Raw genomic sequence first — 144,179 nt, 5'->3', positions numbered from 1 at the left:
CAGCCATCATCGTATCACCATATGGTGACAGTGACTGAGAGCTACCCTACTAAATGCTGACCCCATTTCTATTTCAATCATTTGGCGTGCCCTCTAGGAAATGAATGGGATCAGTCATGATAAATCCGTTCTCTCTGGCACCAGATAATCTGTTTTCAAGCTGGAGCAGATGCTGAGGTGCCCGTCCCGGCAGCCTGCTGCTGGATGACCAAGGGGGTTGTAGTGCAATGTGGCTGCATCCCTGAAGACTTGTGTTGGTGCCCCCTTGTACAATAAATGGTTTTGCTACACAGTATTGTGTTCTAAAATGCCCTGCTGAGGTATGGCACATCCCACTCTCGCATGCTGCGTGGAAAGGATGCGTCTTTCTAAAGGTCCCACAGATTAATTCCTGGATGGGTGACAGCCTTTCATTTGAGTATTAAACTGATGCAGAAAGGCCGAGTGTCTTACAGCTAGAGGAGACTGGAGAAGGGTAAATGTTATTTGAATTGCTTGAGGGTTTTAAGCCCATATCTCCTGTTTCTGCTTCAACCACTGGGGTATGAGACACCGTGGTGTGGTGGTAAGGGTCTTCTCAGCTCCTTAAGCTGGAGCTACTCCGCTTTGCACTGAAACAAAGTAGTCCTTCGAGAGGTGAGGCGTGGTGGAGGGAGCATATAAGTATTTAAAAGCATGATTTGATGGTCCTGCTGGTCAGACGATGAGAACACATGCCGTAAAACACTTAACCATCGAGGAGAGCAGAAACTGCATCCCAGCAGTGGGTGCCCCGAGAGCTGGGCTGGAGAGTTGGACACGGCGCTGCTCTCTGGCCCCGGCGGTGCTTAATGCTGTCCTGCACAGACACGGCTGCAGCTGGGGGGGGCTGGAAGAGGTCTGTGCCCTCGTCATTCCGCAGGCTGCCACCCCCTCGAGCAGAGAAGACAGCTCAGCTTGGACCCTGGCTGCCAGAGCCCCTTCCCAAAGCCTTGCCCGTGCAATCGCCCTCGCTCAGCCCCTGGCACAGACCCACGAAACCGTGCGTGCCTGAGCGAGGAAGGGAGAGGAAGACTCTGGGTCCGAAGCGGAGAGTGCCCTCCCAGAGCAGCGTTTTCCCTCGGGACAGTTTGTTTTTGCTGTATTTTTGTCCCTGGGACCCAGCTGCTTAGCAACTGGATAAAATTGTCACAAAATGCTGGCAGTGCCCTCCTTACCCAGGGCAGGGACCGGGCTGTGTCCCCAGGGGGGCTGTCTGCCAGGCGAGGTGGCCACGTGGTGCTCACGGGGGACCCCCTATCCCTGTCCCATCTGCTGGGCTGTCCCAAAGATGCGAGGGAATTTGGCCCTCGCGCACGGCAAACGCTGCATCGCAGGCAAGGCGTGCGGGCAGCATCCCCCCTTCCCCGGCCCCGGCTGCCGGCAGAATCCCGGGGACAGATGGAACTTGGACACCCTTGATCACGACGCCTTGTTGGGTCTGAACGGATAAATGCTTTTTCCTGCCTGAAGGACCAGGAATAAAAAGTACGTTTGGATTATTCTCGTGAAGTACCTGAAAATGAAAATATTCACCTTTCCTGACTGTGTATTTGGGGGAGATGGAGAGGAATACACCATCTTACTTTGGTTCAGGGCATTTTAAATAAAAACAAAGAAAAAAATGGCGATGAAGACTTAGGGCTATGTATTCTTTGGGCCAGAAGAAAAACAGGCATGTGACTAGTGCCTGCTGCTGGCCTTGCCCTGTTTGACTCCTCTGCCTCTGCGGATAATACTCAAAGAGGTATCCAGGCTACCCAGGAGGCCAAACCCTGCTCAGCGGAGCTGACTGCCCCTGAAGGGCCATACAAAGGGCAAGGGATGAAAATTAATTAGAGTTTTTAGGAGAGCAGTTTATAACACACTTGCCCTTATAAGTGGCTGACATGCCAAAGATAGTTGTTGGCAATTGGTGACAGCTTGTGTGTTTACCTCAATCAGCAAGTATTTGTAATTAATTTTAAAAATGTTGATGTTCCAGCCTTACTGGGAACATTATAAACTGCCCTCAGCACTCTGATGTGCTTCCAAAACATACACTGCCACAAGTGAAAAAGCACAAAGACTCAAATATTTTAGGGGAGAGGCAGGGAAGAAGTGGGGAGATGATGCAGTTGAAACAAAAATGATTTAGATAACTCGGTATCTATTCACAAATATTTAATTTTCATGACTGGAAGCAACCACAACTGTTATAAATGGGGTGAACCGCCACATCACTTCTAGCATCTCTCCCTCCTGATGCTACCACACCACAATATGGAGGCTTTGTCAGGAGCGGGATGGCTAAATTTCACTTTTTTTCTTTCCCCCTCTCCACCCCTACAATGCCTTGTGCACCCCCCGTGCTGACACATGAGTTTGCAGGCCCCCCCCCAAAAAAACCTAGGGGGGATTAAAATAGGCCTGTGAAAAAAAATATGATTTTCTGAGGCAAGTATTGCTGCCAAAGACTCAGCATTGCTGAGCCACTCCCTGCAAGCTTTTTGAAGAAGCATGGGATGCTTCTGCCCACTCTTGTGCCCAAAATGTTTATTGACAGCTTCTATCTCCGCACGGAGAAATGGCAGCATGCAATTTCACTATTTTTTGGTTTCTTTACATTTTTACGGCAGTTCTTCATGGTGGTTTTCACTAACTATACCCCTTCTGGCCTCAGCAACAGGTTTGGCAGGAAACCTTCTTCGAGACAGGAAAACGCCATTGCCAAATCTACCAGCAGGGTGGTTAGGGCGGTGGGGGTGGCTGAGCTCAGGACAAACTCCAAATGAATCCCCTCTCAAAAGGCTTATGCCTTGAGTTGATGTTGTTCCTTTAAACTCAGAAACGTGCCGTGTCTCGGAGCGCTGCCCAACATCTTGGGGAGCTGAGACTGCTGAGAGGGCACAGGGGAGCAGAGGAGAGACAACCAGCACCAGGGCAGCAGCCAGCTGCCGCTAACATCTGGCCTGAGGCTTTAGCAGCAGGTTTTAGAGAGAGCTTTTTGGTTCTGCGAGAGAGCGGGAGAGCAGGCTCAGATTGCAACCCTGTAGGTAAGTGATTTTTAGTTTTTTCCAGTAGTAGAATTATGAAAAATGCCTCTCGTGTTCCCCATTAATGTTGCTATTAGCAGACAGGCAGGGCTCCCAGCATGAGCCAGTTCTTGCTGACAAGGTCTGCGTGTACCACATTAGGGAACGTACCACTCGCACAGCTTTCAGAGCATCGTACGTGATTTGCCGTAGCTCCTGTAATGGTACAGAGCCGAACGTATCTACGTCTCACGTCAGAGAAGGCAGCAAGGTCTAGCTTTAAGTCCAAGATCCTCGATTAAAAGAAAAGAAGACCAGCAAGCCCAAAGGCCTGCTTCTGGGTGCTGAGTCGCCCTCCTGCTCAAACACCGGGCGGGTGCAGTGCTGAGAAGGACTATCTTACTTGGATGGGGCTGTGAAGTCAAACGTCTCTCGCTCGCCCACTCAGTTACTCACACGAGCAGTATAATAGCAAATAAAAAAACCCCACCTTACCAGGGGTTATATAACCCTCTGTCTTCACATGCACTTACTTCTAAGGTTAATTTTCTCTTTTTAAGGTGGGCCTTACTCCAATGCAGAAAGAAAATGGTCTAGTGCATAGGACAAGGGGGAGCGCTTGCTGTTCTTCACCTTGATTTTAGCAAGGCTTTCAGCACAAGTACCCATAATCTCCTTACAGCCAAAGCGGTGAGATGGGGACTGTGCTGCAACAGACTCTGGGTGGCCCTGGGCCAGCCCAGTCGTACGTACAGGTTTTCTTGTGCTGAACTCCCCTTACGTGCACCTCTGCTGTGGCCACGGGTGTTGCGTAAACCCCAAGGTAGGATGGGGACGTGGCGCTCTACAGCGAGCTGGCTGGCCAGGAAAGAGACTCGATTTGTAAAGGACTCAGACATTAGCTCTCAAACGCCTTGTGATACAGTCAGCAGGCAACTGCTCCGAGTGGGCAGAAAACACCTCAGGGTGGTTTTTTCTTAAATGCATGAATTTTCTTTTAAATGCAGAGGAGATTTTTACCTGTGCCCCATTGCTCCCACCTCAATATGTATCACTTTCTCATCTCAATCCTGATTCCGCCAAGACATTCCCAGCTCTGTGTAGAGGAACAGAAGGCTACACCGGCTATGCCAGGCATTGAGACACCTTTTTTCTTCTGCATAGCTTGTGACCGATGCTATATTACCACAAATTTGTATCCACATCTAAGCTCGCACAATGAACCAATTAACGATCTGTGATTTTTTGTTTCAAGTATGCGGCCGAATGTTTATAAGACAGTCTAGATTTTAATCCAAACTTTCACAAATTTAGACAGCTGCCTCCAGTGCTGTCAAAAGGGCATACAATCAGCACATCTGAAAATCAATACACCTCATGGGGCTGAGTACCTCGGTTAATCAAATACTGCAACCATTAACTTTTGCTCAGCTTCCAGTTAGCTCGAGAGCATTTTCTGCATAGTTACAAGATTATAATTGTTAGAAGAAAAGAAAGTGGGTATTTTAAACATCATGGTCCCTATGTTTTTCCATTATTTGAACTCCACCTTTACTGCAGCTTGATTTTCCTTCCAGAATTGCTCATTAGGTCTAAATCTAGAGAAAACAAACCCCTGGCTGTCTCAGTGATCCTGGATGGTAGGGAATGCAAGGCTATTCTAGGGCCATCTGTTTCACTGCAAGAAAGGTTTTAGAAAACAAATCCAGACAGTTGATTCATTATAAAGTAGACACAAGTTATGAAGATAATCAGGGAAACAAATCCTATGAAGACCTCTTAAGTCCCTGGCTGCTATTACTGTTATTTTTTAAGTCAGCACTGGCTACCCACGTCACATGAATAATACCATGTAAGTCACAGATGCAAAATAGCAATAGCTGCAGAGATCGAGGTCTTACCAATGGGTACATTTAATTAATCTAAAATTATTATAGTTGCTCTTCTGGAGCATGGTTGGTGTGGGACACAATCTCAGACTGCCTGGAGGAAAATGGCTCCGCACAAGAGCTTACTGTCTTGGCGGCCACGTGTTTCTCTGAAGATGAAGGCAAGCTGTGTGCAACTCTGCAGCAACTGGCTTGTGAGACATGCTCTGGCAACAGAGCAAAGTGTGTAGCAGAGGAACTTTGGTGGTAGCAGAAGGAAGGACTAAGGGAAGGTAAGATGCAACAATTTTTCCCTAAATTAAATCTGCGATGAATGTCAAACCTTAGCTTAAGCGTCCTTCTAAGGAAGCCTGGACCAGGGACTTCTGTCATAAATATTCAGGGATGAATTTTCATCCATACATTCCCTAGTCTTCCTTTGTTTGCACTCCACCAGACTGCAATTCATGTGGCTACGACAGGGGGCTTGTTATGTAGCCACATAGCATGCCTGGAAATAAATTCCAAACTGAACAAAGTTTTACGCAACCTTATATTTTCAAAAGCACCTTACAGTAATCTGTAGCCAAGCAGCAATAAAGACTTTTAATCACTGTAGTCTGTGCTGAAACTAAATACAATCCTATTTCATAAAAACCTGTGGTCACTCAGGGACATCAGTTTCAGTCTTCTTGAAAGGCGTGTGTGCCCCATCCAAATGCCTCTCACAGTAACAAATCCAGTATCAGGCTTTACCAAAAATAAAAACAAAATATGATCTGACTGTTGAACTCATCAACAAGGCTGGAGACCAGAAAGGGTGGGCAGCATGCATGTTCCTCTGCACGAAATCTCCTGGTAAAGTCTGTACGCGAAGGGGACCTCAGCTGTTGGGGCAGAATTCTCGGCAGCAATGTCGCAAGAAGCTCCCGGCATCCAAGTCAGACTTCTTCAGATGTTCATTGCCAGGTTGATAAACTAATATCAGCAGAAAGATCAACTTTACAATAAATTAATTCAGGCCCTTCTCCCTCCCCCTCCCTTTCCCCAAATGAAAGTGAGATGTTCAAAAGCAGTGCCTTGCCCTGAATTGACCCCATGCGGAGAAGAGGATCTTTGCTCACTAGGCTTTTATGTCCTGTCACTAAGGAGACACCTCAGCCAGCATTTACTTCTGTGTTTGGAGGGAAGAAGGCAGAGCTCTCCAAGCACTAGGTGCCGATAATGGCAGTGATTTTGTTTGCATCCCAGCAGTCCACACGGGCTCCCACGTTTGTTGTACCAGGGAATTCATTGTCCCTTGCCCCAGGAAGCTTTGGGTTAGTGTAAAATGAGCGATGACCCACATGTGCAACAGGGAGACAAATAGAGCACAAGAAAATAAGAAGCCTGTGCTGAGCAGTGTGAGAAGCAGATGATGGACGTGCACAGGAGAGGCTAATCTGAACTCCTGGGGGATTCAGGGAGAGTGAAAGACCCCCCCATCCCTGTTTGCTGCTTCCCCTTTACCCCATCGAGAGCTGGCACGCAAGGAAGGAAAAAGCAGAGAATCTAGAAAGGGAGATGGGAGGCTGTCGATATGCCACAGGGCAAGGAAGGAAGGAAATAGCACAGAGGAGATGTAATCAGTGCTTGCGCTGTAAAATCCCAGCCCTGCTGAAACCTATGGCAGATCCCCCCCTGCACTCTCACGGACATAGATGTCACCTGAAGTGTCATGCAGAAATACTCAGGTTCTTACAAGAGGACAAAGCTCTAGAGAAGCCCCATCGTTTTGTCAGTGTTTATGAAGCTGTGCTCATACCTCGCCTATATTCAGGTTAATGAACTCCTTGTTTTTCACACTCAGTGCTTGGAATACTCCTGAAATGAAAAACAGGACATCGTTGCTATAAATACACCTCATTCATATTCATACATGAGCTCTCCATCCCACAACGACGGGTGGCCGTGCCAAGGAGAGGGAGGGCCTGGCGCAAAGGCTTAGGATTGCTTGGTGGTGGTTGCTGCTCTGACAAAATGAAGTCCTTGCAAGAGGAAAAGTCTTGCTGACTTAAAGCCTTTGTGCAAGTCTCGCTTCAGGACTTGAGTGGAAGAGGGTGTCCTGGATGTGCTAAACAGCTGGGTTTGGATGATACCCCAAAACGAAGCCAAGCAGTTTGCATTTCTTTATGTATCTTATTTAACTTTTCTCTCTCAGTAGTTTCATACTTGTATTGCCACAAATTGAACCAGAAAGTAAAGAGAAGAACAAAACAAAACAAAAAACCAGGCAAGAAAGTTGATTTTGCTTCTCATAGAGTGAGTTGTGTTTGATTTGAATTTGGAGCCACACTAATGATCACTTCAGCATTTATCCAGGCATTTTACCCATCTCTACTACTGCTGCTCTGGAACAAGAGTGACGCTGTGCACAAATGAACTGAGACCTGGGGTGCCTCGAGGTACAGGGAACCATATCTTCAGGCAAAAGTGGATAAGTTACGCAAAAGTTACAGGAGATATCTGCCCAAGCACATGCCAATTATCTCTCTGCATGAGGCACAAGCAATATTTGAACCTTGAACTTCTGTGATCCCAAATTAAGCTCATGAGTGAGCCACAAGAAAGGCTATAAGATGGACTTTGCCAGCATTCTTCACATGCCTTCTCTGTTGCTGCAGAGTCTATGAAGCAGGCTCTATTCACATGGGGAAATTTTCCATTAGCAGCAGAACATTTTTCACTTTACAGGAGAAAAACCATCCTAAAAGCAAATGCTAAACACAGCTCCTTTCTGTTAGCCATGTACACACTTGATCTCAGATATTGTGCAACATGCTCAACGACAGCTGAAAGTGGAACATTTTTTTTTTCCAAAGGGCAAGAAATTCCAGAGGAAGAAGATACTCACGACTTGCATTCTCTAAGCGAATTAAGCAGTTCAGAAAATCATCAAATTCAATCTGGAACTGTTCGTCAGAGTATCGGAAGACAATCAGTTGCAGCAGGTAGTTGTTGAGTTGGTATCCTTCCCAAAGACACATGCACAAAGGAAAAGTGAGCAACCTCGTAGGCCAGGGAGGAATCTGCAGATCTCTACTAACTAATCTTGAAAACCAGTCCATGGGAGGATACTCTGTGGCACACGTCCATCCAGAAAGCAATCTGACCACAAAGTTCTTTAAGCTTGCAATGAATAACAAACTCTGAACAAGAAATTTTGCAGTCACTGCAGTTTCTAATCCATGTACTTTTTGACATATGACGGACCATTCTGTCTCCTTGAAATTTGGAGGTATTTCTGCAAAACTAGGTGCTTTAATAAGAATAATTTGTGATGAAATACAAATGCACTGACTGCTCTTCATAACAAACAGCTCGCTCAGTGTTCCTCCAACCCTTGAGTCAAGATGGACTCTGAAGTGGTTTGTTTCAGGATCTAACCCTGCACATGTGCGGCCCTGTTGAGTTTAACGGAGCTCAAGAAAAATGTAAAGACTGCTCTGACTGACCACCCTGCAGGTTTGGGCATACCCGGGGCAAAATTAGTCCACTCAATGTCCTCTCTAGGTGCCCATGTCCTCGCTGGGGTTTCGACCTCCTCTCTGTTCAGGGGCACCTGGCATGCATAATTGGTCACAGCCCTCCTCACCCTCACCTGATCTGCCCAACAGGTTTCCCAGATAAAATGGAGTGCTTGTCTTACCTGCAGCTTTAAGAGCACTGCGAAGCTCATAGGAGGACATGGAGCCAGATTTATCAAAGTCAAATTGAAGAAAGATATTCTGTTATGAAAGGAGCACATGGAAAGTTCAGTATTTGCATATGAAAGGGAGCACAGATATGGCACAGAAAGGCAAGGTGTTTATCTCTGTGTAGCATAAGCATTAAGAAAGCTGACAAGACTTTGGTCTAGATCCAGTCTGATTTTGTAACTGAGGAGCAAATCTAGGTCCCAGTTCTCTTTGTCATATGAATAGGTTGTTGTGAAACTTAAACAAGTACTGCCAAACCCAAGCGTTCAAAAATAATGACTTGCTCTTCATAAAAAACTCCATGATTTTTTTAAAAAGTGATTTTATCTGGGAAGGACGTATTGTTCTTTGTCTTTTAACTCTTGATTGATGCATTCTCTTAATCGCTTTTTATGTTTTTCTCTATAATTCTGAAGGCTAGAGACAAATTGTTTAAGATGAAGTTAAGATTGTCACTTACTCATTTGCTTTTAGATATAAAAGATCTAAACAGCCACATTCATGGTACATCCAAGAGAACTGGAACAAACAGTTTGAATTTTGACCTAAATATTAAATAATTATTAAGCTGGAGCTAAATTCCATCCTTTTAATGAGACAACAAACATGACTCTCCCCTGGAATATGAGTTATTTAAAGCTGTCGTCATATTCAGCTTAAAATTTTCCAGCAAATATACGTGCAAATCTTCCTACAGGATATGAGGATTTCTCAAGCCCCCTTGTTAAAAAACAATGTGTCCTTTGTTAAAAGACATGTGCCATTAGTACCCAGAAAAAGTGTTTCCATTTCTGATGGGCTAGACAAGAAGCAGAGAACTGCATATTTTGAATGCTTGGGTAAAGCACGAATTCAGAAGAAACTATTAACGACCATGAGGAAACAATTATGATGTCTTTATTTGAATATTCAGTCTGTGGCCTGATTCTGCTTACTCTTACTGCCATATACAGTGGCAGGGAAATGTATTTAAAATTAGAATCAACACTTTCCCAGACTTCAGTGCAGTTGAATCCTGAGAGATCAATAATGGAAATGCAGTGACTTAGGAATTGATTGCTTCCTACTAGTCATGAATCATCACTTTCTTCTTCTGTACAATAGCAGTAATGGAAACTCCTTAAGCTTCATTTTGATTGGCTTGCTTATTAGTGCCCGTTGCATTCTTTATCCCAAACATAGTTGACTTGCTTGCAAAAATCTCTGTTATTTCCAGAAAACCATTATGGTTTAGCATCATGGAAAGCTAAGAATGTCTTTGGCTATCCAAAACAAGCCTCCATACTTTTAAAACATTTGTTTTGAGTTAAAATTCGTGGCTTGTAAACACTCCTGTCTCCATTTTTGTCTGCGCATACATAATAAACTATGCAGGAAATAGCTAATGAAATGGAGAAACAAATACAATGAATAATGTCACCTACTATCCATTTCTTCATTTTTTCCCAGAAAACTTTGAACTCACTAAATTCCAGTTTCCCATTGCCGCTGGTCTGGTAATCTGAATTAAGGAAAAGGATTTGTTACATAAGGTCCAAATTCTGCCTGCATTTATCAGCGCTGTTCCTTTAAGCAGAAAATGTTAAGTTGCCTGGAAAGTCTATGGTGCTGCTGAAACCGATATTGGGATTTCTCATGAGGTGCAGCTTGAGCAGTTACAGTCATGGCTGTGGCTGGGATACTTGGGGAACATTCTGTGATATAAAAACACAGCTGAGCAATGCAGGCTCCACGGGAGAAAGAAAGACAGATTGTTCTAAGGCAGGAACAGCTTTGGATGTAAATGGGATATAAATGATTCAGAGAATTTAATTTCCTGATTAAAACAAATTGCTGCTCTATTCAAAGGAGTTAGTCAATCAATGTGCTAGTCTGTATTTTTAACTAGAGACCAGGCTCTGTTGCAATGGTTCAGTCAAAAATTAATGGGAGTTGTGGGGTGAGGCTGGCAAAATCTGGTCCTTCTGGTCTGAAAAAAATACCTGTACAGCAGTTCTGAGGGGCAGTGATAAGATCTGCCTGGCCTTCCCTCTGCCTGAAATGTGAGGGTCTTAATACTTTACTGAGTCACTGATGTCGTCCAAGCACAGCTCAGCTGCAGGATGGGGCACTCGCTCTGAAATGCTAAATCAGGAATGGACCCATGCCCCTTCCCCTTTCCACCTTACTTGCCAGGACAAAGCCCTTGCTCAGAGGCACACTAGCTCAGCAAGCATTCACAAAGCTCAAAACGTGCCAAGTGGGGTCTAGCTAATGCCTGCCATTATTTAAGCACCTATACTGGTGACATTATTGAGGGCACCCACAGATCCCGAGGATGTTATCACTCCTGCAAAAAGTCTGTCTTTCTACCCAGCCAGGTTCTTCTTCTGGGGTCATGTAGAAATTTGCCCTCACTCCACGCCACCGCACGGTGACTGTAGCCAGGGAATTTGGTGGCATATGACATGGAGGGGACTCAGTGTTGATTCGGGTTTTCATTTGTGTCATTTTGCTCCTCCATTGTGCTCCAAATACCATGCCCAGAGTGGGACGGCTGCGTCTGCGTTCCTTGTGCTTCCAAAGCAGAGGAAGAGATGTATCCCCATTTATTCAAAACTATGCAGAGATTTGCTTGGAAGCATTGCAAATCATGGAAACTATTTAGTTACATCCTAAATAGTAAACCTAGGACTGCTGCCATGCTCCTGGGTTAAATGCAGCCCCTGGCTCTGTCCCAATACCATGTAAGGATGAGATGTGAACATGGACCAGCTCCCTGCTGAAGCTTGGTTTTTAAGGGAGGAAATTTAGGACTGGTCCCCTGTTTCTCATTGCATATGCATGGTGACTAATCTGCACTGAATTTTAATATTATGGACATAGCTTTAACAGGATAAAGTTCTGTCTGTTTTGGTTTTCTGTTAGAAATGTTTGAGAGGGTGTTACCTCTGTCATGGACTGGAGCAGCAAAAGCAAAAGATAAGAACTTCTCAGCTGAACAAGCAAGACACAAACCAAATGTTAGATACTTGCCTTGTTAAGACTGTATTATCTGGTTTGTTTCACATGTAACAAAATTGTCTATCAGGAAAGCATACTGCAAAAAACAGCTCTACCTGAGGAGAAGCCATGCTAAGCAAACTCAACAGGCACCAGAACATTGCAAAATATGAATCTGGTGGGGAAGTACCAGGGCTGTGATTCATCTCACCTAATGTCTGAGCAGTCATTTAGCATCCCTCACAGTTAGGCGCATCCAGAACAAGCATAATTACACCATCCCTTTCGCTATCTACAAAGGAAGTCTAGAAAGCTAGCTTAGATGTAGACACCTACACCACAAATGCCTAAATTTGGACAGACAACTCTCACCCACATGTCTGCTTCCTGGAGTTCCAGGATCTAGCTGAAAGACCAGATTTTCCAGCTTTTAGTCTGGTTGTCAAAAAACTCCCAGCTTTGATATCAGTAATCTTCAACACTCTGCTGATTCTTGATTTCTGACCCATAACTTGCATGCACAACTCTGCCTGGTGAATTTAACCCTCCAGACAATAGACTTTCTTGAGTTATCTCTTCTAGGCCTTTTTCAAATAAACCACAGCTTGAAAAATGCACTGTTCTGTACAGAAGTAATTTGAGATTTACTTTTAAAAGTTCTCAGCATTAAAGCATCTGCCTCTAAGTCTGCAGTAGAAAATGGTCTGTATAAATTTCTAAAATAAAAATCAGGATACAACTTTCACATAATTTTTTTCTTTGGGGAGTATTCCACCATGACATTACCACATCCATCTCTCATATCCATGACAGGTAATGCTATGGACATATATTCAGTATTCATTTAGCCTCACAAGCACTTATTCAAAAGGATACATCCATAAGAGAAATGATATTTCTGCACGAAATGAGAGTTAAGTCCTTGAATTTGATGTTCTTTGCTGAAAAGGGACAATAATAAGAAGTCAATGGGCAAATCTGCCTTTTATAAACTGAAAGTAGAAAATAGGATTTAATAAGCAGAGACAGCTGGCTGCTAGTCCTCGTTGTGGGAGGACCTGTGCACTGGAAGATGCAGACAGCCCTCACTGTAGAGAAGTCACAGTCCAGACAGAAGAGGTATTTACTGAAGACGTGACAGGAAATACTGTCCTTGTTTCGTAAATCGAGAGCTGAGGTTCAGAGACTGACAGGTTTCTCGTTGCACATAGGGCCTGTGACAGGGCCACGAACTATGTCCAGGTCTTACAAGTCCCAGGCCAGCGGCTGTCTCTCCACAGCAGAGCAGTAGTGCAATGGAGAGCTGGCCTCACTGAGCTGACATGGATCATGCTGGAGGCAGGGCAAGCTCGTGGTTAGATCACAGACCAGATGTTTTCCTGGCTCTGCCCCGGCTGGCTGGAGGACACCAGGCCGCAGCCATAACACAGCCTCTATTTTTCTATCTGAAAGTGAATTTAATGGCAGATTTTATAAAGATTTTACAGCCCTTAATGTAGAGGTTATCAGCACTTACTTTTTTTTAATACAGCATTCAGAACATATTGGAGTTCTTCTGCAGCTATTTCCATGTCCTAAAGTAAAAAAAAAGTGCAGCATCTGTTACTTGGATGTTTCTGTAATCAGACATACCAAAGACCTCAGAAAACACAAACATCGCCCATCTGTACTTTATTGCAACTCAGGAAAAGAGAACCACACAAAACCCAGAAAAGGCTAAAAACTAAAGGGCTGGCAAAATACAGGAGTGCTGCTGTGCATAAGGCTGTCTGAAGGAGATCTCAAGTGGGACCCATTGATTCAAAGAAGAATAAACTGCGGCTGGACACTGAACCAGGTAGGCTCCCTCAGAGCCTGAGTTCTAGCTGTGCGTGTGCTCACCAGGGACTGTCCCTTCTCCATCCAGCCATAAGGCATGGTGACATCTGGTGCCCAAACAACACACTACAACTCAGCATACTTCTCCCCAAACACATCATTTTCGTTTCACCTGGCCCTGGGTGGGTGCAGAGGTGTCTCCCATCTTTCTACACCTTGCTAGGACCCACAAGGGTTTTGCACTCACCTTTCCTGAAATCTGCTCAAACAGTGCCCGGAACTGCTTCTCTTCTTCATTTTCTTGTGGGCTTGGGGTTGGGTTTAGAGGCTGCAACATCAACCACACAAGTCATTATAAGAATTGTAAAACATGACATTTCTCCTGCACGTAGCCTCTCTGTGCACCAGGGGACCATAGTACATCTTAAAATAAGGATACACATGCTCCTGAACATTGCTAGACCTAAGGCATCCCAACCATCTAGCTGCCAGAGGGGAGTCTCACCCCTGCCATTTCCTTCGCCTGGGCGATTGCATAGTGTGCCATTGCCTTGGCTATGTCAAAACCAATAGCATCCATCCTGGAAAACACCTCTCTCTCATCCCACCCCTGCAACAGTCTGCTTCCCCGGGTCCTTGAACAATCACAGCTCTACTGAGCTGGCTGCCAGCTGAGTGCATCAGTGCAGTCGCAGGGGTGTAGAGCCCAGCCTTCAGCCTACACTGATGAGCAGAGAGATCCAATAGTGGAGAGCCACTGCTATAGCTGGGGTCACCATGTGAACAGAGAGGGGTTCTTGAGCCAAAAAAATGGGGAAAAAGAAGGCAACAGCACAGTACAGGAAGCAAAGAATCAGGCTTTGTTTTCTCTACCCACAGACCATACGACATAGGTGCTACTTAGTGTACTGTCACCAGAGTGGCCCTGGTGACACTGCTTGACCGCTTACACTTTTTTTGACCGTATGCATGTTCCTCACTTCCTTCTGCTCAAGTTTGGATGAAGTCCCTTAATGATACCGGGACAGGTGAACAGATTTACTTTACTACTGAACATGGCCCTGAGATCCCAGAAATGGAGGTGCGCTTCTTAGCTGGTCCCTGGAGGAGAGTTGTACTGAAAAGGGACACAGGAGATCTTAGCTTAGCTTGTTTCCATGGGAAGGCACACCACAATTAAGGGCTTGTTTGCAGGGATACACTTAAACAGGAGCTGACTCAGACTCAGCTGCGATTAGTGCTCAGCAGGCAGACCAGGCCATTCAGAAACAAAAATAATTTAATCATTTCAGTAGGCACGCACATGTATCAAGCATTCCCTCCCAAGCCCTGTGGATATTGATAAGTAAAATAAATGTATATGCATGCAAAATGAATGTAGGTCTGTGGACATTCTCTTGCCTGTTATTTTTTTCATAATACATAAAATTTTAAAAGATGTGAATGGCCATGTGCCTCCCTGGTGCTAACGGGTGTGCTTTCAGCGCACCCATGGTGGCTGATACATGCCTCCGGTGCTGGCTGACGCCGACTGCCTTGAAGCGGATGCAGAAGCATAATGATTATGATTTTGATTGTTACAGCTCTTTTACCATATTCAGCAGAACTGTCTGTTTCAGTCACATACACAAAGCTGGCAATTGTGTAACATTCCTGTGAAATGAATGGTTTTAGCCAAAGACAGTAAAAGCAGTGTGTGCCAGCTTCTGCTGAGCTATTCTCTTGCTATTTTAACTCGTAGACTTACCTCAGGGAGATCAATGGCAACGTTTTCATCTAGATCCCTGGAGAAAACAAAACCTTATTTGGTATCTGAAGATATTCAACATCTGCTTGGGGGGGAAGCTTGCTTATTACTTCTTCCAGAGGTGAATGATAAAACTGCATTTTTTACCGAACAGGTTAAGTTTAGATAAAATTCATCAGACAATCAGATTTTTGCACTGTTTAAATTTTGGTATAAGCCCTTAAAACAGATTTTAAGCAGGACTCAGGTAGGGCACAGCTGTGCATGCTCTCCACTAAAGAATTCATCTCATTCTTTATTCACTGTGCACACACTTTTTCCTCAATATCCTTTTTTCATATAAAATTGTCATTTGGACAAACTTTGAGAGGAAACAAACACTGCTGCATTCACAGATTCCCAAACAGTATCAGGCAGCTAGCAACCCTTCCTTCTCAAGCTTCCAGCAGATTCACCATGGCAAGCCCTATTTCCCCACATCCTCAACTCCTCTCCAAAAAAAAGTCAGGTTTAGCAAAAATGGGCAAATGCAAAAAAAAAAACCCAAAAACAAACCATCAGGAGCTTTCCATGCCAGGGCTCTGCTGTAGGGCTGGGTGCCCGGCAGCCAGACTCCCCCCAGCAGTCACCAGCCCCACACGCAGGCGAGCACTGGAGGGCCCGGGGCTCGCTGCTGACTTACTCAGTGATGGCCTTCTTCTCAGAGAAAATCCTCAGGCAGAAATCTGCCTCCTGGTGCGGCTCAAACGTGGTGGGAACAAGAATGTAATCGCCCGGCGGCAGCTTGAATCTGTTAGATACTTCCCTTAAATTAATGTAGGTTTTGCTCCTGGCCTTGGAGGGGTGGTACCTGAAGAAGTCTTTGCCCAAGTGTCCGTCTCTGCCGGGGCTCTAGGAGGGGAAATGAAGGCAGCGCTGCACTGGCTGGGGTGTGCTGGCGGCCATCCTTGTCCCTTCCCAATCACAGAACCAAACTCTGCCTGGCACAAGCCTCTCCCCTGGCTCTGACCCTGACTCTCATCCCTTCACCCATGTGCTCGCAGCTACCTAGCTCCCACCTTATGGCAAGGACGTGTTACCAGTGGTCCTTTCCCACCCAGAAGGCAGTCTAAGAGGGCTCTGGGACATTGTCTTCCTGCTTAAACAATCCTTGCCATTAAATATCACCATCCCAGGCGGGGTGTCACAGAGCAGTGACAACAGATTTGCCAATCCCAACCTCACTGAGGGGAGGGCACCCCTGTGTGTGATGCATCCCAAGAGGCTCATAAGCAGCAACGATGTCCCCTCTCCAGGAGCCAGGCAGGGGATGACAGAATCATGGGGCCAAAGAGTCTATCCTGGGAACCCACGCCCCCCCGCAGGGACTCCTAAATCCTCCTCTGAGAGGACTCCATCCCAACCACATCAAAATTCTCCGTGGGGCTTGATGTAACTGAGAAGATTATTTTAAGAGCAAGGGCCCTAAAAATACACGATGACTGGCAGGGGTACAAACCCAGAGAAAGATGTTAATACTGATAGTGTGGCTACTGCGCTGTAAAAGCAATAGAGTACCTCATAAATAGAGTAGCCGATGGTTAGCATTTCAGCGCCAACCTTCTTGAGTTTACGGCGGTCCTTTTGCATCAGCGCCGCTATGAATGTGCAGTCATCTTGTCCATCGTCTTTCTCTGTCAAATGTAGCTTGATTTGTGGATTTGTCCAGAAAGTCTCTGCCAATGTAAAGAACACCAGAGAGTTTCTTGCCTCAGGATAATACCACCACTACTACTACCAAAAAAAAAAAGAAGACAAAAAGGACAATGAAGCTGAGGTTTTGCTCAAGTTTAGTTTTTCCATTAGCTGTCATGCTTCTTTCCGCCAAGCTCTGCAGAAAATAAGCCAAATGCCAAAATCCTTCATGGAACTAGGTGTAGAAAAGATTTTAGGCCTGATATTTTATTAAGTTACCATGGATTAAATAAAGTTGTCAGATGGAATTTTGTTAAAAGTACATAGCTACAATGATCCCATAGTGCTGGTGCCAGTCTGGAGTAACACAGTTCAGATCCATGATGCTACTTCAGAGCCACATAAACATGCTGGCTGAGCTGGATTTTTGTCTCATTTTACACTTACTGCTGCAGTTTAAGTGACTTATTTGGAGCTAGTCCTGCTCATGCAAATGTAAATGAGAGGCAAATCAGATCCAACAAACTTGGGAGCAAAGAAAGCAGCTCTTTTACCACAAAGTCTCAAGTGGGACCATATGAACATTTGTCACTTTGGCTGGTTCCTGTTAGCTGAGATGCAGCTGGCCTGGCCTGTACCCGCAATTCTGGCTACGGGCAACAGGAGAGGTGGCTGAGGGTGGGTAAAGACTTCAGTGCCTGCTTCTCATTTTCAAAGCAGTATCTATTTACCTAGAAAATTTCTACATCCTCCTGCAGTGGATCCCCGGACCCAGCTCCCTTGGTGGATGGTCACCTCCCACTTGTGGGCAGCGCTGTCGTCCAGGGCATCTGGAGTCAGGTTGCAGATCTCAACTTTATCAAAATGCACTTGAAAGTCTTCAAATTTCATCCTGAGCGAAAGACATGGGAAGGAACAAGCAGTCATTCACTTCAGTGAAGCATGCCCAGCAGAAGTACTTACTTCTCAGAGTCCCGGGGCCAGATCACCAGCTCGTATGGATCTGAGTAGTTTCAGTGACCATGGAGATATGCTGATGTACACCAGGGGAGAAGCTAGCTCTCCCTCACTGTGGTGTAAAACACAAGCAACCTTATTGTCTGGGTCTCATTCTGACATTTCTTACACTTTTCTTTTTGCACTGTAACTGTTGATTTTATTCAATTACAGTTGGGTATAAGAAGTGAGACTGGCACAAAACCTATGGTGGAAAGAGTTATTTCACCGATGCCATCCTGGCCTTAACGGCTGCATCTATACTGCCAAAAAGCCAACCAAAGGATGGCAGGCATTGTGCAGGAGCTAAGTCTGCCTACAAATCAGCTGTGTGTTCAATGCCAGATGCACGACAGCACTACAAGGGACACGTGGTGATAGATTAGCCAAGCCATGGTACGGTTAGCCTGTCCGCACTGCAGTTAAACTCACATTTGGGCCTCTGCTAAGGTGCCTAGGCTCAAGTTGCCCACCCTCCCCTCCTTTATGGGTGCCTGGGACCTTGTCCTAGCAAAAACATACACCAAACATGAGACAAAAATTGTGTTTGGAGTTGAGTAGTGGCTCCACTCTGCCCTCGAAGGCAGTATAGACACTGCTGCCTGCTACTGTGTCCCGTAGATTGCACTACATATATTTTATACCCAAGGTGGACACATATACATGGCCATGGGAAGGAGGAAGCAAATGCCACAATATGGATGTTTCTGAGCTGCTAGGCTGGGCTGGTTGAAAGTAGCCTGCTCAGCATGCTGAGGAGCAGCCATGTGATTTTACCTAGCAAGTAAAAGGACAAAAAGATACCAACAGTCCTGCTGGCCAAGGAGCCTGGTGTTCAGGACTGAGCAAACAGCACCACTGGGCATGGTGTGCAGCCCTGGGCAAAAGGAACAGAGCAGGGAAGATGTCTAAGAGACAGCAGCTTGCATGGTGGGCACTGCAAAGACAGGAGGCCCATATGCTCTAAGACTGAGGGTAGCCTTGGTAGGTTGAACTTCCCTCTGTAAAAGGGGAGAGGTATTAGGCCTTCCTGAGGGCAATTTAGCATCCAGATGTGTCCTCTGCTCTGAATTGCTATCTCTAACAGCTCCTCTCTCTCCATGGACCATAGAAATAACATACAGAAATTGATCTCCTCCCTAACATGAACTTCTGTAACTATCCTTTTCCTCCAGTAGCTGATGCCTAACAACAAAATGGAGTAGCAGGAAAGCAAAAGCTGTCCAAGACTGCATGTTTACCTGCAGAAGTGGCAAATAGGACCCAGCTAGCCCTCAGCACAACTCACCAAACACAGCTAGTTCCATTTTTCTGCTGCATAAGAAATAGATGTCTGCGGTGTTATTAATTTACACTTGCTATGGGCCATTTTACAACTTGTTTTTAGTGTGGGAAGGAGCAGCAGGGTTTGCTTTCCTGAGCTCTGTCCTCTTTCTTGTCGGCTATTCCCATGTATTGCTAGTCCTAGGCACTGCTAATTCTCACTTTGATGCTCAGTACACTAGAGCAGGGGCAGCACAGCAAAATCTGTCTCTGAGTCACTCGGATTCCTGGCCACACTATGCAATTTTCAGCTCTTTGGAAACGTGCTGCAAAGCAGATGAAGGAGTTGCACTTTATAGATCAGATTTGGCTCCTAAGAGGTAAAACACCTGTTCTGACTTCCCTAGGGCCGTTGCAGATTTGTACCGGTGAAGGGAACAGAAGACTCTCACCCTCCGAGTTTAGGAGGGAAGGGACTAGGGTAAGAAGCTGATTTCTTAGCCAACAGCAGGATGCCTTCTTCATATCTAGTAGAAGCATCTGGACAAGACCAATCTGAGCTGCTAATATGTAGCCAAAACATCTTTGGGGCAGTTAATGAGGTCAGTAGGCCCTCAGCATGTTACCATGAAGATTTTCTTCAGTCCTCACAAATCCAAAGAACAAAAGGGACAAAAGGTCTTATCTGACCACATTTCTCACCTTGGCTGCCTTACCCCATGTAGTCCTCTACAGCTGTGCTGCCTTTTTGCATTGGCTGAAGACACTCTGATGATATGACACTTATTTTGCTCCAAATGTTCCATAGTTTTTGATCTAATTTCCCTGGCTGCACTACCCTTCCTCCTAGCCTTCCTGTGCCACCTAGGATGAATACATGAGAATAAACATCTTTCATTTAACAGAAATGAGCCTGTGTAGGAGAAATGGCCATTGCTTTGTGTGCAGTCAGCACATGGAATAAGCTGCGTCCAAAACCTGCAGCACAGTTACAGAAGGTGTTCATGAGTGCATGGGAGGTTTCCTGGGCTCCCTTTTAGCTTCTAGACACGTTAAGAAATGACATACAAAGAGGTCGCTGACTGTAACACTTACTATTAAGTCTACTTCAGTAGAAGCCAATTGTGGTGAACAAGGAGAAGAGCCCCATTGCACCTTACGTTATTTTCTAAGCCCAAAGATAATGCATGTCATGGAGAACATGTTTTGAACTCTTGAGGACATAAGTAATTTGCTACTCACTATTTCTAGCAGCAGGTTTCAAAGCACCTCATAAAGATTACCCCAGCTTTCCAGGGAGGCAAGCCAAGTCACCACCAGGAGTGGTGAACAGACTGGCTGAAGGTCCTCAGCTGCAGAAGCAGGAATATGGTTCATTCACCATCTCCTCAGCTAAACTGCATCAGCAGAAACCACAGTAGGAGCAAACTGAAAGCTGGAGAGAAGCAGCTATGTTCATCGCTTTCCTCATCTGACCATTTTAATGTCTTCAGGGATACATCACATTATTGCTCATGCAAAGTCTGTATGTGAAGCCTGATGGGGAAACCATACAGGTGTGGCTTAGAGGGGGCAAAGAGGCAAACAATCCTTAGAGAAATACACAGAAGTCAAAAGACATTAGGAAAAATAAGTCTGTTGGACTGGGTGGAGGGCTTAGCTGGTAACAAACTTGCCTGACTGGTTTTGGAAGCATTTCTTATCTTCGGCATGTGGGTTTTGTCCACTTAACCCCTTCAGTGGAAATTGCAGTCCCAATGGCTTTTGTTTCTGCTCTGAATGGCTGAGATGCTGGATAAGGAAGGCCAACATTTGTCTGGGTATGCTCAACCTCATTAATTCTTATTGGCCTTCCGAGGACTTACTTAACTATCAGCTTAGCTCTGTTGGACAGACAACTTTTTCATGAATTTCATTGCTCATTTGACGCCTTCTTGCACACTTGCACCTCCATTACACAGTCAGGCTTTAAGTCATGCCCTGTATTGAGAGACTTGCTGGAATTACTTGGGTTCCAGGTAAAGTCTTTGCCTCCTTTTCATTCACCCCATAAGCTCCAGCTGTAGCCAGGTCAAAAACAGACAAAAAAAAACCCACAAAAGCTTTTTGGAAAAATCGGAAACGCCCTACTGCATTTGCAATATCAATAGCAAAATAACTCAAAATATCCTATGTAACAATACTTAAGTAATGGATAAGCCAACAGACCTACGTCCCTCCAGAGCTATCAAAGTTTGGGATAAATCATTTTATGTGATTTAACATGTTGCCTTGTCTATCTCAAATCCCTTTTCAGGCCTAAAGTTGAACTTTGGTTTAACTTGCAGGAAAAATCTGGAATAGCCCCACTGCATATGTCTCTAGATTTACCTCTGTAAAAGAGATGAACATCTGGCCCTAGAAAATGTGACCAGACACATTGTCAGTAGTGCACAGCATGGTTGATATAGGGGGGATCATGTGCAAGTCAACCATCTGCTCTGTCTGAGATTGTGAATTTGGCGTGAAGAACACTTCACACTTCTAAAGCAATTTCTATCACGTTTTTTTTTTTCCATTTCATTTCATCTTTTCTTAAAATTTTCCATCATTTCACACATATCTTGGTGTTCTTTTACTTTCTGTAACAAGTAGTATCGCTTCTCAGGACTCCCTTCCCTTCCAGTACCGTATCTACCCTGAAGGCATTTCATCGGTGATACAGTGCAATACAATGCTCCCTTCTGTAGAGCCTGCCTTTGTTCATGGGAAGGATTTAAAGGGTATTACGTTCATGGGAGACACACAGTATTTGAAATATGCTAATGCCATTGACTAAGGTGACTTTTAAAGTGCTTTTTGTTATTGGAATAGACACAGGCATACACGAAACACACAGAAAACCAAGCGAGCATTCTACTTGCCCTCTCCTAGGCAGAAACTGAGCATTTATTTCCTCACATAGAGACTTCTTTAAAAACCTGTGGCTTACCAGAACTCTCCATCATCCAGTGCTGCCTGAGATAGGCGTCTCTGCTCCGACAGGCTGACTGAACGCCACTCCGGAGAGCTGCAAGAAAACAAAACCAAGCTTTACTACAGGTATGTGGCAATTAATTTTGCCTGCCTCAGAATGACTGGCTGGACACAGCAGTAGGCTGTTATTCTTCCAGATGGGTTTTATGCGAGCGGCTCACAAGAACACAGATGCATTTAAGAGGTTTCCCAATTCCTGCTGTCACTCATGGTCGCAGAGACCCAACTAATGTAGCTGGAAGCAGGACGAGGCCAAAGATCCTAAAGCTGCTCCAGGATGATCCTGCATGAGTTATTGCCTGCAGTCAGAGTTGGGACTGCTGTCAGGTGCTGGGGTTGGGTATAATGGGACTATTGGTAAAGCTTTTGGTAAGTCACACCCCTCCTTAAATCTGCTTTCCATCCGTAGCACCATCTGCTTTTTTATGTTTGTCAGTAATTTAGGGCCAGATGTTTCTTCAAAATTGAGTCAATGGGAATTGAATAGGCTCCTTCCCCCGTACAGAGAGATTTGCTGGAGTAACTGGGGTTCCAGGTAAAGTCTTTGCCTCCTTTTCTTTCACCCCTACAACTCCAGCTGCAGCAGGTCAAAACCAAACAAAAACCTGCTAATGCTTTTTGGAAAAACTGGAAATGCCCTACTACATTTCCAATCTGACATAATAAACAGGGATTAGCAGGCACCTTGTGTTGAGGTTTTTAATTTCAGCAACCACTGCAAAGTGTTAATACAGATTCCTGTATTGACCTGCAAGCCCCTCTGCATCTTGAGTTCCAGAAAATGTCCCAAGAGCAGAATCAGACCTCTGCTTTGCAGATACAGCCTTTTCAATAAACAGCATGAGTTGTCAGATGCCTGTCCTGATCTTAACCTCTCTGTTTGAGATTTAATCACTCATTATATATGCCAACTATCCACATCTTTCTTTTTCAAGATAACAAGGGATCAGAGCTGATGTGGAAATATTTCATTTATTTCTGAGTCATGTTAACGACAGGGACATTCAAAGTAGTCCTACAGATGACTACATGTCACAGCAACTTTAAAGGGCCAGGCAGGTTATGGCTCCTGTCCTCTACATTTGTGAGAATAAAAAAAAAACTGAGCAGAAGAAAGTGAAACAAAAATGAAGCCATGCATATGTGCAAAAATATATTGGAAAGTGTATGTTGGGGAGGAATGTAGTGTTGTTTTTTTACTATATATTTTTTTTCTTTTTTATTATTTGCACTTTGTTTACCTTTGGTAGTAAAAAGAGACTGATTTTCAGACCAGTCCTGTTGTACTTTTGGCTCCTTCCACAACTTTGGTGGGTACTGCATGGAGAGGGTCTCATTTAATGGTCATATACAACCTGTAAGGTTCCTGCCTATTCCTGAGGTGTTTAGAAACCCAGAACAGTAAATGCAACTAGATACTCATAAGCTGCTTAGAGGGGGTAATACAATATCAGTTTCCAGCTTATCTGCAGTAGGACAAAGTATGGATGTTGTGTTACAAGTACTACAGCAACAGGCTTGCAAAAAATAAACAAAAAGTCACTCCAAACGTATAATTTTTCCAATCTGGAGTGTCTTAAAATTAACTTATCCCATTAATATTAATGCATGATTTTTGCTAGTGTTAGATTTTGGGGGCTAAACAACTTTGACAGTGTCCCCATAATTGAGCAGCTTTGAAAATACTGAGGGTGACATGTTAGTATGGCACTAATACTGTTAACGCATGCGCAAACTCTTGATTTAATTTTCTGTGGAATAGCTGGGGCTGCAGAAAGCCAGCTGTGGGGCAGCAGCTGGGATCTGGCCTTTGCGAGGCCGGTGTCTATGGGACAGCGCACGTACTTGTCACTCCAAGGGCCGTTCCACTCGACCTCTCCCCAGGGGTTCCTTATCCTTATGAGCTGCACTTGCCGGCCCCGGTAGCTCACCTGGGGAAGAAGGAAATAGAGAAATAGAGAAAATACCAAGCGTCAGTAGCTAGGGAGCGTGCACTGAGACTTTTCCAGTGTGCAGAGGCTGGGCAAGCTGGTGTAACAGCTGGGCAAAAGGTGCAGACTGCTACAGGAGATGTGGGAGGGAAAGATGGATGGGAATTTGGATATCTCCCCCAGGATAACTCCGCCTATCACCTGAGGTTGGGGGACACTCCCTTAATTTTTCCCCACGTCTGTCCTTGCCCTGCACTGCTGAACGTACCTCATCGATGCCAGTCACGGAGTAAGCATGGCCCTTTATAAGGCCAAAGCGGGTTTTGGCTTCTGACTCTGCAGCGCTGCTGGTCTGAAATATGGGAAAAAGAGATGTGAATCTCTCTCTTCAGAGTGAGATCGCGAGTGGTGCCACCTGGTCCCTTCCAAGCATCAGGTGGGAGGTCAGTGGCTAACCAGTACTGAGAACAGCAAACTGGTCTGTCTGCTGGATGCAGACAGTGAGGGTGCAATGGTGCCCTTTGAGGAAAGAAAGGTTGTTGTGTTTTTTTGGTTTTTTTTTTTTTTTTTTTTTTTTCGCATTGTTCATTCGGAAGGAAAATAACGTGGTTCCAGGCTGAAACACCTTCTCTGCCCCTGTGATTTTGTATCAACATCATCTACTTTCTGGGATCTCAGTCTTAACTCCCATTCAAATGTAGTTTGTGTCAGCTAAGGGGTGGGAAAAGTGCTCTCTGACTGAGATCAGGTGTTGGTATGGCCTCATTTCTTGTAAAAAGACATTGATGGAGCAGTGATAGCAGTGAAGGGTCCCATCAGCCAGATAAGTATCACACTCTCTCTCTAGTTCAATAAATATTTAATCAGTCTTTGCAGGCAGCAAAGCTGGGACACTTTTGTTTCCAAACTGCCTTTCCCGCTGAGCAAAGTCAGCAAGGAACAGCCACAGGGCTTTCACTCTTGCTGTTGAGCAGCTTGGGCATTTTTCACCAAAAGCCAAGGACACATGGACGGCTCCTTTTACCTTGGGTCAGACACAGTGCCAGAGCAGCATAAGTAACCTATTCAGGTGCTACCCACCAGTAACCTTTCCTCTGGGAATGCTGGAGGTTTTAGTCTCTGGCGGGATAAACCTGACATACCCTAAGCCCCAGCCCCTCTTTACAAACACACACACTGATCCTGAAAATTGTCTGGAGTCCCCCAGGTTCCCATAGGTGTTGGTACAGGATTCAGGGCTGAAAAAAAACCAATTTCGTAGTCTCTGGAACCAGTAAGTCCTCAAAAAACTATGGCCAATTTTAATGCTAAGTGACCAAATAAGTCAGGAAAAATTCACTCTCACCAAGTGCTCATACTCATGCCATTATTGCCTTAAACACAGTGGCCATCATGTGCTGAAAAGTGATGAATCTTTTTCTTTTCTTTTAAACAACTGTACTAAGGAATACATTAATATTACATATCTATCAGTTCATAGCTATTATTTGCAGAGTTAAGTGCATATCCATCTACTTGCCATTAATTTAACCAGTCTTTAAAAAGCAGAGTTTTTTAAAGCAGAAACCACAAAAATAAACTGAGAAATTCAGACCCCATTTCTTACTTACATCAATAGAGCAGCCCACCATTGAGCATCTTTTCAGAGCTTTCTCCAGGATTTCATAGAAATTGTCAGGAGCCTTTTTAACCTCGTACATTTCTCCTATGCCCCCAGTGAAATCCTCCATGGCTTCTATTGTACTGCCTCCTTTCAGAGCCTCATAGCTGCCGTTCAGCCTGGAAAACACATGCTGACCGTGAGACATGCTTTCAAAAGTTTGAAGATACCCGTGTTCAAGAGCTCTCTCACACAAGCATACAATTGCAACAGCAGCACTGAAGTCAAAAGAAGTACCCCAGAATGTACCCAGGATATATGGGAGGAGTACTGGGATCATTCTGCTTTCCTTGTTAATGACATTTTTAATTAATTCATTTCTCCATATCATTAAAGCCTGGGGCTTTTCTTTCTTTAGTGCCAGTTGTCAGGTCGGCAAGGACTGAATATCACTGTGTGTCAGTGCCTTGCTACCTACCTATATTTTTAAATGATTTGAGTTTGCCAGAACCATCAGCTGAGGTCTCAGCAGAGACACAAATGGCAGGATTGAGGCTTTGATCCAACTCTGTTGCTATCAGCTAGGGTTGTATCTATTGATGTGCTGGAAGCTGGGCCAGGTCACAAGAGATAGGCATAACATCTTTATATCAGGGCAGCAGCAAATGCAAAAAACCCCACCACCACCAAATACTGGATAGAAGCTGTTCACTTGAGTTGTGAATAATCTATGTACAAATTGTGAATAATGGATGTACAAATAACCAATTTTGTATGCACAGTGTTACTTACTTGGCATAGGCTTTCTCTAGTAAGGCACTCCAAAATTCATTGTGTTCAGCAGAGTGCAGGAAAACCAGCCGGTCTTTGAAGGTGGGTAATCGGTCATCAATCACAACATCCAGCCACTCATTGTGCTGCCAAAACTATTTAGAAAGGATGGGGCATGAGTTTGCTGACAGCATGTCATTTCCTGAGCGTAGGACTCTGGTGCCCCAGCACTTACAATTGTAAGTTAGAAACAATCATAGGCTTGATTAGAAGTCATATGTAAATCATCTGTTCCCACTATACCATGCTAGGCTGCTCTGAAGGAAGGGTAATCTATATTAAGAAAAGACTAAGACTAAAAGTGTAGAGCTGTACTGTAGCTCCTTGTCTGGATAACATCATTCATGTAGCTACACAAGTGGTCACCACGTGATTGAAGACACCTTTAAGACACACATGTATTACAGATCCCAGTCCAACTCCTCTAAGGCCTTATACCCTAAGCGGGCTTTGTGTGCCCAGGAAGAAGTGAAATGATTTCTAAAGCCATATATCTCTTCAGAGAGCAAAAGTGGCTAAGTGCATGCCTGTGGGAGGCTGCCATAGCCCTCTAGGTTGTGTCGCAAACGATGAACAACAGCGTAAGCTCAGCAATCCCTGTGTTTTCAATGTCTCCCCTGCAATAACTGGCAACCCCACCACAAAATAGACCGTGACATGTAATGATGGAAATGTGTTCATGCTGTGCCAGATGTTCATCCTACCTGGAAGTGAAATATTCCAGCATAATCCGGCCCAAAATTTTGATCAAGTGGCACCACTCTTGCTAGTGTTTTTTCATTCAGTGTGAGAGAAGCTATGGCTGCTAATAGCCAGCAGTCACCTGCGAATTGAGAAGGGGGGAAAAAAACCCTCATTTTCCTCCCTTCAGGAGGAAAAGAAGGTGGTGTAGGGGCCAGAGGAGGTGTTGTAGCAGTTAGCCGCCACCCCTCTTGAAATCCAAAAGCCAGCCCGTGTGTCCCCAGCAAGCTCGTCCCTGTCTGGCCAGGGCAGACAGTGCTGCAGTTCGGAGGTGCCGGTAGACAAAAGGCTCCCTCGGGCTCACAGTACGCTCATGTGGAGCTCCTTCCCTGATCTTGAATCCCACCGCACCAGGATGGTCCCTGGCACCGATGGGAGGGTGCTACCAAAGAGGTGGCTGCGGGCAAGGTGAGCATGGGTGGTACCTCCAGCTTCACGGCTCCCACTGGTTCAGGTGGGACAACATCCCCTCACGTGCGAGGATATTCCTGCTGCTCCTCACGGGGCGTAGGCATGAACGTGTCCACCCAGGGGGAATCACTCACCAAGATCCCCTTGGCAAATGTCAGTTCTTGTGGCTCCTCCGAGGATAAACTTGGGGTCTTTGACAATGTCCTGCAAGAGTGGGAGAGAGACACAGAAACGACTTAGAATGCTCCAGGAAAATACCACCCTCACTCTGAGCCCAGACATGCAGCATGGTGTGTGTGCCACGTGAACTATATTATCCTGCAGCAGTGTAGCCACCACAAAAAACCTAGGTGGGGAATCCTTGCTAATTAATTACAGTGTAGAGCAATTAAAGAATCAACTATCCCCATTTTTTCCTAATTATTTGGCTGCTAATGAAAGGCTGGCAGTCTTTATTCATCTGTAGGCAATTGTTAAAACATCATAGAATAACCTGGTCCAGAATCTTGACGTTAGGCTACAATCCTGATTAACGGGGTGGGGGGGGGGTGTTTGTTTTCCCCCAACGGCTGGAAACCCTAAAATTGGCAATTTACCTTTAAATGCACTAATAAGCCTTTTATTTACCTGCACATAAAACCTGGAACATACGGTATCTGACAACCATCAGACCATTTCCTCCTCAAATAAGCAAACAACAAAGGTAGACTCCAGCCTTGTTTGTTTTATAGAGTTAATTTTTAGGAGGAGCTAACACTACCCACCTTTGTGTGCTCAGAGGGACTCGTGGTCATGGTGACATTAAAGCAATTCTCAAGCATTCATTTGACTGTTTTGGTTCAGTTACTAGCACCACAGCTGGATAGAAAAATTACAGTGGTAAACCAATAAATGTGGCAGGAATTCCCCTCTCTTCTCCTCTTTCCCATGAACTGTAAATTGAATTTAATTGATTGAACTGAATAGAAAAGGGAGGAGGAGGGTATCTAATATTTTACTAGAGGAGTATACCGGTAGTTAATCAGTCTGTCCTGATATGTTGTTGCAGACCCTATGGCATGAAGTAAACTCTTCTGCCTAAGTGGCAGAAGCTTGGCAAAAAAAAAAAAAAAGAAAAAATTAAAGGGGGTGGGGGGAATAGAACACATTCAGTCATTTAACCCCTTCATTTGCCTAGAAGGAAACTGAGTTGCTTTTAGTTCATATCACTGCATTTTGTGAGGCCATCAGAGCAGGATATTGATAGTTTTGTTCAGCTTCCCACACTTATTGCTGGGGCATTTGCTGCCAGCCACCATTGGAGCCAGGACATTCTCCCCAATGAACCAGCACTGCTCCCATGAAGCTCACCCTGCAGAAGCAATATTCAGGAGGAAGCTGGTTTGCATATTTTTTGTTTGCCTTTGCTGGGGAGGAGGTGGCAGCCAGGTTGTGCTTCAGCCACAGGTGCCCTGGGGAGGAGGCACCACAGCACGGCATGTCCCTAATGCGTAGAGCAAAGGGAATTCAAACAGCAGCTCCTCCTTACCCGGCCCGCCTGCCTTACCCGGCCCGCCTGCTTGTTAAATACACTCAGTCTTGTTGGGACTGGATGTGAACAATAAAAAACACGGCTCATTGCCTTTAGACATTAATATAACAACAGCTGATAAAGTGGCTGATCTTCAATGACATGCCTTGTTTTAGCACCATTGCTCCTGGGGAACTTAGTTCTCGTGGCAAGAACTAAATTTAGCTGTTACCAAGAAACTCTGTGTGCTAGCAAGGGACAAGATAAAAAAAACCTTTCCACTGACATAGGTCTGAACATTAGATTCATGGGTCATTGCTTATTACCCAGGTCTACAACTGATGTATGGAAAACCATTTTCAATCATCTCCTACGTCTAAAGCAAACAAAAATAATAATAATAAAAAGTCAATAAAAATGAATTGAAAGGATTTTGACTGCACCTGTGCCACATTCTCTGCTGCACAAAAGAAAACCACACTACAGATTTTGAGTCGATGTTGCAAAAATAATATTAATTTTAAAGTGATTTTCAGACTGGATGGTATAATAATATGTATCAGGATTTTCAGCATGTTAAAGGACAAAACCCAGCGCTGGATCTTGCATTCACCCACAGCACACAGTAACTCAAGGATTCGCCTGCACAACGACATTGCCTAGAAGTAGGGACGTGCAGTTCTCAGAGAGATGAAACAAAGCAACCAGTGACTCTCCTGATGCTACATCAAAGCTGTGGTTCTTTAGACTCAAAAGAAAACTAAGTGCATCCCCTGTGCCTCTGTCCCACATTGGTAGAGGGGGTACATGGAGACCTAAGACAGGCTGAACGTGAGGCTGTTTAGGTGGCCTTATTTCTGTGATTACATTTCCCTGCCTGGATCCAGCATGCAGTACCTGTCATACCAGGTGCCAGTGGCTGTTCATATTAGAAGTGCCTTCTTGCTTCCTCCTGTAGACCATAGACTCATTTGGCATTGGTAAAACACATTTGTCTTTCCTTTTTGGTTTTGTTTTTTTTTTTCATTCTTCAACTTACATGTCTGACTTTCCCAGACTGTTGAATTTTCCCCTGAGCTGTTGAATTTATCCTAGCAGTTGAATTTAGATATAAATTAAGAAGGAAAAAAAGAAAGGAAGGGAAGGGGAAAGGGAAGGGGAAAGCGAAAGGGAAAGGGAAGGGAAAAGGAAAAGGGGAAGGGGAAGGGAAAGGGAAAGGGGAAGGGAAGGGAAAAGGGGAAATACAATGAGAAAAGGGTCTTCTGTTCTTCAGATTATTCTAAAATTTTGATAAGGTACAGTTTCTAAAGTCTAATTTGTAATGAAAAGGGATTGCTAAACAAAATTGCTAAATATCTTTCTGAATCTTAGAGCACTTAAGATTTATGTAGAAAGTGAGATATTCATCTGGTGCAGACCCATGTAGCTCACCGATTGCAGTGGGAGATTTATGGATTAGGGCTAGCTGAAGGTCCTGTTCACGCTACGTACAAACGTGTATACATGCAGGTATATGCATGACAAAATAATAAGAAAGCCTTCTCTACGCTCATTACTAAAGCTTAAACTCTAACAAAGTGTAAATCTGAAGACTAACATTATTTGGCCCTGCAATTACCTGCTTGTATTGTGCTACACTTCATCCAAGCTCCTGTAAAATACTGGTAGGAGAGGCAGTAAAAACCAGTCACTGTGAAAAGCAGTTTGAACACAGATACTCTACACTGCGGCCGCACTCTTGTGCTCACGGTCTCCGGCACCACAACTTCACCAGCTGAGCTGTGGCAACTAACCTGGCACATGCTCCAGGCCTATATCCCACTTGCAAAGTAAAACGTGTTAACTTGAAATGGTGTTATGGTGCCTCTATTTTGCTGCTGTTCCTGATGGATAATAGAGATGAAACTGATTTAGCTTAAATGCTGAGGAGCCAGAGAAGTCCATAACTAACACCCTGTCCTCACACATCCTCTCAGCCTTCCCTGAGCTTTATTTCTTGCTGTGCAGTTCACAAAAGTTCACCTTTTTGCATGGTGGGAATTGGAGTGTGAAGGCAGATCCCGTTTCAGGTAACTTATTCATCCTGGAAATGTTTCCAGTTCAGCGTACAAAGATCCTGAAGAAGGCTGCGACAACTACAACACACAGACCCTGGGTACCATGCACAAGGACACACAGGCTCTCAGCTGCTCCTGGTTACATTTTACAGCAAAGTTTAACTATTGTGAAGCCCCAAATGGAAAAAAAAAGACAAACTACCACCTACTGGCTGGCCAAAGGAAAACCGTTCTTTCTGATCTAGTGTCACAGGCACTTGCATTTTTGATACCCCACAGCACTCCAGAGTCACCCCACCGAAAGCATCTCAACCCCACGGCCCCGTCCTGTGCTGGGGGGCAGCTCCACAGCCCACCTGCCTTTTGGGGCACAGGTAGGCAACGCAGGCAGCAGTGCCTGCAGGGGCTGCACTTACCATGGGTAGGGATGTCCTCTTTTTTCATAGCTGAAACTTGTCCAGAAGCAATAGCTTTAATTCTGCTCTGTAGTGGCACTATGTTAACTATCAGATGCTGAGGCATTTGAATGCCTATCATTGTGGATTAAGTTAAACCAAAATTTAAACCCTTCTTTAAGCTTATTTTGTTCCCTTGGTATCAGTGTCACCAAAGGAAAGTTTTCTACTAAGGGAGAAGCTTTCAGACTATGAAGAAAAAGAGAATAAACATCAGTCATTAGCGAATGAATGAAATGTAGCCACAAATTTTCTGTGGCTATTAGTTACAGAGTTAAGTGGGGAGAAGGAACCTGGAGTGATGTTGGGTTTGTGATCTGAGAGCATGTGACTAGTGAAGCTTCAGGCTCTCGCTGTGTTATTAATGATTGTTATGCAAGATGCATTAACAGATACTCATCAAGCCCTTGGCTACTGCTGAATGGCTCAGTAACCGTGGCATGTATTCGTAATCTCTCAGTGTTTCATGATGGAAGCGAGCGAGTAAGTATAAGAGTCTCATACTCTAAAAGTTAAAAGGTTTGAATTTTTTAAGTTTAACCTGAATTATGAATTTCCTACATTAACAACACTTGATTTTACATACTTAGAACATCATCATAATGTATTTTACCCTGAATTCCTTGCACGTCCTCTTATTTTCACATTAACATTGCTTTTGTTTGGCAGTAACGTAAGAGAGAAGGCTGATTACAAGTTGTTTATGCATGTACATAAATACGCATGCGTAAAGTGTGGCTATACAACAAGCTACATCTTAAAAACGGGGTGAAGCCTTCCAGCCCTCTTGTCCCACAGCCTGAGCTCTTTGTGGGTGACATCCCGACCCCGCGCCGCTCCCCCTGAGGTGGGAAGGCTTTCCCGCCCCGCACTTGGCCTCCACGTCTCCCTGAACACGCCACGCGTTCGGTGCGATCCCGAAGAACGGCGGCGTCCGACTTTCGGCAGGGTGGCAGGAGAGAAAGGCTCGCCCTCCTCTGCGCGACGGCATACTCACCCCGGGCCTCTTCCAGATGAAGGGAACGGGTGGCTTTTCACTGAAGAAGAGAGAGGAGTCGCAGGCGGGGAAGTCGGGGTCTTCGAAGAGGACCCCCCCGCGCAGGCACTCCTGCTTCAGCTCCTCGAAGGCCTTCCCCGAGCTGTGGGTGGCACGCGCGGCCCCGGGCAGCGCGGGCGGCCTTGGCTTCGAGTCCTGGTACAGGTACGGCATGGCTCCCTCCCACCTGCCAGAGAGAGATCCCGGGGAGCCGAGGCTTGGCAGGCAGTTTGGGGCAGAAGCGAGGGGGAACTGGAGGAAAAAGAAGAGGGAGCAAAAATACCTCTCGCGCCTCGCGAAGGAAAAGAGGGAGGCTGGGGAAGAGCGCGCTGCGGGGAAGCCGGCGGGGTCCTCCAGCCCTCCTCCTCGAACCGCAGCGCGAGGCCGACCTCCCGGCTGCTCCGAACCGCGGCGGCGGAGACGAACACCCTGAAAGCAAACAGGGAAGGAAAGCGGCCAGCCCTGGCCACGCTGGAAGCGGGAGCGGCCGGGCGGTGTGCCCTGTCCTCCCCCCCGGGGCAAGAGCCGCCCGGCGGGCAAGGGCGTGCACGGGGCCTGGCACCGCTCCCCGGACGGGACGGGACGGGACGGGACGGGCGGGAGGTTGTCGCCGGGCCGGGGATGGCTTCGAGGGACGCGACACCCAGCCAGAGCCCTCGGCGTCGAGCGGCGGAGGCGAGCCCCGGGAGAGAAGCCAGAGCCGCGCGGCGGGGGGTTAGCCGCTGTTTCTCGCCGGTGGGAGAGCAGCCTGGCGTTACCGGTGGCAGGGCCGTCTTGGCGGGCAGGTGTTGTCGCCGTCGGATGAGATGCAGGAGGGACAGCAGGGCCGAGAGGTGGCCATGGCCAGGGCTGCTCTGCCGGCGGGGGTCCAAGGGCTGGGGGTGCGGTGGTAGCTGGTGGGGAGGGCTCGGAGCAGGACGCGTACCGAGCAGCAGCGCAATCCCAGGGAAAGTGTCAGGAGATGCTACCCTCAGGAGGGATTTTAATGGGCCGCGCATTGAAGGAGTTCTGTGTGCATTGCAACAGGGGGGTTTTAAAAACATACGTACTTGCTGCTGATTTCCACGTTTCATGACCTTGTTCGTCTGTCACTGTACTTCTGCTACGCGGCTTTTACCTGCCGCATCGTATCTCACGTTGGACAGTAAAACGCTGTGCTGGAGAGGACGCTGGTCGATGCACCGTGGATGCTCTGAAGGAATAACGGCAAGGCTCAGAGCCAGACGGGCATGGATATTCCTCTCTGCTTGGAAAGGGAAGAGATGCCACCCTCTTGGAACAAATTACAGTTCCTGTAATACAAAACACAGCCCTGAGTACAAACAGCACTCAGCCTCCCTTTGCTTTAATTGGCCCTTTGGTGGACCAGTCGAGCTTGCTGCCAAGAGATGATTTATGGAGAGCAATTGGGTGAAACAGAATTAGTTCCTTTCTGTTCTGCTATTTTTCACAGCAGTGCTGTGAGGAAAGCGTTCTTTTTCAGAGCATATATTCCCTTGTTTATTCCCCATAATTGCATCCATTGTTGATGTCTGCAGGCTCCCTGCTGAGACCGAGTTCCCATTGTCCAAATGTATGGATGCTGTCCAAATGTGTGAGAAGAGGCAGGCCTCGTGCTCCAAACGTGGCCGTCATTTGACCGAACTTTAGGTCTGCAGAATAGAGTCCAAGCTACTCACCTCAGCTTTTTCTACAGTCAGTGCAGAAGATCGGCACCTCCAGAAAGTGATTCACTGTGTACTCATCCATAAGATCCTACTGGAGATGACTGCGTCTTTCATTTCGCTGTAGACCATGGACTAGCTCAGGGTAGGTGCCCAGCTATTAAATGCGTATAGTCAAGTGAGAGGGATCCCAGCCACGGGGCTAAGGCAGGCAAAAGGCATTTAAGTGCCAGCACAAGCCCAGGGACGCGATGTATCCAGCATCCCACATTCAGCCAGTGGCAAAACCAGGAACGAACTTTATCCGCAACACCTCTGTGTGGTCCAAGCCATGTTCCCAATCACCAGACTAACGTGCTGACTGGGGAAGGAGATGTTCAGCGTCCCAGACATGCAGCCTCCACACCTGCTATGGCCCAAGGAGAGTAACCATATATCACTTCAGGCAGTTCCTGCTTTTCAGAGTTCAGCTGCATTCAAAAATGTGTGAGCTGAGCTCTACGGGGGCTCATCCTGCTGCAGGGGACTTGCAGTTTTTCTCCTATGTGAATGTTCTGGTGTGTAGGAAGGGATGTTTTCATGCTGCAGCCTTTCTCCCAGCGGGCAGGGACAGCCTTTCCCTCTCCTCGCCCTGCTGCTTCATGTCGTGCAGGGAAACTTCACGTCTCTCAGATCTCAACCTTGGTGTCAAGGCACTGAAAGTGCCCAGGAAAGATGGTGCCTGCGGAGGGCAGGTGGAAAAAAGAGAAATGAGCAGAAAATGCTAATAAAATGGCTCAGTTCTGATTAAAATACAACACTTCGCTAGTCACAGGTTAAGAATCACGGGCTCATCCCTGAGGTTCTCTGGTCTGGAAGGGCAGAAACATACAAACATATGTATCACTTACATACTTACCGCAGTCAAGTATTTTACAAGGAAAGGGACTTCAAGCAGTTTTGCTCTTTTACCATCAAATCCCCTTTTGAAAGCAGTGAGAAATGCATTTCTCCCCTAAGATGACTCTTGTAATTGCCGCCACTTGGTGCTCTTCGCAGATACTTAAGGACTGTTACAGGCGGGAGGAAAGTGAAACACAGGTCCCGTGGTACTCTGTTATGGACAGACAACAGCTATATGTTGTTACTAGCTCAGGAGAGTGGTCAGCAGGATTTGAACAACTGACCTACAACAGCTTTGCTCCTTAGATGTGCTGGTCCACTGAGTAAAAGCAGGGTAGACTTTAACACTCCCTGGAACAGTGGGTGAACACAGACAGTAAGAGGCTGCAACACCAGGCTGCGTACATTTTAATTTAGCACGCTGTTGCAACAGACATATTGTGACATTAAAGCAATACAGGAGAGCCCTGAGTAATAAAGTCCTTCCTCCACGATGACACTGTCTCAGAGACAGTAGGTTTCCAGCCCACCGGCCCTCTCCCAGCAGGGGCCATAAGGTAGGTCTGTCCTTGGTCTGCGAAGTGAGCGCCTGCCAGCGTGTGAAGGTGCTGCCGCCTGAGAGATAGATGTCAGATCGAATGCAATTAATTCCCAACAGGCCACCTCTGGACACCATTAGGCTCCTGCGGTCTGCAGAGATCTCTCTACGAGCCGCATCACCAGGCAAGATTTCAAGGTGACAGGGTAGCAGCATGAGTGATGCACAAGCTGGCAATGTATGTTAAAGCTGGACACTGTTTTCTTCCAGACACGATCATTAAATGCCTGTCCCTGAAACACCAGGAGTTTTATCTGCTACCTTCAGCCATGGCTCCAAAGCACACAGAGTGTGAACACCAGTGAATTGCAGCTGCCCACAAGCATCACCCTCCTGCCTAGCCACACTGCTCATCCCATGACATCCACAGAGGGGACTGCGTGGGTGTTGCATTGAAGAAGCAGTGGCTCTTGGTGAGCATCCTCTGCCAAGAGCAGAGCCTCAGGCACACTTACTGCTGATAGGAACAAGAGCAGAGTCACTTCTGTCATTTCTTTTTCTATCATCAATGCCATTGGGTCATACTTCCTTGGATCTTGTTTTCATCAAGAAGGCAGAAAGTCTCATTTGGTTTTTCTGTGGTTTTAACTGCTTTTTATCTGGGAGAGACTTTTTCTCTCTCTCTCTGCAGCTGTAATTCACGGAGTAGAAGGTGACGTAAAGGGAATCCAAAAGGCCTGATGTAGGAAACTATGATTTCCATTTCTCCTTGGCCTCCTCGCTTAGCATCATGCTACAGCTCTAACTTTCAGCCCCCACTGTTCAGCATCTGGCGTGTGCTTTTCTGAGTTGCACTTATGTAATTCCTTCCCCATTAACATCAGGTGGACTCTGGTCATTCAGGATTTAAAGTTGGTTATTCAAATGACAGCAACCTGATTAAGTCTTTCATAACCCTATTGTCATTAAACCTCATGCCTTGTCATCAGTTTAACATTGGAGGGTTTATCCATAGCCTTTGACCTGACTGATCCCACATTCTCCAGTGCTTGTTGCCTGCTGGCTAAGCGCCTTCAGTGTCATCTGACCTTCTCTAAGGGACTGGTTTAGGCTAGATTATTTCATTTTGTGCTCTTTCTCCAGGGGTTTGAGAGACATGACTGGTTTTGTCTTGGTCCCTTTATAGCTCTCCTTTTATTTGCAAATATTTAAGGTAGGTAGATGTTATTATGTGGACCGAGGTACCATCTGTGAAGCTCAGCAACTCTCTGTCCTTCCTTCCTTCCTCCTCCGAATTTGTATGAAGTTATATAAAACATCTTTGTCCTGTTTCTGAGATTAGTCTCGTTTCATACTGCTTGGCGCCCTCTGAACCTTGCATTGGTTTGAATCCAAATGCCACAGTCATGGTCACATGAAACCATGCTGTTTCTTAGACTTTCCATTACTTTGGCTCAACGCAGAGCATGGACTTTTGCCCGGTGGCTTGCAGCTTGGCAGGCTTTGCACATGCTCCTGCACACATCTTTGCTAACTGAGGAGATGTTATATTGCTCTAACAACAGTGGAGACCAGATAAAATTGAGCCCAGCTTGGGGTTGGTTTTTTAAGGACTTTTCCTTTGGCTTCCAGCAATAAGGTAATATACGCTTTCTCTGGCATTTCCAGGATTCGCTACAAGGGCCTGGAGCATCCTTCTCTCCCTCATTTCCAGAAGCAGAAGTGAGGCGGAGGGAGGGGAGGTGAAAAAGGTCATGCAGGGCTTTAGGGGTTGTGCAGGGACTGCAAGCCAGGCCTGAGGACTGGACGGCCCTGCAAAATGTCGTGGACTGCCTAGTGAAAAATGCTGGAGAGCAATGAGAAAAAGGGTGCTGGAGAGCAATGAGGTAAAGGGTACTGGAAATCGAGGGGAGGGGTTTTAAGAAGTGCCCTTTGAAAATCTTGCCCGGAGCTGATTAAGGAAAAAAAAATCTCAGAGGAATTGCAGGATATCAAAATCTCATTCAAAGGAGGATCCTAAAATTACAGTGAATGTTCATTATCATTCTGCATAGTGGTGAGCGGCCACAGCCTGGCTGCTTTCACTGGGCTGTGTGCTTTGGTAAGTAACAACGACATTATCCGTGCTGGCAGCTGAAATATCATGGTTAGACAGCCATCTAAGTGCTTTACCCAGCCAAACAGGCACGGCTTTCTGAGCTGTTGTTCCAGGCTTTTGTCAGAGCTAAGCATACACCACTGCATTAATTCATTACTTTGGAGGAGGGGCCGTTTTACAAACAAAAGAGAGCTTTTAAGCTTATTTTTATTCTTTTTCTTTAGACTGTGAAACACCAAGTGGCAGTGTGGGAGAGGAGCCAAGTTGCAGCATGTCTTCAGCCCCCTGAGTCAGAGGCAATCCCTACGGGAGCTCAACTTTTCCTGGGAGAATAGCTGTAAGAGCACCCACCGATCTTTTTGGGGGGGGAAGCTTATGGGTTTCAGAGGCTTTCATCGCGGTGTGTTTCAGCATCCTGACCACGAGGCAATCTTAATTCTTTTCTCACTAGGAATATCCTGGGCTGAATTTTCTGTTCCTCAGCTTTATCCCTTAAGCAGTAAGCTAAAATGTTATTTCATGTTTTTACAGTTAACATTGAAAAGGTGGGAAAAAATAAAGCAAAGTAAAAATAAAATTAAGCCAAAACTGCAGCAAACATTTAAGCCTTTGCTTAAAAATCGTCCAGTGAAAACAGAAAGAGCAGGAAATTCTGATCTGCAAGAAGACTGATTTTTGCCACTTACTGAAACCCCAAAACTTCAATTACAAGCTCTTTCATTATTTCCTGTAAAAAACTACCACGGGGATAAATTTAACTTTTCCCTCCTCTTGCTTTCAGAATTATTGATTTAACAAAGTGCAGTAAGGTAATAACTTTTCCAAATGTTAGCGGTGCTGCAGCCTTGACGGCAGGCGCTCAGCACAGCCCCGGCCCAGCTGGGAGCAGCGATGCGGAGGCACTCCGCACGGAGGCAGCTTCGGCTAAGGAGAGAGGGATCTGGCATGATCCCTGCAGTTCTGCAACTGGCTGGATGAACGCCTGTCTTCACCCTCTTCGCCTTTTTTTTCCAAACTTTAGACCTGCAAATAGTTCCACGTCGGAGCTGGTGTGAGAAGTTGGTTCCCACTTCTGCGTGGCATGGCTGGAGCTGGTCCTGAAGGAGGTGATGGGTCTGCAGAGCGGCCCCGAGGAGAGAGATCCTGCGCGGCTCCAGCAACCTGGGCAGCCTTAACATAATGCTGCCTGGCTCAGTGTCTCTCTCTGCTTTCTACCTTTCCATCTTTCCACCGGGATCTGAAAGCAGGAGGGAGTCCAATGTGGCCAACAATTTTGCTATCGTCAGTTGTGCACCCCTCAAATTAAAGCGAATCCGAAAGCCACACCCTTATCTCAGGTTGTAAATGGGTCTGTCCTTTTTAATACTGTAGGTTATATTTGGAGCAGTGAAAATTGCTGTCGCTGGCCCAAGAGAGTTGCAGTTTTGCCCCCATAGCTGGCTGGCTGTGTGGGAGCTGCCTTTCAGTGGCTATGACTCCACAAAATGGAAGAGTCCTGTAACCCCCGCAGTGGGGAAGGAGTCAGTCTGTTTCTCACTAATGAACTGCATAAACTGTAGACAATTAAAACCACTCCTCGAGGGAGGCAGGAGACCACCACAGATAGTCTTCTCAGAGGAACACCGAATAGCAGCCAAAATAGCAGAGTCCTGCTGCTTGCAACTATTTGCCCACCCAGGGCAAGAAGCTGCGGGCAGAGGAGCGGGAGGAGGGGTGGAGGTGGCTTGAGGAAGGCTGGCGAGAAGATGAAGGGGAACCTGAATTTGCCCAGGGAATAGGGGTATCCCAGCTTCCAAATGTCTTTCTATGGCTATGCTTTGAATTTCCAGGCTAGGAGACAACAACTATCGTGCATGGAGCCCTGGGGACAATTTGGCTCGGGACCAAAAAGTGCAATGAGAGTTTCAAAATCCCACTAGTGCCAGCAAGGATTAGCCTCCCAAGGTCTCACTTAGAAGAACCCCAGGGAGTAAATCTTCACTGAGCTTTATGCAGCAACCTCGCAATACTGAGGGGAGCAGGATGGTTGGTGGTGGAGCCTTTTGGAGCTGAATATTGTGGCATCTCCTAGACAGAGTTCACCTGGCTGCTTCCCTCGCTCATCTTGGGGAACAGCTTGAAGACTTCAGTGGCTGACCCAGCTGGGAAATGTTGGGACAGTGCAAAATTCCTCCCCGACACAAAGGCATCCATCAGGAGAGTATCATGGAAAGTGTATTAGTTCTGATAACAAAGCTGGCCCCAGCTCTTTGAGGCAGGCATCTTGCTGTGCAGGCACTGCCATCCCTGCTCCTCTGCCTTGCAGCTCTCATCCCAGGGATGAAGATACAGCGTGATCAAATAGGTAACCCACTGGGCTGGCAGTCAAGAAACCTGGCTGCTTGTTCTTGAGATGTTGCCAACCTGCTGCATGACTGAAGGTGAATCACGTCACCTCTTCATGTCCACTTTCCCTCTTAGGACAGGCTCACTCTGTCCTGGCTGCTTTGTTCTGGGATTGTCTCTCGCTCCTCATAGGCACAGCACCTGCCACAGGGAAGGACCCCAAATCAATTCTAGATCACCGATATAACTGCTAGACTGCAAAGTATTTTGAGATCCTTAGGGTAGGAGGTTCCCTTTGCTCTCACACACAGTGGGCACATGGTCATGCCTCTGTGTGCATGTGCAGGCTGTGCATAGACCATTCTTAAAATGCTAATAAAAACTGCGTCTTCCACTGGGAGAGGAAAAAAATAGGGTTACAAAATTCAAAGCGATCTCTACACTCAGGGCCTGCAAACAGAAGCCATAACAAACCAAAAGTAATTATAAGCTGGAACAACATGCGTTAGTGTTAATATAAGCTCATTTAGGTATTAGATCAGTAGAAGAGCTCCACAGAGAGGGGAACATCAGCACACAGACCTCCCCCAAAGGGACTGTTCCTTGAGAAGCAGAAAGAGATGCGGAGATGCTGGTGCTCGCTCCTCCATCACGGAGGCTCTGCAGCACCGCCAGGACATCGGCTGCCGGGGCAGCCGGCGCAGCCAAGGCACCTCTGCTCCTGTGAGGTGGGAGAGCCGTGCCACTTGTGCCCTTTCGGAAATCCCCAGCTACCTGAGTCAGCTCTCCAGCTGCCCACTCACTACGTGCATTTTGGCATCATCCAGGTTGGCACGCTGCATCCCTCCGCCCCGGCACAGGGATGGCACGTGCGGTCCTTGGGGTTTGTGGCAGCCACGTTACCAATTTCTCCATTGCTCTTGCTGTGACAACCCATGGCAGAAGCAGGATAATCTCTCTCTTTCATCATCTGTACTTTGAATGCTATTATTGAAAAGCATTTTTGCAATCTTCTTTACACAAAAAATTGGGCAAGCTGAGTACATCCCCCACGCTCACCAGCTGCTTTCACAGAAAAGTGGTTCCAGCCAACAAGGGCAGAGGTCAGGTGTACAGAGAAAACATGGGGAAAATCACATGCAAACCTATTCCTTATCAAAGTTTTATTAAAACAGTTAAAAAAAAAATTACTTTGCACAGCCTTTCCCCACCAGAGGTAGCAAAAATAAACAAGTAAAATCGGGCCCATGGCAGCTTGCCACAATTCTCTCAGAATGGGGGAAAAATTGGTTTACTAACATATAGAAACCTGCCTGACCCATCACCAGAGCTGTACCCCTTCTTCCCTACTTATTTACTCTGGAAAAAGTCACCGAGTACTTTGTGTGCAGCTAAAGTGAGAACAGAGCCCAACGGTCCAGCAGGAGACAGAGACACATTTCAGACCCCAGTGCAGTAACTCTGCCACTGGCTGGTACACGTACCCTGATTAAGAGAGAAAAAAACCTGAAAAGTGGCTACCTAATACTAAGAGCCTACCTGCAGTTTTTGAAAATTGTTCATATTTTCCAGGGCTTATGTTGATTTTGAGGAGATAGCAGCGGGTTCCTAAACCTGCTGTGCAGAGGAGCACAGCCCAGCAATGCTGAGGCTGAGGGTCAAGTTCGCTGGGTGTGATGTTTCACTGGCATGGCTCTACTGAAAGAGTGTCTCCAGTCTGTGCTGCAAAATGAGCCAGCATAAGCTGGCCTCAGCTCAGACATCTCTATTTCTATTGCCAGTTGAAGACAAGCCCTTAGAGAGGAGTGCGAGTGCTGTTATATGGATCAAGCTAAAATTCATGACAGCCAGCTGTCTGGGGATTTCCCCAGTTAGCAATCCCACCTGGGCCATCATGTTCTGCAGCCTCCAATGGCTGTGCCCTCTGTGATTTCATTTAATCTCTTTTTGTACCACCTAAGACTTTCGGCCTCTGCAGCATCCTACGGCGGTGCCTTCTGCAGTTTATATATGTGAAAGGGTCCTTCCTTTCATTTACATTTGCTGCCTGATAATTTTACCGGGACGACGCTGCTTCTGGCATCATTACAAAACAGCGATTCAGGACTTTCTCTTCATCTTCATCATTTTATGTTTATACTCCCTATACCAGTGGTTTGTTTTCCAAACTGAAGCGTCGTGGTCTCCATAGGCCTTGGGCTGCTCTACAAAGTTTTTTCCTGGATGTCTCACAAACAGTGGTCCTTCCACCATCACGACTGCCTGCCACAACCCGGGGCAACCACTGCACCAGCCGATGAAACGATATTCCCTGTCTTCCTTTTGTCGGATCCTCCCACACGGACATCCTCTTTTTCCTTTCCTTCCTACCCTTTTCCCAGCACCTGTTTGCCCCTTCCAATGGGTGCCTTGTCCAGACCTCACGCTGTCTTCCCTTACCAAAGCAGAAGAGAGAGGCAACATTATGAATGTTGATGGGGTGTAGAGGTTGACGATTACCAATGTCAACCCACAGGCTGTATAAACCAACTGTTTGTGGCCTACTTCTTACTCAAGGTACTTTTAGTCTTAAAAAAAGAAACCCTCAGGTTTAGTAATGAATGATATATGATCATGTACATGCTATTATGTCTGAGTTAGTCATATATTAATTCATAATCTATGTAGGTCAGACATGCCAACCTAACCTAGCAAGAACCCACATGAAGGTCTGTGGTCCAAGGCTGTGAGCAGAGTAATTTATTACCCCTCCTCCATGACTCCTACCATAACCTTGCAGGAGACAAGAACATCATCACAGGAATACATGTGGCCCCTCTGAGTTCAGATCTCAGAGCAAAATTTGGGAAAACTGGAAAACAAACTGAACAAAACAGAATAAAATATTTACTGACGTCTCCACACAAAGTGCTGAATTTTATACAGCTTTTCCCAGAACAATCTGGATCAATGAAAACACTTTTCGACCGAGTGGAGACATGATGTTCTTCAGTGAAAGAATAGCCGCCTGGCTAATCAATTGAAATTCTAGCTCAGACAAAATCATTTTCCCATTCGAGACCGAATTACATGCTGCTGGCTGTAGGATTAGTGTTCCTCTGCCAGGGTTAAAATTTCTGAATCCTATTTGATGTTATTTACATGAAGAAGTTCTAGCAGCACCATCACCGAGAACTTTTCGTGGGGCAGGGGAGTGCTCCCCCATTAGCACTGCAGAAGAGTGAGGCTGACCAGGAGATTTGAGCACGGCTGCGAGGAAACCCGTAACGGCAGCACCAGTGTTTTTCCACCCTTCTTTGCTCCCTCTCAGCAGCAACCATGAATAACAAGCAGGAAAAACAGAGGCAGGTTTTGAAGAGAATTGAGGGCAGTGGGGGGAGGAGGGAGGGAGGGCCCTGCTTATGCAAGAGCGGGTATAAAAGGGGGAGCCGACTGCCCCTCCAAAATCGGGAAGAGTGGGGCAAAAGGAGAGCGCGAACCTCTTCGCTGAAGAGCAGGTTTGAGAGGTCTGTGTTTCTTTGTACCTTTACTGTGGCTGTTGCAGGGAGCGATCCGTCAGGAAACATGCGTGGGCCCTGGGCTTGCTTTGCACAGGGGATGCCTGTAGGAACAGCCTTGTTTTCACCTTCTTCGGTTCCTAGTTGCTGGAAAACTTTTTGCCCAAGTTTGGCCCAATGCAGTTTTTCTAGCACAGCTCTCTTCAGGAAGCCAAATCCTCGGACACTGGAGCAGAAGGGCAGGATAGAGACTCTCTTCTTTCTGAAGTCGAAGCTCTAGCTTTAAGCACACGCTTGTTCCTAAAACCATGGCAACCCAACAAAAAAGCGCCTGACAACAGGGTCCACACATAGTAATTGGGATAATGCTCGTGCACTCCTGCTTAAAAATGGCTCAGAAGTAAAATGAAGGACTAACTGTAAGTAAGTCTTACTAGGATAAAGTGTGTTCCAGGTGTAGCAGTCTATGTTCTTCATAGTCTGAAAGCTTCTCCTTTAGTAGCAACTGTGAGAAGACAAAGATCTAAGAAGTGCAATAGTGTGTGATGCATCCTAATAGGAGAATATTAATTGAGTGAGCATAAGTGACCAGAAAATTAGTGGGGAGTTGTCTCTGAGCTTTGTAGCAGGGCACAAATGTAAGCTGAAATCAAAGGTTCTCCCTCATTACTGAAGCCAGCCGAATTCCCGGTGGTCTGAAACAGGAGGCGCACTGTGGTAAAAGTGGGTCATTGAACATTTTCTGGTGAAACTTTTTTTTCTGGAGAAAGCTGGGTATTTTAATTTGATGACTTTATTGATTGGGGGGGGGGGAGGGGACGGGACAGAAGAAAGACTCCTGCGCTCCGCAAAGACATTGACAATTTTTTGTCAACAGAAAACAATAGAACTGAGTGCACAAACACCAAAAGAGCCCCAAAAGTCATCTTGGCTGAAAACCCTGAGAACTTGCAACTAAAAACTGAACTTTCTTTATGTGACAGAGCCACCAGAGCACCACATCGGAATTATTGTTCAGGTGCCTCCTGCTCCTCCTCTTCTGCGGGGCAGCATCCCCTGCAGCCAGGGATGCCTGACTTGGGGCTGGTACCTGTAGCAAAAGGAGATCACCAGCTGCAGCATGACTCGGTCATGGTCTGCAGGGGAGCTGGAAGCAGGAGATACCCAAACAGCAACGCCCTCTGGGTGCTACAGCACAGAGGCGTAATGATTTAAGGAAAAAAAATACAGTGGCTGCGGGTTATGTGATTTCCCTTTCCAGTGTTTATTGTCCACAGCAAACACATAAGTCCGGCAGCTGTAGTATATGTTATTAGCATCACTTGTAGCTTATTAGCCAAAGTCAATAGTTCTTGTTAATAAGGATACTTTTCAGAGTTTTACAGAACACAAAGTTGCCCTTCACTGAAACAGCCTTCGTTTCTGTGTCCTCAATGCTGAGAGTATCAGGCTGGGTTTGTTTTTTCCCTGTGTCCAAGCGTCTCCCAGGAGGACGCAGCAGCCCAGCTGTAGCTCACAGGCACAGCGTGGTCCGGCCACTCGCGCACACCACGGGTGCCTCGTGCCTCACGCGAACCCGCGTGGCTGGTGGTGCAGGAGACAAAGATTTGGGCTGTGCTGTCACACGTCCCACCCGCACCTCCGCTGGCCTCGAAGGGACCAGCTTTCTCCCCCAGCCTGCCTGCGGGAAGGACTCTCCGGGGGAAAGGGGAAAGAAGGGGGATTGCCATCCGAAACCTAGCTCATTCTCTTAGCATTTAGCTGAACAAAATGCAGTTTTAATGGAGGAACTACTTCCCCCACTGCCTGGATCTGTGGCTGGGCTGCACGCATTTTATAGCTGTCTGGAGATGGTACAAATGGTCAGGGACTATTCTGTTGCCAGATGCTGCCTTGACTGAGATGCTCAGGCAGCAAGAGGACAAAACACCTTGAATATTTCAAGCTGTTTAAGCCTTGTGTGCTGATAGCATGTCATACGGGCCTGTGCTCAGAACCGCTTTCAGACCTCGTTAGAGCTAAGGTAATCGGATTGTTTCAGTGAAGGGCAGGGCTGCAGAGACAGAAATTTCCCATCCCTTTGGCATTAGGCACCTGGCACACTGTGCTCAGGCTGGCAGGATTCGGCTGTCCCTGTCTCCACTTTCAGCTCCACCAGCTGTGACTGCCCAGGTACACTGAGAACATTCCTCTCTCTTGGCTCTCTCCTTGAACCCAACACATAACTGGGCACCACAGTATGAACCACGCCTGCCTGGCCCTCTAAAATCAGGGCATGGATGTTAAATCAGCCCTACTCCCATTAGAGCCATGGGATTTTAATTACTGACTATAACAGGGGTACTGAAAGAGACCCAGTCTAACCCAACTGCATCATTCCCAGTTTGATTCACTGTTTATTTGCTTAAAGAGGAAGAAGGGGTACTCCAAATCCCACCCTTTTGCCAAATAGAACTTGGGAAGCTGAGCCTGGCAGGGATGAAGTCTCTGTGCTCTGGCTCTGGCAACCTAATCCGTCTATATTTCATCCTCTCCTTTTCAACACATTTTGTTTTGAAGAGGAAAAAGAACATACTTTTGATCTTCTGGATAGATCAAGAGGGAATGAAAAGGTAAAAATTGAGAGCTTAATCATTTTACTCTGCAGTAGTGTACATGTCCCACTCACTGACGGGTACCCAGGCTGCAAGGTAGAGATTAAAGGCAATTCATCCGAGAAGAAAAAAAATCTAGTCCGACTGTACAACAAATACAGGTACAAAGAAATCTGTGTTCCCTTCAGTCTGGCACAAAACGAGCTGAGTTATTTTCAGGTCCTATAATCGGTTCTTCTGCATAGTAAAACACCTGTGTCTGTCTTAGTAAATGTGTAACTGCAGGCTATGCAGACGTGCTGGGTCCGGTTAAAGGTTGTGTATCCCCCCTGGAACTTTCTACGCAGCTGGTGTTAAGCCGTGCCCAGGTTTCATCGGGTCCTGTCTGGTCCGAGCTAACTTTTTTGGCCCCCCAGCCTGTGATGTAAAGTAGCTTTGCGCAATGCCACTGCAGGCAGGTAGAAAGGGCCCTCCCGTGGAAAGGGCATAAATCCACCCGCAATCACACCACCCTGCTCCAGGGAGAAGAGGTGTCGCGAGGAGCCCGCCCGAGGGGGGACGGCGTCGGAGGGGCCGCACACACCAGGACGGAGGCGAGTAAGCACGCTCACTGGATTTGCTCTGAATGCCAGTTTTTCAACTCAGGTTTTCATGCTTTTTCTGAAACCCCCAGGGCTGACTTCTTTAGGGAAAAGCTTTCCACAGATGGGGCTTAGTGTAAGTGCTGGTAGTGAGAACTGCTCCTCTCGCTTCTGCTCATGAGAAAAGAGCTGGCATGGCGGCTCTGGCAGCTGTAGAGAAGTAACCAGCGGGCACTAGCGGTGCCTAATGGCACAGCCTGACTGGGTGGCACAGAGTCATCTTCCCTGCCGCTACAGGACAGACTAAGAAATCCTTCAGCAGAATTGTATGATGGAGACGACAGGGTGGGAAGGGCAGTGCCTCTAATTGGTGGCTTTTTGGGTTGTTTTCCTGAGCTGTCCCAATCTGGAAAATGCAGTGAGTAGTCTAGAAATGCACTAGCACTATGGCTGGGCTAACTGTGAGGATGAAGTTGGGAAGGCACCTCTCAAGATAATTTTTTAACCGGTCATAAGCAGGTCATTAACAGAAGAAGCTCTGTGATGCATGTCAGCTGCTGCCAGCAGGGCTGGGGAGGGGAAGACAGAGCAGGGAGCAGAGAGGACAGCAGCACCGACTGCTGTTGCCTACACGCTAATTTAGAGGATGGGGTGGGAGTTAATGGGGAAGAACAATCCTTGGATGAAGGCACAGGGCTGGAGACCTACAGCAGGGCCTCCCCTGCATGCCTCTGGGGAGCAAATAGTTTCAGGCCTGATGTGCAGGTACTCACTAGGAAGATGCTCAGACATCCCGAGGGACCATCACAACAGCAGAAACTCCATTTGCAAACCAAGCTGTCAGACAGGAGCCTACAGCCTGGGAACTTAGATGTGCACGTTAGCAGGCATATGTACTTAGCAAGGTATGGCTAATTACCAAGCATCTGCGCATCTCAGTGTTTGTATTTGCAAGAGAGTGGTGATACTGCAGACTGGGGTATTATTAGGCATGAAACACTTGGGGATCCCTCAGTGAAATGAATATGGTTATACATCATAAATCAGGCTGGGAAGGTGCCAGGTCTTGAACGGCTGGATTTAAACCCAGACACTTCCACCCTGTGTAAATTAAAGTGTCGGTGAGACAGACACTGCACTGTGTCCTCTCAAAGGGCTCAGGCTACCAGAATTACAATACCTGACAGGCTGGTACGACTCAAAGAACCTTGGAGAAAGAAGGCGGAGAGCAGAGCTTGATTACTGGCAAGGCTGTTAGCATTTTGCCCATCCAGTGAGCTCTGCAGAGCTTAGAAAGGGCCAAAGAGGGTGAAGAGAGCTACAATAAACAAGAAATGACTAGTAGAATAAAAATACAGCTCTGAATAACAGCATTTTGGCCAATGATAAGTGTTATAGATGCATAATTTCCAGCGCATTTGGATTTCAAATACAGAAATTCCAAGTTGTATACTAGAAATCCAGGGAAGGTACAGCAGAGCTATTAGTTATAAGAAAATTGAATCTTGGAAAAGTGACAATTATACAAATGCAAAATTTGTCAGCGCTTTTGCATGTGTATGTGTGCCTATGACTTTCTCACTCCCAATACATATCAGAGCCTTTGTGCTAAACACCAGTGACATCCACATCCAGTAAAATTCTCTACTCATCAGGAAAAACAAGAGCAGCAGGTGGTCTTTCTTTTAGTGCAGGAGAAGATTGCCTGTACAGTAGAGCAAAACTCAGCTTACCCCTTCCAACTCTATTCAGATAAAGAAGGTGGTTTCAGTGTTAGCACATTTGTATAAGGAAGCCTTGAGTGTGTTTGCCTAGAAGCTAGAACGAATGTTTGCACCGGGCTGTGAAAACTCTGCTAGTGCCAAGTATTATGCTGACTAGACATACAAAGCGGGATCGTTCAGTGGTTGGACCTTAAGAGACCTGGTTTCCAAACCCACTTCCCGCTTAACAGCAGGCAAATCGCTTAGCCCGTCCGTGTGTCAGCAAGATTTAGTGCAGCAGTTTGCAGAGACAGCTCTGGCCAGGTCCCAGGAGCAATATAGTTGCATTATTATAATGTTTTGCCAGAACTAGCACACTTCAGTTTGCAAGCCTAACTGGTTGGCATGCCCAACTGTATTGCTTCCCGTGCTAAATTGTTAGGATACTGCAGCGGGTAATGGAGGCAAATCTGTGCTTCGCCTTTCCCCACCTGCCGCCATTGAAACTGGTGGCCATCTCACCCTGGGCTTTTCAGGGGGCAGAGTCAGACCAGCCAGCACTAAATACCAAAATTCCTGCCTTTGTAACTCCAACGCAATACTAGCACCTCACCTTGCGAGTAAGAGAAACTGTATTTATAACAGGCTGATCAGTCTTCCTTCCTCCCCGCTTTTTCTTTCAGCAGACACCTTGGAAGCAATTTTTCAACATGAATGCGGTAGCAGATCTTCTCTGTTTGTTGGCGTGCCTCACCGCAGTGACTTGTGACCGGGTCTACGTCCACCCTTTCAATTTGTTTTCTTTCAACAAGAGTACCTGTGAGGAGCTAGAAAGCCTGGTCCAGGAGGGAAAGAAAACTTTTGTCCCCATCTCCATCGAGTCCCAAACCACACCTGCCTACGAAGATGACCTGAACGACGAGGATAAGCTGGAAGCCCCGAGCCTGAGCGGCCGCGGGAGGCAGAAACTGAGTTACGTGAAGGACCTTGTGGACACCCTGGCTGCGCGGTTTTACAGCGTGCTGCGGAAAGCACAGCGGGGCCAAAACGTGCTCCTGTCCCCAACCAGTCTTTACAGCTCCTTGGTGTCTTTCTACCTGGGCGCCTCAAACCAGACGGCAGCTGATTTGCAGGGTTTGCTGGGATTTGTCCCCCCCTCCGGGGACCCTGACTGCACCTCCAGGGTGGACGGACACAAAGTCCTTTCCAGCCTGAGGACGATCGAAAGCCTTGTCAAGAGCAGGGACAAGGAGCTGCTCTTTTCCAAGACGCTCTGCCTGTTCTCTGCCCCCGGCGTACCCCTGTCCCAACTGTTCGTGCAGGACTTGCTCCCCTCCGCCGATGCTCTCTACGCCCGAGCTGTTGACTTTACAAACCCAAGCGAGGCAGCAAAGCAAATAAACGCCTTCATGGAGGCCAAAAGCGAGGGCCGAAGCAAGTGCTTACTGACAGATATCGACCCATCCGCCAACCTGCTGTTTGTGGTGGACGTCCGCTTGGCAGGTACGAGGCAGCGCTGCTCGTTTCGGGGGCAGGCTGGGTGGAGGACGGGGAACGGCCCCGCTCCCGGGAAGGAAGGAAGCAAAGTCACGCCTGGCCCGCGGCGAGAGGGAAGGGCTCAGATGAAAGGCTGGACCGCTGCTCCACGGACAGTGCCCTGCTCCCCACCGCTGTGCTGGGGGTCCTGCCTGCGCCCTGCCACGGGCCGGCAAGGGCAACGGGGAAGAGGTGGAGGGAGATGGCCTCCAAGAAATTTTCCTTGTCCAGGAAGCTAAGGATTAGGAAAAGTGTGGGAAGGTGAATCAGAGAGGATTGCACAGCATTTCTCGCTGATGGCAGTAGTTTCTTTAATGCCAACAGGATTATTTGTCTAACTGGGCAGCAGCACTGATCTATGGCAGTGAGCAGATAACATGTTGAAATGCAAAGCTGCGCAGAAGCAGCGGGAGGTGAGAGCAAGGCTTCCCATACTTGTGAACTGGGTAAGAAATTTATATTAAGGTTTAGCAAGCGTTCAGGTAAGAAATCTATATTAAGCTTTAGCAAGCGTTCAGGTATGTCCTTTTTAACCTCCTTGGCTCAATCAACACTTCGGTGTTACGCTTACTACCTTTCCCATTGCTTTGGTTCGTAAGATCGCCAAGGGTGAGACCTCAGCCAGAGCTCGTGCTGCCTTCCCTTCCCTTCCCTCTCCTGAGCCCACCCGGCTGCCTGAGAGTGCTCCTGCAGCACAGGCTGGCCCTGATGGATGTGTTCCCAAAGGTGCCATCGCTGCCACTCAAGGGATGGAGAGAAAATCCAAGCAGACCCTCCGTGTAGGCCTGCAAGCCAACTGGGAGCCACGGGGCAGCTTGTGAGGAAGCAGGCAACCAAGCAAGCAGAAATGCTGTGCCCAGGAAAGGGCACAAAGCCAGTAGAAATATAGCAGAATCGGCCGCAGTCATGATGGTCGTGGTCCCTGTGCTGTGAGCCTGCACCAGCCTCTGTCTGATGCTACCAGAAGGCATGTTAAAGGCAGGATATGTAAGTTTACGGTAGCTAAACATGATTTTATACACACAGCCCTTGTCTAATGCACAGCGTGTTGTTTTTAAACAAACATACATACCGGCTAAGGGGCAGAGGGGAGGAGTGAAGAAAGAGAAGAATCAATTTCTTCTTTCTCAATCTGTTTTTCAGTGAACATTAAGCAAGCCTCGCGGCTCAAAGAGCCTCAGGAGTTCTGGGTGGATTCAAACACGAAGGTCTTGGTCCCTATGTTGTCAGTCCCAGGGACGTTCAAGTACAAAACTGATGCCAGCGGGACTTTTTCTGTGGTGGAAGTCCCCATCAGCAAGACCGCGCTGCTGGTGCTGCTGCAGCCCGTCAACGGCAGCGACCTGGAGCACGTGGAGTCGGAGCTGCTGTCGCAGTCGTCGGTCTGGCTTCAGCAGCTGTCCCCAAGGTAGGGCACGGGCACGGGCACCCTCCCGTAGGGACGAACGGGACAGGGTGTACCACGCAGGCCTGCCTGCTCGCTGACCGGGGTCGGATCCTGCCAGGGAGGGTTTAACACGCAGCACAAACACCTGCAAATGCAGCGGACCTCACACCGAGGGAGCTCGACTTTGGTGCCATCGGCTTTTTCTCTGGGGGTAGTTCAAGGAAACAAGCAAGTGCCTTTCCACAGCTGACAACGCAGGACCCATGAAGTGGGAAGATCTGGGGTTTAATAGCGTACCCAGGGCAGATTTAGGGTGAATTCCCACTTGGAAACAGTAACATGATGCCCATCGGCCCTTTGTAGTTGTCTGTCCCCACATACCGAGCACTTCTTGCGGCTGTTTTCACATGCCCGTGCCCCAGGACTGCCCAAACACCATGATTTCATAGTGGAGAGCACGCACTCACCTCTCTCTCTCTCTCTCTCTCTTTTCTGCAGAGAAATTAAATTAACGCTGCCTGAGTTAACAATAGAAGGCAGCTCTGATCTGCAGGAGCTTCTTGCAGCTATGGAACTGCCTGCACTGCTGGGAAAGGGGGCAGATCTCAGTAAAATAAGCGATGCCAATCTAACAGTTGGAAAGGTACAGTATATGTCACTGATACTTAAAAAATAAGCCTCCTGCTCAGTTTCAGCCTCTTTAACTGTATAAATTTACCTAGGACAAACCAGTCAGAGCCACGTGGGACACATGCTCGGTAGGGGACTTTCAAGATGACTGAACGATGCAAATAGTCCTTAAATTAACCTCTTAGCAGCAACAGGTTTGCATTAAACTATTCAAATTTCGTCATTGCAGCTAACACAACATGCAACGCAGAGATGAACTTCGAGATCCGAGTGTGCTAGGCACTGTATGTACAAATTAGACTACATTCATTACCACCTCCAGCTCAAACACCTCCAGGCACCACAGCTGGAGTGCGTAGTAGAGGCTACACCTACTGGGCTGTCGAGGATAATCCTCCATCACGTAGGGACTACTACTCCCAGAAAGTGCAAACACAATCTCACCTGAAAACAGGCTCCAGCATTAAAATCCCACAGGGAAGAAGGGAGAGGGCTGTCTTTCATAACAAGGTAGAAAATTATGTTCAAGAAGTATAATTTGAGTGCCTTTACTTTTATTTAATTTTATTTTGAGAAGGTGCCCTACCTTGGAAGTTCTGTCAGGGGCTTCAAGGGTACCGGGATTTCACACAGCCCAAGTATACAAACAGTTGTAGAGCTTTTTCACATGTTATGGAACAAGTACTCCAGCGTCTTTTTTAAACATCCATGGAGTCTATCCTGTGCTGGTTACAGCTGATCAAAGTTATTGATTTCTTCATGTGCTTTATAATTTACTCAAACTCTCATTTGTCTCTTCACTATCATGCTTTGATGACTCCAGAGTTACTCATGTGTTTTGCTTTACAGGTAATAAATAAAGCCTTTTTCAAACTGACCGGTGATGGAACACATCAGCCAGAAGTCCCTGCAGCACAGAAGGAAGATGTGGTGTTCCTGGATGTAACACTGAACAAGCCATTCCTTTTAGCTGTTTTTGAAGAGAAGTCGAGGGCCGTGCTTTTCCTTGGCAGAGTAACAAACCCTCTACCTGGGGTTTAAATGCAAGCACAGGGGATGGGGAGGGAGAGGAATGATGCACATTTCCCATCACCTTTTTCTTATTCATCAGCTATTTTTATGATCTTGAGTGCTCTACTCAGCTTTGAGACGAAGCAGGTAGTGTTTGAAATACAGCTTTTTGAAAGCTACAACATTGCAACATTTTATCCTTGTTCAACTATTTCACCTGAGGTGACTCCAGCTCTTCCTCCAGCTTCTCTTCTTTCCTTATTCCCACTTTGTCTCCCTTCTGCCCTCAGCTCCCTTTTTCGATGCAGTGGGGACAAAGCAGTAGCCAGCAGGGCATTGACTTAAAAAATATAGTTTTATAAGTGCAAGCAGCATTTACTATAGAAAGGTACAGAAAAGGACCTCTTCATTCTTTAAGAGGTTACTTTTTAATCTTTAGTTTGGTCAGTTTTGCAAGAGAGACCCCCTTTTACGTTACCATGAAAGTTTACAGTTATCCACAGAGATTTCTAGCTTCATCAGCAACATTTTCCTTTAAAACGCTGCCAACAGCATGGGCAGGCTTCACTTGTCCCACTGAGACAAGATTTTTTGCCTTGGAAGCAAAAACACATTCAAAGGAAGTTTCTTCTTTCTGCAGCCCAGATGGATACGTTCATTTCTTAACTCTATGGAAAAGCTAAAAATAGGTTTTGGTAGCATTAATGAACTGTGCTGGATAAATTCTCATAGCCTGACAGAATTATCTCTGGGTTGTTTTTTTTAGAAAAAAAATAAGGTCTACTATTCCAATACAATTCCATTCCTTGGGTTACTTTCTGACCTGAGAGGCATTTATTACAGCCTTACAGCAAAAAAGAACATTACTGGTTAAAGCCCAGAACTGTCAACTTTAACATATCCAAACCATATGTTCTTAAAAATTAGTATTAACGGCAATAATCTATACTAGTATAAATGGTGGATGTGCTGCTACACATGAATAAAAAGGTTTCAGTGGTCCAATCCAACTCTTAGCAGAGTCATAAAGGTTTGAAACATTAAACTGGAACAACAGATTATTAGACGACTCTTGAATTAGGAAGCGAGGAATTGGGAGTGAAATCTTGGTACTACGGAAAGCCTCTCAGCAGAACAAGGATTTCCACCTCTCATCTCTAGATTTGTCTTTAGCACTGATGGCATTTAGAAAAGAACCGCAAACCTCTTTGGTGTATGATGCCAGATGTACCCTACAGAGCACAGTAGCTCATAGTCGTCTACAGTGGCCCAAACGTCTGTCTAATCCAAACCCACTAATGGCAGTGGCTTGCTATCGGTGATGTAGATACGTGACAGATCCTTCTAGCTTAATGGAAAAGACTAATAAAAACCACAACTCACTCTCGAGAATACTAGGATTTTAAGTGCTATGGTATAGCATCCGCATATTTATCCAATTACAGCGTATGTATTCCAGATGCTCCAACATCTAAATACTGTACTTGTATTATATACAGAAGCAATTAACTATAAATATGCAGAGATGGAAAGATGCAAATAAAACCACTTCCAAGTTGCATTGCCACAGTTCAGTTGGGTTTATGTCCATAACTACATCCCTTGTTCTGGCTTCTGAAATTTGCTCCAAGTCAGATTTATGTTTTTTAAGACAGTAAGTTGCAAATTATCATGCAACACAGCCAAAGATACAGTTGTAAGCATGAAAGAGCAGCTTCCAAGTGTCCATGCTAATTTAAAAGTTATCCCATTTACTCGTTGGAAGTCAGATGGTAGCATCAGCCACAAATAAAATTTCAGACCGCAAAATGTTCCACTTCCATGATGAAGATGGAGGATAATGGAAGGGAGCCCCTGGCCACGCTGCCAGTAAGTTCTGGGACAAAATGCCATTATTCACAGGCGGGGGCTGCATGCTGTTGGAGGACTCCATACCCTATTCAGTGGTTACAGGCAGAAAAACAAACAAAACCCACCACCCACAAAACTAAACACTTTTCAGAAAAGAAACTCTGTGGTGGTGAGCACCTCTCCACTGACACCCTGGAGAAGAAAAGGAAGGAAGGATGGACAGAGGCAGGGAACTATACTACTAAAGTATACTGGCCAGAGCAAGGACTGGGAAGAGAGAGGTGCTGGAACAAGTGCTACAGTACCAAAAAGATAAGCTATGTGTACATGTACCCATTCTCCCAGATATTCAAACGGTTAAAAAAACTAACCCCAAACAAACAAACAAACCACCCCCCAAAAACCCAACTAATCCTCTCCACTTCCCCAACAATGTACGCTCTCCTGCGACTTGTTTCTGACATCAATCTTACACCTAAAATTTTTATGGCATTTTACACTTTTCACTCTCCTCCAGCGGTCTCCTCCCATCCCACCAAATTCCTCTGCCAGGCACACCATGAGGCACATTCCAAGCATCCTAAGCATCATTCACACACTGAGCTGTCAGCTACAGTCTACAGCTCAACAGTCTACTGAGTGAAGCACCTAAAATCATGCTCTAACAGGTGGGAGATTTCGAGAAAGAAAACAAAGACAAGGACAGGCTTTTTAAGTTTTGATAAAACAACAGAGTTTATACCTGAGCATAGCTGATAATTATGCTGATAAGCTTAAAAAAAAACCAACCTAGGCAATCTGCTTCCTCATCCCTCCGGCTCAAGCGTGAAAATACAACTGCTGATAGAAAAAGGAGAGTAAATATTCCTGAATATTGAGTGGTCCAGCCAAATATACATATTTCTTGTTATCTTTAGGTGATGAGGTTAAAACAGTCTGGTCCACTTCTGATATAACCCACACACTTGAGAATCCAATTACCATTTTAGAGGAAAACATGCCACCGCTCTTTCCCTCCTCAATGCTATTATAGAAAACCTCTTGCAGCTAAATTCCTTCCAGACTTAAAGAGGCATAGCAAGTTTTCTAGAGGTCCTAGAAGGGAAGAAGAAAAAGGCACAAAATCTGCATTACTGTCATGAAGTGAAGTGCACATAAAAAAATCCCATAAAAATCTGAGGAATAGAAGAAAGAGGATTAGTAGCAGAAGACATCTCTATCAGAACACACTTACTTACACTGTAGATCCTCTCCTCCTGACTGATCCACAGTATTTGAAAATGCTGAAATTCATTTTACCAAAGACAAAGCCAATTCACACCTCTTCTTTCTTTCAAGAGGGGGATCACACAAATTTTTAACTGATGTCGTATACCACTGAAAGAAAATTAAATGCTATTCAAGTGAACAAAAATAAAAGATGGGGAACTGACATAAAACCAGCAATGTAGACATTTACAGCAATCATAGGACCATTCAATAATTTTGATTTGCTATACAATGTTATTTCCTGCCCCGAAATTCAAGCTGGTCTTCAAAGGAAAGAACAGAATTCAGCCTGGTTACTCAGCAAGCTGATGATGACAAGTAGGAAGTTGTGCTATTGCAGGAAGATGCAGGAAATCACATGCAACAAAAGGGCAAGTGACCTTTTCATGCCTTTTTGGTTTGGTACACAGATTGCATCCTTATCCCTGATTTTGGGGGATACAAACAAAGCTGTTCTATCTGCAATCACTAGTATGCACAGATCTCAGAATCTGCTACTTTTGTGACAGCTGTTACAGAAATTTAAACTTACAGGGATACACACCTTCCAAAGTCAGAAGTTGCACAATTCATTTACAATACTGCAATCTCAGTCTCGGACTACAACTTACACCTTCATTTTATAATAAGAAAAATTGTTGAAAACAACAGTAGCTAGTGGTAGCAAGACACCTCTACTCCTGACTCTTATAAAAGCAAACCAAGAGATACAGGGAGACCAAGCCTTCTAGATTCATCACTTAGAAGCCTGGAAAAATACAATACAGTCAACAAACTTCTTGTCCATAAGCAGTAAGAGTTACGTTCATTCAGCAGTGTATACCTAAGCCCTTGGCTGGCTGAGGATCTTCACATCACTGAATGAGACAAACAGACCTGAGACCCAGCAAGCTGGTTCACTTTGCTGTGTGCAGAAATAAATTTGGATGCTCTCTCAATTGTATGTGTTGCCATGAACAGAGAGATGCTAAGCAAATTAGAAGAGCCAAATCCTGCTCTCCGTTACTCAGATTAAATCCAAGAAGAACCAACATAATTTTAAGCAGTAGTACTTTCCCCACTGCCCCCCTTCATAAAATTAATTTCAGAGAAGTCATAATAATCACCTATCCTAATTGCTTCAAAAGCAGTGATCACATAATTGTGTCTGCTCAACTAAAATATGGCCAATCCTCCAACAGTGAGGAATAAAACCCTCAATGCTATGAAAGGTTTGCCCACTACAACTTCAATGCTACGTAACAGCTGTGCCCTACGAACTCCATATCTCTAAGTACTTGGAAGATTTGCATCATCTTTGGCTCCCCCATTAACATCTAAGCTCTCTAAATACTTTAAGAAGAAATGGGTATTTTTAATTCATAAACATGAACTAGAATTCCAGTGTTAAATTTTCACAGGGTAAAAAACAAACAAAAAAAAGACGACAAAACCACAAACAAAACCTTCCTTCACTCACACAGAGCATTCTCTCATTTCAAAGCCTCAAATTCACCTCCTACTGTGCCCAGACTGTTACCTGTCCCTCACATACAAAAGAGAAATGTCAACAGGCAAATCACTCTAAGTTCAAGAGAGCTCTTTGTTAATCCTTCTACCATTTAGAACCCTAATAACACTTTCAAATTTCCTGCTATATAAAGATGCAGCTTGTACTGAAGTAACTAGGTTTGAAGTTACAAGAATTCTACACGTATTCAGGCAAAATATTCCCCTGAATTCTAGTAGACAATATAATACAAATCAGAAATACGCCAACTCTGAGTCAATTCTAGCTTAGTGAGTTAAGTTTTAGTTTGAAGGAAAACAGGTAGCCTGAATGTAACAGCCAGTAGAAGTCAGATACTGATACTAGAAATTATTTTTTAAATTTAAAGTATTTTAAGAGCTTTTTTTATGCTTTTTTTCTCACGAACAAGGTCCATGAAAAAAACCAAATCAGTAAAATGAAAACTTTCAAAACCCAAACAAGAGCTAACCATATCCCACGATGAGGGAAAGCAGGTTAAGTGCAAAGCAGTAACAAGAAATAGCAGATTCCTATTCCTGTAAGCACTTTCTTTAATCCAGAAGAGCTGGAATAAAGTCCCTTTGAAAACTTTTGACAGCCATCAATGAATACATTTGATTTAAAAACATATGGGACATCAGAAGTTAGGAAGACAATTTATTACATGTTATTTTCATCATATAAGTTCATTCTTCTACATTTTAAGATGTACAACAAAAATAAAAAACCATTTTCTTCCACTTTTATTCTATAGTAGAAAGTTTAGAACTTTTGATTGCTTTCCATATAATGGAAAACTATGGTAAATTCTCAGTCTTTTGGTGAAACAAGCCTATCTTGACAGAAGATCCACTGATTTGTTGCTCGAGATACATTAGGAAGCACTTCATTGCTACTTATTTGGTAAAATAAAGAAGAGTTAAATTCTCTCTCTTTCTTTTAGGGACATTGTTTATCTTCAATCACATGCTTTCAAAAACGTCTAGGATTGTTCTGCTGTAGCCTGATCCTTGGCAGTTAGAACCAGCTCTGTAAGGGCTGAAAAGCTTTTTATGCTGCTTGTTTCCAGTCCCATGTTTCGTATCTAAAAAGACACATAAGAAACATCAGTTTTCTTTAAAACATCAAAAGCTCACAAATTATTCTACTTAAAACATTTAGCAAAGCATATGTGTTGTCCTGCATCAACGTGCGGCAAAAAACCACAACTGCATATAGTGCACACTATAAAAAAATTTGTATCCAACTTTGCTCAGTTAAGTCTTTCCAGTTAATGTAGTGTCTTGCAGGGAAATACTGAACCATCTTCTAGGCAACTTGTAACTAAAGCCAGTTGGAAGTTTTCCAATGAAACAGAGAGAGAAACTTGGCTGTAACTTTGTTTTCATATGCATTGATTTCAACTGAAATTTTTTCAAACCCCAAATGAGGTTTCTGGGCAAAACTTTAAAGATAAACATGAATACATCCAAGAACAGCCAACAGCATGATGATGAAAGCATTTCAATAGGCTGCAAGGGCCTATGGTTCTAGCTTCGAACTTCCTGGGGGATGAAAACAACTCTACAAACAGAGGTTGCTACGAGTCATTTCTTACCCAGGAAATCTATTGCTCTGACAATTAGAAAAATACAACCATGAAAAAACTAAGAGTGCACTGAAGAAGAAAAATCTGGATCTAAATAAAACCACAATGAAATGACTCTGAAAAGGTGTTTACTGCTGGAACTCTTTGTAATGTTCACATGTACCAAAACAGCTCCTAAACTATTATGAATAATCTATCCCAGTTCAGCTTAAATTCACATCGGAGTGATGTTAGTGCAGATAATAGGAATAAAAGAACAAAAGCCCAACCCCAGTCAAAAACTGCCAAATAATAGTTCTTGTTAGTAAGAGTTCTGTACTTCCACCCAAATCTTATTCCTTTGTGGTAGGTCTCAGATATGGGAAAAGCATTTGCTCACATACAGGCTTTATCTACCTGTAATAATGCATCAACAGCTCATAAACAAGACTGATGACAACTGTTTGCAACTAATGATATGGACCTGCACTTGAACGTTTGTTTATTTCTATATATAATTTTCAGAAAAAAATGAGTACAAAACAGTATGCCTATACAATCTGATGTAGCTACTGCACACACTTCCTGGAATATTTTCTTCTTTTATTTGTTTTGTTATTTAAGGTTTCATATTTGGCACTGAAAGGAACTTACAGTTATGCAGCACAACAAATAAGGCTAACATCTTCAAAGCTCTTGGGAATAGACCCTTGACTATGCAGTAACTCAAGGCTGGAAATACCCAGAGAGAAGGCAAACAAAAGCAGGGCCATAAAGATGTTTCCCTCAGAGCTAAGGAAGGTCCCTGCCCTCTGATCTGTCCACACAGTGTTTCTTCTTTGTGCTTCTAAGCATCTAAGCAGTACTTGAATTTTGAATAGTAAGAAACACAAGCTATGCATGTGTATAAGAAAGGACAGGAAAGCATGCATTGCTCAAGTGGTATCTACAATCACCAAGGTCTCAAGTCACCTCCATTATACAGATGTGAAAAAACAATGCAAACCCCTGCCAAACCAAAAAAGTAAGTGAAGCTTCCCTTTCCTCCTATATCTCACTCCCTTCCAAAACCAGTAGTAACAGTAAACAAACTTGTTCCTGATAACTTACTTGTTCTCCAAAATACTCAACATCTAGAGCCAGCTGTAGTCGGATTTTGTTATCATCACTCATGCCCCCATTTGTACCAACAGGATTTGAAGTTGTAGTTCTTCTGGCTTGCTTCAACCTTTTTAGGCTCTCTTCCATTTTCTTAACAGAACTTAGCACATCAGATACAGTTTCATAATACCTAAATTAAGGAAGATTAATGAGAAAGAAAAAAATTACACTGCTACAGAAAAGCCTACTTGATACACATTAGTACATCACTGGCCCTGAGAAAAATGCTGAACAATGCTGGTAGGAATGGTTTTCCTTGTGAGGAAGCTACTTATGTTTCCATCATTGTCAATTAATCAGTATTTCCATCATTAGTTCTAGAGGTCAATCTGAAGATTACTATTCAGTGTTGAAGCCTCCTTCTTATCACAACATTTTTGAACTGCTCAACATGTTTGAACTCAATAGAGACCAAGGAATGCAATTGCTCAATTTCAAAAAGTCTGAATCAGCCTCTATTTACAACCAATAGAGCGCTAAGTAAAATTCCTTTTACAAGCAGGACAAGAATAACAGCCTGACAGACCAAAAAATACATAGTTTTAGACAAGTTACAGAAGTGTGCATGTATATGAGAGTGTGCAAGTGCACACCAGTCAGAAATGCCTATTTCTAAAATGAAGAAACTGATCTAAACAGGACTCTTAGGAAGCTGGCAGGAAAAGTCAGAAAAACAGTAATGCCAAGTTGGAAATAGTATAGATGGAATAAAACACCACTTCCCACATACTGGGATCCACAATAAAGAAAGCATAGAATCAAACAAGGTAAACAAATCAACTAATCAGCAAAAGTTCCAAAAGCCTTATGGACTGAAATCTCATGCCTAAATGGAAAGCCATAATATCATATAATTAACTAACAGATGCCCAGGACAGCGAATTGTTAAGAATAGCTGAGAAGAGAAAATAGAGCAACAGTGGGAAATTAGAGGATCCATAATCAAACAACTACTGTAAGAATCAAGGAAGTTGAAAGAATCTTCCCAGTGCTTACTTTTAAAAAGGGAGGCAACAGAAAGCAGGCAAGCTTTTTAAGGGATAATTAGATAGGAACGGCTAAAGAAAAAGTGCTTGCCAGTGCCATGGAAGCTGTTTCAAGATACCATTCTACAAAAAGTAAAAGGATACCAATAGAAGTCAACCATGCTCTCTTTTCATACTTTGTGGTATTTCCTAGTACCACTCACTTGTGAAGACTTCCTACTTCTGCTGTACTTTGAAGTTCTTCTGCCATATAAACAAGTTTAGTCCTCAGAGGTTTTTAACCAGTTTATGCTCTTTTCTGTTTTTTTTCTCATTTGGATGCCAGAAGATATTGTCACAGCAGGCAATTAAATTAATTACTTGCATCTACATTCTCAACGAAGAAACTACAATATTCCCCCATTTAAGAAATTCAGTTTCTTTGCCTCTTTTCTTGTTCAGTGAGGATAAGACATTTTAAAACAAACTGATAAGAATAGTAACAACAAATTATGAAAACAGAATTCAACAGAAAATTCTAAGAAATTAACAAATGACCCTGCCAATCTTACCCATGTTTAACCATTACCACTGTGTTTAACCTAGTACTTAAGTTGGTTTTGGCAATGCTGACATGGAAGGTGAGAAACTGCTTTTTTGGGGGGAAAAAAGCTCTGGCTGGATCCAAGGAACTACAGAACAGCTACTTAATTTGCATGGTGTCACCAGATTTACTGAAGCTTTCTTTAAAAGCAAGGCTTACTAGACACAGAGAGGTACATAGACTGACAGACAAGAATTCTAAGATACTTTAGTTCTACAAGCATGCAACTTGACATTCCAGAAATCTTTGGAGTCCTTCAGCAACGTTACTTAAACATAACTGCTGTGGGTTAAGAACAAGCTTCTTTTTATGGACTAATAACTGGTTAAGAAAAGAGCCACCAAGCTTGAAAAAGCAGGTTTTGTGCAAAATGGAAGTGACCAGTGGAATCCGGACCAATCTATGCTCAGCCCTGGCCAAAATACTTAAGAATAATTTTAAGGACAGTTGGTGAATATTTGAGTGTCAAAATTGTCTTATAATTTTAAATTTATTCTGAATAACCAAAAAAGTGAGTGCAAAGCGCTGCAGATGCATTGGGCATTAATAAGTACCTGAGAGGTGCCAGAAGTGGAGCAGCAGGGAGGGATAAGGAGGCGAAGGGCAGGCAAGAACTCATGTTCTGACTATAGTTTGAAGCCTCAGTATTATGCGGCTAATTCTCAGAAAACATCAATCCAAGGCTCAGCAGCAGCCAACAGACAAGACAATATGCTAAGAATTATTAGGAAAACCATGTAAGGACAGACAGAAATCACAGCATCACACTTTAACCTGCATGGACTCTTCTGACCATACCATCTATGACCAGAAAGGACAAAGAAAACGAGCAAACAACAACTATAGAGAAGGGAAGAGGAAAGAAACATCAAAATCGGCAAGGGGACTCTTTAGTCTGGAGCAAGACTACAGAGATATAAAAAATTATAGCTGGCACAAGGAATAAATTGTCCACAATGCAAGAAGTAGGGGGTATCCAGTGAAATCATCTGGAAAAACTTCCAAGAAGTATTGCCTTCTCATGTTACTCAGTTTAACTGCCTGAACTCACAGAATGCAACATCCCACAGCAGTATGAATATAAAATACAGCTAGACAAACAGACCGAAACAAAATCCAATAACGAACTTAATTCAGATGGATATTCATGCTCAAGAAGTCTTCAAGATGCTAACTAGGAAGCAGAATATCTTCTAAAGAAGGTATTGCTTTATGACTGCCTTATTAAACTGTGAACAGTTATCTCTTCAGCAGTTAAAAAAAATCCAAAGCTTTTTTTTTTAAACCACTAAAAAGTTGGACAATCATTACATACATTAAAAAGTCAAAGGAAAGCAGAACTCAAGTTTCTTGAAAATTCAACCATTGTTCACTGAAAATAACATGAGGTTAAGGTTTTATATTGATTCTGAAACAAAATGCAAATTTTTAGTTCATTGCTGCATTACTACAGCCAAACAATTTTTCAAATGCCCTATCCACAATGTCACATTTGCAGAGATCTGAGCACAAGCCAGGTCTCTGGATTCCCTGCCCTGTTTTTCATCTGCTGAATACCCAACATCGGAGTAAATCTGAAGAAATGCACCCTGCCAAAAGAGGGGTATATTCTTGGATTTTTACACTTATGCTAATTCATAGTGTTCTGGTTTTTTCCTGTGCCCATTCAACAGACACTGGAGTTTTTAATTAATGCAGAGAATGTTCTGTATGGTTGTCTTACTTTTGTGTGCTTTCAGAGAGGGCACCTTCCAACCACTGATGAACCATGGGCTGCTTCAATGTATCTTTGTATTCATTCTGTAGCCGGTAGAAGGGCTTAAGAGCACTATCAACATAAGGTGAAGCTTTAGTTGGCACCTCCTGGTAGATGACAGGGAAACAAAGTGGGGAAAAAGAACCATTTACTTACTGAAAGCATCAACACCAAATTCTAGCACGTATATAAAATGCTAAGCCTGCACCTAAGCAAAGAGATACATACTCCATTCACGACAAATCCATGTAGAGGTCATTGTACATAGGAAAGACACCATCACAAAATCATTCGGTAGTGTTATACAATGTGATATAGTATAAAACAAGGTTCAAAATGACCAAAGCTTTTTGAGATGCATGTGCCAGCCAGCCACTCCTATTATCATGGCATGATCCTGAATGCCCTTTCTGCTCACGCTGATTTCAGAGAAAGCTGAGCAGACTCAGCGTCCACAACAGACTATTAGACCTTTTTAAAAATGCCTACTGTTTTGTACTATTCTTCACTAAGCTGAAGACATTGTTCCTTCTGTTCTTATACCATCCTGCTCCCTCAGTATATTTTCCAGGAGAATGCTTTTGGGATAACTAATATCCCCTCAATATCTTCTTCTCAGCCAGTCTGGGTTGCAGAGTGCTTCATCTCTCCAGGGATGACCCATACATAGCTTGGGTGAATCTCATGCAAAGCAACGGAACATATCCAGGGTACACACAAAATCTGACACCTGAAATACCTCATTAACCTCTTAGAGTTCCAAATCTTAGAACTTGGCCAAGCAAAAGAGCCTTTGCACATCCAATTCCTGCAAAGACTATCCTCATGCCAAATTCTGAATTCTGGTGAAAAAATCAAAGTAATACAACATAGTAAAAATAAAGTTGCCAGCACTTAACATGACTGTAATGAAGTACCTTCTCCACCCAAGTCGTCTCTCTCCTGTTTATCAGTTCAGGCTTTGCACCACACAAAGCCAGTTAGACTGATGGCCAAGAGAGCAATGCAGTCACACTCATTGAGTACAGAGCTCAAGCTAGCAACTCAACTGACTTGAAGGTAGCCAAGTCCTGCGTCTTTGTTTTGGCACAGTTAGCCCACCATCTGCTTAGACATCCCATGGACAACGGAGAGATTATGGCAGTCCACTAAATCAATCACTATGCAGAGTTTGCTTTCAGATAACTGAGCTAAGCAGTGTAGGGTTGTTGGGTTTTTCACCCTCCTTGGACTTACATACTTTGTTCTACTCTTTCCTTAAGTAAAAATATTCTTTGTTAAAGACAGAACAATCTAGTCACTACATAGATGAATTTTATTAGCCTTGAGGTTGTTTCTGCTTTTTAAATACAATTTCTGATTAAGTATGTCCTTAAAACTAAGACAGTGAGAAACCTTAGTAATAAACTGAAGTAATAAACTACTCCCTTAGGAACAACTTCTCTTCCAGCTTACCTTAAATATTTAGCACACAAAGAAAATTTAATACCTTTGAAAGAAGTAGACTTAACAGCTCTAATTTTTTCCATTTAGCCACTGCATTGCTGGTGGCAGCACAGTTTCTTCGTGATATCCAGGAAAGTTCTTTTGATTTTGGTGAGCCAAGGCAACCCTCACCCCACCCTCAACCAAAACGACCCCACAAACAAGCAGGAAGAAAGAGCAAGGGGAGAGGGGGTGAATGGGAAAGAACAGCCTTCTGTGTTCAAATTAGGCAAGGATGTAGTAGTCTGTGGTTCCTGTTACTCAAATCTTTCTCTGTTGCCTGAATGATACCAAGCTAACTACCAACACAACTCTGCAGACAGACTGGCAAAGGCATGTCACAGTAGTAGAACAAGCCAAGATCAGACAATTGGGTTTGGTACCGTATTTCACCATTACTTTTTATTAGTTTCTCAACAAATTACTCTTTTTAGCCATTCTCATCTTGTTCCTCCGGTGCAAGATAATTCTTGAATCAAATCCAAGCTGCTAGCTCACTGGGAAGAAGTTTCTCAACATAGCAGGCAGAAGAGTCATCCTCCCAAAAGAAGCCTGCCACTCCGCAGCACTGCATCTTATGGTATATGCTATGACACAAGGGCAACACATTTATTCTCATTAACCCTTTTTTCTTTTGCACATTAACCGTTTTACTCCTTGCTCTTCCTTCTGTCTCAGGCCTGTGCTCTCATCTTTGTTAGCCTACCTAAAATTTGAAAATACCATTATTTTTTTCCTTTGCAATGAGGTAAACAGTAAATCACTAAATTATCTCATGGTATTTAATAGGGTTCTTGACTGTCAAGCAGATATGGACAGGCCTGAAGAACTCATAAATGTACTACCCAGTTAGCATTCTTAGCATAGGCCTTACCGATTTATTTTTTCATCTGCAACCAGCACTGACCTTGTTGGTTCTCCTATATAGTCTTGGAACTTCCAGTGCACTCTTCAGGGAAGCGAAGGAGGACTCACTGAGATCCTGGATAATCCTGTTATTCAAGGTAGGCATGCAGGCTGATAAAGAAGTCTTTGAGTCTTCCAAGGCTCCTATTGAAGTAAAAATGCTAAAGTTTAAACTGAGCTACCCTGCCCAATCACAACATAAATTATGTGAACTCCGCCATCATCCCAATCTCACTCACTATCCTAGATGGCTGCTGGTGTCAAATACAGGATGCTTACTAAATAAATACACACCAGCCATTTATAAAACATCACCAGTAACATTAACCATTCCTCAGCCAGAAAAACAGATGGAGGGACAGAAAGAAAAATAGGGGTCAGGTAACATTCTCCAGGTTCACAGTTTTTTCAGTATTACCAATGTAGCAAGGGGCTCGAATCAAAAGGCTCTGACCTACCAAGGAAACTGGTCGTGAAATTCTTTCTCACAGTACCTAAATTCCCTGTAGGAGTGTCTGGAACATGCTCAACTCAAAGCTCTGATTGACAGCAGACTATCTACTGAGCGGGGGATGTGCACAAGCTCCTACCTCTCTTAGGGACTTGGACATCTACCAATAACCCTGATTTAGAGATTTAAGTGGAATTCACAGTGCAGAACTTCTGGCTGTACTTGAAGACAGGGACTAGTTCAATCACCCAACTACATGCCTGGCTTTAGTTACTAAATTAAAATCAGACTCCATGTTTCACATAAAGAATGATCAGACTACAAAAAAAACCAAAAACAAACAAAAAAAACCCACCACAAAACAAAACAAAACCAAACCACCAGAAAAAGAGAGGCTAAAATACTTAATTGCTTCTGTCCTCTGAAGTTAAGGTATTTAACTATGAAACTTTGACAACTCTCCTCCTTACATGATTCATCAGGCCAGAGAGAGAAAAATCTTTTTAGAAAAATATTTTAGTTTCAACTGGATAATGGAAAGCCTCTCCTTACTTCTTCCCCATTTCCTTTACAAGTAGGATTTTAAAGGTATGATATGAATCTTCTCGTCTTAGGTCCCCCACTTCCTGGAGAAGCATCCTAATTACCAGACAATGACAAGTTACTTCCAAAAAAACCCACCAAACAAACCCAACCCCTCCTCTAAAAACCCAAAGCACTTCAGACTCACTCAATTGTAATCAAACATTTTCCAGACTCCAACATCTGTTCAAAAGTTTCTATTTAACAATTTAAACCTAAGCAAGCTTCATTAAATAATAAAAACATTAGTATTTTCAAATTTTTCATTGTAAATAATGAAACTGTGTGTAAAAGCTGATTTTGGTTGGTTGGCAGGCAGCAGGGATTTGGGAGAAAGGGGAAAGAGACTGAATTCAGCCTCTCAGCTTTACCTGCAATACAAGATACATTCTTGAAGCCAATCATTTCAAGTTTTGGTTTAATCATTTCTAAGATATCAGGAATCTGAACAAAAAAACCCAAGAGATACAGTCATGTTATAAACATATTTTAATTACTTTTCCTACATTCTTTAAGTTTCCAGTGCATCAAAAGACACCTTCAATCTTTTCTACATTTTTACTGCATTTATGGGAAATCAGTACTAGAAGAATACAATATTCACAGGAATTAAGGCCTATGCAATAAATCCCCTGTCTTACTATTGCCCTCAGAGGAAATAATTAGAATTAACAAAGTATTATCAACCCAGATGCAACTTACAACTTCACAAATTACAGAAATATCAGCCTTATTGACCAAAAATACACAGAATTCACCCCTACTGGAAGAAAATTTGATATCATATATCTCTTTTCCAAGGTTCTGGATCATTAGTAAAATATAATCATAATGATAAAACCTTTTTCAACCTCAAAGACTAAAACTAGTAAACATTTAAAAGAGAACATAATATTAAAGCTGAATATTGCACCACACTCCAGAGTTTTTACTAGCAAAGGTAAGACTCTGACACAGTGACGCTTTGCAGCAAAAATGAGCAGAAACATTATTTTAGGGGTTAAGTCCAGCAGCTACTGATAAAAAGAGTTTAAATACCTGAAGTGGTTTCTCTGTAATCTGCCATTCCAAATAAGCACAGAGTAGACCATTTATTTCAGGTGATATTTTCTATATCAGACTACTCCAGTTTTAGCATTTAAGATAAAAAAATTGCTTTATGGTACATTATTTTAAACAATTTAATGTCCTTAACAAGATGCCAAACAATATTGGCACATAGATCAACAAAGATTCTTTTGTAAGTAAAGTCACAAGCACAAACCTGATCCTGGAGTTTGTCCAGATCTGCAGCAACATATACCAACTGAGTACTAGATATAGAAGGCAATGGCTGACTTTCTGGAGAAGCCCCGTTCCCTTGGTCCTCACTAGAGTTGAGGCTTACAGAAGATTCCTTTCTACCAACTGGCACTGATTTTTTGCTTTCCTTCATATTCTCACTGGAAATGGGCCTTACAGAAACCTGAAACATGAAATTGAGATGTGAGCCCTAGCAACAGTGAAGGCAGTTAAAGTTGGACAAACACCACATAAAGGATTTGTAAGTTCTCAGCATTAGAATGCCACACTTACAAGGGATATTAGCGTTCCTAAATTACGTTACAAAAAGATATTTTTAAAACAGTTTTTGGTGCACTAAGGAGTTGGATGCTTTGAGGCAAATTTGTCACTATAGTAGAGGGCAGTCCAGTCCTACAGCAATTTTCACCTGTGTGGTGTTCAAATTAACTTCTGCACTGGAGGGATGTGCAGGGCCAAAAATTTGATCACTATCTGCTTCACAGAAACAGAAACTTCACAGAAGTTTATTTTCATATGCTGGAATACAAAAATCATAACCGCTCACTGCTGTCAAACAACCCCTTTCTCCCACCTCCTCTAGCCCTCTGCTGTCAGGCACATGCTTCACTCAACTACTCTGTTTTAACTCCAGTACTTACCAGTACTTTTCATGAGCCAATTTAGCTGACAACTGAGTCATTGAGTCTTAAGAAAAGGATAAAGAGAGATCTTACTGCTGTCTTCAATTACCTAAGGGGCATGTATAGAGAAGAGGTAATCGGACTTTTCCTTGAGGTACAGTGACAGAGTAAGATGCAAGGGACATGGACTGTAGCAAGGGAAATTCTGATCAAATATGACGTAAAAGTGGTCAGTCATTGAACCAGGGTTCCCATAGAGGTGTGAAATTGCCATCTTTGGATATACTAAAAATTCAACTTGAAAAGGCTCTGCACAACCTTATCCAAGCTGGCACTGTTTTGAGCAGGAATTGGGACCAGGTGACCTCCAGAAGTCCCTTGAAAACCAAATTATTCTATCATGCTGTCTTCTTATGACACAAGAAACAGGGGGAAACTTGTATGGCTGGGAGCAGGGAGTAGAAGAGCAAAGCACACCACCTCTCCTGCTCAGAAGCAGGGAATCCTTGATGTTGAGTCAGTTGCCCATGAAACTTCCAGTGTTACAGTCTCAACACTGAGCAACTGATCCAGATTAATTTACCCCCCCCCTTTTTTTTTTTTGCAGGGTTAGTTTTTACCTGGTTCAGTTTCACAACCTCGTTCACTGTATCAACAAGTAAACGCTTACACAAACAGAAAAAAACCCAAAGATTATGGCTACTTCTCTCAGTGGCAGAGGCAGCCTTAAGCATACATGGAAGTACAGCCTTGGCAACCATCAGACAGTAATACTGCAGCAGCACTGAAATTTGTGGTTAATAACATATTTTGCAGTGATACTTTTTACAAAACACACTCATGAACTGATTGAAAGTGTTCTTGTTAAAGAATGCTAAATTCAGGAAAAAAGCGCTTAAAAAGAGGTCACATACTTTGTTTCAAAAGGTCTCTTATTGATGGACATACCCAATCACCAAAACCATGAGCATGCTGTTCTCTTACCTCACCAACGAACACAGAGTAGCGTGCCAAAATTTGCAGACTAAGTTTCCACAGACGGTGTGCTAATAACGGTAAAAACATTTGATCTGACCAGCACTTCAGAAGACTCGTCCAGACCATGTGAGTGGCCAAAAGACAGTATGAGCTGCCAGCTAGAAACAATCAGACAACAAAGGTCAAGTTCCTTAGCACATTTTAAAAAGCTGTAACATCAGTGTAATTGTGTTACCTGAGATTTTTTTTGTTAAAAAAAAAAAAAAAAAAAAAAAAAGTAAAAAAAGAGTCTTCCAAAAGACACAATCACAAAGATAGCAAAGAGGATTTATTAAGCATTGTTGGAAACAAACTCTTAAAGTATTAGCTCCTCATTGATTTAGATTTAAAATTCCACTAAATCTGGCTGTAGCTGTGCAGGCAAAAGCAACAAATGAGAATTTGCCTGCAACAAAGGCAGGAACAGCTTGGCCAAATAATCCACTTCAGGAGATAACATTTCCAGCATAATTTTTGGCTGTCTTATGAAGAAGTTGTATTAGACATGCTTGCCAGCCTTAACAGTAATACTGTCTTAGCACTAAACTACTGCTCCTGTCACAGTTACATCTGAGATATCTGCTAGAAATATTTATTTAAAAAACAGTAGGAATACCCATATTTAAACCAAACACTTTTAAAGCAGTTCATGCACTAACATTTTATAGTATACAATCAGAGAGCTAAGAAATGTGTCTGCAAGTTCCAGGCAAACGCCTCGAAGTGGTAGGATTTATGCATTTCGTCTTCATTAGGATTTTTTTCTCCTTGCTCTCTTCAGAGAGCATGTGTGTGTGTGTATATATATATATATATGTATACACACACACACAGAGACACATATTTATGTGGCTCTTAGCTGCTGCCTTCATAAGTATTTACTCTGTTAACTGAAGTAAGTTTTTCTGATTACAATATACTTCTAATGAATATACCACGTTTTCCCTTCCACTCTAATCCTTCCTGTGCATACCTCATCTTCTCATAATCAATGTATGTTTTTGGAGCAGACAGCAACACTATAAACCATAGCAAGCCTAAATGCTGCCAACAGAGAGCCATTTTTGCCTCTACATAGCCCTACAACAATTAAGAAAAATATGCCCCAATAACACAGCATAGCCTTTTGGTTGTCACTTAGAGGATGGCAAATGCAAGTTTAGCTCCTTCTTGCACTGAGGGGATACTTCCACAAATATGTTAATGGCTGCTGCCAAAATGGTGTTTTTAGTAAGTAAAGTGATCACTGAACAGTACTCTCATATTGCCTTCTCTATAAAAATGTATTACACTGTTTAATCAGCTCATCAGAAAACAGAAAGCTCATGTGAACCTGTGGGATACATGTTACTAAATACTCAACAGACAGACAGTAACCACTGCTACTTACACCACTGATTCCTTCACAATAGAGAAATTATTTTTTGCAATAAAAGTTTACCTGGTGCTTCCTCTAACGTATCTGAAAGTGCTTCTTCTAAGGCCCCTGCTATTTCTCTGAATCTGAGAGATAGAAAATTTTTGAATATTACAATTCAACAATTGCTTAAATTGATGCCTAAACATTTTTTCAATGTTTATTTCAATATTATTTCAATGTGCTATCAATGCACATAAACAAATTTTAAACATGGGGTTATTTTTGCCCAACATAAATTGGGATATAAACCAGACCAACACTTGGAAGAGAACCTTTGACATTTTACAGGCAGATACGAAGCTTATAGTTCAGGAAATTATTAGTCACAGTTGCAAACATTATCAAAATGATAGCTCACAGAGTGTCAAGTCTTCAGCTTTTTTGAGGAGTGAAGCTTTTTATTTTGTTACTGTTTTTAAAGTAAAAGTGAACACATTGTCTCATACTTGCTTTAGCTGACCTTCAGATATGTCATGTGACACCGGAGGCTTCAGCTTTCTACATGTTTGTTAACATACAGTGGCATAAGGTTCTGCAAACAATTCTGTACCTGATAAAAATCAATAGTTCCTCACAGGATACCTTGACCCCCTTTATAAAAAATTCACCCTTCAAAAAAGTAAAAAAAATCCTGCCTCCCCAATTTTTTCGGTATAGCAGCAAAGTTAATATTAAAACCTCTGATACTTTTCCATATTTAAACCATATTGGATAAACAACATAGCATTTCCCTCATCTAAAAATTGTCAAGCATGAGCTGCAGAAAATGCTTCTTTAACCCGGTTTTCCCTCTAAATGGTGAAACAAAGCTATTGTTTTAAGCTCCCCTATAGAAAGTTCTATTGTCATTGGTTTCCCCTTTCTTCTTTTTATGTGCATCATAGTAATTCTGTAACCCTTTCTATCAAACTTACTAATTACAAACCTGTAGGGCTGCTCTTAAAGCCTCTTAATTGTCATTTCCAGATCAGAACAGGGGCGCACCTAGCTTTTCTTGTTCAAACTCCTAATGGAGTAGATGCACGTTTAGCAACTAAACATATTTTAGAAATATTTGTGAACTGGCTTCAAAGCCTCACTCCTGCATGTGCACCACTTCCACTGACAGAGCACTGTCTTTAAGTCTTATGGTGAAAAAGATTAGAGAATGGAATCGGATTTTTAACAATGACATAATTTTTTGCTGAATGTTTCTTACATAGGAAAAAAATTTCCCCAATGTGGGGTTCACTACAGTTCCACAATTAGTTGTACTGACATAACTGAAGGAATGGCAAGGGAAAGAGTTACTGGGGCTGTTTGTGCTAGCACTGCTGCAGAAGAAATGCCTGTACATCGATCTGTTCCTCAAAGGATCGTTTGTAAAGGCTTTAGCGAGGGCTGATTGTTCTGGGTAATTTCCGTAATTGAAAAAAGAAAAAACTCTACAGTCTTAACTATAAATGCCATAGTGCAAGATAATACTTCAATAAAAATCCCGTATGACTTAAGGATATTAACGTACACCAAAGAAAAAGCTTCCCTGATATATATAATGAATATGTTGCATTATTTTCACAGTTGTGCACTAAAGAATTCATGGGCACTTCCAAAAGTTATCACATTATTCCAATAGATAGGAATAACACAGTGATAGATGAACCAGCTCCTGTTACCCAACCATTTATTGAAATAGTGCACTATTTAGATTTACAGTAATCTTGGATTAAAGGAAAATGATTTTTTAAAAAGTTTTTTTAATCAGTCAGAGCTCAAAATACCTAATGGAAAAGAACATTTTTGAACAGAAAGAATATGGTGAAGCCCCATTTCAATTTTATGAGCAAGAGTATCAAGGCTTGATCAAGTGGTCACTTTTCTAAAAGTTGCACTTTCAAACAAAAGGGGCAGACTCACAGACCTATTAACGATACGCATCTGTTAAAAGGTTTATAATGACTACAGTTCCACGGACACATTTAGTCTGTGCACTCAGCTCTGCTACTGTAGTGAGTACTCCCGCCCTTTCCCTTGGGCCGGGACGTATATTTGTACAGTTAAGTGGTTTGGAGAAATTGATTGGAGTTGAACGTCAGCCTTTTTTTGCCCAAGGTAACAGATCCTCATATCAGTTCACTACACAGCTGCAGGACCTGATGTGCAAGCAAGGATGTCAGAGGCTGGGGCTACCATTTTACAAAATGCAGTGAACCACCAAAACACTAAGACCCTGTCCCCAGCCCCGTCCTTCTGTCACTTATCTTATATTAGCTTCAGCACTCATAAGATTCCTGGATGGAATTTTTCAGCAGCAATGTACATTTATCCTGGATTAAAGAAACTGTATAAATGTGGCTACGGTTGTACTGTTATTGCCAGTTCTAGAATTATGCAATAAAAAAGGCCACTAAAGTGATCCAGGTTAAAAATAAACATCAATTTCTCTCCCTTCTCTTTTGGAAATCTACCCATTTTTTTCTTTTCTTTTTTTTTTTTTTTTTTTTTTTTTTTTTTTTTTTTTTTGAGAGAGAGAGAGACACGCTCAGAAGGCTGTAGACGACGAGAGATCACACACAGCACACTTAGGTCATAGCAGACTTAATCAACAGTTCTCTTTCTAGCCTTCAGGCTTGCTATCCAGCCCTAAAATCAGATGTGTAGACTACATTTTCTAAAAACATGGGTTTATATTCTATTTTGTTCATTAAAATTATAGCATTACTAGAATTAAAATGGAGCTTTCTTGGGTCTCTCTGCTCTCTTCTAGCTGCAAGATCTGTAAAAGGTAATAATACTACAGGTACATAAGACCTGCTGGAAAAGTAAGCTAAAACTTATTACTTAGCTCCGCAGGAAAAGGGCAATCTTTGGGAAGGCAATGCTACAAGACCCAGCACTTTACAGAGTACATCCTGTGAGACAAAAAGGATGTCAGAAACATGGCTAGATCTGGAAAAGCTACATGTTGTAATGTCCTTTAATTCTGTGTTTCCAGGAAGAAAGAGTTCTTCCCTCATAGTAAGTATTCCTCTGGATTTGCACAAGTGGCATCCTTCAACATACAGTTTAGTTCTAGGGACACTGGAGAAAAAGAATTCGAAACAAGACTTCAAGACTTGCCTAGACCTGTTCCTGAAAGTCTTATGAGTAGCATATCAAATTCAGTGTAACTACAACACAGTACATATTGAAGAGCTGTGATTGTGCTAAATTGTTGAGAGATACATAAAACAGTTACTTGACTTCATAATTAAATTCTTAGTTTGACTTCTACTATGATTTGTTGCAAGTGAAACTGAACAATGAGGAGATCCAACCCTAAGCCAGATCATCTCACTGTGACTGAACTCTACTTTTGAAAGAGTGAACAAAAAAAATGCATACTAACCTTATTTGAAAATATACAGGCAAATTCCATTTGTTGTTAAAGCTGTGGTAAGAAGGATGAGATCTTAACCGTTTCACACTGGCCTGGGAGCCACACTGTCGTTCAAATTTCCGTACGAAATCCATACTAGTAGTGTACTTCTGCAGAAAGAGAATGAGCATTCCGATCACGCGCAGGGTCCCAGCAAACAAGGAAGGCCACCACCCATTCAGCAGAACTCTTGTATCATGCTACAGTTAAGCTTCAGGTTCAGAATGGGCTGACACTGCCCCCATCATCTAATCATACAAGGCTAAAATCCTGGATTGCAGTGAAACCAAACCCAATTAACTAGTAGGTGTTACTCTATGATTAAAAAAAGCTAGTGCGAGACACTTCTAAAAAGCATAAAATTGTCCAAGTACCCTGAACAAGCAGAACTGATCAGAGACACGCATCAGTATTTCTGAGCTGAATCACTGTGGTGGAACAACAGTGCTGCACAGCACTAAGAACAGTCAGTCGCAGGAGATACAGGTATTCAACAAACAGAAGTAATCAGGAACAAAACCCAGAAATACACATAGCCAAACACACACAAGAATGAAAGCATGGTATTTTTTTCTGTTATATAGGGTCTGTATTACAGGAATTTCTAGAACTCTCTCTCTAAAAATATGTTTTGCAAATACAAAATATTTGCAGAAGAACTTTAAACAGTTTCAGATAAACTAACTCTACCCAGTGTATACTTCTAATAAGATGTTTACAAATAGTATTAAGTCAGTTGCAAGCAAAGAGAAATTACATTAATCCTCAAATACGCTGAGGGCTTACTCTCAACAGTAACTTATTAACACCCTGAAAATAATGAAATAATAAATTAAATCATACACAAAGCAGAAAGCCAAACACTTGAGTGAAAACCAGAAGCAAAATAGTGCATTAAAATGTTATTTCACACAAAACAGACCTTGCTAACAGAACACAGAAGTTATGTAAATCAATTTAAAAATCAAAATACAGCTACAGTTAAAATCTACCTCTGCGCAATGAAAAACAGTTTGGCTTATGTGCAAGTTTCTTCTATAAAAGAAAAAAAAAATAGAAAACAGCCATAAAACCTATCATACATGCTCATTAAGACACTGCTGAAATAATGAAATAAGCCTGACTGAATCTCTCAGTGCTTCTGACTTCACTGAGGCAAGAGCAGCAGCTAGGCTGTAGCAACAAGGCTTTTACCACGATCCAGAGCACTACGCAAGTGATGTGATTTTGCCTCTTAAGAAGCAGTAAAACATTCTCAGGAGAAGCCCCTGAGTTGCTGCTTACAGGTTCTGCTCTCAGAAACTCTGACATGGGCATACTTTTGTGTTGTGTATCTCAGTAAGTTCAAGACTTTCTGTTAAACGTATAATTACAGCATATTTTTCTTGTGACATGGCAGTTTCAGTGTGTCAAGGCAGTATTCTGGAAATTGCACGCAAAAGCTTTTAGGCAACTACTTTTCTCCCAACTTGGCTGTATTTATAACACAATGGAACCGTAAAAGGTACAGGAGTTAAATCCAGAACGAATGACAGATTAGTGCTCTTTCGGGCCTCCTTTCTTAGATAATAAACCCAGCACTGTGCAAAGGCAAACAAGCCGTTAATGGTCTGCTACCTGAAGTATTAGTCAGAGATATAAACCAAACACTCTGAGAAGACCTATCACTCTCAGAATAGAAGACAACTCAAGAGATGTTTATCTAGTTATCAATAACATTATATCCAAGAGAGGGAACTAACTGCAAGATTGGCTCCCATTTCAGCTTCTAGGATTGGACTGACTGACTGCACAAAGTTATTTAAGAGAAGCTAAAAAGTGGGAAACAAAATGGAGCGATTTTCAGAGGAATCTAAACTTAAAAAATCTCAAATGAATGTTTAGGGATAAAAGAAGTATTTTTTTCAACTACCTGTAAATCTACAAATCTGACTCAGAAATAAGGGCATGACAACCTGAAACAATTTTAAAAAACTCTGCACAAGTAGTTATTTTAACATACACGCTTAACACTGCCAGTCTGATTTTCACAGGACTTAAGAAAATATTTTTCCATTCCCCTGCTCTACATCTAAAAACCTCCTAACAGATAATACTGCATATCCAAACTTTTCAGCATTAAACCTCTACATATATACATATGCAAACAAACCTGGCGAAAAAGACTTTTCTGCATTTCTATGAACCTAGAAAACAGAGATAGAAGATTAGTGTCTAAAATCTGTGGTCTGTTACTTGGGTTATCAGCAGTGCAGAAACAATTTTAAAGGGTTTTTTTACCCCCTCTTAATTCAGAGCTATTTGTCTTTAGATAGACATAACAGCATTTTTACACTTGGCATTTCAACTTCTTATTGATTTTTAGATAAAATATTTTAATGACTTAGACTCTGAGTCACATAAGCAGTCAAAAGCAGTCTGGAAAGTACTTTAGACTTACTACATGATTTACTTGAAAGTCATGGGGGGTGTTGGGTTTTTATGTTGGTTTTGTTGTGGTTTTTTGGTTTTTTTTTAAATAAACACAATGTCACTGTTGGTCAATATCAGCTTAATATAAGATGACAGCCTTTTAAAAATAATTCATTTAAAACAGCAAACCCAGCTCTTCTGAAGATAAAATACATTCTTGTGTAAACCAAGCAGCACAGGCGACAAAAGCCCAGCACAGCTCACAATTTGCAGTATGCAGGGCATTAGGTGAAAACTTCAAGAGTGACTGAAGCTTTATGGGAAACTAAGTATTCTCACCAGGGTGGGCAAACACCTTATAGTGTCATTTGCATGGCATTACCATAACTTTCTTCAACATCTATTTCATTTGCTTCTTATTCAGAGCCAGCCCTGCAAACATTCACTGTAATGCCTGCCTGCCTTCAATTATTCAATGTATCTGTATGACAGAGATCTTAAATTCCAAGAAAAATGTAAGTATTTAGTAAAAGCAGTTTTGCATGAACACAGGAAGAATCATTTGCCTTATAAACCTCCACCACCAATCTAATATTTCCCTAAGTCATCTGTCCTGATCTGCCTACTATGCCTTCCTTGAGACAATTTATCACTGCCTGCCATCTCCATCTTGAAAATAAAAGGTTTCACACTAATCGTAAGTCAAGCTGCAAGGAAAAAAAAAAATAAATCCAAATATTTCAGCAATCATGGTTAAATACAGAGAGACAGGACATGAAGAAAAGCAGAAAGCTTCTATTTTCTACTTGTGACATACTAATACAGTTCTGCCAGAGCCAATATTCATACTAGAGCAAGAAACCGGTTTCAACATTAGTAAAAGATGATTTATTAAAGGCAGAGCAGCACTGCCCATGATGAAAATACAAGAGTGACAAGTACTTTAAATTCATTTTATAATGTAAGCTTGCTTCATAATTGGTTGCGATATCAGAGAAAATGCTTCTTTTATGTTCTAAACCATACTACACTGCCTCCAAGTATTTTTATTTCTTTTAGTTGACTTGTGTTTCTAATCACAACATAATCTGCAATTCTGAAAGAGAGCAAAAGCTAAAACAAGCAAGTGAAACAAAGAATTTTTTTAACCTTCCCATAGTATAGAGCAAGTTGTAACACAGGTATTTAATTAACATGAAAGCCCTTGCTATACAGAGGTGCTAGTCTTGGGCAAACACTGGAGTAGTCCACTCCCAGCTTCACTTATGTTGTAATTCTACAACTAAGAACGAACATCTACTCCTAAAACAAATACTAAGGCCAAATTCACATGACTAAATGGCTTCCAATAACTTCTGTATGAGCCTTCCTGACAAACTTGAGGGGAGAATTAATTCCTATGAAAATTAAATCAAGTGGTTTGAGATAACCTCCTCTTCCAAGCCATGCAACATGACTTCACACAAAAGCAGCAGGGAAAAAAAAAGGTAGAGAACATGACTCATTCAATTCTTGTGTGTGTGTCAAAGGAATCACAAATGGAAATAATTAAAATTAATTACCTCATGAAACACATCTGGGTTTCCAGGGTTAAACAGCGATGGCAATTTCTCTTCTAAACCGTGTACTATTTCTGGCCACACTGAATTCACTAAGAAATCATATCCAGGAACAATATCTGCTTTTTCACTGAAATGAAATTGCAATTATTCCATGGTTATGTTTTACCACCAGGCTTCTATTTGGAGGTAGGGACAACTAAAGAGACATGCACTGTATTAGACAAAACATAATTAAGTTTTTTTACATAGGTATGCTGATTCCCTTAAACTATTCTTCCTTCGAGGTTTCTTATCTGATCCCACAGTCTCATCAAATGCAAGGTATTTTTTATAACTCTCAAAGTGTTTTAAAATTTTATCAGTTACATATTTTGCAAGTGTGTTCTCAAAAATGAGTATATTTCCGCTGAGAACTCCTATTCTTACTTGTATATTTCAAGTTTTAACAGCTCCAAACTTCAAAGAGGTACTAAGTAGGAGTAATTTGACTAATGCAATGAAAAGAAGCAGAACTTTTTCATAATTGTTCCAAGCTGTATTTATACATGATATTGTGGTTCGAAGCACAAGATTAAAAGCTACCTTGATTATGAAAATTTATAAATTGAGAGTAGAAGAGATACAAGCATTTAATTCCAGTTCAGTACACCGCAGTACAAAGTAGAAACATTCCATTATTAAGAAGAAAGATTAAAACTTGCTGAGGGATTAAAAGAATTGAAATGTTAGTAAAACTTAGGAGTCATAAAAAGCTCAGCAATGGATGACTAATTAGAAAAGTAATTCTGCAGTCCCTAGGGGCTACATCCCAGTTCTGCTAATTACAGCAGTCTACTATATTAACCAGCCTGCAAACAGATGAATAAATGGATACAATTCAGTAGACTTGAATTATTTAAACTTCAAAACAGGCAATTTAATTGCATAAGGAATTAAGCACTTTTGGAGAAGACAGTGGAAGCACAAATCAATTAAACCTGTAGCTCCAGTACATGCAATAAATCAGTCAAACCTCTGGGGATCATCCCCACTTTTCTGATGTGCACTAACAACCCAATAACTTTTGAGCTTATATTTTTTAATAGCATTATTATGCCCTTCTCCTTCGATGAAATGTACAATCATATTTCATGGATTCAAAAAACCAAGGTATCAGACACATTGTATTATGAACAGTACTCAATTCTATTACTGAAATACAGGATTGTCTTTCCCTCTTCTGAAGGTCTGGACTGCAGCACCAAGGAAGTTTGTTCACTGTTGTTTTGAAAAACACAGACATAAGAGAGAAATCAAACTTGACTATGAATCTTCAGGAAAGGCCAGATAAGTTGTTTGTGCATGGAAGCTAATTATGCAAAGCATTTCAAAAGTATATGATACTTGCTCTAACTTTAGCGCAACTGAAAGAAACCCCAAGATATTTACCTTGAAATAGCTCCCCCTGTTACTTCACGCAAGAGACGGCAATGATGAGGAACAAACTCCAATAGTTTATTGTACATAGCTTGAAGACCATTAGGATGAGATTGAACATACTGTTCCACAATCACCTGCCAGGAAGAGTTCAACATTAAATGTCAGAAAAGTGAATATAAAATACTGTAATGCAAGACTCACTCAAAACTCCTACCACTATAATCCCAAATATTGGGATAGTCAGTATATTACTTTTTTTTTTATATTACAGTTTCCAAGTATAACTTGCCAGCTTGAATTATTAATTCCTTTAATGCAGCACTCTAACTGACAAGACTGGCCCTGAGAACAGGAATGAGCTCCTTCCTTCTAAATGTTAGCCACCATGTCTGGCTCCCCACACAGTGCATACATTGCTGTCACCTGAAGCAGTCTGTGAAGTTAAACAGGTGACTGGCAAAAGCTAATGAAACCTCAAAATAAAGTAAAAAATTTCTTCTCAATGTAGAGGTTGTTGGTCCAACCCCAAATGCAGGTAAGCCAATAGCCAAGAATCTTCCATGACAATGCTAAGCCTTTAACACAGCTAGGAAAGCAGTTTGTCCAGACGGTACCTCATATTCAGTGGAAAGGGATAATCTCTGCCATAAAGAGAAAGCAGACAGTAGTTGGACAACACAGGAAAAGAACAATAGCTTGTATTTCTTGGTATTCTTCCACTTGTCTGAACACTTTTGCCTCTTGCTACATAAACAAGTGGAATGGTGCAGAAGTGGGGAAAGAATAGATACAGAGAAAACCAAGAGGGGAAGATGACCTGTAGCAGTCGCTACAGCATTAGCAAGCACCCAAAGGAAGTTTGTCCTTAAGAGGAGAGGTCACCACCATTTGACTCCCTCTCCCATCCAAAAGCTAGGAGCTGGCTTTGCTTTGTAATCTGTATGCATACAAAGTAAAACCAGAATAATTTTAAATGTTTCCTTCCCAACAGTAGAAAAGAAACATCCTACTGACAGTGACATACAGCTCAGGTGTTATCAGACATACTATTGTTTCACAGGGAAGGGGAAGGTAACAAGTCCATCTCTTGCTGAAGACATTACCAAGTGAAAAAAAAGTAATTTCTTTTCCCTATATTGATTTAGAAGAACAACTCCTTCAGCAAAAGTTATAGATTAACTCTTCACTTGCTTGATTGGGAACACTGGGGCAAATAGCCCCCAAAATGAAAAAAAGAAGCAAATACCTTAAGGTCATTTTTGCATTTATGTTCAGAAAGGCACATCAGTGTAAGAAAAAGCAACTGTATTATTGCCTGCAGAAACATATTCAATACTTTTAGAAACAATGTTCACATTGCTTTTCTGGGTCTTAATAAAAATATTAACTCTATACTGTAAGCGGTCTCATTTTTTTTTATAAAATACCAGTAGAGAACAAACTGTTTTAAATATCCTGAAAGCAGAAAAAAGTACCTCACATCAGAACATGCTTCTCATGGTTTACTGAGCACAGAGAACATTGTTGAATATCTCAATCTGAAGAGTAACGACAGTAAAAGAAAACCTTGACAGCAAAGGGAAAGATACATCAATAGCATAACTTGGGACTCAAAGCCACTGAAGTGTGCTATGTATTACACAGGGGATGATGAGGGGAAGAGCTATTCCGCCTTCTATAAACATGCACAAATGCAAGCAAGTGTATATTTGCAACCGCCAAGGCAGCTCTTGTACTTTACAGTTTTTCCTCCTCAGAGGAGCAGTAAAATTAATACTGCTGAAAGATTCATAAGGCTAGTTTTAGAACAACAACTTTATAGCCCTGGTGCTGGCCCAGTTTAACTTCTTTAAGGACAGTGAATTTAATGCATTTATGAAATACTCTGACAATCTAGTGAAAGCCAGGGAAACTTCCTGCAATAGGGCAGTCAGGCAGCACTAGTAATTACATTGTAAGAGGGCACTGATTCAGATCTCAGTAGGGAACAAATATCCTCTGAAATGATACGGAATTGTTACCCAACCTGGACATAACTCACAACACACTAATGAAAAGCATTAAAAGAAGTCTTGGTATTACAGCAACATTCATCAAAAATGTAACAAACCTGTTTCATCAAGGAATTTCAAACACAGCAGACTATCACATATCTTAAAATGAATTTTTAGATTTTTACTTGAAGCTTGAAACTAGAGTTACCATAATATAATTGTAGGCCCTCAAAAATGTTTTTAGTGGCAACTGCAGAAGTGCTGACATACAAGAAGAATTGAGCACAACTGACTGACTTGCTGACTCTTACACTATTGTGGCAGGTTACTGTCTGTGTTTTTGTTGGGGTTTTTTTGTTTGTTTTTGGTTTTTTTTTTTGAGGAATTGCATTATCATCAACCACAACAAAAAGAAAAAAAAAAGTAGTGTAGACTAGTCACCAACTGTTCAGGCCACGAGAAGTGGTAAGAACAAACGGTGCTACAAGAAAGTGAGGAACAAGTTGCACAGTCAAGAGAATTAGCAGAAAGTCCCCTAATTTCAGAAAATTCAATCAGTGCTTTGTGATTGGTCCAACTCAGTATTGTAAACTGATGGCCTACTAAAATCAGTTTCTTGTTAACTGAGAAACTGGCCATCTGACACATTTTTCCTACCAGACAACAGCAAATGCTTCCCAAACAAACACTTGTTCCTGCTCTTGCTAATGTCCTGGTACAGCTGGGAACTGCACAAACTGCTTCTTCATACAATGGGAAGAAAAAGACATTGCACTAAGAACTACTTTTACTGCATTCGCCTGCTACTGAGCCAGCCATGGAGAAATGGAAACCCCAGATCCAATCCAGTTCCCACAGATGCACCCTGGTCCAGAATAAACTGGATTTTACTCCAGTCAGATGCTTGGTTTAAGGTTTGTTTTTTGGATTCCTCGCCCCAAGAATAATGTAGGTAAGAAAAAGAATCCCAACTGGATATAACCTGAAATTGGTGACAGGCAGAGAGAATTCCTCCACCCTTTTTTCTTAAATAGCAACAACAAACAAACTGACATCGTATTGGGGCTCAGTTGTCCTGCTCTCTCCATGAAGGCATTTTGAAGCTGCTAATGAAAGCTGGAGGTTAACAGGAGAAATAAGCATGTTTGCAAATCAATTCATTTTCTTAGGATTCTTGATTTTATCTTACCTCATCTATGTAAGGTTTTACAAGCACTTGACCAACTAATGCCTCTGCATCTCGTGTTTTGTCAATTGTTGCATAAGTGCGAAGACAGTGACGTATTATGTCAACATTTGAAGTTTGAAGGCCTTCCAAGAGCAGCCCTTCCAGAGACTGCTGCAACATAGCTGTTATTCCAGCTATACGCTATAAAGAGAAACAAAATATAGTAATAAAAAAACAAAAGCAAAGCCTTGCCAGCATTGCTCAAGTAAATTCTTCCAGAAATACCTAACTCAGCTTTCCATTTTCATTTGAAAGATGCACAAGTTTTGATAACTGTCAGAATTAAATGAACATTAACACAAGCTGAATGGGTTACTGATGCTATTTAACACAGTATTTATTGCAATAAGGTTTAAAGGCAATTATTTTCCTCTATATGGTGTACGTTATGGGGTAACTTACCTAAGGTCCCCTTTATTCTGAAGAAATACATTAGTAATTGTTCCTTGTTCAACTGAACCACTATGTATGATAATACACAAAAGCTTTACAGTAAGTCACCAGGGATAACAACTGTGGCATTTATCCCTCACCGTCAAAAACGAAAATGATAGCGTGTTCTCAGCACTACTTGTCAAATTACTGCAAACCAAAGACATTGAGTGACATTGGCAAAAAAAATGACACGTCATTAGATTCCTTCTGGCTTCTGCCTAACAGCTGCTTCAGTCAACATATATTCTCCCTTTTGCTAACCATTTTTCCTGATCTCCTGCTACATCTCTTCTGCTAGATCCAACTCATTGCTACACTACCTGCAGATACACTCCTGGCCCAAGATGGTCCCTTACAACTCTGTATTTGAAGCAAGTTCAGCAACACACATTAATGTAGTCCCAGTTGAACTACCAATTTAACCAAATTTCTTCTCTGCCTTTTTGCATGCTGTATTGTGTCCATCCATTGTAAAATGATTCCACAGAATTTGTTCTGTACATGTGAAGTCAGTAATCCAATTGCTGACTAGTCGTGAAACCCATGGTCTGATGACTCTTGGCAACAACAGGTACAGGACAGAATTCCTGGCAAGCATCATTAAGGAAGCCACACAACAACACACAACAAATGACAGCTCCATGCTAATCAGCTTAAAGCATTGCCCCATCTCCATACCCATAATATCTATGTTTAAGCACCAGTTTTCATTTGTTCCCTCTCTCCAATGAATGGATAGAAGAAAAAAACCCACCAAAACATCAATTCATCTTTTACAGTAGATAATTATTACAAACAGGGAGATCAGTATACCAGCCTGAATAGCCAGAGTTAGGCAAGAAATTTCACCAAAAGATAAACCTGAGTACATTCAAGCCAGCCACTCTGTAGGCACATTCCCTTTATATTCTGGTCTGTACACTGCAGCTAACAAAACCAACATAAGTCTCTAGAACTAGGCCTCAGTAATAGTAAGCAGACAAACTGCAAGATACATTCGGCTGACAAAAATGTGTTGTATTTCCTACTCTTATTCTAAGTAATTTATCCTACAGAAGTTAGCAAACAAAGCACAAACCCTCAGAAGCAGCAATACTTCTAGTCAACTGATAAAAATGACCTCTTGAAACCCATTTACCCCCCTAAATTAATTCAATAAAATTCTGTGAAAACAGGCATTTGTCTTCCAATTATATGGATTTTGTTTGATCTCACAAGTGTTAAGCTGGCTATCGTGCAATACTTACTGGTCTCACTTTGTCCAAAAGGGGCATTCCTTTGCTTTGTACTGCGTGAAATTGTAGTTGATTAAATTCTGTGGCAATTCTCTCTAAAACTTGTCCAGTTAAAAGTGGGCTAGAAGAGAGATGATACAAATGAACTACACAGTTAGATCCTTTCAAATCAACTCACTTTCACCTGCAGCAGATAGATAATGCTCTCCCCCAGTTTTTGTGGTTTACTCTAAATATTTGGAATTCTGATAGGTACTACCACAATTATTGCAATCATGCAATAATAGTCTGGAACACACTACATGATTAGAGTTGTTTTGGAGCTACTAAGATATGAAGTGGGTGAAGCAGAAGCTGAGAGGAACATAAGATCTTGCCTCAGCAGCATGAAGCACTTTCTTCTATATGGCAGTGCTGTTTACTGTCACATGAAAAGTCAGTCTTGCAGAGCTCAGAAACTGCAGTAAGTGCTCTTCACCATCCAGATTTGTTTCTTATTTTCCCTTTCTCTTATGTGGTAAAACTAATGACAGCTGTCTCTAGAGAAACAGTCCTACCCTTCTCAGGTCTACATACTCCCAGTAATTAGACAAATTTTCAGCCACTCGACTACAATCTTGCTTCAAACATAATTCTGCAAAGTGCCTCACCCTGACTGAAAACATCTACATATGCTTTGTCCCTCTAGGTATCAACCTATTCTTCTGTCTACCTCCCTCCACTCTCTATCATGTGATCCAGTGCACTAAACTGAAGAGACAGTCTCACATTCAAAGAGGTTCGTTCACAAAATTGTCTTTTTTCCTCCAGCTTAAGTTGCACTTGCATCCCAGTCAACTATTTCAAGCATGTGGCTGGTACATCAGTTCCAAAACTGGCTGAAAGACATCTTCCATCCCTCAGCAAAGGCACAGGGAGAGGACACTTTCCATGTAGTTGTTAAAAAACAAAACTTGGAAGTGTGACTGGAATTTGTTACAAACCTTCCTCGTACCAGAAGCATTGCATGTGTGGCTTGCCTGCCTCAGACTATTCTTGCAACAGTCCTTTCAGTCATACATAAGCAGAGAAAACGAGAAACGCTATCTCCCATTTTACTTCCAAATGATATTGGAATGAACCATACTGTAGAGAGTATTTCAGACACGACAGGATTAGTGACTTCCAAGAAAAAAAAAAATTATTGCATGCAAACTTAATGTTTATTGAAAGCACTACAAGTAATTCAGACCTTTGGAGGCTAAGTTACATGTTCTGTGAATGACCAGTTTGCAGAAGACTAAAACTGAGAAAATACTAATGTAACAGTCACTTATTCCATCAGAGTTACATTTCCAAACATATATCCTAATGCTTGTAAATTCATCTACAATACCATGAAATTAAGTTAGTCCACAGTTACAAACAAAACTGAACATTACATATTTTTTACCTGTTTCCCTCTAACGAGGACAATTCTTTAGTGCCTTGGGAATGTAGAATCTTCTCAATTTTCTCAACAGACTGAATAACATGAATAAGTCTCAGGACACACATCTGTAATTGAAGAAAGATTTTTCATGTCTGACCCCAATACCAATTTACATTACCTAATGACCCTAAAGATAGTTTGGACTGGTTTTTAGGTTTGGGGTTTTTTTGCTGGTGTAAGTTTTCTTCCTCCATCTTAATACTCGAGTCATGTCTCAGTTGAAGTATTGCTCACATAAGTCCACAAACCCCCACAAACAAACATTTGTCACAGACGTAGAACAGCTGTGCTTATCCCTGATCTTCTTCCAAGTTAAGCACAAAGACAAGTGTTGGTGTGTGTGTCCCCATATAAAAATTAAACTGCTGTATTTCAATTACATTCATAATAAGAAAGTTTATATACTACTACAAGCAGAAACAAGAGTAACTATAATTAAAAAAACCCAACCAAATCAAACAAATATGGTTTTGGCAAATAAAGTAAAATAAAGATTTATAATCAACTAGACACTGTAAAAAATGAAGTCTGTCAACCAAAATGTCAACAATTATTTTTACAGGTACAAAATCCTGCACAGTGTGCATCTAGACAGCCTAGAACTTTTAAAATTTCATTTTCTCTGGGTTAACGACAAAAACAAAGTCATCCTAAGGAGGATCTTTCCAAGGTAATAATTTATTTGTTGTACCTTTTTTCTTCTAATATCTTCTTGTTTAGCCATCCGGTCATCTACTGCTTGAATTCCTTCACTGACACATGACTTAAGACTCTGTGAGAGAGAAAGTCAATACGTCAAGCTGGCTTTCCAGCCAGGTTAAAAAAAACCTTAACTCAAATATCTAAACTTAAACCAGGAGACAGATAAATAAGAATATAGGACTAATAAAAGCTACAATACATCAACTGCCCTCTAAGTGAAAAAGCCAGAAATAAGACTAAATAACTGAAAGTGTAATCTGCTCCGTAAGTACTGCTATCACAAATATCACTATGTCAACCAGAAGTGTTCTTGTAGTACCTTACAGAGAACAAACCACCTTTCACCCAGAAACAGGCAATAAAACCAATATGATTTTATGTCTTGAAACTGAAGTTATAAATCAGATTTAAGTAGCATTTTTCACATAATAAATATTTCTCTATGCTAACTGAACCTATTTGCTGTTTTAGACATCAAGGTTGTGATATTTTGAAGGCACATTTATGCAGCAAACATGCCTTTGAACTGGCTGCCAAGATGATAAAAAATTGCCCTTTGCTAAATACCAAGTCACTGTGGAAGAGCCAGAATAAGACTCACCTTCAAGAGGGTGATCTTTTATGGTTAAACCACAGGACTGAGCAAAAAGAGTTCTTAATGCGACTGTGTTGCATCTGAGTTATTTACTACCATCTTTAAGTTATGCAAAAATTAAAACAGTTCCAGTATTTCACCATAGACTTGTCCTGCAAGAGTCCATTCATTTTCATGTTTAAGGAGTCCTTTATCTTTTGGTTGAAAGGCACTATAGAAAATGTAAATTTAGCGCTACTACAACTGCTTGAAAACACAATGCCTCTCCTACTACCACTCTAAGTCATCAATTTTCAAAGAGTTTATTATAATAATTACTAATATGAGTAAAAGACATTCTGTACATCGTATGAAAGCAAGCTGAAGTTTACCAAGCTGTGTATAATGATCGTTTTGAGCATACCATAACTTCTTCCCTTAACTGTCCCAAGGGTACTGAAAGCTGATTAAGAGCCTTGTCCATGCCAACCTAAAGAAATTCCAATAAAAACATTAATTACTTTTTTGATAACTTCATAAGGGAATTACTGACACAGCCTATCATTTTACAGATACTAAAAAAGAACCGAGAAAAGATATCCCTTCATAGTCTCCAGTATTAAATACAACGCAAAAATATATTACCTCAAATACAGGCATAAAGATATCAGACTGCTATGTGATAAAGATATCACAAAGCCAAAAATTAAAGAAAATCTTGACCTATGGAAATTTTTCTTCCCATAAGAATGTTAAATTTCAATCTTTGAACCTGTATAATTGGAACCTGGATGAATTGGGGTGAAAGAGCAGAAGACACAGTGGGCAAGACATTTTAATATGAAAATGATTACAATTTTCAGTCAAGCAGGTTGTTTGGGTTTTTTTTAAGATATATTGACTGTATAGTAAGTTTAAAGATTCCTAAAAGAATCCTTCAGAATGGCCTTATTTGTATAATTCCTATTCTATTTTAACTATTTATTTCCTTCAATTTTACAACTACTGGCAGTTTGAACAAAAAGCTTGCCTTGAGTCTGACTTCCTAATGAGTTAGTTTTTCAAGACAAAAAGCATATATCTAAAGCATTTATTACAGGCCAACAGCAATTCTGTAGAGTAGCTAAGTTCTACAGGAATGGTCTTTCAGTTTCTCTCAGTGCAACGGGTCACAGTTCAAGACGTTCTAATTCTAACAACGCAAAATAAAAGGCCTAAAGTTTTCATGTGAAAAATAAAAAGCCCACTAAACTGCATTAAGACTGAACTACACAGTACAACTGAATAACACTTACTAGATTTGTTGAGAGATTAACAAAATCTGCATAGTCCTTATTTATGAGTTCCACCATAGCAGTTTTAAGGAGTTTGTAATAGAGCTCCAGATCCTCTCTGAGCTCTTCCAACTGCACACGTTTCCTGCAGTCTGATACAAAGTGATCAACATCAAAATCCGGCTGAAAACGAAACAGCAATGAGAGAAGGATGTAAGTAGAAAGTTCAAACCAAGAACACACCCCTCCCTGCCCCAAAAGAAAGTATTCCATATGCCAGTGAGCCCACCAAACTAAAGCTCTGGGGGGCAAAAAGGCTACTTAAGGTAGCAGTTTCCCAAAGTCTTGGTCTTTAATCTCAAAAGCACACAATGTCGCGGGTCAGAGTACCTAAAAGACTAGCTCTCCAAAATACAGAGTTGTATATTCCCTGTATATGCTTTAAACAAAACCAACCACAAGTCGAAATACAGTATTACGAACTACTTTAACCTCTCCAAGCAACGAGGCCTAAACGCTGCTTCTCAGTCTACCTGCAACTTGGCTCCAAAGCACGCCGAGGACGATTTGGAGGAAGTATGACTCGGACCTGCCCGAGGAGGTGAGGTGCAGCACCCGGCCCCGGCCCGGGACAGAGGCACTCGGATCCCCCGGTTAAAAACCCGCCGGCTCTCTCCTCGGGCAGGCCTCCCCCTCCGCTCCGACTCCGGTTCAGCCTCGCCAGGCTCAGACGCAGCCCCTGCTTGGACGCAACTCCAGAGGTGCAAACCGCCTGGCTTTGCAAACGGCCCGGATCCCCCCCCCCCCCTTTCAGTGACACACTCAGCGCTTCTCCCGGGCAAAAAATCCCACGGTGGAGCTTAAAAGATCCCGGCCCAAGGCTCCGGGCCCCTCTCACCGCCCCAGGGAACCCGCCACTCCGCTCCTCAGGAGGCCCCCCCGGGCCCACAGCGCCCTTCCGCAGCCCCCGCTCACCTTCATGAACTCGTCCTTGTCAAAGCAGAGGTTCTCAGGGCCCCGCGGCAGGTTCATCTTCTTCGCCTCCACGACCGGCCCCGGCCCCGGCCCCGGCCCGGCAGGCCCAAGGCGGCGGCAGTACCCGCCGCTACCACAGCAACGCCTCCTCCGCCAACACGGCACCGGACAGCAGGCCACCGAGTGCGCCAAGAGAGGCGCCGCGGCCGCACGCCGCCGCGGTAGCGCCCCCTGGAGGGCTCCCAGCGGCCCTGCAGGCGGCACCGGGCCGGGGCTGGCGGGGGCGCGGCAGGGATCTCAAAATGGCGGGGAGGGCGGGTGGTGGAGCGGAGTCAGTGCCGAGGTGTGGGGTACCGGGCCTTTAAAGTTGGCCTGCCCAGCCTCTTCGGAGGAAGTTTTCTGGTTCCTGCCACCCTGCGAAGTCAGGGGAGCTGGGCTGTGCTGCTGAAGTGGGTGCCTGGTGCCTCACGGCGGGCCCCCGGCACGTAAAACTGACCTGATCACGTAAAGCTGTGGGGGCCAGTTGTCAGGGCCGTGGCACAAGCCATGGAGACCCAGGGCTGCGGAGGTGGGACGGGGCTCCAGGACATGGTACGGTGCAGCCCCCTGGGGCCCTGAGCAGGGTCACCCAGAGCTGGAGGTCCAGGGCCCCATCCCCTCAGGGTTTGGGTATCGCAGGCGTGGAGGCCCCACAGCATCTCTGGGCAAGCTGTGCCAGGGTCTGACCACTCTTAACAGCAAAAAAAAGCTTTTCCTTATGTTTGAATTTATTGCAGTTTGTGCCCACGTGGTCCTGAGCATCAGGAATTGAGTCAGAGCTTAATTTACCTCCTCCGTCCTCCAGCTTTTCAGCAGGCTCTTCTGTTAGGGTCTTGTTTCCTTCAGAATCTTTTGTTCAAGGTCACTTACGCCTTAGTGAAGACAAATTTAGCTCTAAAAAGCCTCCCTGCTGTCTGCCGCCTCAGGATGGAAGACAGCAAACGATCTTGTTCCTCGCACGTACATTTTATGGATTTAATTATGTCTCGGTGAGCTCAAATGAGGAGCAAGCCCAGCGTCTTACCGAAGAGTTGTAAGGGCGCATCCACTGTAGCTCTGCCGGCTGCTCCGCTGGCAAGGGTGGAGAAGACTCCCTGGACCTGACGGGTGTGGGTTCGGTGGCGTTGCAGCAGTGCGCTGGGCTGGAGAACCCCCAGACCTCCTGGGCAGCTAGGATTTCAGCAGAGCCAACGTGTACATCCCCACCTAACTCTGGCAGCGCTTCTGCAGAGCCCAGCTGGCCTGTAACCAGCAACGATTCATGCCAGTGATTCACGGCTGGCGCTGAGTTCATTAGGACTTCCCTGAGTTATAAAGAAGTATGAAGAGCCGAGCAGTTCAGTGATGAACGTGGTGGGCACGTGCACCTGCTGGCTGGCTTCTTGCATGCTAATTGCCCCCACTTGCTTTCACCCTGTCCCTTTGGAAAGCTCTTCAAGGCTGACATGTTTCACAATGTCCAACCCTCTCAGAGATCTCAAATGTTGGCAGGCATGGTTTATAGCTGTCACGTGTTGTCAGCTAGAGAGCAGAAAAGATACAGCCACCACATAAATCCACACTGGCACGTTTTTTGTGATAGCTATGACTATATGTATCAGATCAAAAAGGTTTTCTTATGTTGTGATATTTAAATGTCTACATTCTGGTACAGGAACAAAGCCACATTACTGCTCAGCTATCTTTTTAATTTAATGAGCTGGATGCTTGACATTAAAATTCTAACCAGCTTTTAATGTTAACTCCTTAACAAAGGAGTTACCCCTACTTTTTTAAGGTCTTATGTATTAGCCAAGACAAAGCTTGCTCTAAAAAGACCGACTGTTGCCATTTATGTTTTTGTTTACAAAGCTCTAATTATGAAGTTCCTTGAGAAAACAAAAAGTATGCTTCCACTTGAATTTGTTTTTTGATGAGCTCTTTACAGTCTTCGTATTAACTGATATCAATGTAAATTAAATATGAAGTTTGTGGAATTTAATCATTTGCCAACGGAAACTGCAATATAGCAATTTCAGTAAGTTAACAGTAAAACCAGAATTAGGACTCATGGGTTATTTCCACACGCTGTCCCTGAACAGCCATCTTCACCTGGGTCAGCGGTACACAAAGTAAAGTTTCTGCAAGACAGAAGAGACTAGCAAAGCAGTGAGGGAATTAACCATTCCAAAGAGTCATATGAAGCTCTCTTTACTTCCATTATTTTTGTGCTAGGACTATTTAGTTTATTTCTACTCCAAGCCCCTTCATCCCTTTCCTTTCCTCTCGTCTCTGTCATTCCCAGATTTCCGGGCTTAGAAAACACAGTTTCAAACTCTTTTTCCCATCATCCTTTCCCAACCACAAAGACATGACACTTAATGATTTCTTGTGAAAACTGTAATCACTATTTAATCTGCACGTTTTGGATAACATATCATTAATGGAACCATTAGCTGAATTAAGAGAGAGCATCTGAAAGTCTGTCTCAGTATTATTGCTATTATCTGAATAGGAATGATGTAGGTGCCAGACAGTAGAAGAGCTACTTTTAGCTCCTGTGTGGGTGCTGGATTTTAAAGATTCCAGCATCCCTTCTTATTCTCAAATAAAGAACATTTCAAGGGATGAGTAATGATATGACAAATGATGTTTCATATAATTGTATCATCATTCTCCTGAAGGCTGCCAATGACTAATCCACTATCTTGGAAATACTTCCATTCCAGTATATATCAGTTAAATTGGGAAGGAAAGCAGCTAGGTTTACCTCCCACCACATTCTTAAGATTTCTCTCTGGTTTTATTGTTTTAAAAAGCTGAAGGCATTACATACAATTTATGATAAAGGAGAAAAGCGTGACAGTCTGCTGCATGCAGGGACAGAGATACTACAATTAATTTGTGGTAAACACTCCAGGTACCAAGAACCTTCAGGAAATGTAGATAGTATTAGACAAACTAACGTGCCAGTGCTGATTAATTATTTTCAATATCTTGCCTTCCTAAAATGATATCTCCATCAATGTATCGCTTGTCTCTCTGGCAAAATTGTGGAAGAAAAGTTCTGTGTTAGCTGCTTTCAGTAGATGTTAAAAACAATGAACGCCAATTAATAAATAGAAGTTAAAGGCAGAAAAGGGTATTTTCCTAATACTGGCATCTTACTGAGTGCCTTTATTTTGTTTTCTTTTGGGAATAAAATTGCTTACATGAATACAGGTAGAAGAGTTTATGTCCCTGGTTGCAGTCCTGAACACAGAAGTCAATGAGTGAATGCTGCTGATTTCTGTGATAACTGTCAGTCACTGCAACATGTGCCTAACTCCAAGGTGTAAATAATCCTGCAGCAGCCAGTGAGGCTGCAGTCATGCTTAAAAAAGCCTTGGTCCTAAATGAACAAGGTAAAGAAGTTTGCAAATTCCTCGAGTGGTGGGTCTTGGAAGGCAACTATAAAATGCAGTAATGCCATTGTTTTGTGATTATATTAAAATAGGATTTTATATGTATGATATAAACAAACATACATCTTGCCATTAGACATAATTTTTTTATAGTAAGAGCAATCATTCACTGGAACAACCTCCCCAGGGATGTGGTGGAGTTGTCATTGCTGGAGGTTTTCAAGATGCGATTGGAAAGGGCGCTAGGTAATTTCATCTGGGCTCCCTTTCCCATGAAATGTTGGACCAGATGATCTTTCAAGGCCCCTTCCAACCTGGGCTGTTCTATGATTCTAAGATTCTATGATACATGCTATACGATCTATAGTGAATGCATGTGGAATGTAGAACTGCAGTATGAAAATGGACCAGCTTAAAACATGTTTTGAACACATATCCTGTTAAAATATTGCAGAACTGTCCCCTTTCCCTGATGTGTTAAGTATAGACTAATACTTTACATCAAAGATATGTTGAGTACAGATTGATGAGGAGGGAATGAGGCAGGAGGGGAGGCAGGGAAGGAGGGGGCTTCAGCTCTGTCATGCTTGAGTTGCCGTGCGCAAACAAATCATAGCATAAAGGAGCTGCTTAACTTACAACATCCTACCTCAGTGCCCCAAATAAGAACTTAAAAAAGGCTGTGGGTTTCCACCTTCTCCTCCTCCTGACATGCTCACGATGACACTGAGGAAAGCTCTCAAAATGGGACTTAATTATTTTGAGTTCATCTGAAAATTTCTTCTGGGTTGTTGACTCATTAGCTGGCTAACTGGAATTCAGTGATATCCCAGGCAGCACAAAAGTAGCAAAACTGGAACTTAGATAACTGCCTATATCTGATACACTCTTACCCAAAATTCAGCGACTATCAACTTATTTCCATCAGGAGGGGAAACAGATGGTTGAGTTGTTTATTTCTTTGATAATGTGCTTATTACAACAAAGTACAAAAGCCTACCTTTTTTAAGACAAGAGGGTTCAAACAACAGCACAATGTATTGGTCTGTGGATCCAAACCTCCTTTAGCCAGTGCTCTGCCCAGAAGTGCCTGTAAAGCTTTTCATCAGGATTACATTATTCACAAGGAGGGCCATGAAAATGGTCATAGGGCTGGAACACCTCTCTTATGGAGAAAGGCTGAAGAGTGTTGGGTTTTTTCAGCCTGGAGAAGAGAAAGCTCCAGGGAGACCTTCTTGCAGCCATTCAATATGTAAAGGGGGCTTGTAAGGAAGATGGAGAGAGACTTTTTACCAAGGCCTGTAGTGACAGGACAAGGAACAACACTTTTAAACTGAAAGAGGGTCGATTTAGATTGGATATAAGGAAGAAAATTTTTACGGTGAGGGTGGTGAGATACAGGAACAGGTTGCCCAGAGAAATTGTGGATGCCCCATCCCTGGAAGCGTTCAAGGCCAGGCTGGATGGGGCTTTGAGCATCCTGGTCTAGTGGAAGATGTGCATGTGCATGGCAGGGGGGTTGGACTAGATGATCTTTAATGGTCCTTTCCAACCCAAATGATCCTTTAGTTCTGTGGTTCTGTGATGCTATGACTGTCCAGAAGATCACTGCTGTTGCTTTTCTTTCATTCTGTATTGTTTCTTCAGCTTGTCTTACTCTGCCAGACACACTACCTAGTAAAACCCTTATATGTATCTGGTTTATATTTCTCAGTGGTTTCACATGTTTGTTTGTTTGTTTTGCATTGTGATCTGTATCTGTGTTTTGTTTTGGAGATGGCATGGTTTCGGCCACTTGCTTTCTTAAGGGAGCTCAATAGTTTCTTACAGTTATCACAAAGGAAAGATAACAGTTGAATGTTGCAACTTCAGTGAGGTATAATCAAATCCACAGTAAGAATGTGTTGTGGAATAGCCAGGAAACACAAATTTTCCTCCCTTCTCCTTTTTCTAATAGCTATCTGTTAAAGAAAGAGATGGAAGTTTAGGTGTCCCTTGACAACAGGGGTTATGCATTTTTAGCATTTGCACTGGTAGCCACTGGATGTCACTAATGGTTCACAGAAACATAGAAATCTGTGCACTTTTTCCAAACGGTAAAAAAATGACTTAAAGAGCACAAAGTTTGGAGCAGAAGCATTTCCATGTGAAATGGGAGCAAATTTTATGAGTGTGCAGTAAGCATAGATCTGGTTGGGATGGCCAAGCTGTGTTGAATTTGATGACTTTTTAGGTAGCAAACAGATCCTCCATTATAAGACCCCAGGGAACAAAGCCTGCAAATTTTCTTGCACAGCTCAGTTAAGAGGCATGAGCATAACCAAGCTGGAAGAGAAACTCCACATGGGAAAATGTGTGAGTTGTGGTGTATGTATAATAGATATTGCACATAGGTATACACTCACACACACAGAGTCGACCTAATAACACCACAAGAGAGGAAACAATGAAAAAGGCTCAGATATGCCATTATTGTATAAATCAGTTAAGAGGAAAAATACACATCTGAGGATTTTAATAAATGTACTTTAAGATGGCAAAGCATCTTCTGGCCAATGTCACCATATATACATGTGCCACTACTGCTGTGCCTTTTGCACATGACTTAATGCTGCCATGATTTTTGCATTAAATTACCAACCATTAAAATACCTGCTACAGATGCGTGTAGGACTTCCAGACTTCTGTTCAAGAAATCCTGGAGAGATATTTTTATTTATGCAGCACATATGCCAGATATCAGACATACCGCAGCTGCTTCAGATTTGCTGTGAATGTACAGATCAACTGCGCAGCCGCCATACAAGGGATGGCTGTCTACTGCAGTCCAGGCAGGTGTTTTGGTCAGGTCTGCTGGCCTCAGACACACTCCCGTTGCCTGGAATGCCACAAATTCCCTGACATACCCAGTCAATCTGCTCGTGCACCACCAGCCATCTGCCAGGGGCTGCCTGATTTCTAGAAATGCCAGAAAAATAGCCAGATTCTGCTTTTTCTTCTAGGACATAAACTGCAGGAAGGAAAAGAGGGCTTGCTGGTCAAAAAATGAATCTATAAGCAAGCGTACAGAGAGCAGAAGTATAAGTACACTCTAAATACAGTATAACCATTACAGTCTGGGGACTGGCCCACATATTAAGGCAAGTTGCCATTATACATAAACACATATTTGATCAAATTATCACTTAATTCTTTGTTCTTTTGCTATCTCTGTTTTGAATACTATTATTTTTCACTTTGTCCACTGTCAGTTCCTTCCATGTCTATTTTAAAGTTTCATCCGTGTTTCTAAGTTGTAGTTGTGTTAATGTTTGTGTGCTCATTAAAGTCTGGGCACAACTGAAAGTCATAGTGGCAGTGGTATATGCAAGGTGTGAATTTTACAGTATGGGATACAAAAAAACCCCAGGCAGACTATAATGAGGCTCAATGTACTAATCACCTTGGTATAACTCTTATGACTTCAGATGGATTATACCAAGTTATAGAGCAAAAATTTAGTTTCTTAATATGTACAAAAAGACATGCTGAGCCATGAGGCAACATCAGTCAATGGGAGCCGAACATAAGAGAGACATCTGCGGTTTTAAGGGACCGATCCTTCATAGACAGCATACCCATAGCTCTCTTTTATGAGTGCTTGGGCCAAGGACAGATACTTACAAGATGTGCTATCAGTTCCTTTGTGGGACTGCATCCTGGTCTAAGACCTTGGAGAGCTGAAACTTTAATCTCAGCTCTGACATTAAGTTCCTTTTTGATCAGAGGCAATGTGCTTAACCTTTACTTGACTCCATTCCAGTACATTTTTAAAAATGACTCTGCACAGCTAGAAACTTAGAGTGATATTATTTTTAAAAAAATCCTAAACTTTATGTAAGTTACGCTTACTCAAATGTTCAGAAAAAACCTGTCTTTTGTGAGAAAAGCTATATTTGATTGGAATTAATTTTGCCCCTTCCTACCAGGATGCTGTCAGGCTGCATCGTTTTCTTCTGAGAAGAATTCTTAATCCTCATGCAGATGGGAAGTAACAATAAACACCATCTGCTGCAAATTAGGTTACTCTCTTAGCAACGAGTGAGATCAGGCTCCCTCTCAGCCTCCCATTTTCTGTGCTGAAGTACGCACTGGCACTTCAGCCTGTAACAGAGCAAGTGATCAGAAACAAAGTGGAAATGCGAAATGAAAAATCTTTCTTACTCCCCTCCTGGCGAGATCCTTCTCGTCCCTGCCAACCCTGCAGTTTTATTGCTGTACGCCAAAGAGGCCGAGCTCTGCTCCTCAGCCCACCTTCCTCTGGCTCCCAGCTCCTCCCAGGAGAGCGGGAGCAGCATCATGAAACGCTGGCAACCTCTCACGGCTGCTAGGTGCTGGGAGCCAGCCCAAAAAAGTAAAGAGGATCAGCAGGGGAGGGCTACGTACCAGTTGAGAGGCGATTTAAAGCTGTCTGCCGCTGGCAGAGATCATGGGGAAGAGGGCCAGTGAGGTACCCCATTGCTACCTGGCCTCCCTCGGCAGGATCTGTCCCCTGAGCGGCGGCTGCCCCGTGGGTGCCGTTTGCCTCCCCAACCAGCCATCAGCCTTCTCCTCCCCAGCTTCGCCCCAGGACTGCTCAATGATTACAGCATGTCAAGTTGTTTAGGACAGCAGGTGTCTGAGCAGACGCTTGTCATTAACTTGGCATGGCATCTCTCCACACTAAGCTCTCCTGCGCCGTGACAAGGTGATTTTAAAAGAGAATGGTCTGGTTTTTCCATTCCTTTCTACGGTGCCTGATCAGCACTCTCTGTTGGTAACGTCCACAAGGTCTTGACTAGGTTCAGACAGCTGTTAATTCAAGTGCTGTGCAGATCACAGATTCATATGCACTCTCCAAAGATAGAAATTGACAGTCTTCAGAAGTCATTTAAAGCATCTTTCTGATGCAGCTGTATAAGGAAATGTTATCTTTGCCCTGAAATCACCAAAAAGACACTTGTAGATAATTTGACTCACTGCCAGGGGAAAGATCTCTCTACTCTTTATTCAAATATTTGTGAAAAAATTTGCACATCTTGACAGTTTTGAGAACTCCTCATAGAAACACTGTATGTGTCATTCCTTTTTCATATTTCTCGTGCTACGGTTTCCAGTTAACGTGCCGGTAGGTGAGCGTTGGCATGATTAGTCACTGGGAACCAACCTTTTTAATCTGCTCAGAAAATTATACTGCCTCTGTATTGGATTTGTTAAATTAACACATGTGACGCTCCCTAAGTTGTGAGACTTGGCTAACTGCAATGAGCCATATAATTGCAATGAGCCCTATAGAGTATTCAATGCTTCTAGGATACGTCCCACTCTGCTGAGTGTGTACGCATGTGCTCATCAGCTGATGCCCCTGAGAAGGGTAGGGTTTATGAGCACATGCGCTAAACCATCCACATGTTCATGTGTTGGTCCTGCACATCAAGCACTGCACATCTGATCTATTGATGCTTTGAGGAAATATCCCAGCTTTCCAGATATACGATAGCCTGGTCGGAGCTAGTGAGAAATAATGCCAGCTGCCCAGAAATCATTGGAAAGATCCCCTCATTCTGCCCAGGCAAAATTTTTGAGCGGAAAGAGACTGTATCTGACACATACAGTAGCCTGAACTACACATAAGGCTGTGAGTCACTGTCATTGTCTAATGCTGTACAGTTATAGCTGGGAAAAAAAACAACGCTATGATTTGCAATCCTCATTCCATCCTTAGACCAGCTCTGTCAGATTCTCACTGAGGCTACCAATTAATTTACACATGGCAATAAATGATTGGCCGTGAGCTCATATTTTCTGTTGATTCCATCATTTTCTGCTTGTCCTCTGCCATCTAAACTTAATGACTGTCTCTTGTCAGGACAGTTGTGCATCCAAGTGCCTTTGTTAAAAAAAGTTCCCCCTGACCTCAGCTACAGTATAGAAAGATAGTGTAACTGCAGATGAAATTTTCAATCAACTAGTTTTATGGTGCTTTTGGTTTAGACAGTTTGTAACACTTCAAAGGGGCCACATATTCAAAAGCCATGCTTAAGGCTTCTTAAGAATCAGATCCCTACAAGATGGATCACATTTGGCATCTGAAAAGCAAGGCAGGCAAAATCATGAGTCATTTATTAAAAAGTAGAACGTATCTGTGCTTTACCAGTAGTGTAATTATGTGCACTAGGTTAAGAAAGCTCTTTTTATTAAAAAGAATTTTCAGCATGCACCCTCCTGAGATATAAGCAAAGAAATTAGCAACAGAAATTACCTGTTTGGTCATTAAGTCCATCCCTTCACAGCAGGATAATTGCTGTGCAATAAAGAACACAAATAGCTCAAATAAGCTTAAATTTCTCATGGAGAAGACTGAATGCAAGATATGGCTTCTTTGTACAGATTAAAAGGGCTTGCCTTGATGAAGTGGTCAGCGTTTGTTATAAAAAAATAGAATCATTGTGCCAAGAAGACAATGCCCAGCCTGACCCCGTTTCTGAAAAGCAAAAACCGTGGTTTCATCTTTTCTGACATCTTTGAGTATATGGTTCCTGTGAGATATGGGAAATATGTGCTATGGACACTGATTAGAAACAGGAGTGCTAAATATCATTTGCTGTGAAGAACTTCTGTTCCTCCCTTACTGATCAGAGTTATTGGCCATTCTCTACTTTATGAGCAAATATGTGTGGTCCTATTCTGTAAGTCTTGCATGAGGGGCATTGGATATCTGGTGTACTCTGCCGGGGTTCCCCACACCCACGTTAAATGTAAAGGTGCAGGGCGGGGTGCTGGGGTGCACACAACATTACCTGTGGCCCTATCTGCTAAAGTAACGGAGCTGGCTACCCACGAGTCACCCCACTGCGGGGGAGCCGCCAGCGTGAGGGAGGCATTTCTGTCAGCTGCTCGCAGGGCTCCCACGCACGCTGCTTGCTGGTAATTTTTATATTAAGTCTCACAGTACAGCACTTGTTTCTTTGAGTTCCTACTTCACTTTTCTTTGCCATAGCCAAATGGCAGAATGGACAATGGCTGGTTTTCAGTAGTTGGATGAATCCCTGGGGGCATGTGCAGGGGACCAGGCATAAACACTTGATGGACAATTAGAGAAGTTAGGAGCACTTCTCAGCCTGAGATCAGAATTTCACACCTCCTAGTTATGGGGTACAGCCCAGAGTTGGGCTGACAGGTGTTTTGAAGAGTGCTTTCTGGGTTGCTCTCTTTAAAAGGTTGTGGCACTGGGGAAGCCCCAGAGCATACCGAGCACTACTTTGCATTTTAGCATATTTGCATCTCAGCTAAGGAGAGCCAAGAGGGCAAAAACAGAGGAAGAAAGATAATGAAGGAGCCAGAGTGGTCTGAACTTACCCAGTAAACCTATATACAGGTGCTGTTAAGATGCCCAGGAGTGCTGTGTGAAGCATTTGAAGTAAAGAAATCTCAGGAAATGAACCTGGAAGAGTTACAGGACATCTGGGAATGCTGAAGGAAGTGGATTGAACTCAAGGGAAGGGATAGCTCCTGTCTGAATCATGGGAGAGCCTCATGAGGAAAACAATGAGGCTGTAATACTCTCAAGCCTTTCTGAAGCCCACCTCTAAGTTGCTGCCTTTGAAATTCTTGGCAGTGCTGAGTCATCCAGTGCTCTGCGATGACTATTTCCCTTGCTGTTCACAGCTTGATTCCACTTGACCAGGTACCTCTAGATCTATCTCCATTGCCTGAGTGGTTTTGTATCCATCTGAAATTTTGTAAGCTGTATTTCACATGGCTATAGTAAGTGATTCCCAACTGGGTATGTTGCCGTCCACAACAATGACATTGTTTGAAAAAGAGAGAAAAGAGCCTGGGAGAATTTTCAAGGTTGAGGTACATTTCAAGTAGATATAAATAGACTAAAGCTATCATCACACCTGCTTCTCTTCTCTAACAGTCCCACAGATCACAGGCTCTAAGTGTCACACTCAGCAAGGACAGGAGAATACAGAAGAAAGAAAGGAATACTGCTGGCAGTGTAAAAAAATACAAGGTTTAAATTTATTTCTGGCTCATAGGCCCTAAACCATGACTATTTTGTGGAAGTTGTGAGTTCAACCGTGAAAGCACTTTGGGTCACCTTGCTACCAATATAACTCACTGCTATTTTCTCTCATTGTCTCATAAAGTATGGCAGGTGAGGTTTCAGTTCTGCTTTACTGTTCCAGCTCTCTCCCATTCTGCAATATCCCTCTCCTAAAATGTTTTCTCTAGTCCCCTTTGTAAATTAAAAATGTTTCCAATTCAGCTTTTGGGTTCTATTTTTTTTAAGATTATAGCAGTTGCTACATAAAGTCTGATTGACAGCTCAGCTGGCCCCACATTCTGTCTTTGACGGTGTGTAAAGACAACAAGGATACTTACTGAATCCCTGAAAGATACTCTACTGAAACCTCTCCCTAGCTAATACTCAAAAGGACTCAGATGCATCAAAGCAAATTAACAACCTGAGAAGTCAAAAAAATGTCTTCTTGCGCCAAACAGTGATTACAATGTCCCCATTAATGAAACAAAAGACCAAGACTTAGGCTTACAGGTAGATCCAGCTTCAGGCATACTCTGATGACTGCTGTAACCATGTGCTTATAAGGACCTTGCCATGTGCCACCTTGCCCAGTCCTGCATCCTGCCAAGCCACACTGCTGATGTGGAGGCTTTAATTCAAGATAATTGAAGGTCTCTTTCCCTTGGAAGGAAAGACAGCTTGATGTGCACTGTGGCACAAGATAGTGGTGATGCTGGAGCAACAGATGTGTTCTTGTGGGAGGTGGTGGGTTTGCAGCTCCCAGAACTCTTCTACAGTGCCCTGTGCAAAGACTGAGCCAGCGTTAGGACCAGCACGGCCCTGGAAAAGTACTGGTGAGGCTTGGGAAACAGGGTACGGTATGGGGTGAGGCACTGGAGGCGAGCAGAGAGAACATGGGAGAGGTAGAGAGGATGAAGACAGCCGTGGGATGGGCTCTCACCACGTGGGGGAAGGTGAATGTGCTTATTTTAGAACAGCTTGGAGCCCTGAATCCGGGTTTGGCGAGCGGCCCAGTTTTATTTCAAGCCAGTCTTTACAGCACACATTCACTCCTCACCAGAGAAGGAGGAGAATTTTCTTCACGACATCTGAGCTGACAGGACCAGCGGGAAGCAGGCAGAGTAGAAAAGGGAAGGGGTCTTTGAACTGGTCTTCGGCTGGGCTGGTTGATGGCAATAATTTAATTTGTTCCTTCGGCTCAGAGGCTCTGCAGAGAGCAGTGTCTCATCAGCATCCCAATTTGTCTTTATGACCCTAGGGCAGAAATCTGTGCTCCTATTTTTTGCATTGACCTCTCAGATTTTATTTTTTTAATTTTTTTTTTTTTTTTTAAGAGAGGGCACAGGAAATATCACGTGCTCTAACACCATTTGCTGTTTGTTATCCTCCATCTCATTCAGATTATGGCTTACAGCTTCTGCACACTGGGGAAGTCTGCATAATAGTTTCAGTTCACTTGTTAACAGTAATTATTTTTTCCAGCCTCTCTTTTGATGTAAGCTGAATAGCTTGGCCTCTAAGAGATGTAATTAGTGATTCCTGCAGTTTGCTATGGAATGGGGCAATTGCATCATTAAATTCAAGATAAGTCTTAACTTGGTGTTTCAGGCACTCACATAACGTGTTATGCAACAAGGGAATAAAAGCTACGCAATTCTGCCTTTAAGAACTTTGCCCCAGTTATTTCTTCCTCTCCGCAGCTTTAATACAAAGAGAGAAAACACAGATTTACCATTGCAGATGAAGGGATAGCAGCTGCCCAGATAGCATCAGCTGGCGTGTCCTTGGCTGGTGTGAGATGGGGTGAAGCAGTGCGGCTCCCCCCACTCCCCTCACCCTTTTGGCTATGCAGCTGACAGAGTCCAGGTATAACGTGTGCAGCAGCAAAGATGAGAAGCAATATTAACTCAAGAGAAACAAAAAACCAGGCCCAACTTATTTGGAAGGAATTGTATCTGGGGAAGTGAGGTCAATCGTTCAAGAGTGTTATTATTTACTGTTTTCTCTCAGCTTGTTTATTGTCTTCTGTGGAAATCCAGTTACTGTAATAACAACACTTGAAATTCTTTTAGCATTTACTATCAGTGGATCTGAAAACTCCTAATGCCTCATCTCACTCCTGTAAAGTAATCATGATGTTATTAATAGGAATACCTATTCCTTACCTCATAGGGAAACCAAGGCACAAAAATTGTAATGTTATCTGTGTATAGCTGTGCATAGAATAAGTGGCAGAGTGAAGAACTGATCCTTACTATCATGCAGCTTTACCAGTTCCCAGCTTCCCATTTATCCCAGTAACAAAATAATTAAAAAAAAAATCCAATCACAGGGAAAAAATAGAATTTTATTTAGTAATATTGAAATCAACTGTTTAAAATATTATTTACTATTTTCATTTTATTCAGCCCCCTTCTTTGCAGATAACTAGGTTTGATTTTAAGGTAAGGATTCCTGAAATTTATGTATAATCTTAAAAACGTCCCTGCTTTAGGACTGTCCTTTCCTCAAAGTCATATGGGAACCCTGTGATAAGGCAATGTTGTACCTGCACACAGAAATCCTAACACTGCTGCGATGATTGATAGGGCACTGCCACACAGGAGACAGGAGCACATTTTTAACAAATTGCAGTCCTGTCTTAGGATCAGAACTGCATGACACTCAAAAGAAGTGGCAACTGCAGCAAAATTCATCACTTTTATTTCTTTCCCCCCTGCCCTGAAATCTTATACTGAGCTGGATGGGTATCTCCAGTATTTCTTATCAAACCGCCAGTTGTTCAAACCACACAAAACACATATAGCCATTTTTTGACTATTCCCTGAAGTGCACCAACATACTTCCATTCTATAACCATAAGAGAGTTTTACTAGGGGTAATGCCTTGTCCCTCTGACATTATCAGAAAGCAGAGAGGTGAATAGAAATGTTCTCTTCTTTCATTATGTTGCCTTTTCTCACTTATTTTTGTGTAGTGCCTCTCTTGCCTACATACATATTCTGAGATTCCCTAATTGTCTCTTTTCCCCCCTCTCTTATGTGCTTTCCAACAGTTTTCACTCCCCTTTCTCTCCCCTCTTCCATTCCAATTCTTCACTTTAACATTCCTAGAAGAATATCCCAGATATCCCAATGGATCCTGTGAATACCGGGCCAGATTTAAAATCCATTTTAATCAAGGGAAATCTCTCCATTTCAGCTATAGACAAAAATAGCATCACAAGAACTGGAGTTTGGCATATCTGGTGTCCTCTTCCAAAGCACAGATCACACATTGGAATTCAGCAGCTCTGTCTCATATGTTGTTTTTTAACTTTGCAGAGATACAGTCCATTAGCAGGCCTTGTGCATGTTTCCCCATTTCTGAATTAGCCAGAGGTATTTCAGTTTTAACACCCAGACTCTTTCATAAACATGTCTTATTACAGCAGTATCAGTAATTCCTTGAAGATAATATCCATCGCATTTTTGGCTTTCTTGGACAAGCTGTGTCGTGCCTAAAACCTGGAATCAATTTTTGAAGATGTCCCTTTACACTCAATTAATTTGTCTATTGTATCTCATGTATCAGGCATTTAATTCCTCGTTCTTGCTGTGGCCAATAGGCAAGAGAAACATATCATTCCTCTAAAACTTGCTACCACAGGGATCAAGCCCAACTTCTTAGGGTGATTTATGGGATGCACATGGCTGTACTCAGGTGGCTGATCCTCTGTTTCTCTTCCCCACCACTGCCTGTCCCATTGATGGATGCACCTTCTTGGGATCTGTGATGTGAGAAGGATTGTGCAATACATCTCTTCCCCACTTTGGTTCACATGATCCTTCTATTCCATTAAGGTTTGCCAAAGAGAAAAAAACAACAGGTGGAAATCTCTGATTAAGCTGGGAGCAGAGGCTGTCCTAGTGACATACGTGAAGAGCAGCTATCCTTGCATTCCCAGGAAGCTCAGCTACCCATAAATGTTAATTAGTTCATTAGCATCCCCATTAGTGTCTGACAGCATGTGATTAAGCTGCATAGAGCACAATGGGGAAGCCAGTCAGCAAGCTAGGAGGAACTCAAGTCACTCTGAAGAAGTCTGCCAGCAGCAGAGCATTGGAGGGTACCGCTCTACAGTGTCAACACGAGTCATGACAACTTCTGCATGAGTGAAAGGGAATGGAGGTCCCACCATATATGAGGGAACATGAGACAAGTGTTTCTTGCTTTGGAAAGGGTGATTGGGTTGCTCCCTTCTTTCTCAGCCTCTTCTTTCAGCACATCCCTCAAAAACACACACCTCTTATTGATTCCCAACATGAGGCCATTCCATGGAGAGCACTGTCCATCTGTGGATGATAAAGGCCATGGCCCACCTCTGGCCTTTCCCTCTCTCCTCTCTTTAAGCTAAGGCTTAAGGACTTGCAGCTCTGAGCAGAGTAGTGAGGCATGAATGCAGATAGACGTTGAGGAGACCTGGCCCACAGCAGAGTTGGCACAAGAAGAGTATCACAGGCCATGGAAGTGTGACTGCCCTGTTGTTTTGGTGGTTTTGGTCCTGTGGCTGTTGTAAGCTGTCATACTACCCTAGGATCACCCAGCACAGGTTTCTATGTTCTTATAAAGGCTTCTGTAAAATAACTGGATAGGGAGTTTTTTGAAAGCACGACTGTGGAGATTATTCATCCATTCATTGCTAATGCAGCACTTTCTTATACCTGTATCTTTTATTGCATTAGCATAATTTTGTTACTACAGGAGGTCACTACCCGGTACTATTTTTTCTATTTTTTGTTCTCTTTTATGTGATGAACTGTGTTGCTGATGGAAAAACCATGCCTCCTTATCTATGGTACAGATTCTGTGCATTAGCTATCAGTCCTTACAGGCGATAACCTTGACCACCAGACTAGAAAATAGTCTGGACTTCTTTCTTTTTCACAGAGCGGGAAAGCTGTATGATTGTTTGCCTTATAGTTCCTCTGTTTCCTAGTACCTGCAAGGCTCCTCGCCTTGCATGGGAGGTGAGCAGGAGCATCACTTTTGCGTGAGCAGGCGGTTCTGCCTTGAACAGATTCTCCATACCCAGGACTCAGCAGTGAAGATGTGCAGATGTTGCAGATGACACTGGCAACTGGCTGGACGGAGCCTGCTTGCACAGGCACTTACACCACCCACGGTCTGCCCTGCCTAGTTGATTAATCCCTCACAAAGCCACCAGAAAAAAGAGCTTAAGAAATACCTGAACCCCCGTTCTGGTTGTCACCATTTCCCACTCCTTCTCAAAGCCAGAGGGCATCACATTCCAGGTCAATGCACATGTAGGCCCAAATCCAAGGGGTGGCATGCCAAAATCCAGAGCTGTGGCTCTTTTGTGTCCCTTTAGGACAATACAGCTGCTAAAAACACGTCTTCCACAATAGCTGCAGATTGTTTTGTAGAAGTTATTTTACAGTCACCCAGGGAAATAACTTCTCCATTCATTGACTATTGCAATGACTTTGCAGTTTGTGAGAAGCCTGGGCTTTACCCATTTGAATGATTCGTTGCAGTATCCTCACTTCTTAATTTTTAATAAAGTGGCTTAAGAAAGTTCTAGTAGCTATGTTATAGACATTTTTTCCCAGTGTGTCTTAGGCACTATTTTTCCTGCAGTTTCCCTACTCTGATGAGGAGCATAAATTGTCAGTTGTATAGTACTGTACTAGGGATACATCCTTCAAAAATGTGAGAAAGAAGCCACTACTGTAGAAATTATTTTGGATAGCCAAAGAAAGGTGCCTTCGCATGCCAAGCTTAGCTTTCTTGACAAGTCATTAATATTATGTTGGCAAACCCCTTCTTTTTCTTTTTAATCTATATTTTTTAATTCAGCATCCCCATTGATTTTACAGAAGACTAATACCAGACTAATACAACCAGTGTAAAATCAGGTCACAAAGTTACACAGATGAAACAATAAAAAGAAGAAACATGAAAGAGCATATTGTGGCAGGAACTGAGTTCCTATCACTGCCTGTAAGTAAGGCTGCCTGACGTTTTCCAGATAAGACTGCTTTCTTTTGACTTTAATTATATAACCCTTTAGCTGTTTAGGATGAAACTTCCCTTGCTAGGTGTCTGCCGCAGATAGATTTCTTCTTTTTTTTGTTTGTCTGTTTTGGTTTTTTTTGTTTTTTAGTGCCAACTAAATGCTCAATGACAGAAGACAAACCCTGGGGAAGCTTTCCCTGATATTCACCATCTGGAACAGTAAAATCCAGAACGGCATCCTATGAACTAGGACCATCCAGAAAAGCCTCCTTAATGGATTATGTTATATGCAGCTATTGGCATAAGCAAATAGAAAACTGCCTGCTTCTTTAACCTAAGTAGCAATGCCCTGGCCTTGGAAACCTCAGCCTCATTCGGTGACCTACCCATTTTAAGAGACCATTGTTTCTGTGATGGGATGTGACAACTTCTCAGTTTCACAAGGCAGTGCAGTACATCAGACCTATTTTTCTGAAACTGAGAAAAGCAAAGGTGAGGAGCTTTGCCACTAATGAAGAGGAGAGACTAAACCCCAATATGTATTTGCACCCTCATAAGAGACAGTTGTAGTCAAAGTTGGGAGCTGCAGGTGCAGCAGCATATCTTTGGTTGAGGAGGCAGCCAGTCTTTGCGTGTTAGCTTTACAAGGTGGTTGTTCCTTTGTGTTTCAAGACCAGTGCTCCAAAAATGCTTTCTGACTTCACCTGTTGACGGCTCAGATCCCATGTCTCCTATGTAGAAGGATGAATTGTGCAAAGGCTGTCACTCTACGCTGACCCTCTCCATCCCTTTCCTCAGCTGTCACCCCCACATATATTCATTAAGGTTCATGTTCATCCTTTGGTTCACCCATATCCACCCTTGGGTCACCATGAAGGATGGATCCTTCCTGTTGCTGTAAACATTGCGCATACCCCTTCGCTTCGACTCCCTCTGTGGAAAGCAAACAACAAAAATACTTGCCCTGGGGATCTGTGATCGGTGACTTGCCTTAGCAGGGTAACTTCAGCTCTGCAACAACATATGACAGACGTGGAGCTCATTTCCAGGGAACGGAGAGTGCCCGATGGACCAGTCTGAGGCACGCAACACAGAGATAAGCCATGGTGGCCTTAGGGACTGGTCCTCACTCCTCTGAAGTGTTTATGGGTTATATAAGTGTACAAAGGACACTCTGCCTTTGGAAGAGATGCTCACATCTCAATTTTATTAAAAACTGAGGAAATTAGTCATGACACAAATGAACTCACTAAAGCACTACTTTTTCTAAGCATGACTTCTGAAGCTAAAGAGATGCTGAGCTTTCTTTTTGCATTCTCAGGGAATTCTTCTGCAACAACTGGAAGTCAAATACATCAGGTTTGCCCTTGAATGATGTAGAAAACATTTCCTTTGGAGTTCTGATATCCTGGTCAAAGTCATATTTTTAATCTGACGTACAGTGGTGAAACTTTGCTTGTATGCACACTATTGCCAGTTCTACCAAATCAGCAAAGTAAAGCTGAAAAATCAGTTAGTCATAGCTGGATTCAGAATGCTGGTCTATAAATACACCCTGAGCTGAAATTTCTGTTACTGATAGGAGTGGTAAGAATTGCTAGATTTTTAATAATTTTGTAGCTGTTGCCTTCAAATCTTGATTTGATACTGAACTTTGGGACATAACAACTTTGAAATAGATGGCTTAAAAACATTAATCTGTTATGCTGATTACCTGAATTTACACGTCACCTACTTTTGCATTTTCTTAGAATCTTTTTTGTTATTGGGCGCTTAGAAACCTCATCAATTTCCAAGCTTCTGGTAGCATTCCTTCCAGAAAAAAGTTGTGGCTTTTTAACTCTTTGGGTGAATGGAAGTGAACTGAATGTTGTTTTTATAAGAGGGTAGTTGATGAAATTTCCAGACTTCGCAGTACTTTAGAGAGATTGTTCATCGTGATTCAGTAGCAAAGGGGAGGATTAATTTTCCATCTGACATGATGTGCCCCGCCATTCAAAGTGTCATTTCACGATCTTTCACTGCAACCTTTCAAAACTCACTGTACCAGATAGCTTTGGAAAGTAGAGCCAGTGCCTTCACACAGACAGTTCCTCTCGTTGGACTGAAGACGTGCATGCCTGATGCTGTGACTAACACTTCCCACCTTATGTCCTGAAATGCAGCATCCTGTTTGGATCATTTCTTCCTTCCTTTTTCTTCCCCCTGTAGTTATGTAAACAGCTTTTGGCCTGCCTCTTACAGTGGTTTTGGCTTGCTGCAATAAATACACGTAGCTCATATTTCCTTCTGTTGCTGTCTGCTTTCTACACCTGACACAAAGCCTGGGCTATTAGCAAAATCATCATTGTGCGTGCTCCATTTTTCCTCCACAAGAAGTTGTTATTGTTCCTCATAATAGCTAATCTCAATCACATCCATTATGCGATTTGTTTATTTAATGTCCTTCAGCTTATTTATAGCTCATTTGAAATCATCATCAGCTCCTCCCTCATGCAGCAGAGTATTTGATCATGGAATCTGGTTCACAAAATTGCCCTAGGCAGGATGGCTCACACAGGCGCTTATGTTAACCCTGCATCCAAATATCTGGGCAACACAAGACTCTTCCTTGGCTAGAATTTTCCTTGGATGGTTCTGCACTGGCAATGCACTTTCTGCACTTCCAAATACCATTGCCGTCTGTGTAACCTCTTTGGAGGCTGTATTGACTGCATATTGGAAGTACCTGAGCTGGACCTTGCGTTTACTTCTCTTCATTCAATGTATAAAGGCACTTTTGGTCAACAGTTTCTGTATAGCCTTTTCTCCTTAATTGCAGGAGGATAACCATACCAAGTCAGAACAAAGACTCCTCTAACTCGGCATCGTGTCTCTGATACTGGCCAATAGAAGAAGAAAGTAAAAAAAAGGAGAAATATGAAACAATATTTCTTCTATTTCTTGATGCCTCAGCTGTTGAAACATCAACAGCTGGAGGTTTTTGGACCAGGAGGTTTTCTTCACCTCAAAGACTTATTTGGAGTGTATGTTAAATAACCCTTGATCAACTTCTGCATTAATGAATACATCTAGCAGGTGTTTTAACCCATTCATGCTTTAGTCTCCTCAACACCTGTGGCAAAGAGTTCCATGGTTTAACTACCTGCTGTGTGAAAAAGCACTTCTTTTTGTTTTATTTATATTTGCTGCCAGCTATTTTGTTTTGGTGCTGTTTCATTCTTTCATTATGAGAAGCAGTGAAGATCTGTTGTCCTTTTCCAAACCATTATCATTTCATAAACCTTAGTCATATTTTCCCTCAGTCATCTCTTTTCCAAGTTAAAAGGCTCTAAACTATTTCCATAGCTTTGAACAGACTTATTTCCTTTGTCTGTATCTTTTCTGGAAAAAAAAAAAGAAAAAAAAAAATTTTTTTTCTCTGAAAAAACGTCGGCACACAGTGTATTTATCTAATTAATGATGGTTTCTATTTGTGATTCCCATTCTTTTTTTTCCCAATGTCAATAGCTAAATTAAAGCCCATTCACTTTTATGTATACTTAGAAGTGTTTTTCCTGTATGTGATAAAATGAAATTAACCTTATGTTTCATCTGCCATTTTATCTTGCAGCTATTCAGCATTGTGAAATCCCTCAGCCACTTTTTGCAGTCAGCTTTAGAACTGATTTTACGAAAACAATTTTTTGTCATCACAAAAAGTTTGTCACCTATGCATGCACCTCCTTTTCCTGTCATCTGTAGCTGTTTCACAAGTCCCAGCATATAACCTTTGGGATTCTTGGTGGTAATTTCCCTTCATTATGAAAAGTGACTGTTTGTTCCTATCCTCTTTCTGCTATGTCATAAGCAGATTTTAATGACAAGAGCTCCTTCTTTTCCATGTCATGATAACTACATTCCTTTGAGAACTTTCTGTGAGAGCTTACTGAAAGCTTTGAAAGGAGCCATGGAGCAAGGGTGACCTCTGAGAGCTGGGGATCCAGATTACAGAAGCAGAGCATCTGGGTCAGACGGAAGGAACTAGAGCTGCTGAAGGTCACGGCAAAACAGCAGGAGAAAATGTTAAGGAGACCTAAAATCAGGTCTGGCTGAGAGAGAACAGGTTGGAGAGGCTAAATGATCAGCCCATATCAGGTCTTGCTTAGAAAGCTGATTCAGATTAAGCCATGCTATGCGAATGCAAAGAATTATATTAAAATCATGTCACAGAAAAAGGATTAGATGACTTGAGGGAGAGGCTGTATGTCTCATTCCTATTTGACTGTCATTTTAGATCCAGATCAGGGCTGTGTTGCTCAAGACTTATTAGCATCTTGTGGCCCATCTAGTACAGTATGAATCTCTATTTGCAAGTGCTAGTCATTCAAATGGGGACAACACAGAATTTCCTCTGGATGTCTGCTCCATCCCTGGGCCAGTTCTCAGGACCAAGCCTGTTAGTGTTTCTGGATGGCACTTTGTCCTAAAATGCCATATTAGAAACTGTTCCTCTTTGGGTGGCAATTAATTCAGAGGGGGAAGAGCTCTTCAGAGAGATAGTGGAGGTGGCTATCTTAGTTTGTCCCACAATATATATTGAGGAGTCAGAGCCCAAGGCTGGTTTTCTCATCAGTCTTTTAGTGATGAAGGTTGCCAGCAGAGAAGCCAAATTGACTGGGCAGGAGGAAAAACCTCATTCCCAGCCCACCAGCAAATCCATTTCCCATGGGCTTGTACTTATGACTGAAGACACACAAGTTTTGGTTGGTGAGATCTTTCACTCACCCTACTCTGTTTTCTGGTTATGTCACTGCTTATCTTTGAACCAGTTGATTTATACAGGTTACATCATTTTGAGAGAGAGGTTGAAAATTGGTTTTGGAAAATATTTGGAGTTGCCTCTTTGTTCCCCAGCCTTGGCTTTTTGGATGTGCTGCATGCCCAATCCGTCTTTGTAAGGGTACACAGAGCCTGCTACCACCAAATTGTCCTTCTCAGTAACAAAAGTGTGGTATTTAATCAAACGCATTGTTATTCTCCAGACTTCCATTCACTCAAACTGCTCCTTCTGCAGTGTTAATATATATTTTTAAAAGGCGAGGTAACAAAAATACCACGTGATCTATTTGAAGCAAAGTAAAGTAATGGCTGGCAGGGAACTCGAGTTATAAAAAAAAAAATCTATCTTTTAGTTGACTGAGACAAGGCTTTAACAACATATCAGAAAATTCCTTCTATGTGTGTTGTTATGTGACCAACAGGATTACAGGGAACAGAGCTAGCATTTCTTTGTAGAGTCTTCTCATGTTTCATCACAGAAACGTACTTGGTTCATCACTGAAGGAATGTTTTTGCTGCATGAAAAGACAGAGTTCATTATGATATGTTGCTGTGCTGTGCTAGTGGTGACTTTTGTTATGCCACGCACATAGCCAAAACCTCTTTCAGTTTGGACGACTTTAATTTAAATTTCAGATAACAAAAAAGAAAATTTCTATGTCAGAGAGAGTACCCTCTGTGTGTGTGTGTCTTTTCTTCTCAGACTATTGTGAACTCCTAGGGGGTTATTAGCCTGAAAAGTTAGACACATAGAGCCCTCAATCTCAGCAGTTGTCTTCGCTGCCTGTGTCTAAATTAACATTTCAATTCAGACAAGTAGTGAGGTTTTTAAGAGAATTCTGTGATTGTCTCCACTTATCATCTGTTGGTTTGGTTCACCAAGTGGCATCTGTGCACAGGAACTGGATTTGCTTCAGAGACAACTAAAGGGGAAGCTCTGCACCAAATGCCCTCCCATCCTTACTGGGAAACAGAAAGGTGTGGAACAGTTATTGGTCCTTGGGACAGCTTTGAATCACAGGCATGATAGGACCATGGAGTCCAAGAGTCCATTGAGCAAAGGTAGTTGAAGGTAAGCCCTTTGGCTTGGGTATAGTGTAGACAGAGGAGCCTCATCTGATCTGCTCCAATCACCCCCAATTAGTTGCTCATGCAGACAGCTGCTGGGTACCCCAGTCTGCAGTCAGCAGTACTGCAGAATGGACAAAACCAGACATCTTCCAAAGATAAATTACCTCTGTCTAACTAAGACTTTGTGGCGTGGACAGGATGAGCAGCCTGTGGATGCCTCACTGTGTGGCAGGGCACTGCCCTGCTTACTGACTGGAGATCAAATAGATCATCCTCAAAGTTCAGGGAACAAGTTGTCCTCTGGTGCCATGTACCTGCTTCCCATGTGGAGTCAGGTTGGTTGAAAACTGAGTTTCCAGTGGAAAGAGATTTTAAGTAATAAGACATACTTTCAGCTGAAGGTGCTGTATTTCCAAGCAAAACTTTTGTCTAGAATATCTTTGCCCCCAACTTTCCAGTCTAGTAAAGAGACCTACAAATACCTCCTTGCCATCTTCTCTGCCTTTACCCCAACCCATTTGCTGATCAGTTTTCATTGAGAACTTGATGGCTGAAGATGAAGACACCCATTCTGGGAATACCCTTTCACTCCCACCCGTTGCCCATTCACTCAATTTTTCCAGGCAAAAAAAGAAAAAAATAATAGCTTCGTGTTTGGGTAGGTGTGACTTCGTGAAGTAGGTGGAAGGTGAGAGAGACAAACTGATAGAGGGAAAAAGGATGTTTGAAACTGTGAGTAACCAAGGGACGATTTAAAGGGCAAAAAATAAACATGAGTTTAAGTGTTTGAAAAAAAGGGCAGAGAAAAGCAAAAATGCTAGAACTAAGAGAGAAGAGGGGGAAAGGAAAATCAATGTTCAGGCAGAAGGAAAGAACAAAACTGTAGGGGAAAAATAATAAAAGGGATGAAAGCCTAGAAGAACAGTATTAAAAACCCCTCAGTATTTTCATGATGAGAAAGCAATTTGGTTTTATGCCCATGTGTTAGTGAATGAAGTTGGCTGTGGTGCCAATTAGTTTCTGAGGGCTTACAACTTGTCCTCATTTTTCACTGCACTTTTCCTCTCATCTCAGCTGCAGTTTCATTTCGTGAGCACAGCTGTAAGTTGCTTTTCTCTTACGGGGGTTCTGGGAACCATGACTTGCCATGCCACCAGCATCTCACTGGACGTGCACGGAAAGCCACAGGGGCCGATGAAAGCAGGACAGATGGCTGCTGTCTTTAGATGGAGCTTCTTCAGCACCCATGCACGTTTCTCAGCGTAAAAACCAAACTGGTTGGGGTCCAGCTTCATCTTTGCAACTGCTGACAGGTTCTCAAATGGCATTACTGCAGTCCAGGGCTTCAGAAATCATTCATTTGAGGGATTGTCTGTTCTTGCTGTCTAGCCCTTTAAGGTGGAAGTGTACTATTTTTCAGAGGAGTCGATGTGTGCTTTTTGCAGCATTTTAAAATTCTGGGGAAGGCATCATTTTTCAGTGAAAGTTATGGGCATTTTAAGATGAATTTCAATTGAACTCCATTTAGACACTTGAGTACTCTGTTGTTCTAGAGGTCACTCAGAGGAGAGGGCTTCCTGAGGCCATAGGATGTTGTGCAGAAGGACAACAGGAGCAGTGGTTCTGAAATCATTTCTTGGCATAAGGGATAGAAATAAAGTTTTAACCAAAGCAAGGAGAAATCTCGCACATTTCCAGCTGCACAGAGCATAACAGCCCATTTCCAGAGCTCTCTGAAAGAAGTGGTGGGCTTTACTTTTACTCTGCGTGTGCCACAGTGCTGTCTCTCAGCCTTCCTTTTAATCCTATGACTAATTTGTTTAGCATCAAAAAACTCCTTAATTCCTCATACACTGTAAAACATAAAAATTTGTGGTGGGACAATGGTGCAAAAAGTTTCATTAAAAAAAAGTAGAATTGGATAAAAGGGTAGCAGTGTCCTTGTGCATGAATACTCCAGCAAGAAATTTTCTGGAGAGCATTTTCATTAGCACCAACAATAATAAGAGTAAGAGTAACAATGATGGCAAAAATGAAGAAATACATTTTGCATTTATACAAAGGAATAATTTCTCTAGAAATTTGCTTCCAAAAGTGATGTACTTCCAGTCCAGGGACATGCACTTACTATGTTACATATATATGTAATTAAATCTAGGCAACAATGCTCCAGTTTCAGATATCTTACTTTTAATAAACTGTACAAGAATAAAATCCATCTGACAATAGCATGAAGATCTTTCAGGGGCAGGCTTTATTAATCTTTATTCCTGCCAATGAGCACTTAGTCACATGAGGAATCCTACTTAAATGAATGAGAGAATACTGTGAAGCTTTTGCACCTCCATAGATAATTACACATAACTTCAGGAAGAAATCTTATCAATGCTGTCTTTATCCCTTCTCTAACTGAAGGGGATGGCTGACCAAGACATTTGTAAGTCACATATCCAGATTTGTGAACAATGTCTGAAATGAAGATTTTTCAAGTCACATTCTATTGGTTTTGACCCAATTTTGGGATGTGCATGGTAAACATGCCTGTTAATTTAGCCCTTGTGTTGACTGCAGCTACTAATATAGAATGCATTCTGCTTATTGTAGGGTACAGCGTTCGGAAGATCTCGTGATGTCACGGAAAGGTAGAAGGCTAGTCGTCGCCTCCCTGTGACATATCAGTAATCCCACCCACCGTTGTTAGTATAAAAGGAATTAACTGCGCAATAAAGGACGGAGTTGGCACTCACACCATGTGTGTTATCTGTCTCTTCCCTGGTCCGGGCCGACCAGTGATCTAATCGCGGCACCTTGATATGTAGCACTGCTACACTTATCAATAATGAAATGCTTTCCTTTGCATTAGTGGGAAACTGCCATGTAGTATCAGATTGGCATGGTATAATCCTGAGCCTATATTTTCCCTCTGACTTTGAGCCCCTCAGAGTTCCCTTAATGACTCAAATGGTCAATATACATTATAGGTTCTGTGTTCCTTCATTTAAATTTTAAAAATTGTTATTGTTATTATTGTTGTTATTATTATTGTTATTACATAGTGTGCTTCCTTCTTCAATGTGTTGCCCCATTGACAAGACAAACAGATGTGGCAGGTTTAACAGAAAATTTCTAAAGTCTATGCTTATACAATTATTTACATCTCCGTTCACTTCCTAGTACCCTTAGTTTTTTTAGATTCATGGAAGGTAAATGATTAATCATTACACTGATTGCTAAAACCAACAATAACATCAAAATCCTTTGATTATTTTTATTGCGTAGTAAATTCGTATATTTTTATAGTTTTTCAGTGTAAGCCAAATTCTGCTCAAAACTAACTGCCAATTTCTTTTTAGATTGTAACCGTGCAGGTATTACACTGGGGGTTTTTTTTGATTCTGGAGAAGTTTAGATACCTGCCTTTTCCTTCATTGATTTGCCTCTGGCATTTCAGGTACTTACCTCAGCAGAATTATTGACTTAAGCCAAGTCAACCACAACCAACATACACAAAGCTACACACCCACACAAGCAATTTCTGCCTGGCATTGTACACAAATGACGACTGCTCTTTTGCCTATTTATGCCAATCACCTAAATTCTTCTCAGCAATTTGAAGTCTATCATCATTTTTCCTTTCATCAGGTAACTCTAACAACCTCTCCATTGCTGCAACAACAATTTAAACAAGCACGCTCGCCCATCAGTGCTCAGACTCACTTTGAGTGGGCGCTTGTGCTCAGGTGGAGATGTGAGTGGGTATAAGTCTCAAAGAGGATTTTTCTGGTAGCAGTTCTCCTACGTGAGTCAGATTCTACATGGGCCTTGAGAACATAGATTGAAAACCCCTCTCTAACTTGATTCTGTACATGTTCTCTACTTTTCCAGCCTACAGTTGTAGGCAGGCAGCAGTAGCATCTGCAGAGGGTGTCATGACTCCAAATGATGCAAAAGAAAGTAGTTAGGAAGGACATTTGAAAGTCAGCAAACTATCTCTAAAGAGAGGATTCAAATTTTGTGGCATCCACTCATCAGCACCTACAAAGGACCTGCAAACGAATCTTAGATATTAATTTTAAAAACTAGCTCAAAATTTGCCCCATATATCTGTTCCTTAACCATGCTTGCATGCTTTCTTTTGAAACATCCCTGGCGAGCAAAAGGAAATGTGATGAAAACAATGATTTTGCTTTCTCATTTGACTAGCCCGTTACCTGTGTTCAAGCCTGGGGACTGTTCATCATGTGAATTTTGTTGCTTGAAGCCATCTTGATTTTGCGTAGGAAAAACATTTGCAGATGGAGTGAAGAAGCGCTTTTCCTGCAGCGAACACTCTTGTCTCTGTGCTACTTTCTTGTTTTCTTCACAGTGATTTTTCCTTTTTTCAGGGACAAACAGCATTTAGCGCTAAGCATTACCATAATGTTTTCTAAAAGCACTTTCTGTGATTGAAGACACTGCTGCTGGATTCATCACAGGCCCGCTTGGTAGCCTTGCAACAAGCTAAAAAAAAAACAACAAAAAAAAAAATAGGGTAATGAGAGAAATCTGCAAACTGACATAATTCCCCACGTTAATAAATATTTCAAGTCATCCCAGTAATGCTGCAATTTTCTAAGAATACCCAGAAACTTTCACTAATGACCTCTGCTAATGCCTTTTCCAGGCTAGAGTCGTTCCTCTCAGTCACACTAATAGCAACATGACAGACAGGCCAGTAATGGCGTCGCGGGGCCTGCAGCCGCCGCAGCCCAGCTGAGGCCTGGCACCGGGGAACGCGGGCTGGAGGAAGCCGTGCCGTTCCCCTTGTGACGGCCAGGGGGTTGCCCTCAGCCGGGGATGCCTCTGCCGGGGTCGGTCGGTGAAGGAGGGGTGCCCGTGGGACAACTGGGATGAGCCAAAGAAGGGGAAAGGTAGGACAGCCTGTGAGCTGCTCGGAATTACGTGGGGGACTGAGCTCGCCCGTGGCCGCTTCACCAACAGGGAAACTTTGTCCCCACCTTAGCTGCTGCACTCAGAAATATCATCCGACGTTTTTTACCATGGTATTTACCTTTGATATTAATATTTCTGCAGCAGCATCTCCTAAGAGTACAAGGAACTGTGAGCAAATGTTACCTGCGTAACAAAGGTAAAAAAGCATCCGGATTTTTGGTAATTATCGCTCATTCTTAATTTCAGTCTCTATATACAAATAAGTGAATTCTGACCGTGCAACACTTCTCATGCATTTTTCTGGTATCTGCTGAAAATGTAGGCATGCTCCTACCCCCGTGGAGGGCACGGAGGGTGGAAACTGTCACCACCTGCCCCCGGGGAGGAAGAGGCTGCTGCTCTGTCGGACGCTCTGGGGCACGTTCCCGTGGCCCTCAGGGGAAGGAGAAGGCTGAGAGCTACAACAGCGCCCTGAACCGTTCCCCCAAGAGGGGCTCTCCGTTAGATTGCGCGCTATATTGCCCATGCACCACCACTATAGGAGGGTGCTGGTTCTTTACTGCGCTTGACCTGATCCCGAACGTAAGTCATACTAGGTCAGCAGAGCGATGGGGAGCAACAGTGATCTCCGAATCCTTGCTTGCAGCAGAAATGTCTAAGCTGCCTGTGTGTGCAGGAGACAAACACGACACTGCTCCTAACATTTTCCAGCACTGTCTCTGTCATGCAGGAAATTATTGACAAAACCAGCTCCAAGTTATGCAGTGCAAATGCATCTGGTGTGAACCTCATGCTGTAATGCCTTTCATCCATTCGCTATATCAGTATCTTTTCAGACAGATGCCAAACAGTGGTTGCAGGGGTGTTTTTTCAAAGAAGCTTCTGGTGTGAACATCTTTTCTTGGTTCTCCAAGTGAAAAAACATAGATCTATAGCTCAGCATGATTGGTTTCCTTCCCCAACTTACAGTCCTTAAAAGAGCTTAGTAGCAAAGAATTAAAAAAACCTAATAAACTGAGTTTTTCCTCCATGTTCTCCTTAAACCTGCAGAGTTAACGGAGAAGATGAAGGAGCAGAGTTTAGTCAAAAGGAACACAGTACGACAGGTGCTTTTGACAGAGACATCAGATATGCCTAACATCAAACGGAGGTGAAACCAGCTTTGCCTCTGTGTGGCATCTTGAGGGGAGGAAGAGATTTCTAATCTTAAACTGAAGGACATCTTTTTTTGCTTAGTCTATACTGAACAACTTTGGTGCTTTAACATGTATTTTGGGCATAGACAGGACGGCGGCCAAGTACAGCAAATGATAAGGAACATTACGGGTGAGCAATCAGAAATGCAGAGCTCATTCTCTTTACTAACACGTGACTCAAAACAGTGGGCCACATCTGCAGCCGATAAAATTAATTTCATTGTAACCCAAGGACAACACTGGTCTGTTTGCTTACAGGATACAGCCAACACTCTTTCCCACACATTCTTGAGCAATGCACTAGAGAGTAGCACAGACTACCACTTCCACTGCGGCTTTGACTTAATCCTTTATAGTATGCAACGCGTACCTTTGAGGAAGATCAACAAAGAAGTCAATACAGGAAAAGTTCTGGTTAGTGAGTTTCAAATGTTCCACTTTCAGATATATAATCTGACAAAAATGCTACCTGTAAAACCCACCAAAGTGCTAAATGAAAGTAATTTTCTTCCTGATTTCGAGATGAAAAATATTAATGAATTTTTTTTCTTTAAATACTGCCCTTGATGAAAATTATGTTATCTTGCAGCAGCCTTCATCTGGAGTTTTTGTAAAACATTCAGCTGTAGCAGTTCCTCCACTGGGTAAACTCTAAATGTTTAATAAATGTTCATAATCTAACCTCAGCGCTTAGCCAGGGAACAGAAAAATCATGCTGCTTTTCTGGTTTTACAAACAAGGATGGGATCCTGGATGTGCCAGAGTCAGTGGAAGGACCAACTCTGGTTGGGATTCCTGACTGCCTCCCTCCCCTCCAAAGGCTGGGTTCTTTACCATTCATAGAATCACAGAATCATAGAATCATTTAGGTTGGAAAAGACCTTCAAGATCATCGAGTCCAACCATCAGCCATGCCCACTAAACCATTTCCTGAAGTATCCCGTCCACTCGCTTTTTTAATACCCCCAGGGATGGTGACTCAACCACTTCCCTGGGCAGCCCATTCCAATGTTTGACAACCCTCTCAGTAAAAAAATTTTTCCTAATATCTAACCCAGATCTTCCTTGCCTCAACTTGAGGCCATTTCCTCTTGTCCTAAATTCATCTTCCTTCATGCTGCTGTGAACCCAGGGGCATTTTGCGTCAAAAGAGGGAATCACCTTCACGTCTAACATTTCACAAGGCAGCGTGCATGATCAGTCCAAATTTGGATCAACCTAAAACCTTAAACAAAGAGCTCTTCCCAGATAGGAACGTTTCCACTGAAAACTACTGGTATTTTCAAAAAGCTGATCTAATTTCCCTCCAAATAGATTTAGTGCTTTAGCTCTTAAAGAGATATTTGGATTCAACCAAGTACAAAAAAGCAAATTCTTTTCTATTCACTGCTGAGTAATTCATGCATTTAATTTCTAAATAGATTTCTCTTAAATTACATATAGCTGAAGGACTCAGACGGCCAAAGAAATTCTGTTTAAGCTTAAAAACAAAAAGTCAAATTGGGCTGACACTGAAAAATCAGATTTCAGCCCCCCCCCCCCCCCCAATTAGTTGATCAAAATTATGCTTGCTTGAATTAAATAAGAAAAATATTTTCCTAACTTATAACAGAGCTCCTCAGAGAGTTTTTTATCAGTCAAAATTTATGCATTTAGGAAAGGGACTACATGGAAATAAACTCTCCTAAATAGTTCTCAGGCCAAATTTACTCTTGGGCGAAGATGGTACAACTCTTTTGCATCAAAGAGTTACAGTGTATGACACCTGTGATGCATTTGGCCCTTTGAATGAAGCTTTGGACCGCCAAGGTAATTTTCAGCAAGCTGGTTTCCTATGGAATAATGCTGATTCATTCAAGCTGAAACTGTTTGCAGGAAAGTGTCAGTTCTGACAATTTTTTTACCATCAGAAATTTTCAAAAGTTAGTTTCAACATAACTAATTTTCTAATTTCAGCATATTTCTGTTGTGTTTAGAGGGCTTCCCTATGCTGAAACACAATCCATGGTTTGAGTAAAATAATTGTGAAAATTGGGTGGAAGTATTTCAAAGTTTTTGAAACAAAAAAGTTGACACAAATTAAGTTTCTTTCTTAATTTACTCAACCCTCACCCCCCACCCCCAAATCCCAGAATTTCACCTCTTGGTCTATGGAAAAATGAAGTTTTTTATTTGCATTGTTTTTTCCTAAGCAAAGTCTGGGTAAATATATCTGCATCTAGTACATACGTTAGCCAGAAACAACAGTTTCAAAACACTGACTAATACCATCATTTGTACCTTTTTTTTCCAAAAGAGCCTGATAAAGTTGTGGAAGAAACCAATGTCTTAAAGTTCAGCGCCATAAGGAAATTACAGATGGTGCATCAAGCCCATGAGAGACTCTCTAACAGAAGAGAACAAGCCTGTAGCTTATAAAAACACAATAAAGGTCTGAAAATTCCAGTGTGAATTCTATAGGCTGTTCTCAACCCTCCAGCAAAAATTAGCACCATGGAAATCTCTGCAGTTGAAAGCTTCAAGACCAGTTTCCAGTTCTACTATTAAATATTGGCATCTGTGGTCATACCCTATAGTACCTCCAAAAGACCTCTCACTGACTAAACATGACCCATTAATAACAAGTTATTTTTTACAGTGACGCGCTTCCTCATCTTGGCAATTAGAAGATCCGTCTGTGTCATTCAACCACCTTTTGGTCCAAAGTAGCGCGAGGTCATTTCCACCCCCCCACGCACATTGACACATTAAACCCCCCCAAGAACTAGTTACCGTAGTTTGCATCTGTCTTCTAGAAGCAAAAGGTGGCTTGGAGTGTGTTCTGCCATCGTTGTTTATTGGTTTAGCATCTCTTGGTCCTGAGAACACTAGCTTTAAAATACAGACACATATACGACAGGCGTATGTGACAGTCACATATATGTTCCTGCTGTGGCCCACAGAGCAGTATTCATTTCTCTTGGCTTAAAAACTTAATTTTAGTCCCAACTGAGCAACTCCACTAGCATCACAGAGGTAGGAAAGGCATAATCAAGTCTGAATTCATCTCCATTTGTAATTGCCCTTCTCACCCTGGCACGTTATGCTACTGTATTTTATGTTACGAGTATATTTGTATATTTGTATTCTCAGCATCTCTAACAAACAATGCCTGCATTCAAGGGTTTGCCTTGTTAGAAACAAGACGGCAAACAGACACAACACGAGAGCATCCCTGCAGGTGAAAAGGAGCTGCCTCCTCCTGAAGGACCTCGATCCAGCCCCAGTATCCTGTTAAATGTATTGATCGACAAGCTGCTACCTGGGTTTCCATGTGATCGGATATAATCCTTCCACGGTGGCCTCGTGCCAAGGCTTGATTTGGTTTCCTGAGAGTACAGGTATTTCCCCACCTCCCTGGACTGTCCGCAGCAAGACGGATGATCGATGCTTGCACACTGACGACGCCGTGACAAAATGGCCTCTCGACTCCCTCACTTTCCTTTCTATAATTTGTTCCTGTCCTTGCCTGTTTAGTGATGCATTTTATAGTGGAAGCTGATGCATTTGAGCTTAATAATGCAGCCAAGCTGCTTTCTGGCATTAGTCCAGCATAATCACTATAATTCCTTCTGTTTCCAATATAGGTCAAGTTATGCCTGATTCAATAAAACATCATTTTTAAGTAACCATCATTCATCTTAGGGTGCATTAGTCTGTTTCATTTTGGTAATTGGTCTCTATCATTTTTGTTTGCTTTTTCAGATTTTCCTTGCTCTTTAATTCTCTAATCACACGGTGGATTATTAAAAAGCTGAATCCCTGTTAAATAAGGTGACCATATACAGAAATTTCTTTGCAGTTCTATTTCCATTCTTTCAGGCTTCAGCATTCACGCTGTCTTTGAGTTGAGCAAAGAAGTGAGGAGTTCTAATTTTCAATTATAGGCATAGAAAAGAAGAGGAAAGAAAGGGTTTAGTTGTAGTCAAATCTGAAATTGAATAGAAGTGGAAGTCATTTTAAAAATAACCAGACTAACTGAGAAGGTTTAGGGTATTCAGGGACTGGAAAACTGATATTTTCTTGTGTGGCACATGAGAACTTCTGGAATGTGAAAAACATCACCAAAGTTTAAGAGGGAGAGAGACAGCTGTAGGTGTATGGGATTATATTTCTCTTTATTATTAGATATGTCTGAGCCCAGACCCCACAATGACAGATGTGCAAGTCAAACAGATCAGTAATCAATAAATTGAAAAGAAATACTAACAGCTTTTGTTATTATAAGTGCCTTCAGCCTAAAAAGGGCCTCTCTGCCACAGGCAGAGGCTCCTCAGCAGATGAGGGACCTAATGTAAAGACTTACATTCAGAGGAGGCAGTTTTTCAGAAAGTTCCCAACATCCCCAGGAAGGATGCACAATAAAAATGGGCCAGAACTGCAGTTTCTTTGGGCAGGTAATACAAAGTTGCAAAAAGAAGTTGTATTTTGTATCAAAATGAAAATTAATTAAAATACTAAAAACTTAAATCCATAATTTAGCTGAATTTAAATGTTAAACACTTTATTGTGATTCTACTGAAACACTTCAATAATGTTGAAACATTATAAAATATAAATATATTAGTACATGTATGGATAAATATAACATTCTATGTAGCATAGTATTAATATTTTGAGTCAAAATTAGGTGAATGGAAACAAGGCAATCTGAATGGAATTATCAAGAAAAGACAAAACCAAGCTATTTATGACTGTTCCCTATTGAACATGTGAAAGAAATTGGCATATTTCTGTGAAATTTTTAGGGGGGAAATCACATTTTTAGGGGAAATGGGTATACAGATGTTTTTGCAACTAGCAGTGTTTCCAGCAGGCATTTTTAAATAACACTCTGCTCACTGTCTGAGGACAGTTGAGAGTTTAGCTTATACCATGCAAACAAATGAATACTGAAAGTAATCTTGAGTAATTATTATCTATTATTTATTCTTACTTGTATGTCCTGGTGTTCTTGCAGCTCCATTGACCCAGCAGAAGGAGTGGTGCCTTCCCAGGAGAGCAGCTGGAAGATTTTGATTGACGACAACCTTCCTACTCCTTCCAATAAAATAAACATAGAGCAGAGGTCTCCCTCCCTCTTACGTTCTGCAGAGAAACGATGGCGCGTCCTGCCCGTTTTAAAAGTCTCAAACCAAATTGCCATTAAGAGGTGTGTGAAAAAAGAAGAAAAATGAACACATCATGTGCACTTAGCAGCTAAACCTGTGTGCTCTTGAGAAGGCTGGATGCGCTGCAGCTGTGGGACTGAGGTGATCTGAGTGGCACCAAACCTACCACAAACACAGATGGAGAACTTAGATTAGGCAGTCTTTTATATATATATATATGCATATGCATATATAGGACATCAATATTTATGCTTGGGGAAGCAGACTGATAGTGGTTGGGGGAATATTCTCAGCAGGCCAGTCACTCCATAATTACCTCTTGTACCTGCCTCTCACCCTGGGCACCACCTCCAGTTAGGTGGACCCCCAGCGAGGAGGGACCGTGGGTGCACGGGGAGCTCAGAGCCACGAGCAGTGTGCTCCACAGGACGCCGGCACCCGCTTTTCGCTGTAATACTTGCCGGGAAGGGAGCGATCCTCACAGTGGTGTGTTACACGGCGCTGCAGGACCATGGTCTTGGCTGAGCCAGGGAGGTGCTGCGTGAAACTGGATGGTGTGGGTGAACATCACGTACCTGTGAACATCACGTACCTGAGATTGGCTAAATGGAGTACTGGATCTCACCTGGCAGCAGCTGGGTCTGCAGCCCAACTCTCAAGTAAGCTTGCCAAGTTGCTGCTCTTATTCCATGGTAGCCAAAATACAGCTGCATGGCTGGCTGTAGCTTCACCTCGAGAGGTACGGCAAGGGAAAGTGAGAGTGCCCGTGGCCAGACCGACAAGCAGGGAGAAAGCAGAAATGAACGGTGGGGCGGCGAAAGGAGCGCCCGATCCTGTAGCCCTACGCTGCACTGCTGGCGTAACTGTGCCCACGGAGAGCAGGGTGGCTTCTCAGCACAGAAGCATTTTAGCCAAGTGCTAATTGCTGGCTGGTTGGCTCTCGGCCTCTCTTCTTCAGATCAGCAGAAGGGACAGGGCTTGTCCGGGTGAGCAGGGGTTCTCCAGGGCACTACTGTACCCCGAAGCCACGTGTTCGGCTGCGGGAGGGGAGTGCGGTTCGCTGGGGCTGCTTTCCAGGGAACGGTGAAACCCTACAGCTGTGCAGACCGAAGTGTACAACAGAGGAGCGTATGCTACCCTGGCTGGGAGGGAGCAAGCAGGGGTCGGCACCACATGTCCCCTTCCCCCTGTCCCCTTCCTCCTCCCTTTACAAGCCAAATGCTGTTTACCGACGTCTTACATGCAAGGAGCGGAGTCCTCTTCCCGAGCCCTAGCAATATGTAGGGCATTAGAAAGAGTTGTCAGGCACAATCACTCTCCTGAGCCACCGCTTCTTCTTGCCCGTGTGTCTCTGTATCTGAAAAATAACTCAGCCTGTCAGCACAGTTAGCAAGCCTGAGGAACCCAGCTTTGCCTCCCTTCCCACGCTCCTCAGGCAGGTCCTGCCCGCCTGCTCGGCACCTCTACCAGCAGCTAAGGAGGAAGGGCACGGGGTGGCAGTGAGAGGGACAAGAAGGAGTGGGGACAGAGCAAGGAAGTCATGCAGAGAAATGGGGGTGGGAATGTTTCTGAGCATTAATGAACTGACCTAGCTCCTGCAGGAGTCTCCTCGTGGTATTCTGAATTTATTTACAGGTATTTCTGACAGGAGGGGAAACAAAGGGTAGATAGTGATATAAGTCAAGTGTAGGGCTTTAAGCTCTTACAATTCCTTACAAAGAGCAAGGAGAACATGCTTTTTGCTTCGGACAGAATGTGTAAAATCTCTGGGAGCAGTTCTGTTTCGGACTGAACACAGTGTAGTAAAGGCAGGCTGTCTCAGCTCAGCCACCTCTTTGAATCTCTCCTGCTCTAAGACAGTTCTTGCCATTTTTCAGGTAAGACTTAGCAGGTTTAGAAGGGACTGTCACCAGAGTGGATCACCTCTTCCTTTTTGGGTAGGACAAGTCCCGCATTCCGCAGCTGTCTCTGCGCTTGATCCTGTCCCTCTGAGCACGCGGACACCCGGACAAAGACTGTAGCTTTTCCTTCGAGTTGCAAACCTTGCCCTTTTGGCTTTGCTGGTGGGCAGCAGGCTGCCAGCATCGCAGGGCTGGTGCAGAATATGGAGGCGGCCTGGGAGCCTTCGGCACCCATTCTCCAGGACTCGCACCACATGAGAACCCTTAGGTAGCATTTGTAATCCCAGGGATCGGTTAGCAATTATAATCCCAGGGCAGACTGCTTCTCTAACTCTGCCCTACATTGCCCAGATTACAATTGTCACCGTGCTTTGATGCTCTTTTGATCCTTTCGTTCAGCCAAATAAGCCTAATAAGACTCCTGGTTCAGAGGCCAGAAACATTTGTGTGCATTTCTACACCATCACATGGAATCACTGCTCAGTTTCTCCAGACTTCATTCTGTCCCCCCAAATCCACAAAGGCAGTCCACAGTATATTGATCATTGCAACAAAATGGATGAGAAAAATATTTTAAATTAATGAATTCTGTTAGACTGTCACAGATTATTCACCCTGGTTTAATTCCATTTACTTCAGTGGACTAACATCAGTGATCATTTGGCCCATACCTTTTGGATCTGTGAAGTAAATAGCTATTAAATTCCATACATGAAGTCAGAGCTGTCAGTGTGCCAAATAAATGAATACAACTCTTGTCTGATTTGACATTTTTTCCTGGGTTGGTCTAGAAGAGACTTGCCACACTGAAGAGCAATTCAAGTTGATGTGATTTCTTACACTGATTAAGTCTTTGACATGACTTCTTGAGAGACCTACTCTTTTGGAGATAATAACTGTTTTATGTAAGTGTGCTGTGATTTCACAGTGCATCCACGTGGGAAAAAAAAAGACAAATTCCTCTCTATCAGGGACAGCAATTAGGGCTGTGAGTTCCTGAACCAGCAGCCACTACCTTTTAGTTACCTTAGAGGATGACTGAAATCAGAATATGAGAAGAGGTTGCTGTGCAAGAGGTGATTTTTAAAGTAGTCAAGGCATGATTCAAATAACAAGTGAAGTGGAAACAGAGCTGTCTTAAGGAAAAGAAAGCCTTGAACTTCAGACTTGCCCTAGCATTTTATTTTATGCACTCCAATTCTTGGGGGCCCAAGAGACTTCATAATTTCTCCAGGGTCTCTGCTTGTGTAGTGGAGCTTCTATAAGTGGCAACAGCTTCTTGTTCTGGACACAGACAGAGTCTGACCCCAGGCACTGGAGGAGATGGAGGCAGATTTTCTCTGCTGTTTCACTGCCATTCGTAATAGCGTGCAGGCGACTAGTGCTGCCAAGTATCAAAAACTTTGTCTACGACACGGAGGCTAGCCTGGTTTCCAGATCAGACTCATCCAGCGTAGACATATATATGTATTGGCGTGAAGACGTCCCCTCTGCCAGGGTGACAGGGAACTCTGAATGGGACGCAGAAATACCCAGGCTTGCTGGATGCTTTAGCCTGTACCCAACATCTCTTTTGGGTGGCCTGGGTGGCCTCAGCACTGGCAGAGCTGAGCACACACCAGCCCAGTCCACCCGTCCTGAGTGGAAGCTCTGCTGAAGCCTGAGGAGAAGCTCCCAGCCACGGCCAGCCACGTGGACGGCTACACCGGTGTAGTGCTAGTGCTTCTCAATGCTTAGGGACAAGAAGATGCACCATGTTTTTGTTGTTCTCACCAGAGAAAGAGGGAAAATTGCCAGCAAGGCACAATAGGTTTTCCTCGCCTAAGATTTTCCGTCTCTGGTGCGCGGGGGACAGCACCAGAGGACTGTAAGGGTCATTCGTTATCTCTGTGCGAGACCTCTAGTGAAGTAGTGGGACAAGCAGATACCCTCCAAACCCTGGGGAAACTTGCTGCAATTCTGCATCATTTCTGGATAACAGCGTGGTGTTTGCTTGTGTTTGGAAGAAGCTGCCTTTCTTCACTCTGACCTGTTTATATAAAGGGACAGAATAAATCAGTTTGCAAAGATGCTATTACTACCTGGATTTCTTCAGTGCTGGCTTCTTTGCCCCATTTAAGTCTGCTTTTAATATGCTAATGAGTACACTCATCACAATTCCCAAACATTTTTTTTGTAACTCACTGACTTGACCATTCTGGAAATTGCTACGTTATGCTAAAAAATTCTTTTCAAGCAAAGATAGCTGGAAAAAAAGACATTTATTTCCATAAGACTGTCCATTTTTCTTCAGGCTTTCCAGATTTATTTTTTTCCCTTAGACTTCAAAGAAACCAAGAGTAACTAACTGAAGCCAAATCAATTAGTCAGTTAAAAATAATGAACGAGGAAAAATCAGATTTATAAGTAAATAGGGAGAAACTGTCTGGTCTCCATCCTATTCCTAGTCCTGTAACATTTTTTACTAGAGTAATCAGGAGAAAAACAGGTTAATTTAGCCATTTAGACGTTCATGGGGTCAACAGAGAAGTATAAAAATCACTTTGACTGATGGTCATCTCCTTGCAAGGGACTGAAATGATTAAACTATTCAGATAGTGTAAAGCCAACATATGTGCACCATAATCCCCTAAGTGCAATAAAGAGTAATAATGCTCGGAGCACATGAATTTTCACATGAAATATTCTAAGACAGAACTGCTGGAAGCCTCTTAAGGCAACAATGGCTGTAAATTCATATGTAATTCATCAACAGAGCCAATATATTACATGTAAAGAACCTTGCTGTCACTAAATGTGTGGAAAATTTTAATCAAAAGAATTTATTTCATTCATTCATTTCATCTTTTCACATTTTAAAAATTAATAGAACGGGAATTTGGGACTAGTCTTCTAGTTTTGCATTTATTGTTTGTGGTACTGTGTGTTTAGTACAGGCAGCAGGGCGATAATCAAAATGAGACCGTTTATCCTACCAGCTGCTGACATTCACCCCTCGCTCCCCGTCTTCTTAGGCTGCACCTGGGTCCTGGTGAGAAGTGGTCCCTGGTGCAGTTGCGTGCTGAATAGCTACATCATGTCTTCTCTCATCTTTCCGTCTCCTCCTGTCGCCGCTGAAATGCCATCATTTTCACAATTGCGGCATCTTTGATTATTTTCTGTCCTCATCAGGAACTACACTAAATGCTGTTATTCCTCATTCATAATGTCTACTTCATCCAAATGTGAAAAGAGAGGTTGTACAGTCCACATCTCGGTCATCTCTTACCTCTCACTCTGCAGCTTGCTTCTCCGTAGTTTCCTTTCATCCACCTACTTCTTTCTGATGATGGGCTGAGGAAAAAGAAGTCTGTATCATTTATCTTCATATGAATTTATGCATCTTTGTTCCCTTTTCCACACTTTTGTCTCCATTTTTACATTAAAGCACCTCAGTTCTGAAGTTCTGCACCTCATTATTGTTATGTTCTCATCAGCAACTATTATTCATGAAAGAGAAATTGAATTTTTTCTGGATAATTTGTGAAAACATCAGTTCAATATTCAGCATCCATGAAAAAGGAAAATAGGAGGCTAAAAACTAGTAAGAAAGGAGTAGAAAATAGAATAAAAAACATCAGTAGGTCATTGCCAAAGTCTGCAACGTGCGCACACCTTGAAAACTTCATGCAATTTTGATTAATCAATCTTTAAAAGGATATAGTAAAACTAGAAAAGGTATATAAATAAAATAATTTATAACTATAAAATAATTTCAAAATAAAATATGAATAATATATATAAAAAATCATGAACACTATAGAGAAAATGAATGAGGACTAAGTATTGACTTTCTCACAATGCAAGAACTGAGGGACACCAAGCGAAATGATCAGGTGGCAGGTTAAAAACAAAGGAAATACTTCAGAAACTGCCCTTAAATTGTGGAATTCATTGCCACAGCATGCTGCAAAGGGTGTTGAGAAAGCCAAAAGTACAAGTCTGCTCAAAAAAGCAATTAGAAAAATGATTGGAAATAAAGCTTACCAAGGCCTTTAGACAGAGGGATGTAGTTACATCAGTCTGTGGAAGTTCCTAAGCAGAGGAGAGCTCAAGGCTGGAGGTTAACCATGGCAGCGTGACAGCACTGCCCTGTTAGGCTTTTCCTCTGAGCTTCTGCTACTAGCCTTGACAGAGCGAGTGTGTAGGCAAAGAGACATTTGATCTGCCCCAGCGTTACCATTCTTATTTTCTTTCCTTCCCTCTTTCTGGGACTCTTTGTCTTTTGGTCCTCCCCTCCAGCACGTCACCTGCCCTACTGTAACCCTCCATCTCTTTCACGGGAATTCCTGGGTATCGAGTCATCCTGAAAACACATCATGATCAGCCTTTTACCTTCAGTGTATATGTCATAACCTGAACCAAAACACCAACTGATTTTGGAAAGTGTCATCCTTTTTTAACATTTGCAGATTGCTGAGAATGCCTTCAGGGATGCAGAAATGTCACTGTGTCTTCCAGCTTCATAGTATCACGCCCACATCTCACAGGCTTTCCTGTGGTGGCAGAGATCAATAGGAAAACAAAAATAGGAGAAAGAAAGAAAGAAGAGATGGATGGGTGCACTCTGCATTCAGCATTGATCAAGGGAATGAGTTTTGCTTCTGAGTTAATGCAGAAAAAGTTAAGACAGTGCTGGAGACATCTGAAATCCTGCCCAGCAGAGCCTTCGTGGAAAGGAGACTCCATGAAGAGGGATGCTTCCGATGGAGAGCCCACCAACATGGCCCATCTCCTGTCTTGTGGCAGGACGTTCTTGTGGCATCTGAGCACAGCATCTGACACTCTCCATCAAGCGACCTGACACATACCCGTCACCCAGTGACACCACCAAATCTCTTAGTTAACGTGATGGGCATACATCCAGTCACTGGGAGCCGGCTGTCACTGCTGGAACAACTCGTCCAGCCAGCAGCCGGCTCTCCACTGTGTCTGAAGAGCTTTTCTGAAAGAACATTGCAGAGCCTTTGTGAAGGAAAAAGGCAGCACGGATAAGGTGGATCTTGTCCGTGTCTCACGGAAGCGGGGCTGTGAGCTCGGTGAGCCTGCATTTCTGTGCTGCTCCCCGTGCCACGCACAAGGCAGCGGGGGGGAGAAACGGCAACGCAAGCACTGACAAACAGGAGCTTCCTCAACGTGATCAGCGTGCGTCTCATGGCCAGATAAGGCTAATAGGGCCGAATATTATTGAATCAGACAGTTACAGCCCCAGATTATCTGGTCTAAGCTATTGACTGATCTCACTTAGTACCTGCTGCAAACACATATCCTCATGAACAAGCAACCATTCATTGACATGGCGAATGATAAATAGAGGATGTTTATGTGATGAAGGAGTAGCCAGACTTTCCTTAAAACATGAGTACATTTTCCACAATTATATAAATTCAGGTATATGCCCTTATTCCTGAAGAAGTGCAGATAGGTGGTCAGCTACTGTCAGTAGCCTTTACTTATTATTTTCTCTCAGTGCAATCCATGACTCTTTACTTAAACCGCCAGACAAAATATGCCCACTACTGAACAGATCTGTTTAACAACCTTTGCAAGATAAATCTTGCAGAATGTATATTTGGAAATACATTTCCAAGACAGCTAAATGCTCAGGTTTTTCTTTTAGCTTTCAGTGTACTTTTGTGTATTTCAAGATCAAGGAGATTTATGCGATTTGAGCTCACTGAACTAGGAGAAAGGGGACAGCGTTACAGCCCACAGCGGATGATTTGACCTCTGCTCATCTTTGTAGAGTCTCTGCTTGGAAAAAGGAGTTGAAATTAAACAAAAGTATACTTAAAAGTATAAATCCAGCTACATTCATCATACGTACTGGTTTCAGCTGGGATAGAGTTAATTTTCTTCCTAGTAGCTGGTATAGTGCTGTGTTTTGGATTTAGGCTGTGAAATGACTGAACATTCAAAAATAAACCTAAGAATTGTATCAAATTATTAATCTACACTAAATAAACTGGTGTGACTTGTACTGCAGCTGCCTGCAGCAAATGTTTATTTTACTAAGAAGTTCAAGACGCCAGAGAAATGTAATTTACGTACCAATCTTCAAGTACTGCTAAGACTAATTGTCTTTGGGAAGGGGGTATAATTCTGGCAGTATGTTCCTGAGGTACCACCTTGCTAGTAGGTGTTGAAGCTGTTGAAGATGTCCAGGATGCAAAAGCAGTTGGGAAGTTTTCCAGGAGAAGACAGAGGTCAGAGAAGACACGTAGTAGCAGTATGAGGATGGGAAGAAATCATGAACTAGATTTTGCTTTCTCTCTGGAAGGCAATGACATGGGTTATGTAGGAAAACATAGGAAAACAGAGCCCCAGGAAGGGCAGGTGCAAATTTACCCAGGGATGGAGAAAGGAGAGAAGCTACAGGGACTATAGCCACATCAGTAGGCTAACAGCATACCCGTGACATTTCTCCGTGGCCCGGTGACTATTCAGTCCATACCTGTGAGAAGGGTAATCTATTACACAGTTACAGCTTGTGACGGAAGGCTGTGTCTACAAAGCAGCGTGATTTCCCCTCTTTAATGGGTAAGGAATTGTAGTCAGCAGAGAATGTTCCCTCTGTAATTGTAGCAGCCCTATAATAAGGATGATCAGAGTGAAAATCAAGCCATGCAACCTTTTTTTAAGAGTAATGACTATAAATCCAAAAAACCACAAGATATTTTTATGTCAGTTAAGTCAGTTAAACGTAACGTACTCATTCCTCATTGCTCCCCACATAGATACCAGGCAGTGATAGTAATTTGTAATTTCTTTTCTATATTTTGAGCATGGAGGGGAAGAGAATTCGAAAAAACCAAACAGCGAGCCACTGTGGGAAAAGCCTCCTAAAATCAAAAGTTCAACCAGGGAAACCTTACAAGGAAGATAAAGTCCACAAACCTATGCTCAGTTAAATCAGTGACAAAAACCCTACTGGTCCTGATGAGATGGGTGTGCCAAATGAGCTTGGAGACCAATTTAAGGCTGTTTGGAAGGGAAGTGCAGGGAACCTGTGTGTCCTCAGCCTGCAGACTGCGAAGGACGCTCTCAGCTGTGACAGCAGGCTTCCCAGAGGAACAAGCAACAGTTACATAAAGTGGGGAACACGAAGAAAAATGCCGATGTTGTGCAAATCAGGAGAGTAACACCGTATTTCCGTATGTTATTTGTGTAATCTCCTCCAGGGACTGATCTTACACATAAAGAGCTTAGAAAAGGCAGGTGACCCAAGCGAGGAAAAGTAAGTGGGCACTGCGGTGAACAAATGAATGGTTTGACAGCAAGCAGCTAGAATATTTCGCATAATATCTATTTTAAGCTTCAATAACTAAACTGGCATTCAGAAGGGTTTCTCTTCTTTCTCTTTCTTTTTATTAGACTCTGTGTTACAAAGCAGCTTTGAAGAACTAACAGCTAAGTGCCTGACAAATATCAACGTCACTCCAGAATTTAGTGAAGACCCAGTGCCTTTACCCACCGTGGTTTGTCATTTACTTCATGAAATTAAGCAGCCTAGGACATGACACATGAAGCACTGTCAGATTTACAGTGGTAGCTGAATTTCCATGAACATTCTGCTGCTTTCAGCATACATAGCTTTCCCAAAAAAACAATCTCAGCAAAGCAGTGCTCACCTAGCAGGAATTTTTTTTTCTTTAAAAGAACATGAAAAAAATTGTGTTTTCTTTGTCCCTTTTTTGAGAAAGCAGACAACAGAGAAGGCTGATACCCTGATGTCAGAGAAGGTGCCTGTTCAAATCCAGGCCAATGTACTGGGGCCTGATCTTTGTAGAGTTCTGGTAGCTAGTCGATGCTCTGACCAAAATACAGTGGTGATACTCTGGACAAACTACAACTCGGTGTCTGACCAGTGACAGAATGAGTACGAAGACTGAAGCGATCCCTACAAGCAGTCTCTGCCGATTTAAGAAGAGTAATCCCCAAGCAAAGCCACCAGGAAATGTTCCAAGGTCTGAGGACCGGAATGCTCTACCATGAAGTCCCAGTGAGCAGCAAGTAGCTCCATACCATGGGACAACACACTGCAATAAACTGAGATACAGCAAGAAATGGTGGCTTTATAACTCATACGTTGGATTTATCGGTAGGTTGGTCCTGTCAGGAAGAAGACAGTGCAATAGCTGGGGGGTTGCCGGCAGCTCTCCGCAATGGTGAATCATTCAGTGATCCACTGTGTAGCAATGATACGGCGTACACGGAAGAGCGGTGTTCTGGCTTGAGTTAGCTGCAGCTGGTCACCAGCATTGCTTTAATGCCTCTCAGACCACATCATCTCCCTGCAAAAAAGGATCGGAGTAGGATTCCACCACATAAGAATGTTTTCATGTGTTTTCTTAAGATAGTGGGAACAGGCTTTTTAAAGAAAATTTTAAGCTTCTTTTGAAATGTAATCAACCCGACACACAACAAGGTCGCCAAGCTGTGAAAAAGCAAGGGAGTTCGTTAGGGCATGCCCATCTGTATGAAAGTAACAGGCATTAACCAAATTATCTAAGCTACACAAAAGCAAAAAAAAAAACCAAAGGGAGAACATAAATCTGACATAAAGATGATTTGTATTATTTTTTCATTTTTGTAAAATTATTTTCAGCATCACATAGAGAGAACTTCTAAAAATGTATTTCAGTTAATAGTTTTCTCCATCTCGCAGTACCAAGAAGTCTGATTTTTATCTTGACAATGCTCTTTGGAAATGTTCCTCTTTCGAATCCTGACTGCATATTTGGAGAAAAACTGGCATGCAAATCAACCATTTCTGACAGAGGATCACAACCATTTTTTCCAGATGTCTTCTAAATATCCTATATCTAACAACACTACAAGCTATTCAGAGATTACAGCTTTTGGAATTGGTTGCTTCCAGAAGTGCATCTCAGAATAGAAACTCCAAGTGTGCCGAGCCAGCAGTCACTGATGTGCCCTGAAAGGACTGTTTGATGGGCCAAATCCTGAGAGCTGGGAAGTGTTTGTATGTTTCATTCACTGCTGCAGATGTTCAATTACCCTCAAGAGCAAAGCCCACTTATTTTGTGATGGTTGAACTTTCAGCCTTTGCTTGGAAAAAGAAATTATCTCCTAACAGATGTCAAACAGAAGGTATTTTTGAGATTAACAATTGTTTTTGTTAATGAAACCAGTGTCTCTCACTTTCTTCTTCCCTGGCCCCTCACACATTTTCAATATTGCTCCCTTTTATGATCAGATTTTGACTTCTGAAAGACTGCTTTTGCAGGAGCTAATTGGAACTCATATCTTTCGTGGCTGTATTGATTGAACAGAGTGGGTAAACTCTTCGAATTTAATGGTGACTAACAGTCATCTGCCATACTCTGTGACTAACATTATTCTGGTTTTGTGGGAAGATGTGATTCCATTTCAGATTCTTAAGCAATTCAAATCACCCTATACAGAAGGTATTTTGCCTTTTCAGCCTCTTTTTTTTTTTCCTCTGGAGAGAAGTTGAATCCCCTAAAAAATGCAATCAAGGGGGCTGCTTTTGACCAAAACATAAATGAATCTGTCTGGTGTCTGATGAAACGCAGCAGAGTGTCAGCCTAAACTTACTTTACTAACCTGTACTGCTTTGCAAGGACTACCCTTTTCAATAGGATTATAATTGTCTGACAAGTTACTAGCACAAAACCAAAGAGGTGATCTCTTATGAGAAAGTTTAGCATAGGTTGTTGATGGATTGGAGCCTATTTAGATAACACTAATCGATGCATCTTGGCAACTGCCAGGTGGGATATTGTATTTCCTGGTGGCTTCAAAGGGTGTTTTAGAAAAAGATGCTAAAACCCAGAATGTACTTCAGCATAGAAAAGGAAAGTGGTGGTAGATGGCAAGGATAAACAACTCGAGGAACTGTTTTTGGGCATTGTGGCGCTTCTACCCACTTAGAAGCTGTTTTCTGTCTCCAAGAAGAGGAATTCATAATGTTAGTGTATCTTTGGGGCCACTTTTCAATAGCACCTTATCCTTATTTTATGAAATTATTATTCTAAAGTTTAATGGTTTATTAATAATATTGATAAGGTAATTATTAACTAATAATTAATTATAAAATATTTATTATCAAGATTTAATAAGATTTGTAAGATTTTGTTTGTAAGATTTAATGATATTGCCACTCTATTTCTGTGTTGGAAATATAATTTACAAGCCGATACACAAAAAGAATGAGCAAATTCTGCAGCTGAAGAACCCTCCAGCTTGAGCTGCAATGGGAAGAATAGACACTGGTGTAGCCTGTAGAGCAAATAGCCAGAATATGGCTGTACCCAGGCACTCAGACAGACAGGCAGGCAGGCACCTGGCTTGGCAGCTGAAGCATCCTTCTAGGAAGGTCTGAAGAAGGTGAACTTGGAAATCTACAGACCAGTGGTGATAAAGCAAGGATGGCCATGGCAAAGCAAATGCTATGCAAGTCAGCAAACCAGGAGCGAGCCTCGATGGGATCCTGTTCTCTGATCACCTCCTTCGTGTGTTGCCACAACGTGGCTTTCTCTGAAAAAGCTTTTATTTTTTTACTGAGCTAATGAACTGTCCTGGTTTCAGGATAAGACCTGAAATTGTCATTTACAGCAAACAGGGCTAGAGATGGTAGAAATACAGGTATGCTGGAGTGTGTTATTTGCACAGTAAGGAGCGAACATGCTATCACAGACCTGACTGTGAGTTGTAGGTCCTGAGGAGCAAAGTTCCTATCACTAGCTTTGGGCATCATGCCCTGCAAACTTAATGATCCTGTAGTGTGTTTTAATAGAATTAACTAGCTAAAGAAAGAGCCTCCAGATGCTACCACACTCCCAGTCCCAGGAACTTTCTAGGTTCTAATCCCATGTTGATCAAAAGCTGAACATGATTTACACTGTGAAGGACACAGGCTGCTGTAGAGCATGGGCTTAATGACTGCAGCCTTTAACAGTGCTCCCACAAGGCTCTGCCTTACTGGATCGGGTCTTACGGTGAAGTGTGTGCATGGGCTCAGCCCTTCAAAAAGCGCATTTCAAAACTGCGTGGTTTTCAATGGAAAAACAAATGCAGCATTAGAGCACTCGGATTTTTAAGAGGCAGCACAGTTCTGTGCTTCTGGCCTACCGGATATAGCTTCTGCTCCATGCACGCGCCAGAGAGCAAGACAGGGCTTTTGCGGACCGTTGCAGCATACTCTACGGACCGTCCATAAATTATTGATGAAAAAGCTAATCTTCCATGCATGCCTGAGCAACACACCTTATCTCTCCCTTTGGAGCTTAGGTGAGACTTGTTCATAATATAGCTTTTGCTAAAAATGTACCGTGCATGCACAAAACACGGTTTTCAAGGGCTCTTAAGCCAAGCAAATCAAAAGTGTTCATCATTGAAATACTCAAATTTCTCTGCTAAATTTTAAATTTCAGCCCACACCTGTTTCAGTGTTAGAAGTGTCAAAAATCACCTCTCTTTTCCATATGATGAAAAAAACATATTTGTTCCCTTTCTCTCACCTGAAAAAAGCAACTTGCTTTTTCCCTTGAGCTTTGAGTTAACATCATATTTGGGCAATGTAAAATATCAATCCAAGAAACAGAGGGTTCAAACCCAAAGAGGGCCCAAAGTTGAAGATCAGAATGCAAAAAGGAAATATCTAGACAAGCATTGTTATTGTTGCCAACATCCCATATGCTGTAAATACCTGATTAGTTTGAAAGAAAAAAAAAACCCACCTATTATCAATGTTACTTTCAACAGGAGAACGGTAGGGAGGAGGCGAAAGAGCTCCACAGCTCCCTGCATGGAGCAGGTATATTACGCAGGGCAGTACGGTGGGAAATCAAGCCCTATAGAGCTGCTTTTCCCCATGCTATGCAGCCAGGCACGTAACAGAAGCCTTCACTGCGGAGCGTAGAGAGCAATGTGACGTGACTGGTTGTGGTTGTACAGACTTCTTCCCTGCGAAGTAGGGACGGCACACGGTGTCCTGAAAAACAGCCTGATCCACGATCTCTCCCAAGGATGGGACAGCCCCTCCTGGCATCTTCTCGGGCGCGTGGGAGGAAACCGTACGCTGGCTCCAAGCCGTGGCTGTTTTCAGTTTTGATAAAGCCTTTTTCCCAAGTTTTCCTGTTCACCTGAGGCAGTGCAATAATGGAAGAGGGAACTGGAGCCTATTGAGCTCACGCTGGATGAAGAAATCTGGATCTGGCTGAGACTTTTTTTGGGAGGGCATTGAGATGGAAGACAGTTTGAAATTCAGATTGCGGGCTGCACTTGCGGAACAGGGGATTAGAAAAGAATAATTTTGTAACGTGATTAAATATTATTCCATCTTGATGTATTTGTGCTGTGAAAGGACCAGGCACACACCAGGGCTTAGGTCTACAAACTCTGTGAAATCAATAGGAAGTGAGGAAGCTTAGGGAGGAGATAGAAATGTCAATATTCTGTTGGATCTGGGCCAAGGTTTGACAGTGTAAAGTACTGTGCAATGATGGCACAAGACCCTTCCTCAAAGAGCTTGATGTCTAACTATGAAGAGTATATTACTCAGAAGTGAGAAATACAGGACTTCCCACTACAGGCACGAGGCCTCACTTTTCTTATCCCATTAAGTATTAAACCCCACCATATTACATGTAGATTTAATGGACCTGCTCCAAGTAGCCCACAATCCTCTTCTTGTGGCTTGTCTTCAGTGAGAGATTATCACCTCCTGAAACACAAGGGAGACCAGTACCAAGAAAAACCCTGATACATTTCTAGCTAACTTTAAACACTGTAAAGGGAAGTGGTTAGAGGACGAGAGTTAGAAACCTATGATTTGCCATCTTTCGGTGGTTCAGTTTCTCAGCCAGAGCCCTTCAGACAGTCCGCTGTCAATTCATGGGAGCTACAGAACCACCAAAGCAGGCAAGTGTGAAACTGAAGTGGTCTTCCTCAGCAACCTAACCAAGAAACAAAACAAGGGACTGTTGTGGTTTAACCCCAGCCAGTAACTAAGCACCACACAGCTGCTCACTCACTCCCCTACCACCCAGTGGGATGGGGGAGAGAATCGGGGGAAAAAAAGTAAAACTCCTAGGTTGAGACAAGAACAGTTTAATAGAACAGAAAGGAAGAGAATAATAATGATAATAACAATAATAAAATGACAACAATAATAAAAGGATTGGAATATACAAAACAAGTGATGCACAGTGCAATTGCTCACCACTCGCCGACTGATGCCCGGTTAGTTCCCAAGCAACGATCCCTCTCTTCTTGAGCAGCGATCCCTCCCAGGCCAACCCCCCTGCCCCCCAGTTTATATACTGGGCATGACGTCACATGGTATGGAATACCCCTTTGGCCAGTTTGGGTCAGCTGTCCTGGCTGTGTCCCCTCCCAACTTCTTGTGCCCCTCCAGCCTTCTTGCTGGCTGGGCATGGGAAGCTAAAAAATCCTTGACTTAGTCTAAACGCTACTTAGCAACAACTGAAAACATCAGCGTGTTATCAACATTCTTCTCATACTGAATCCAAAACATAGCACTATAGCAGCTACTAAGAAGAAAATTAACTCTATTCCAGCCAAAACCCGGACAGGGCCCAATCCCACCCCCAGCAGAGACCACGCCAATCAAGGCAATGGGATTATGGTACCTTTGGCTGCAGCGGAAGCAGAACGAGGTTTGAAACTGCAAAGTGAATACGAAGGACCATCTGACCACTAGTGCTGACACTGCTCAGTGTGCTCTGCTATGCATAATGTGATCCAACATGCATCTTCCTCAACATAGTTTATCACTTGGTTGAAACATAATTTAAGGAATCGGCCACTGACAGTTGGCCATTGGGGCTGCAAGGCAAGTGTTAAAGACTTTAATGACCTCTTGCACAGGATGAGAGGCCTAGGCCTATATAGTCTTAACCTCAAAGGTTGGCAGGGTGTCCTGGTTTTGGCTGGGATAGAGTTAATTTTCTTTCTAGTAGATGGTAGAGTGTTATGTTTTGGGTTCAGTACCAGAAGAATGTTGATAACACACTGATGTTTTCAGCTGTTACTAAGAACTGTTTAGACTAAGTCAAGGATTTTTCAGCTTCTCATGCCCAGCTAGCAAGAAGGCTGGAGGGGCACAAGGAGTTGGGAGGGGACACAGCCAGGACAGCTGACCCAACTGGCCAAAGGAATATTCCATACCATGGGACGTCGTGCCCAGTGTATAAACTAGGGGGAGTTGGCCTGGGAGGGATCGCTGCTCGGGAACTAACTGGGCATCGGTCGGCAAGTGATGAGCAATTGCATTGTGCATCACTTGTTTTGTATATTCCAATCCTTTTATTATTATTATTATTGCCATTTTATTACTATTATTATCATCATCATCATTATTATTCTCTTCCTTTCTGTTCTATTAAACTGTCTTTATCTCAACCCAGGAGTTTCACTTTTGTTTTCCTGATTCTCTCCCCCATCCCACTGGCAAGCGGCTGGGTGGTGCTTAGCTGCCGGCTGGGGTTAAAGCACGACACAGTCTCAGAAGGAGCGTACAGAATGCACCATTGCTATTGCAATAAAACCAGAAAACTTTTAGGAAAAAAAACCCAAACATTTTCTCTGTAGGCAAACTGAAAGTGGATCCACAGGTTGCCATGGATACAAAAGTCCGTTTACTCTAGTAGTGTTTTCTAGCAGCTAAACGCAAGTGTAAGTGATTAAGGAGAAAAGACAGCTATGTTTATGATGTTCCATTAGGTTTATATAATTAGTTCTTTCAACTGCAAACCACCACTGGTGACCTTTTTCTCAACTGTTCATAAAATCCCAGTGGGCTGACGAGACCTTTTTTAGAACCACCTGTCCTATCTCTGCCTCTCCCCAATCATTTGGGATCAAACGACTACTAGCATGTCATACATGGCAATTTTCACAATCCAGAACCCTCATTTTGGGTTACGGCAATCCAACCGGCAGTTTGTGTGGCTGGTCTGAGAGGAACACATGAACAGCTACGTCTTAGACCATAAGGCAAGCCAAAACCCTAGGCACACAGCCCTGCGTGGGAACCTCTCTGGTCCTGTCTCACAAAAGTGATCTTATCTTCCCATGCGTGCATGAGAGACTAAAGCAGTCTCTCTGCTTGTGGGACAGGCAGAAAAGCGACTTGTCTTTGTACAGACTAGGCTAAAAGAGGGGAAAGTTCCACCACCAAAAGGCGCACGTGCGCATATGGCAGGAGACTCCATCCTTAAAATGTCCTGTTGGATTGGTAACTGCAAGGGTCAGTCCTGCCTCTCCCCGTTGGTGCAGTGGTCTCCTCCCAGAGCTCTTGTGTCCAGCATTCTCTTCAAAAAAGGAAAGCTGAAGTTCTGACATCTGGCCTGCCATTAGGAGGGAAGGTCCTGGCAGAGTGCCTCAGTCAGCTGTGATGGGAGCCTGTTTTTGGAGTGAAGTGTGCAAGAGAAGTGTGCGAGAAGGTTGGGGGAAACCATCTTTGCCACAACCAGCAGCTAGAGAAGGCTGTGTGGGTTTCTTCAGTCTCTGGACTGTTCCCATTAATACTTTTACTGGGAGCCCATTCTGATAAACCTTCTTTTTCTGTCCTGGACTTCAGAGCTGTTGTGCTTTACTGAAAAATAGCAAATTTAAAGACATTTGAGTGTCCAGGGACACTTTCATAAAACCTGGATGCTGAGATGAATCTACATCACCTGGATGGACACCTCTGTCCATCCACAAATCAGAAGTTTATTTCAGTGTCTGTAGTACAAAGAACCTGTGAACATCTTTAAAGTGTTTTTTTTCAGTCTTAAAAACCATTCTGTGAGAAGGTCATCAGAGGGCATCACTATTTTTTTGTTTCATGGGAACTGCATATAAAACCGACAACATTTGTAAAGAAAAATCTGTGGTTTTCTACATGCCAACCCAGCAAACTGCATTCATGAGGTTCAGCCTGGTCGCTCGTCATTACCAGCAAGAAAAATTCTTCCAAGTCCAGTTACGCCTTCCCGTCAGGGTATTCTGAAGACACAGGGGGGCATGGATGCAATTAAAAGGATAGCTTGGCCTACAGAGCTATGATTTCTGGTGACCAGTGAGATGAAGTGAACCCAGTGTGATGCCCAAGTTACAGCCTAAGTTGGCAGAGCTTGCAGTAAAAAAAGCCCCAAGAATCCATTTGTGTATAAAATTAGTAATTTTTTAATCAGTAAGACACTTACAAGATTTTTCAAAGTAGAGATATGGCTTAAATCTCACCCCTCAAATCACGCTGGGCTTTTCTTTTTGCTTAAGGATGTACGCATAGGAAGTGGGATTCTTTTCTCTAGATTTGGCTGTATGCACTACATAGAACTTTAAAGTTTTAATGAAGTCATTGCAATTTAAAAATATCTGAATAGAACTTAAGGTTGGTATTTTAAACACCTACACAGTCCAGCTTTTATCATATTCCAGGTTGTGCTAGAGTCTTTGAGAATCATCAAAGGACATTAATTTTTTATTTGAAAGACAGAAGCATTCAGTATTATAAAATTTGTAAAATCTGTAGCACTAATGCATCTTCAGATCAACCTACGCTGAAAGTTTGCATCAAAAAATGCAAATAATATGCCCCCTCCAGTTGCATACAATCAATCCACAGAATCCGATTACTGTTTATTTTGAAAGCGCTGCTGTGAAAGGGTAGGCTCGATAGCTGCTATCGCTGTCGGCGAGAAGGGAGGCAGGGACTGTCTTCTTAATGAGTGTTTGTACAATAACCAGCACAGTGGGATGCCAATAGTAATAATAATAAACCTTGATCAGAGATTTCAAACATTCCTGTAACATCAGACGGACCGTTCTGACTGCTGCACAACCAGGGGCTTCAGCTGCTGTACGAAATCCTTAGATTACTCCAGGGACACTTCTGAATCCTGTTTAACTAACCCAGTCAGAGCACGGGTTTTTTCACTTCCCTCGTTTTTCTCGTGCCACCGTATTGCTTTCAGATCAGTGGCAATTTTGGAAGAACGGTCACTTCACACCGTATACTCGCCTGAGACACCAAACCACAGACCGCAGGCGCTCGGCCCCACGACCTGCAGCGTGCTCAGCGCTGGATCCAGCAACGGGCAGGAGCACCCACGGCACCCCAGGCCCACGCAAAGCGTCCCCGGAGCCCGAGCGGGCTGGCAGGCCCTGCAGCCGGCCACCACCCGGCCGGTGGGTCCCAGGTGCCAGACGCCCCTCAGCCCTGCGCTCCAGCACCTTCCCCGCTTTGCTTCAAGGGCCGCCCC

General features: G+C 42.9%; 3 protein-coding genes and 1 long non-coding RNA gene across 10 annotated transcripts; 1 reads left to right on the top strand and 3 right to left on the bottom strand.

Moving 5' to 3' along the window:
* Positions 1-5,439: 5,439 nt before the first annotated feature.
* CAPN9 (calpain 9) lies at positions 5,440-32,883 on the bottom strand. Of its 2 annotated transcripts, none has more exons than XM_030036068.1 (20): positions 32,666-32,883; positions 27,781-27,850; positions 27,199-27,317; positions 26,456-26,589; positions 25,674-25,842; positions 24,332-24,415; positions 23,978-24,063; positions 22,089-22,166; positions 17,590-17,750; positions 16,742-16,899; positions 15,867-16,075; positions 15,185-15,221; positions 13,685-13,765; positions 13,136-13,193; positions 12,496-12,560; positions 10,062-10,130; positions 8,589-8,667; positions 7,794-7,910; positions 6,705-6,763; positions 5,440-5,878 (listed from the first exon to the last, which is right to left on the bottom strand). In XM_030036068.1, the coding sequence occupies exons 1-20, from the start codon at positions 32,876-32,878 to the stop codon at positions 5,852-5,854; spliced, it is 2,073 nt and encodes a 690-aa protein (XP_029891928.1). In that variant the 5' UTR covers positions 32,879-32,883; the 3' UTR covers positions 5,440-5,851. The 2 variants fall into 2 exon arrangements, with proteins under 2 accessions (XP_029891928.1, XP_029891927.1); XM_030036067.2 differs by lacking the exon at positions 32,666-32,883 and adding an exon at positions 31,630-31,707 and having other exon boundaries at positions 5,472-5,878.
* Positions 32,884-43,633: 10,750 nt separating this feature from the next.
* Positions 43,634-54,711, top strand: AGT (angiotensinogen). 6 transcript variants are annotated; one of them, XM_030034718.2, is made up of 6 exons: positions 43,637-43,717; positions 46,824-46,899; positions 49,270-50,089; positions 51,266-51,530; positions 52,008-52,152; positions 52,989-54,711. In XM_030034718.2, the coding sequence occupies exons 3-6, from the start codon at positions 49,297-49,299 to the stop codon at positions 53,178-53,180; spliced, it is 1,395 nt and encodes a 464-aa protein (XP_029890578.1). In that variant the 5' UTR covers positions 43,637-43,717; positions 46,824-46,899; positions 49,270-49,296; the 3' UTR covers positions 53,181-54,711. The 6 variants fall into 6 exon arrangements, with proteins under 6 accessions (XP_029890576.1, XP_029890578.1, XP_029890577.1 ...); XM_030034716.2 differs by lacking the exon at positions 46,824-46,899 and having other exon boundaries at positions 43,634-43,717; XM_030034717.2 differs by lacking the exon at positions 46,824-46,899 and having other exon boundaries at positions 43,654-43,717; positions 49,273-50,089.
* A 3,713-nt stretch (positions 54,712-58,424) lies between these two features.
* COG2 (component of oligomeric golgi complex 2) lies at positions 58,425-98,217 on the bottom strand. The gene is made up of 22 exons (XM_030035699.2): positions 98,145-98,217; positions 96,626-96,729; positions 93,317-93,357; positions 91,361-91,506; positions 90,298-90,593; positions 89,344-89,505; positions 88,473-88,538; positions 87,464-87,544; positions 86,734-86,837; positions 85,314-85,422; positions 83,593-83,772; positions 80,419-80,543; positions 78,991-79,117; positions 74,987-75,126; positions 71,641-71,702; positions 70,167-70,318; positions 68,522-68,722; positions 67,629-67,701; positions 66,226-66,368; positions 63,801-63,940; positions 60,458-60,638; positions 58,425-58,864 (listed from the first exon to the last, which is right to left on the bottom strand). The coding sequence occupies exons 1-22, from the start codon at positions 98,215-98,217 to the stop codon at positions 58,763-58,765; spliced, it is 2,808 nt and encodes a 935-aa protein (XP_029891559.1). The 3' UTR covers positions 58,425-58,762.
* Positions 98,218-117,917: 19,700 nt separating this feature from the next.
* On the bottom strand, positions 117,918-123,294 carry LOC115350110. The gene is made up of 3 exons (XR_003926326.1): positions 123,130-123,294; positions 122,601-122,699; positions 117,918-118,200 (listed from the first exon to the last, which is right to left on the bottom strand). It is a non-coding gene; the product is annotated as an uncharacterized LOC115350110 (long non-coding RNA).
* Between the last annotated feature and the right edge of the window lie 20,885 nt (positions 123,295-144,179).

The sequence above is a fragment of the Aquila chrysaetos genome, chromosome 13 (genome assembly GCF_900496995.4).
Source record: "Aquila chrysaetos chrysaetos chromosome 13, bAquChr1.4, whole genome shotgun sequence".
Lineage (NCBI taxonomy): Eukaryota > Metazoa > Chordata > Aves > Accipitriformes > Accipitridae > Aquila > Aquila chrysaetos.
Note: the sequence above shows the minus strand (reverse complement) of the source record. Positions and strands in the feature narration are given on the sequence as shown.

Excerpts from the sequence above, each read along its gene's own strand:
- CAPN9 (XM_030036068.1), bottom strand. The coding sequence starts at position 32,878 with ATGCCGTACCTGTACCAGGACTCGAAGCCAAGGCCGCCCGCGCTGCCC. Across the intron at positions 16,076-16,741 it reads TCGGCTACTCTATTTATGAG|AGCCCCGGCAGAGACGGACA; the intron begins GTACTCTATTGC and ends TTCCCCTCCTAG. Across the intron at positions 13,766-15,184 it reads TTGCCATTGATCTCCCTGAG|CCTCTAAACCCAACCCCAAG; the intron begins GTAAGTCTACGA and ends TTGATGTTGCAG.
- AGT (XM_030034716.2), top strand. The coding sequence starts at position 49,297 with ATGAATGCGGTAGCAGATCTTCTCTGTTTGTTGGCGTGCCTCACCGCA. Across the intron at positions 50,090-51,265 it reads GGTGGACGTCCGCTTGGCAG|TGAACATTAAGCAAGCCTCG; the intron begins GTACGAGGCAGC and ends TCTGTTTTTCAG. Across the intron at positions 51,531-52,007 it reads CTTCAGCAGCTGTCCCCAAG|AGAAATTAAATTAACGCTGC; the intron begins GTAGGGCACGGG and ends TCTTTTCTGCAG.
- COG2 (XM_030035699.2), bottom strand. The coding sequence starts at position 98,217 with ATGGGGTACCTCACTGGCCCTCTTCCCCATGATCTCTGCCAGCGGCAG. Across the intron at positions 96,730-98,144 it reads TTTAAATCGCCTCTCAACTG|TTTATGTCCTAGAAGAAAAA; the intron begins GTACGTAGCCCT and ends TCCTTCCTGCAG. Across the intron at positions 88,539-89,343 it reads TTAATCTCTCAACAAATCTA|GTTGGCATGGACAAGGCTCT; the intron begins GTAAGTGTTATT and ends GAATTTCTTTAG.